Source organism: Mobula hypostoma, chromosome 3 (genome assembly GCF_963921235.1).
Source record: "Mobula hypostoma chromosome 3, sMobHyp1.1, whole genome shotgun sequence".
NCBI lineage: Eukaryota > Metazoa > Chordata > Chondrichthyes > Myliobatiformes > Myliobatidae > Mobula > Mobula hypostoma.
Window position 1 is genome coordinate 181,075,558 of NC_086099.1, and position 129,915 is coordinate 181,205,472.

At 41.7% G+C, this 129,915-nt stretch overlaps 1 protein-coding gene and 1 pseudogene across 1 annotated transcript; one reads left to right on the forward strand and one right to left on the reverse strand.

Annotated features, from left to right (window-relative positions):
* Positions 1-13,461: 13,461 nt before the first annotated feature.
* LOC134343623 (zinc transporter ZIP12-like) lies at positions 13,462-95,889 on the forward strand. The gene is made up of 13 exons (XM_063042389.1): positions 13,462-13,594; positions 14,707-15,019; positions 24,472-24,759; positions 27,587-27,794; positions 37,172-37,359; positions 41,046-41,223; positions 49,887-50,059; positions 53,704-53,856; positions 57,210-57,311; positions 58,349-58,424; positions 62,419-62,577; positions 65,393-65,580; positions 95,348-95,889. The coding sequence occupies exons 2-13, from the start codon at positions 14,762-14,764 to the stop codon at positions 95,474-95,476; spliced, it is 2,100 nt and encodes a 699-aa protein (XP_062898459.1). The 5' UTR covers positions 13,462-13,594; positions 14,707-14,761; the 3' UTR covers positions 95,477-95,889.
* LOC134343320 (eukaryotic translation initiation factor 4E transporter-like) lies at positions 90,940-93,281 on the reverse strand (annotated as a pseudogene).
* Positions 95,890-129,915: the final 34,026 nt, after the last annotated feature.

Sequence of the window (129,915 nt, forward strand, 5' to 3'; positions counted from 1 at the left end):
ATCCTTTCGATTACTGTGTTGCTTGTTTCTTTAATAAAACTTTCTTAGTTCTAGTACTCCAGACTCCAACTGAGTGATCCATTTCTGCTGGTTTGGCAACCCAGTTACGGGGTACGTAACAGGACAAAAATCAGAAATCAGCTATAAAATAATCAATTCTCGAATATTTTTTATGAACATGTGAATGAAAAGAATAATCTCTATCATTAGGATGTAGATCTCTCCAAATTTTAATCAAACCATAATCAATTAAAAAGGAATTAATAAGTGATGCTGAACAACTCAGAAGCTGCTGATTGTTTGAACTCTTGTCAATCAAAGGATTTAAACAACAGTTGAAGTCACCTCCCATCAGCAACATATATTCACTTAAGTCTGGTAATAAACCAAATACATTTTTAAAAGAAGGATCATCTACATTAGGTCCATATAGATTAACCAGGACAATTCTTCTATTACAAATTGTTCCTTTAACAATTAAAAATCTGAGACGATGTCTTCTTGGATAAATAAAATATTAGATTTGATAAAAATAGATACTCCCTTTGTTTTATTTTGATATGTAGCATGAGATTGAAGGCCCTTCCACATTTTAAAAAATCCTTTTTGATCGCCCGTTCCGATATGTGTTTCTTGAACAAAAGTTATATCGGGCTTAATAATTTTAAAGGTCTTCTTTTGCTTAATAGGGTGATTCCAGCCACGTACGTTTCAACTAATAACGTTTATCTGTTTAACTACCATAGAATATTATTTTTAACTGAAAAATACATGCATACCATCGCGGCCTAATCAAAGATAGCGGTGATGAGTATAACCATCTATATGGTTATACTCATCACCGCCATCTTTGATGCTCCGGAACGCCATAATGGGAAAAAATACAGGATGTATGTAAAAAAAAACTGAAAAAAAATCCTGCTATAAACCCCAAAATACAAAAATTCCCCCAATCCTCCCACCATCCCAAAAGGTAGAAATCTGGCAGAAACAGAGAAAAAGCAGGGAATGCATCCCCAGAGAAAGAAAAAAGAAACAGAACTCCACTTGCCGCTCAATTTAAATAGTGATTTAAAAGTTTTTTCTCTCAATTCCCCCCCTCTCCTTTACAAAGAAAACACATGACCCTAAGATAAGAAAGCCCAACAGAGAAAAAATATGTTTATACTTAATTATTGAAAATAAACTGGGGAATGCAAAATCAGTCTCCAGAGACATCAAAGCAATACTATTAGACCTAAACAATATAATCTCTAACAAGAGAAAATCGGTGCCATTATTCCTTTGACATACTACCCGATTTTAACAAAAAAACTAAAACTAATTATGTATTACTAAACACTCCTCACTATATAAGAAAACGTCTATATAAACTATAAAGATTATCACTTAATTAATGAAAGAAAAGGAAGAAAGAAGCAGATAATCAAACCAGTTAATAATCTGTCCGCTGTGTTAATTCACTCCGTATACCAAACAGACTTCAGAAAAGCCATTCATTAGTCAAACCAAGAAGTTCACCTCTTCTTTAAATAGTCCATCGATCAAAGGATATCTTCAACATATCAGAATTCTTCAAAGCCTGTTTTCTTTCAGAAAATTATTCGGCAAACCTAATATCCTTCACACGTCAACTGCCTCCAAGATAGAATTAACATAAAGCAATGCCGCTTGGGGATCCAAAAAAACACGTGGAGTAGAATCTTTAGGAAATAATTTTAATCGGGCAGGGTAGCGGAGCAATGGAAATAATCCCTTTGCATGGGTCCCTTCTCATAGCTGGAACAAATTTGATCCGCTGTTCCATAACTTCATAAAAATGAATCTCAGAACCCTGAAATTTAAAAACTCTGTTTCCTTACACATTTTATGATTTGGTCTTTAACTTTAAAGTGAAGAAAATTGACCAAAATTGGCCGTGCTTTACCTGAAATCTGAGATTGCAAAGTGAAAATTCTATGAGCTCTTTCAATATTGGAAGGCTGAGGTAGAATATCCAGAAACAGAGATTGAAACAAATTGGCAAAATAGTCCAATAAATTCCCACACTCAGAACCTTCCTTCAGTCCAACAATTCGAATATTATTCTGACGAGACTTCGCCTCTAAATCGACAATTTTGCATTGAGCCTGTCCCAGGCGGGTTGAAATATCCACAATCTGACGTTTCGATTATTTAAACTGAGTATTCAAGGAAATAATATTTTCTCTACAGTCTGAAAACTCTGTCGGAACGACTTCAACTCAGAAGAGTTATTGTCTATTTTGTTGTCGAGAGCCATCAACACACGCTCCAAACGCTCAGCCCAGACTGGCATATCTTCTGATTTTTCTTTCGAAGTTTTTCCCTTTCCATTGCTGGATTCAAAGAGCAGCTTTGCACTTCTTAAAGTAATATGACATAATGATAACTATTCCCCTCTAAGATCCGAGAAATAAAAGTTAAAAATTCAAGGTTTAAACTGGGGAAAAGGAGGAATTAAAGGCAGCCACAAAATTTATGTGTTACTCCATTGAGCTGCAGGCGGAAGTCTCCCGGCATAATGATGCCCAAACATTTGACAGACTCTGTTTACCATGCCCAAGGATATCTACTTTCTATTTCTTTTAGTGGGCTATAGTTATATGAAAGTAGTTGGGTTTTATATATGTTGATCTTGTATCCTGATAATTGGCCATATTGTTCAAAGGATTGTATCAATTTAGGTAAAGAGTATGTTGGTTGCCCTAGATAGATCAAAATGTCATCTGTGTAACAGGCCAATTTATGCTCTGTCTCTTTAATAATAATTCCCCCGATATCTTCATTTTGTCTGATGTATTGAGCCAATGGTTCCAGATATAATGCGAAGAGTAGCGGTGACCATGTACAGCCCTGTTTTGTGCCCCTTTCTAGGGTAAAACTATTAGATAAATATCCATTGATTTTAATCCTGGCAGTAGGATTGTCATATCATGCCTGTATAGTTTTAATAATTGTGTCATGTAGACCATATCTATGTAAAGCCCTGTAAAGAAAATTCCAATTAAGCGAATCAAATACCTTTTCAGCGTCCACGCTTATCACTATTGCTTCAATTTCATTTTTTTTATATGATCCATAATGTGAAGTGTCCTTCATATATTGCTTTGTGTTTGGCATTGTTGTATAAAACCTGTCTGATCATTACGTATCAGTGTGGGTAGAAACTCTTCTAATTGTTTGGCTATGATGGAGGTAAATATTCTATAATCCACATTAAGGACAGATATTGGTCTAAATGACCCACATTCCATTTTATCCTTGCCTTCTTTCGGTATAGCTGAGATTATCGCCTCCTTCCAGCTGGGTGGCGTTTGTGCAATTCTTAGAGCCCAGTTCAGTGTCGGGAGTAAAACAGGAATTAACTCACTTCTAAACACTTTATACCACTCTGCCATATGTCTATCTGATCCTGGTGCCTTGCTTAATTTAAGCCTAATTACAGTTTTTAGTTCAGCTTCAGTTACGTCAGCAATCATCATTCTATTTTGTTCTTTGCTTAAAGTGGGTAACTCTAAAGAATTCAGGAAGGTGTCAATTTGGGTTATGCTTCCCCCTGTAACTTCGGAATATAGAGTTTTGTAAAACATTTCAAAAGCTTCTTGAATTTCACTTAGCTTATTTTTTATCACGTTTGTTCTTGGATCCGTAATTCTATGAATTGTATTTTCTGCAATCTTTTTTTTCCGTTTCCACGCCAGTATTTTCATAGATTTAGATCCACTTTCATGGTGTCTCTCTTTCAGAAACATTAATTTTTTTCTAATTTCTTGTGTAGCAAACTATTAATTTCATTCTTAATTTTTTACAATTTCCTCTAGTGTATCCTGTGCCAAACTCAATTTGTGTTTTTTTTCCTAGTTCAGCTTATTTTGTAGTTCCTCTAATGTTTTATTCCTTAATTTTTTCTTATATGAAGCTATCGCTATAATTTTCCCTCAAGACAGCCTTCAGAGTATCCCATAGAATGGGAGGTGAAACCTCTCCATTATCATTGAATTCTAAGTAAAGACCAATTTCTTTTTTAATTTGTTACTTAAAATAGGGATCATTGAGTAGACTTGAATTTAGTTTCCAAATAGTATTCTTTGGTTGTCGGACAAAAATCAACAGATAAACATATAGGTGCATGGTCACTTACATCTATTGTCCCAATTCCACAGGAGATTATTTTGTCTCTATCTTTTCCAAATGTTATGAAATAGTCTATTCTTGTATATACGAAATGGGGATAATGAGTGCAATCCTTCTGTCAGGGAAAAGGTCCCTCCATATGTCAATTAGACCAACATCCTCAAAAAGAGTGTTAATTTTCTTGTGTAAGGACTTTGTTTCATAAGTATTTCTATTGGAAGAGTCTAACTTTGGTTGTAATTGTAAATTTAATTCTCCCCCACATATCAAGAGACCTTCTGTTTCTGTTACCATAATGTTAGTAATTTTCTGGAAGGAACTAATATCACTTCCTCGGGGAGCCTATATATTCAGTGAAGTAACTGGATTTCCGTCTATATTCCCCCTTCCCAGAATATATCTGCCCTCCTTATCTCCCATTTCGAATACTTTTTCAAAATTTAGCTTGCTTAAGATGAGAATAGCAACTCCTCTTCTATGTCCTGATTTATGTGAGGAGGAAAACAAATTAGAGAAGCCCATTCTCTTTAATTTTCCATGGTCATTATCACTTAAGTGAGTTTACTGTAAATACACTACATGGGCTTAAGCAACACTCACAACATGCTGGAGGAACTCAGCAGGTCGGGCAGTATCCGTGGAAATGATCAGTCAACGCTTCGGGCCGGAACCCTTCATCAGGACTGAAGAGGGAAGGGGCAGAGGCCCTATAAAGAAGGTGGGGGGAGGGTGGGAAGGAGAAGGCTAGAAGGTTCCAGGTGAAAAACCAGTAAAGGGAAAGATAAAGGGATGGGGGAGGGGAAGCAGGGAGGTGATAGGCAGGAGAGGTGAAGAAGGAATGGGGGAAACACAATGGGTAGTAGAATGAGGCAGAACCATAAGGGAGGTGATAGGCAGCTGGGGGAGGGGGTAGAGTGAAACTGGGATAGGGGAAGGGAGGGGGAGGGAATTACCGGAAGTTGGAGAATTCTATGTTCATACCAAGGGGCTGGAGACTACCCAGACAGTATATGAGGTGTTGCTCCTCCACCCTGAGTTTAGCCTCATGATGGCAGTAGAGGAGGCCATGTATGGACATATCTGAATGGGAATGGGAAGCAGAGTTGAAGTGGGTGGCTACCGGGAGATCTGTCTGTTGTGGCGGATGGAGCGAAGGTGCTCGAAGAAGCAGTCCCCCAATCTGTGTCGGGTTTCACCGATGTAGAGGAGGCCGCACCGGGAGCACCGGATGCAATAGATGACCCCAACAGACTCACAAGCGAAGTGTTGCCTCACCTGGAAGGACTGTTTGGGGCCCTGAATGGTGGCACAAGAGGAGGTGTAGGGATAGGTGTAGCACTTACGCTTACAGGGATAAGTGGTGGGTAGGAGATCCATGGGGTGGGACGTGTGGACCAAGGAGTCATGGAGGGAACGATCCCTGTGGAATGCAGAGAGGGGTGGAGAGGGAAAGATGTGCTTAGTGGCGGGGTCCTGTTGAAGGTGGCGGAAGTTGCGGAGAATAGTGTGCTGGATCCGGAGGCTGGTGGGGTGGTAGGTGAGGACAAGGGGAACTCTGTCCCTGTTGTGGTGATGGGAGGATGGGGTGAGGGCTGAAGTGCGGGAAATGGAGGAGATACGGGTGAAGGCATCATTGATGACGGCAGAAGGGAAACCACAATCCTTAAAGAAAAAGGACATTTGAGATGTCCTGGAACGGAAAGCCTCATCCTGGGAGCAGATGCGGCGGAGATGGAGGAACTGGGACTATGGAATGGCATGGAGGAGCAATGCATCATATACTGTCTGGGTAGTCTCCAGCCGCTTGGTATGAGTATCGAATTCTCAAACTACCTGTAATTCCCTCCCCCTTCGTTCCCCTATCCCAGTTTCACTCTGCCCCCTCCCTCAGCTGCCTACTATCTCCCTTATGGTTCCGCCTCCTTCTACTACCCATTGTGCTTGCCCCTTTTCCTTCTTCACTTTCCGGCCTATCCCCTCTCCGACCTCTTTATCTTTCCCCTTACTGGTTTTTCACTTGGAACCTTCCAGCTTTTTCCTTCCCACCCTCCACCCACCTTCTTTATAGGGCCTCTGCCCCTTCCCTTTTCAGTCCTGATGAAGGGTTCCGGCCTGAAATGTTGACTGATCATTTCCATGGATGCTGCCTGACCTGCTGAGTTCCTCCAGCGTGTCATGAGTGTTGCTTCGACCCCAGCATCTGCAGAGTATTTTGTGTTTACTACATGGGCTTGTTCTTTTTTTCATTTTTGATAGAATTTTACTGCGCTTGACTGAATTCAACAACCCATTGACATTAAAAGAAATGAATTTTACTTTGTCCTTAGCCATGTGTATTTATTATCTGTTAGTATATCATTGAAATATGCAGACTATAACTTAATCGATCTACTCCCTGAACAAATAAGAGCCAAGAAACACGGATAATTTTAAAAAAAGGTAACAAAGTTGTGATTCCAAAGCTGGGGTCTTTAGATGACCCTGGGTTGAGCTAGGAGAAACGTCTAGCCATGGGGGATAGCCCCTCCTACCTGTGAGTTGAGGGCCCCCACTGCAGTACCTATAACCTATAAAAGTAGGTAAAAAAAAATCTATGTCCATCACACAGAAATGATTTCCCTGTGTATTCCTCCCATGTATATATTCTCATTTAGTTGGGGGAAAAGGAATGAATGAATGAATTTTTAAAAATTGAGTGATATAAAATCCACATTATAATACGTATCTCTCGAGCTAGGTATATCACCGCCTAGTTTTGCTTCCGTTTAGTTTATCAGCACTTTTAAGGTTAGCCAAACTTTATGGCTCTTCTGGAGGAGGTGAGGGCTGTCCTCGGAGAACAAACAGTCTCTTCCTAATATCCTTCTCTTGTCCCGTTCCTATACCCTGCTTTCTCGGTTCTCTTACAATTTCCCAAGCAGATCGGGATAACTGCTCAGCCAGACTTTCCCTTGGTTTGACCACGCTAATGGGCAGCCCTCTGTTCTTCATGTCTGTAGTCGTCTCTTCCACCGTCTGATATAGTCGTATCCCTTCTTGGTAAAATACCTTCAGTTTAGGAGGGTACAGTGTTTGGAATTTAATCTTTTCTTGCTTTAATATTCGTTTTGCTTTGGAATATTCCTTCCGTTTCTGTAGGACCGCCAGGGGAGTAATCTTGATCGAAGTATATTAACTTCCCATTCCAAAAAACCCTCTTCTTACCCCAGGCCCTTCGTAGAATCTCCACCTTGCTCTTGAATCGAAGGAATCTAAGTACTATTGAGCTCGGTTTACTTTCTCTGTCTGTGGGAAGCCGCGGGACGAGTGAACGATGCGTCCTCTCAATTTCAATCTCCATAGTCAGGGGAATCTCCAGCACTTCCCACAGCAGCTTGCCTACAAAGTCTATCATCGACAATCCCTCTGCTCCTTCAGGAACATTATAAATCCTGATATTTTTCCGTCGCGATCTTCCCTCCTAGTCAAGCAATTTACTTTCCTGTTGATTTAATATTTTTATCGTCTTACTTAGTATCTGTTCCACGTTTTGCACGCGATCTTCCACCTTCTCAATTCGAGTCTCTGCCTGATTGACATTGGCGAGCTCTAACTTTATATCATTGGGTTGCTGTTTAATATCTTTTTGGACTTCCCTTATCTCTTCCAGAATCTTCACCATATTTGCCACTTCACCTGCACGAGGCCCCGAATCAGCCTCGCCGCCACGCGCGCGTGTAGGAGAGTCACGCACTGCACCTCTCTCTTCCATAGGCTCTGCAGTGGTGCTTTTTTTATTTCCATTCTTTTTCCCCATTCTTGCCCTCCTTATCAATTCAGATATTTTCGAAAGATCTTATATTTGATGGATTAACGGGGCAAAATATGTGTTTTTTCAGAGGAGCTAATGATTTAAGCTGCCATTCTGAACGATGACGTCACCGGAACCCCCTCTTCACTTGTTTTCTGTGTGTCCTGCGCATGCCCAGTAGGAGGAGATTCGCCCAAATATCCGTTCTAATGTGGACGGAGGTATTTTCAAAAACGCCTGGTGTGGACACCTATCGTTTTTACATGAAACCGACGTTTTCAAAATTATCCGGTCTAGTGTGGACGTAGCCTTAGACAGTGAATGGTAGAGCTCTGAGATATACAGTAGAGAAAAAAAGGATATGGGAAGACAGATCCATAATTCCATTAAAGTGACATCACAGATAGATCGGGTCATAAAAAGCTTCTGGCACATTATCCTTTATAAATCAGGGCACTTAGACTAAAGGTTGATTTATACTTGTACGTACGGGCTACGCCGTAGGCCTGATTTACTCTTTTACATAGCCCTACACCGTAGCGAGCATGCATAGTTGTGTCTGTGTCGCTCTGCAATTCACCACCAAAACGCTAGTTAGGTGTGGGGTTTCTATGCCACTGTGTTGAGTTTCTTCGTGATAGACGCAGACGAGGAAATGCATTTCAAATATTTTCAGATGTCGGCAGGTAGATTTGACGATTTGGTTCATCGTCTCCAATCATTTATTTTGCATCAGTATACAGACATGGCAGAGAAAAACAACCAGAAATGCTTATGAGGAAATGCGATGCTACCAAGTGGACCAATCACAATTGTTGTGGTCTGCGTTGCTGCGACGCATGAGTTACATTTTGGGGAGGTGCATGTTACCCTACGGCATAGGGTACGGCGTAGAGTACGCAGTACATTTGATGCACAATTACCAGCCTTAAGAGTTGGAATGTTATTTTGATGTTATATAAGAGGTTGTGAGACTGACTTTGGAATAACGTGTGCAGTTCTGGTTACTGACCTACATGTAATATATCAATAAGGTTGAAAAAGTACAGAGAAAATTTCCAAGGATGTTTCTGAGAACTGAGGACCTGAGGAAAAGTTGAACAGATTAGGTCTTTATTCCCTGCAATGCAGGAAAATGAGGAAAAACCTAATAGAAGTATACAAGATTGAGGAGTATTGATAGGATGAATGTAAGCAGGATTATCCTCTGAGGTGGGATGGTACTAAAACTAGAGGTCATCAGTGCAGCATAAAAGATTAAATATTTGAGGGGAATTGGAGGGGATGTCTTTTCATTCAGGACAGTTCAGTGTGGAATGAGGTGCTAGCAGAAATTTTGATGCAGAATGAATTGTATCATTTAAGACGTACATAGATGGGAGGGATATGGTGCTAGTGCTGGTGCAGGTGCAGGTGGGAGGGACAAGGCAGAAGACCAGGTCAACACAGTCCAGATGCACTGAATGGTCTGCTTCTGTGCTCTAGTACTCTGACTCTATTACTTCAACATTTTCTCCCAGTTTAGCGTTGAGATTAAACTGGAGAATGTTAGCAGTAACTCAAGACTGGAAAAAGTGGGGTTGTGGCCCTTTGAAGAACACAAGTCTGAGAAGAGATCTTGACTGGTTTAGAATGAATAACTAGATGAGAGCTGTTCCTGTTAGTAGATGGTTCAAGAACTGGGGACACAGATTTAAAATTTTGAGCAGGAGATATGGAGGAAGGGGTAGGCGGGTGGTGTAGCAAGGAATTTTTATGTTTGCTCACACTATAAGTACGTAACTATATTCTGGAATTTGCTATTTGTATGGATGATGCAGGTCACAGATCTCTCAGTGGGTGAGCATCTGGGGGACAGTGACCACCACTCCCTGGCCTTTAACATTATCATGGAAAAGGATAGAATCAGAGAGGACAGGAAAATTTTTAATTGGGGGAAGGGCAAATTATGAGGCTATAAGGCTAGAACTTGCAGGTGTAAATTGGGATGAAGTTTTTGCAGGGAAATGTACTATGAACATGTGGTTGATGTTTAGGGATCTCTTACAGGATGTTAGGGACAAGTGTGTCCCGGTGAGGAAGATAAAGAATGGTAGGGTGAAGGAACCATGGGTGACAAGTGAGGTGCAGAATCTAGACAGGTGGAAGAAGGCAGCATACATGAGGTGTACGAAGCAAGGATCAGATGGGTCTATTGAGGAATATAGGGTAGCAAGAAAGGAGCTTAAGAAGGGGTTGAGAAGAGCAAGAAGGGGGCATGAGAAGGCCTTGGCGAGTAGGGTAAAGGAAAACCCCAAGGCATTCTTCAATTATGTGAAGAAGAAAAGGATGACAGGAGCAAAGATAGGACAGATTAGAGATAAAGGTGGGAAGATGTGCCTGGAGGCGGTGGAAGTGAGCGAGGTCCTCAATGAATACTTCTCTTCAATATTCACCAATAAGAGGGAACTTGATGACAGTGAGGACAATATGAGTGAGGTTGATGTTCTGGAGCATGTTGATATTAAGGGAGAGGAGGTGTTGGAGTTGTTAAAATACATTAGGACGGATAAGTCCCCGGGGCCTGAAGGAATATTCCCCAGGCTGCTCTACGAGGCGAGGGAAGAGATTGCTGAGCCTCTGGCTAGGATCTTTATGTCCTCGTTGTCCACGGGAATGGTACTGGAGGATTGCAGAGAGGCGAATGTTGTCCCCTTGTTCAAAAAAGGTAGTAGGGATAGTCCGGGTAATTATAGACCAGTGAGCATTACGTCTGTGATGGGAAAGCTGTTGGAAAAGATTCTTAGAGATAGGATCTATGGGCATTTAGAGGATCATGGTCTGATCAGGGACAGTCAGCATGGCTTTGTGAAGGGCAGATCGTGTCTAACCAGCCTGATAGAGTTCTTTGAGGAAGTGATCAGGCATCTAGATGAGGGTAGTGCAGTGGATGTGATCCACATGGATAGTAAGGCATTTGACAAGGTTCCACATGGTAGGCTTATTCAGAAAGTCAGAAGGCATGGGATCCAGGGAAGTTTGGCCAGGTTGATTCAGAATTGGCTTGCCTGCAGAATGCAGAGGGTCATGGTGGAGGGAGTACATTCGGATTGGAAGGTTGTGACTAGTGGTGTCCCAAAAGGATCAGTTCTGGGACCTCTACTTTTCGAGATTTTTATTAACGACCTGGATGTGAAGGTAGAAGGGTGGGTTGGCAAGTTTGCAGACGACACAGAAGTTGGTGGTGTTGTAGATAGTGTAGAGGATTGTCGCAGATTGCAGAGAGACATTGATAGGATGCAGAAGTGGGCTGAGAAGTGGCAGATGGAGATCAACCCGGAGAAGTGTGAGGTGGTACACTTTGGAGGGACAAACTCCAAGGCAGAGTACAAAGTAAATGGCAGGATATTTGGTAGTGTAGAGGAGCAGAGTGATCTGGGGATACATGTACACGGATCCCTGAAAGTTGCCTCACACATAGATAGGGTAGTTATGTAAGCTTATGGGGTGTTAGCTTTCATAAGTCGAGGGATAGAGTTCAAGAGTCGCGAGGTAATGATGCAGCTCTATAAAACTCTGGTTAGACCACACTTGGAGTACTGTGTCCAGTTCTGGTCACCTCACAAAAGGAAGGATGTGGAAGGGTACAGAGAAGATTTACCAGGATGTTGCCTGGTTTAGAGAGTATGTATTATGATCAGAGAGTAAGGGAGCTAGGGCTTTACCCTCTGGAGAGAAGGAGAATGAGAGGAGACATGATAGAGGTATACAAGTTATTAACAAGGAATAGATAGCCAGCGCCTCTTCCCCAGGGCACCACTGCTCAATGCAAGAGGACATGGCTTTAAGGTAAGGGGTGGAAAGTTCAAGGGGGATATTAGAGGAAGGTTTTTTACTCAGAGAGTGGTTGGTGCGTGGAATGCACTGCCTGAGTCAATGGTGGAGGCAGATACACTAGTGAAATTTAAGAGAATACTAGACCGGTATATGGAGGAATTTAAGATGGGGGGTTATATGGAAAGCAGGGTTTAAGGGTCGGCACAATATTATGGACCGAAGGGCCTGTACTGTGCTGTACTGTTCTATGTTTTATGTTCTATAAATAGAATTATCTTGAATCTTCAAAAGCAAATTGTATAAGCACCACAGAGAGAATCACTTGTAGGAATGTGGGAGAGATGGAAAGAACTTGGCACAGATTTGCAGGGCTCAAAGACTTCCTGTACCACAATTATTTTATGATTCCATAAGTTTGCAATGTCTTTATTTTGCCTTTAATTGGGGAAAACATTTCTTTCTCAACCCATTTATATTTTAAAGGAATATAGTTTGGTTCACCATCATTACAGAGTACTTTAAAAATAATTACCAAAACATTGTTCCTGTGAGAGCTACGGGTGTCCCCATGGCAGCTTCCCCAGGAAGGTGATTCTAGGGGTTCTTATTGATGCACCACTGGCATTTGAGGAAACGTGGTTCTGTACGGAAAACAAATATAAAGAAAGAAAATGTTGCAAATTTTCAGAAGATCAGGTATGTGGAGACAGAAATAGGGTTGGGATTTCTAGAAATTAGAAAATATTCATCCTTTAAGTTGCTGAGAAGATGGAGAACGAAGGAATGACAGAGAAGAGGAATAATGACAGATTGGTATTGACTGAGAGAGGCTGAAGGTAGCTTGCTAATGGCAGCTAATAAAGTTTGAAGAAGGTATAAACAGAGGGCAATGACTCAGAACAGAGGAGAGCAGAAGAAAGAAACTATGTAACCAAAACAACATAGATGGGAGATACTAATGGAAAAGTGATGGGTGGCTTTGTACAAATTAACGAATTCGGTGTTTCGTTGAACCAAAAGTATTACCCTTTATCTCCAAATGCCGCACAATTGAATTTAAAGATATATTTCCTGAATTTTAAAGGATTCTATTAGCTTTAGAGATTAATCCATGCTTTGAGTTCAATACTGATACAGGCACAAGCAATGTTCGACACACAGCAAAGAAGAATAATCAGCATTTCATATGACCTCCTGTCTAAAGCAGCAACAGTCTGGCCAGGACCACATTTAACATGGATCATTGACTGAGTGCCAGTCTTAAAAGTATTACAATTTACATTTTAATGGCCAGTGCCTAATTTTTATCATCTATTAATATTTTCAAATATTAATGGATGACAAATATTGGTGCCTGTATCCTCATTTCATATCAATTTATCATCACTGTTTCAGTGCCAAACCCCAAAGATTCTGTTTAAGCTCTCAAACATGTCACAGGCAGAAAAAGATGGTTGTATTTAGATGCTTTGTTTGAAGAACCAGACAATTAGGACGGTAAATCAATGGTTAATTATCAAAACATGTTTGTGCATAATAGGTTACAGATAATTAAGTATACTTAACTGAATTGTGAAAGTATAAATAAGTAACCTGCCATCAGAACACCACTGTTACCATATTCCCTCCCACATCCCCTCCCCCTCTCACGCACATATACTGAAGTACACACAATACAGAATAATTTCAAGTGTCTCCAAGGCAACCAGAACACTTTGAGTAGTAGCTGCTAATCTCTGAACTGTTATGTAATTCTCACTAATAGGAACGGAGGCTAAGGAAGACATTAGAGGTCTTGTATCGGAAGAAGAATTCTATGCATTTAGTTGAAAGGTAAAAAATAGATCTTATAAAGTTCCATCAATTGCCTGATGAATTACTTGTAATGTTTACAGTGGCGTATTTAGTTCAAAGTTTCAGTGGCACCAAATCATTGTTTCACAAAGCGGATTGTAATTCTCGTTCTCTAATTTGTTTCTTCCATCCATCCTTCCTTCCTTTTTATATTTACTTGACTGTCAGTCTTCGGTTCTTGTTTACCTTCATATTTCTTTGTTCTCCGCTTGCTTGTTTCCCTCATGTATTCTTTGCTATTCCTGTACACTGGACATTGAAGCCTGAAACTTGTACAAAACAGAACTTGTGTGGTAGTTTGTTGCTCTTTAAAAGGAATTCCAGAATTCTAAATTAAATCTGAAGCTGCCTTCCTACTTTTAATTTGGAACCGGATTACACAATTACGAAACAGATAAGTAGGGCCCAGCTACTCTGAGGTGCAAAAGCAAAGAAGAAGAAAAGAAACACAAAATAAAGAGCAGACAAAAATAGAAGATCCATAAGAAAGAAATGGATTTCTTTGTTAATGTTAGGTTGTCTCCATTCAGACCTTGAGCAAGGTTGCCTGCAATGTGATTCATCAGGAAAAATACCAATACAATGGAACTGACCCCAATAGTCATTGTACAGCAAAGAAAAATCAACTGATCTTAACTATTTACATCAATAAATTTATCAAAAGCTCTTGACCTGAACTATGCATGAAAATTGGGGTCTAATAAGTTCCTGTTGGAATTTTTGGCATTATCTAAAATCACTTGCAGTTTTAGTAAAAGTATGATAAAAGTTTTTGGTCATCAAACTTAACTAGTTAACACTGGAAATATAACTATTTTGACATCTGTAAAAAGTAAATTTTATGCCAGACATGCAATATCAAATATTAATCAAAAAGTCTTCACAGGAAAAGGGAACATCTTCAAAACACTTACAGAACCACAACTATATCTACCAAGAGAATTTTATTTTCTCTGCACAAATAGTATGTAAAGTGTATGCATACTAACTTTAATAGGCAGAACTAATGTAAAGCAGTTTTGCAATCAAAGTATCAATTCTTCATTCTGGCTCCTATTTAACCACTTTTCTGTCACTATACCATTCTCCAGACCTGAGAATTAAAGAGAAGAATACATCAGAAAAAGTAAGAGACGAAGACAGAATATGCCGCTCTGGAAAGTGCCTTTTGGCGTCTGTATTATCTATGCCAGTTTTGTTTGCACTTACGCCAAAGGACATACCAACAAGCACAGTCAGACTGATGACCAAACACACGGGTACCTGAGGGAATTTCTACAAGTCTTGTCCCTGAATAACCACAGTACATTTTCTGAGAGTCAAACTAGAAACCTAATTCAAAAGCTGTGGGATCGAGTACAATGCACAGAAAGGATAGCTGGCAGCAAGGACCAATGTGACAAGGTAGGTCCATATCTCAAAACTCTTAGATTGTATCATTAAGAAAGTACTCTTTGTTGACTGGCAAAAGGGATACAAGTATCATGGGATGGGAGGCCTAGGGAGAAAGAAAGGGGAGTTGCTACACCTGTCCTTACACTTCCTCACTCATCACCATTCAGGGCCTCAGACAGTCCTTTCAGGTGAGGCAACACTTCACCTGTGAGTCTAGGCCGGCTGCTGGCACGGTGAGATCAGCGTCGGACCCCGGAGCGAAGGTTCCTGAGCTCTAATCCAGATCGGGCCACCCCCGAGCATGCTTTCCGTCCATGCCGGGCTGAGTGTCGAGCTAGCCATTCAGCCTCGTAAAAAATACAAGGGTCGAGTCAGGAACGTACATAACATGACCTGATTAATCCTGACACCACGTGCCAGACAAGAATGGCTGAATGTCTGGTACGACACGCTTAAAAAAAAACCTCTGGGTCGGCTGGTGTGATATACTGTATCCGGTGCTCCCGGTGTGGCCTTCTATATATTGGTGAGATCCGACGCAGACTGGGAAATCGTTTTGCTGAACACCTACACTCTGTCCACCAGAGGAAGCAGGATCTCCCCATGGCCACACATTTTAATTCCACGTCCCATTCCCATTCTGATATGTCAATCCATGGCCTCCTCTACTGTCGAGATGAAGCCACACTTAGGTTGGAGGAGCAACACCTCATATGCTGTCTGAGTAGCCTCCAACCCGATGGCATGAACCTTGATTTCTCTAACTTCCATTAACGCCCCTCCTCCCCTTCTTAACCCATCCCTAATTTATTATTTTTTTTATTATTATTATTTATTTTTTCTCTCTTTCCCTCTCACAATATCTCCTTGCCTGTTCTCCATCTTCCTCTGGCACTCCTCTCCTCCTTTCTTTCTCCCTAGGCCTCCCATCCCATGATCCTCTTCCTTCTCTAGCCTTGTATCCCTTTTGCCAATCAACTTTCCAGCTCTTAGCTCCATCCCTCCCCCTCCTGACTTCTCCTATCATTTCGGGTCTCCCCCTCCCCCTCCCCCTCCCACCTTCAAATCTCTTACTATCTCTTTTTTCCGTTAGTCTTGACGAAGGGTCTCGACCCGAAACATTGACTGTACTTCTCCCTGTAGATGCTTTCTGGCCTGCCGCATTCCACCAGCATTTTGTGTGTGTTGCCTAGGCTAAAGAACCACCTTTTCAGGAATCTTTATATTTACAGCTACCAACTAGAAGGACAAGGAAAGGAAATGTAAGGGTCATTTCGACTTGAAGTTTGCCCTCCAAGCCATGCACCATCCTGACTTGGAAATATATATTGTCATTCCTTCACCCTCGGTCAAAATCCTGGAACTCCCTCCCTAACAGCATTGTGGGTAGATCCAAACCTCAAAAGGTGCAGGGATTCAAGGAGGCTGCTCACCACCACCTCGTCAAACTCAGTTTGGGGTGGGAAATTATGTAAAGTGCTCAGTTAGCCTATTAAACCCTCTTTGGTTATATTGGTGAGGTTGAACCTGGAATGTTGAGTGCAATGCTTGTTGCCATACAATAGTGTCATCGAGATATAATGAACATGAAATTGTCTACAGCAAATGCAATGTTGGCATTTATTCCAAGGAGAATAAAATATAAAAGCAAGGAGATAACGCTGAGCCTTTATAAACACTAGTCAAGCCGCAGTTGGATTATCGTCAACAGTTTTGGGCCCCATATCTCAGAAAGGATGTGTTGTCATTAGAGAGAGTTCAGAGGAGGTTCACGAGGCTGGTTCTGGGAGTGAAGGGGTTAACATACGAGGAACATTTGACAGCTTTTGGTCTGTACTGACTAGAATTTAGAAGAATGCTTGGGGATCTCATTGAAATCTACCAAATGTTGGAAGGACTAGATAGGGAAGATGTGGAGAGGATGTTTCCTGTGCAAGCAGGTGTCTAGAACTAGACGGCACAGCCTCAGAATTGAGGGCGATTTTTTAGAACAAAGGTAAGGAGGAATTTTTTTTTAGCCAGAGGGTAGTGAATGTGTGGGATTCTCTGCCACAGTCTGTGGTGGAGGTCAAGTCAACAGGTATATTTAAGGCAGAAGCTGATAGTTTCCTGATCAGTCAGGGGATCAAAGGATATAGTGAGTAGGCAGGTGTATGGGTTTGAGTGGGATCTGGGATCAGGAATGGCAGAGCAGACTCGATGGGCTGAATGGCCTAATTCTGCTCCTATGTCTTATGTTTTTATGGTCTGATGGACATCCAAATTGCCTATCTGATTTAGTTCCATTTGCGTGCAACTGGCTCGTATCCCTCTAAATCTTTCTTATCAATGGATCTGTCTAAATATATTGTAAATGTTGTATTTATACCTGCCTCTGTCACGTCTCTTGCAGTTCATTCCATATACTCACAGTTCTCTGTGTAAAGATATGGTCCCCTTTAAATCCTTGCCCCTCACCCTAAAGCACTACCCTCTAGTTTTATACTCTCCTACTCTGGGTTCTCTGACCATTCTATGCATCTTATGATATCATATACCTCTAAAATGTCACTCCTCAACCTCCTACACTCCAGGGTAAAAGCACAAGCCTCTTCAGTTCTAAATAAAACTCTCCAATCCTGGTGACATCATTATGGATCTTTTCTACACCGTTTTTTCAGCTTTATGGCATCCTTCTCATAGCAAGGCAAGCAGAACTGCACACAATACTCCAAGTACAGTCACACCAACATCTTGTACATACGTAACATGATGTTCCAACTCTTTTACTCAACGATGAAGGCAACCAGGCCAGACACCACCTCACCACCTTCACCATCTTGTCTACTTGTGTCGCTGCTTTCAGGACTTCTACTCATGGCTCTCTCTGTTCCAGAACATGCTCAAAGATCCTGACCTGGTCTCACTTCACAATATGTTGTACTCAGCTATCTGGGAACCCCAAGGATTAAATATACCTGAGAAGTTCTTATAAAAAAAAATTAGTGGAAATCATAGACTAGTTGCTGATACATAAACCTTTAAATAAATTGACATATAATATGTTAACTCCTTATGTAATGATGTTATATGCATCAATTCTATTTTCTAAGGCTAAACATTATTAGCCTAGTAATTTCTAAGGTAGGGACATGTTCGGCACAATTCTGTGGGCTGAAGGGCCTGTATTGTGCTGTAGGTTTTCTATGTTTCTATGTTTCTATTATTAGTGTAAAATACAGTCGAAATATGAATCAAATGAATGACCATAAGGCAGCAGTGAGGTTATGGACCCTACACAGATTACAGAGGAGGAGGTGTTTGCTGTCATGAGGAAAGTTAAGGTGGATAAATCCCCATGGTCTGACAAGGTGTTCCCATGGATCCTGTGGGAGGCAAGTGCAGACATTGCAGGGACCCCAGAAGTGATAGTTAAAACATGCTTAGCCACAAGTAAGATGCCAGAGGATTGGAGGATAGCTAATGTTGTTCTGTTGTTTAAGAAAGGCTCTAAGAATAAGATGGGAAATTATAAGCCAATGAGGCTACATTAGTAGCGAGGAGGTTATTGGAAGGTATTATGAGGGACCAATATTTGGATAGTCAGGCACTGATTAGTTATAAGTCAACAATGGTGTTGTGTGTGGTAGGCTGTGTCTAACCAGTTTTTTGAGGAAGATAGCTGGAGATTTGATAGTTGAAAGTGAATATGATCTACATGGACTTTGGCAAGGCCTTTGACAAGGTTCCACATGGCAGGTTGGTCAAGAAGGTTCAGTTGCTTGGCATTCAGGATCAGGTAGTAAATTGGCTTTGCGGGATAAGCCAGAGAGTGATAGTAGATGATTACCTCTCTGCCTAGTGTTGTTCACATGGATCTTTGCTGGTTCAGTTGTTGCTTGTCATCTATATCAATGATCTGGATGACACTAGATTAGTTAACTTGTGAGATGACACCAAGACTAGGGGCACAGTGGAAAGCTTGCAGTGGGATCTGGACCAGCTGGAAGAATGAACTGAAAAGGGGCAGATGGAATTTAATGCAGAGCAAGTGTGAGGTGTTGCACTTTGTGAAGACAAACTAGGGTAGGAATTGGCCAGTGAGTGATAGGGGACTGATGAGTGCAGTAGATCAGAGGGAACTGGGAACTCAGTAGATAGGTTATAAAAAAAGCTTTTGGCCCTGGTTCTGTGGTTCAGAAGAGCAGGCAGGTGAAGAGGACTGCAGTGTTGATGGGAGAATCCATAGACAGGAGAACAGAGATGAGATTCTGTGGGCGCAATAGAGACAAATTAGTTTAAGCCTTCCTGAACAACTCCTATTTTTACCCTCACAGGTACATGGCACAGGCAGCAATCCAGAGATTACTACCCTGGAGGTCTTGGAGACACCCAGATGGTATGTTGCCTTCCCGATGCCAGAATCAGGGATATCTCGGATTGGGTCCGTGGCATTTTGAAGGGTCAGGGTGAGCAGCAAAAGGTCATGGAACATATTGGCACCAATGACTTGGGTAGACAAGGTGGGGAGGTCCTGAAGAGAGATTTTCGACAGCTAGGTAGAAAGCTGAGAAACAGGACCTCCAGGATAGTAATTCCTGTGTTGCTGCCTGTGCCATGTGCCAGTGAGGGTAAAAATAGGATGATTTGGCAGGTGAATGCATGGCTGAGGAACTGGTGCAGAGGACGGGGGTTCAGATTTATGAATCATTGAGATCTCTCCTAGGGAAGATACAACCTGAACAAAGAGGACGGGTTACACCTAACCAGAGGGAGTCCAACATCCTTACAGGCAGGTTAGCTGGAGTTGTTCGGGAAGGTTGAAACTAATTTGGTCAGGGGGTGGGGACCAGAGTGATAGGGTTGAAGATGATGTAGTTAGGTTACAAACCAACCAAATAGAAGCAATGTGTAGAGAGGAAAGGCTGCTGATAGGGCAAAATTCCAATAAGCAGGATGAGTTGCAACGTAAAAGTTGGGCAAAGTCGAAAAGTGTGAATACAGGACTGAATGTATTATATTTGAATGTGCACAGTATACAAAATAAGGTAGATAAACTTGTTGCTCGGTTACAGATTGACATTTATTATGTTGTAGACATCACTGAATCATGGCTGAAAGAAGATTATAGCTAGGAGCTTAATGTCCAAGGATACACATTCTATCAAAACAATAGGCAGAAAGGCAGAGGGGGTGGCATTGCCCTGTTGGGGAAAATGAAATCAAATCATTAGAAAGAGGTGACATAGGGTTGGAAGATGTTGAATCACTGTGGATGGCGCCAACGGACTGAAAGAGTAAAAATACCCTGATGGGAGTTGTATACAGACCCACAAACAGTAGTAAGGAAGTGGTGTACAAATTTCAAAGGGAGATAGAAAATGCATGTCAAAAGGGCAACGTTACAGCAGTCATGGGGGACCTCAATATGCAGGTAGATTGAGGAAATCAGGTTGGTGCTGGATTTCAAGAGGGGGAGTTTCTAGAATGCCTATGAGATGTCTTATTAGAGCAGGTCGTAGTTCAGCCAACTAGGGGATCAGCTATTCTGGAATAGTTGTTTGCAATGGACTGAATTGATTAGAAAGCTTAAGGTAAAATAACCCTTAGGAATAAGTGATTGTGATATCATCAAATTCACTTTGAAATTTGAGAAGGAGCAGCTAAAGTTAGATGCGTCAGTATTACAGTGAAGTAAAGGGAATTACAGAAACATGAGTAAGGAGTTGGCCAGAATTGATTTAAAAAGAACACTGGCAGGGACAATGACAGAGCGGCATTGACTGGAATTTCTGGAAGCAATTCGGAAGGCACATCCCAAAGAGGAAGAAGTATTCTAAAAGCAAGATGACACAACCATGGCTAACAAGAGAAGTTAAAGCTAACATAAAGGCCAAAGGGAGAGCATATCATAGAGCAAAAATTAGAAGGACGTTAAAAACCAACAGAAGGCAGCTAAAAAAGTCATTAAGAAGGTAAATATGGAATACAAAAGTAAGCTAGCCAGTAATGTTGAAGAGGACACCAAAAGTGTAAAAGAGAGCTGCGGGAGAATATTGGACCATTGGAAAACAATGCTGTGGAGATATTAATGATGGACAATGAAATGGTGGATGAACTGAATAAGTATTTTGCATCAGTCTTTACTGTGGAAGGCACTAGCAGTATGGTGGAAGTTCCAGGAGTCAGGGGTCATAAAATGTGTTGGAAGTTATCATTACTAGAGAGAAAGTTCTTGGTAATCTGAAATGTTTGAAGGGAGATAAATCACTTGGACCGGATGGTGCACACCCCAGGATTTTAAAAGTGGTAGCTGAAGAGACTGAGGAGACATTAGTAATGATCTTTCAAGAATCATTATTTCCTGGAATGGTTCCTGAAGACTGGAAAATTGCAAATGTCACTCCACTCTTCAAGAAGAGAGAGAGGCAGAAGAAAGGAAACTATAGGCCAGTTAGTCTGACCTGAGCAGTTAAGAAGATGTTGGAGTTGATTATTAAGGATGAGGTCTCAGGGTACTTGGAGTCAAATGATAAAATAGGTCATAATCAGCATTCCCTTCAAGGGAAAATCTTGCCTGACAAATCTGTTGAAATTCTTTGAAGAAATAACAAGCAGGTTAGACAAACGAGAATCTGTTGATCTTGTGTAGTTGGATATCAGAAGGCCTTTGACAAGGTGCCACATATGAGGCTGCTTAACAAGCTATGAGCGATGGTATTACTGGAAAGATTCTAGCATGGATAATGCTGTGGCTGGTAGGCAGGAGGCAAAGAGTAGGAATAAATGGAACCTTTTCTGGTTGGCAGCCGGTAACTAATTGTGTTCCACAGTGGTCTGTGTTGGGACTGATTCTTTTTATGTTAGATGGCAGTGATTTGGATAATGGAATTGAAGGCTTTGTTGCAAGTTTACAGATGATATGAAGGTAAGTGGAGGGAGGTAGTTCTGAGGAAATAGACAGATGAGGAGAATAAGCAATGAAGTAGCAGATGGAATCAGTGTCAGGAAGTGTAGAAGAAATGAAAGGGTTAACTATCTTCTTAATGGAGAGAAAGTACAAAAAGCTGAGGCGCAAAGGGTCTTGGGAGTCTTTGTGCAGGATTTCCTAAAGATTTATTTGCCGGTTCAGACTGTGGTGAGGAAGACAAATGCAATGTTAGCATTCATTTCAAGAGGACTAATATAAAAGCAAGGGTGTAATTCTGAAGCTTTAAAGCACTGGTAAGGCATCATTTGGAGTATTGTGAGTAGTTTTGGACCCCTTGTCTTAGAAAGGATGTGCTGAAACTGGAGAAAGTTCAAAGGAGGTTCAAGAAAATAACTCCAGAATTGAATGGCTTCTCATATGAAGGGTGTTTGATGGCTTTGAACCTGTACTCACTGGAATTCAGAAGAATGAGGGGTGGCATTATTGAAACCTATCAAATGGTGAAAGGCCTTGACAGGGTGGATATGAAGAGAATATTTTCTATGGTGGTGGAGCCTAAGACCAGAGGACACAGCCTCAGAATAGAAGGGCATCATTTTAGAATGAACTTCTTTACCCAAAGAGTGGTGAATCCGTGGAATTCTTCACCACAGGCATATTTATATTTAAGGCTGAGGTTGATAGATTCTTGATTGGTAAGGCCATGAAGGGATACAGCGGGGAAGGTAGGTGATTGGAGCTGAAAGGAAAATTGGATTAGCCAAGATGAAATGGTGAAACAGACTTAGTGGGCCAAATGGCCTAATTCTGCTCCTAAATCTTCTGGTTTTATAAATTATAGTATTGAGTTACTGGAGTTGAGATGTTATGTTGAAGTTGTGTAAGGCGTTGTTGAGGCCTAATTTGGAGTGTTGTGTGCAGTTTTGGACATCTACTCTCAGGAAAAATGTCAGAAAGACTGAGAGTGCAGTCAGGTCTTGAGGGTCTGAGTTATAAGGAAAGATTAAATAGTTTAGGACTTCCTAACCTATTCCCTAGAGTGTAGGAGATTGAGGTAGGATTTAATGAGGTATACAAAATTATGAGGGGAGGAGTATAGATAGGGTAAATGCAGCTGGCTTTTTCCTTTGAGTTTGGGTGCGACTAGAACTAGAGATCATGCATTATGGATAAAAAGAGAAATGTTTAAGGGAAACACGAGAAGGAACTTCATTCAGAGCGTGGTGAGAGTGGCTGTTGTAGATTTGTTTTCACAATCTAAGAGAAATTTGGATAAGTACATGGATGGGAAAGGTATAGGGTCTATGATCTAGGTACAGGATGATGGCAGATTAATATTTTGGCACAGACTAGAAGGGCCAAATGGTCCATTTCTGGGCTGTAGTATTCTATGAGTCTCTAACAGTAGTCATCGCATGAAATGCAGAATCTTCAAAGAAGATATTGCTGCTAATCACACATCAACTACACTATCCTTATATATAACTGTAAATAAATTAATGTTTTCACACTTAAAACAAAAAATCTCTGAGTTTGTTTTTGTAAATAAACAACTTTCACGTAGTCTACGCTTAGAAATTTTATCCATAATCTGCCACTAAAACTACAATCACTTAATACTAAATTTGAAAGAGCGGAGCAGTATGTTCACTTTGTCCTAATATCGGTTCATCAAATTCATTACAACTTTCATGAGTTGAGGCTGAAAGCTTAATATTCTTAGAAATTTTTGAAGGTCACATGAAGTTTGTGTGTAAATTCCAGCTGCCTAAATACTAGAGAAGCAAGAATTTGCTGTCTATATTTATAAATGAAATAAATATAAAAATTGAATGCATTATCATAAACTTTTATTGCAGTTTTTTTGGATATAGTTACAATACAAAAATCATATAATTTACACAATTCTTATTATTTCTAAACTTGCCCTTATTTTTAAAAATGAAAGGAAGTTTTAAAAGAAATACATTTGATCTTCTTAATTACACTTCTATATAACTCATGATTTCCTGATATTTGTAATCAAGAGACCTGGGTTCAACTCCACTGCCATCTGTAAGGAATTTCTATGTTCTTTCCATGACTGCATAGGTTTATTCCCACATCCCACAGATGTAAGATTAGTTAGTTAATTGGCCACATGGATATAATTGGATGTCATGTTACCACGATGTATCTCTAAATAAAAATATGCAACAAATATTACAACAGATCTGAAAGTTATGAGTTAGATATAACTGTAAATGAGAAGATCAAAGCTATTTCTTCCTAACTATCTTTTAGGTTAGGGAATTATTTATGGTGGCATTTACAATGTTTTTAATCAATATTATGTGAGTTCTCCTGTTACTATGCACACGTTTTGCTAAAACCATTCAAACCTGCATTATTGTATCTCAAAACTTGATTTAATTTGTTTTAGTCGGCAAATATTCCAATACCTATTCTTCACAATGTTTAGTACTACATATTCCAAAGACATGTATAATTATGTTCAATTAATGGTTTCGAGATGTACAATTATTCAAATTCAATTGCACTTCAATTACAGTGCCTTTCGCTAGATGTTCTTTTCTCAATAATAGAAAGAGGTGACAAGGAACATCGTCTACATGAAGATGCATTTCACAGGCTTTCCGTTATCCTTCTTTATTATATTATTTACATGCAAGATGTGTGCACATTGGACACTCCTCAAAAAGATAAGGAGTTTGGATTTTATCTGAATGCAATTTTAAGTTTTAAATCAGACCAAGACATAAATCATCTGTCACATGATGAACTTAGCAACCTTCTGGAAACCATACAAGAACATTACACAGTTTCCTCTTGGAGTCAGGTGAGTAAGATTGTTTTCAAGATTCAAGATTCATTTATGATGATCAAAGAATGTGAAAATTATACAACCTTGAGAGTTGCTTGCTGATAGGTAGCCACAAGCAAGAAACCCAAAAGAACCCAATTAAAGAAAAATAATGAGAATAAAAAAAAGACCAACACTTGATGTGCAAGAGAAAGGAAAAAAAACATAAAAATCATACAAACAATTGAAGTGAACAAGAGCCAAAATTGCGTCCTCAGTTCCAAACCTTGGATCAGCCTGAAGCAGGCCCAAAGCCTCCCTATCAGGTCATCATATTAGTGGGCACGGAGCACAGCAGCTGGGGCAGTCTTCTTAGCCTCAGCGCAATGGAGACGACCATTGCGGAGAACAAGCAAGATCGGCCCTTGTTCTGACCAGCACCCTGTATTTTCAGTCTGTCTGGGCCGGTATTTAAATTGCCCCAACGACAGAACAGCAAAAGGCTCCACACCCTGGAGAGAGAAGTGAACTTCGCGGACAGCGAGCAAAATCTGCTCTCGCCTCTGATCCGGGCTGGTGTCTAAATAGTCTAAACAGCAAATTGTACCTTGCACAAGGACCCAGGCATCTGCCGAGACCACGCTGCCCAGCAAATCACTCCAGGCCTAGATTGCATTGCCCAGCCCGAAGCTGCTCTCAAGCTCTTCAAATCAGCTCGGTGCCCAGAGCGATCCAACCGTGCACCTGAGCCAGTTGCTCAAGTATCGGAACTTCCTTGCCCAGGCCCTGACTCCTTTCGGTGCCCACAGCGATCCAACATTGCTCCTGAGTCAGTTGAACGAGCATTGGAACTTCCTTGCCCAGGCCCTGACTCCTTTCGGTGCCCAGAGCGATCCAGCATTGCTCCTGAGTCAGTTGAACGAGCATTGGAACTTCCTTGCCCAGGCCCTGACTCCTTTCGGTGCCCAGAGCGATCCAGCATTGCTCCTGAGTCAGTTGAACGAGCATTGGAACTTCCTTGCCCAGGCCCTGACTCCTTTCGGTGCCCAGAGCGATCCAACATTGCTCCTGAGTCAGTTGAACGAGCATTGGAACTCCAGCTGCAACAATTCTGCAAGAAACCATCTTGGCTCATTGTCCAAACTCGACTCACTATCGCTCACCCCTTCACTGTTTGTGGTGACAATTTAACCTAATTTACCAGTGAAAAGGCATTTTTAGTGATGTTTTAGTTGGATTTCTTATCTTTTTGACAATATAAGCTGTCACACACATTCAGTTGGTAGTGCCATCTTAACCAAATGCATTTCACAGCACCGTTTTAATAGTAATCATCTGTGAAGATTTTTGATTTCATCAAGATATGTTAGTGCTGATAAATGAAAGACTTCTCTTTTGGACTTTAATATTAATCTTTAGCAATAACAATAAATGGATGGTGGAAAATTGATAGCTTATTCAGCACAACACTTGATTTTCTTTACTATAAATGTTAATGGAAAAGAAAATAGATTCAGTTGTAATGTATTGTTTACATTGTGCTTTTGAAAATCTAGCTGAGTAGTGAATCTATCAATGTCAGCAAGACCACAAAGCTAAATATTGATTTCAGGAGGAGGAAACAACAGTCCATGACCAACTGCTCATCAGGGGATCAGAGGTGGAGAGGGTCAGCAACTATAAATTCCTCAGTGCTATCATTTCAGAGGATCTGTCCTGGGTCCAGCACACAAGAGCCATTGAAAAAGAAAGCATGGTAGTGCCTCTGCTTTCTTAGAAATTTGTAAAGATTCAGCATGTCATCTGAACTTGGAAAAACTTCCATAGATATGTGCTGGAGAGAATATTGGCTGGCTGCATCACCAATGCCCAGAAAATCCAATAAAATTCATGGATATGGCCCTGTCCATCATGGGTAAAGCCTGCCCCGCCACTCAGCTTATCTACATGGAACGTTGTTACAGGAAAGCAGCATCCATCGTCAGGGATCCCCACCACCTAGATCATGCTTCTTTCTTGCTGCTGCCATCCAGAAGAAGGTACAGAAGCCTCAGAACTCTCACCAGCAGGTACAGGAACAGTTATTACCCCTCAACCATCAGGCTGTCGAACCAATGGGGATAACGCTGCTCAACTTCACTTGTCCCATCACTGAACTGTTCCACAACCTATGAACTCACTTTCAAGAGCTCTTCATCTTATGTTCTCAATATTTATTGATTATTTATTAATTATTATTGTTTCTATTTTTCTTTTGGATTTACATAATTGTTATCTTTTGCACATCGGCTGTCTGGCCTTTTGGGTGTGGTCTTTCATTGATTTTATTATGGCTCTTGGATTTACTGAAAGTAAAATAAATCTCAGGGTTGTATCTGGTGATATACTGTATATGTGCTTTGCTAATACATTTACTTTGAACTATTGTGGAAGATCATTTCCATATCCCTACGATATTAGATTGGCTCAGAATCAACTCTGCTTATAAAACAATCCATTATAGAGACAATAATCTGTTCTCCCAATTCACACCTAAGATTGAGATTTCTAATTTGGTGTTATTAGTTCATGCTGTTGAACCATATCTACCAGAAAATAAACAGAAATCAAATTAATTATATATGAGAACCCTGCAGTCAATTTGGAGTTTAAGTTGTTCTTCTGTGGTCGCCTAAAGCCACTTCCCATAAATACATAACAACTTGCTTATTGTATTGCCTGCAGCAAGAGTTCTTATTTTAAAACTAATCAATTTGTGGGAGAAGAGATGAACTGGTAGAAAAGTATTTGATAACGTTGCAACATACAGTACTTTTGAGATTTCCTGAAAATGAAGGCATTAACAAGAACATTTTTGTTTTAGTGTTTCAATGCTGACTGGCTAGAGGAGCAAACTGGCATAGTGAGTCCACCAGGTGCTGACGAATCGACTCTTCCTCAATTGGCTGGCGCAATCATCACTTCCATTTTGCAAGGCCGCTGTATTGGAAGTTCAGCTTTACCCAACCCAAGCTTTTTCACCGATTTTATTTTCAGATCACTAAACGGTACAAAAACTATAAGGATAGCAGGTAAGTAAACTAGTCAGAGGAAGACTAAAAATAGAAAGAGGACATCTTGTATTTAGAACAACATAGAAAAAAAGCATTCAGCCAGGTGAACAATCCTGATTATCCCATTCTCCTTCTCCTTATTTCCCTGCACCTTATTTTCTTTTACTTCTATTAATTCCTCATTTTTCCCATTAGATTACACTAATGACAATACAATCATGAATTAACCCACTGGCATGTTTTTAGGGTGTGAAAGGAAAGTAGAGTGCAGAGCAGAAGCACCATGTAAAGATCAGGACTAAATGCGATTTCCTGGAGATGTGAAGCAGCGGTTTTACCAGCTGCACCATTGTGCCTCAGCTCAACTGCTCAGCAGATCAGGCACCATCTATAGAGAGAGTAAGAGAATTAATATTTCAACCCAGCAAGCTGTCATCAGAGCTGGAGTTAATAATAGTATAAAAACATTTTCAGCCTCATGTTCTTATATCAGAATTCCAGCATGGGCAGAGTTTTTCTTTTGGAAACCTGAGAGTAAGTTGTAATATGCTACAAGTTAAAGAAAAATTATTCACATATAAAATGAAAAGACTATTGGCAGCAGGGTAAACCTTTCAGCAAATTAAAAGTGATTATAATAATGAACTCTGTCATTATGGAAATATATTCCAATTTTATCTGTATTTGTCCTGAACAAATAGACAGTTTGAAGCAGACTTTGTCACAAAGATTGCTTTTCTATCTGTTCCTTATTCTACAGTTTAACACTATCATTAAAGTTAATTTCATAAATTGCTGCAGAGAGCTCATAAATCCTCAATGAACAAAGAACATACAACAGTACAGCACAGAAACAGACGCTATGCCCACAACGTTGTGCTGAACAGACAAATTAGTAATCAAGTGGCCAACTAAACTAATCCCTTCTGCCTACACAATAGGTCAATATCCCTCTATTTTCCACACATTCGTGTGCCTATCTAAACATCTTTTAAAAGTCCTCAATGTATCTGCCTCCACAGCCACCCCAGGCAGCACGTTCCAGGCACCCACTACTCTGTGTTTAAAAAAACCTTGCCTCTCACATCTCTTTAAAACTACCCCTCTCACTTTAAGTACATGCCCTCTGGTATTGGACATTCCATTTCTGGGGAAGAGATACTGTCTGTCTACTCTATCAATGACTCCCATAATGTTATAAAACTCCATCGGATCTCCCCTCAGCCTCTGCTGCTCCAGAGAAAACAACCCAAATTTGTCCAGCTTCTCGTTATAGCTCATGCCCTCTAATGCAAGCAGCATCCTCTCCAAAGCCTTCCTATAATGGGGTGACCAGAACAGTATGCAATACTCCACACGCAGCTAACTAGAGTTTTATAAAGCTGCAACACAGCTTCCTAACTTTTGACCTCAGTGCCTTGACTAATAAGGCAAGCTTCCTACCGCCCTATCAACCTGTGTAGCCAGTTAAGGGTCTTGCCCTTAACAGTGTACTGTCTCTTTACATTTGACATACCAAGGTGCACATTTGTCTGGATTAAACTCCCTCTGTCATTTCTCCACCTAATTGACTTTATTGCAAGTCTCCTACACTATCCAGAGCACTACCAATCTTTATTCCATCTACAAACATGTTAATACCATCCATGTCCATTTTCATCCAGGTCATTTATATTCATCACAAACAACAAAGGTTCCAGTACAGACCTCTGTAGAAAACCACTAATCATGGATCTCCAGCTAGAAATAAGTCTCTTCGACCACCACCCTCTGTCTAAGTTCATCACTGCTCTTGACATCTAAGGTTCTCTTACCTTGCCCTCCTTGTCTTTCCTTCTGACTGGAACATACCTGGCCTGTACTCTGTGCAGTTGGTCTTTAAACACCCTCCACGTGTCGGCCATGGACTTGCCAAAAACAGCTGTGCCCAATTAACTCTTCCTAGTTCCTACCCTGTGCTTTTGTAATATACCCTGTGCCAGTTTAGTACTCTCCCACAAGGAATATTATCCAAGTATTACCCTTATTTATAGCTGTCATAAAGCTTAAAGATCTGTGATCACCTGGCCTCGCCCATTGCCCAAAACCAAATGCAGTGCAGCCTCTCTTCTTGTTCGACTATCTACATATTGATTTAAACAAAAACCTTTGGATGCACCTAACAAATTCTGTCCCATCTAAACCACTTGCACTAAGAAGGTCGCAGTTTATATTAGGGAGGTTGCAGTTCCCATGACAACAGCCTTATTGCTCTTTCACCTTTCTTAATTCTCCTGGTGGGGGGAGGGGCGTGTTCTGTAGTACGATCCCATTAGAAATTTTGCACTCTTCCTATTTTTGAGTTCTATCCATATCCACTCAATGGATAAGACTCTACCATTATACATATATATTTCATACAGTACGGATAGACCTTTCAGCCCCTTGGAGCCACACTGCCCAGCAATCACCCAATTTAACCCTAGTCTAATCATGGGACAGTTTACAATGATATTAAACCAGAGCACGCAGAGGAAACCCACGTGGTCACGGGAAGAACGCACAAACTTATAAGCACCGGCGGGAATTGAAGCCAGGTTGACTGAACCCGAAGGGGACCAATATCCTGGCGGGAAAGTTTAATAGAGTTGTTAAGGAGGGTTTAAACTAATTTGGTAGGGGGATTGGAACCGGAATGATAGAGCGGAGGAAGGGGAAAACAGAAATAAATCTAAGATAGTGAGCAATAAAGATGTCAGGAAAGACAGGCAGGTGATGGGGCAAATTTGTAGACATTGGGATGAGTTGCAGTGCAATAAAGTTGCAGTGAAATCAAAGCAAAAAGTATCAAGTACTGGTCTTAAGGTGTTGTACTTAAATGCACGCAGCAGAAGGAATAAGGTGGATGATCTTGTTGTACAGCTACAGATTGGCAGGTATGATATTGTGGCCATCACTGAGACCTGGCTAAAGGATGCATGTCTCTGGGTGCTGAACGTCCAAGGATACACGGTGTATCGGAAGGATAGGAAGGTAGGCAGAGAGGGAGGCATGACTTTATTGGTAAGAAATGATATTAAATCATTAGAAAGAGGTGATATAGGATCGGATGGTGCAGAATCTTTATGGGTTGAGCTAAGAAATAGCAGGGGTAAAAGGACCCTGATGGCAGTTATTTATAGGCCTCCAAACAGCTGCAGGGATGTGGACTACAAATTACAACAGGAAATAGAAAAGGCTTGTCAGAAGGGCAGTGTTATGATAATTGTGGGGGATTTTAACATGCGAGTAGATTGGGAAAATCAGGTCAGCACTGCATCTCAAGACAGAGAATTTGTAGAATGTCTGCGAGATGGCTTTTTAGAACAGCTTGTTGTTGAGCTCACTAGGGGATCGGCTGTACTGGATTGGGTATTGTGTAATGAACCAGAGGTGATTAGAGAGGTTGAGGTGAAGGAACCCTTAGGAGACAGTGATCATAACATAATTAAGTTCACTGTGAAATTAGAAAAAGAGAAGCCGAAATCTGATGTGTCAGTATTTCAGTGGAGTAAAGGAAATTACAGTGGCATGAGAGAGGAAATGGCCAAAGTTGACTGGAAAGAGACATTGGCGGGAAAGACGGCAGAGCAGCAGTGGCTGGAGTTTATGCGAGAAGTGAGGAATGTGCAAGACAGGTATATTCCAAAAAAGAAGAAATTTTCGAGTGGAAAAAGGATGCAACTGTGATTGACAAGAGAAGTCAAAGCCAAAGTTAAAGCAAAGGAGAGGGCATACAAGGAAGCAAAAATTAGTGGGAAGACAGAGGATTGGGAAGTTTTTAAGAGCTTACAAAAGGAAACCAAGAAGGTCATTAAGAGAGAAAAGATTAACTATGAAAGGAAGATAGCAAATAATATCAAAGAGGATACTAAAAGCTTTTTCAAGTATATAAAGAGTAAAAGACAGGTGAGACTAGATATAGGACCAATAGAAAATGTTGCTGGAGGAATTGTAATGGGAGATAAGGAGATGGCAGAGGAACTGAACGAGTATTTTGCATCAGTCTTCACTGAGGAAGACATCAGCAGTATACCGGACACTCAAGGGTGGCAGGGAAGAGCAGTGTGTGCAGCCATAATTACGACAGAGAAACTACTCAGGAAGCTGAATAGGCTAAAGGTAGATAAATCTCCTGGACCAGATGGAATGCACCCGCATGATCTGAAGGAAGTAGCTGTGGAGATTGCGGAGGCATTGGCAATGATCTTTCAAAAGTCGATAGATTCTGGCATGGTTCCAGAAGACTGGAAGATTGCAAATGTCACTCCGCTATTTAAGAAGGGGGCAAGGAAGCAAAAAGGAAATCATAGACCTATTAGCTTGACATCAGTGGTTGGGAAGTTGTTGGAGTTGATTGTCAAGGATGAGGTTACAGAGTACCTGGAGGCATATGACAAGATAGGCAGAACTCAGCATGGATTCCTTAAAGGAAAATCCTGCCTGACAAACCTATTACAATTTTTTGAGGAAATTACCAGTATACTAGACAAGGGAGATGCAGTGGATGTTGTATATTTGGATTTTCAGAAGGCCTTTGACAAGGTGCCACACATGAGGCTACTTAACAAGATAGGAGCCCATGGAATTACGGGAAAGTTACATACGTGGATAGAGCGTTGGCTGATTGGCATGATACAGAGAGTGGGAATAAAGGGATCCTATTCTGGTTGGCTGCCAGTTACCAATGGTGTTCCACAGGGGTCTGTGTTGGGGCCGCTTCTTTTTACATTGTACATCAACGATTTGGATTATGGAATAGATGGCTTTGCGGCTAAGTTTGCAGACGATACGAAGATAGGTGGAGGGGCCGGTAGTGCTGAGGAAACGGAGACTCTGCAGAGAGTCTTGGATAGATTGGAAGAATGGGCAGAGAAGCAACAAATGAAGTACAATGTTGGAAAGTGTATGGTTATGCACTTTGGCAGAAAAAATAAACAGGCAGACTATTATTTAAATGGGGAAAGAATTTAAAGTTCTGAGATGCAACGGGACTTGGGAGTCCTCGTACAGGATACCCTTAAAGTTAACCTCCAGGTTGAGTCAGTAGTGAAGAAGGCGAATGCAATGCTGGCATTCGCTTCTAGAGGAATAGAGTATAGGAGCAGGGATGTGATGTTGAGGCTCTATAAGGCGCTGGTGAGACCTAACCTGGAGTACTGTGGGCAGTTTTGGTCTCCCTATTTAAGAAAGGATGTGCTGACGTTGGAATGGGTACAGAGAAGATTCACTAGAATGATTCCGGGAATGAGAGGGTTAACATATGAAGAACGTTTGTCTGTTCTTGGACTGTATTCCTTGGAGTTCAGAAGAATGAGGGGAGACCTCATAGAAACATTTCGAATGTTGAAAGGCATGGACAGAGTGGATGTGGCAATGTTGTTTCCCATGATGGGGGAGTCTAGTACGAGAGGGCATGACTTAAGGATTGAAGGGCATCCTTTCAGAACAGAATTGCGAAGAAATTTTTTTAGTCAGAGGGTGGTGAATCTATGGAATTTGTTGCCACCGGCAGCAGTGGAGGCCAAGTCATTGGGCGTATTTAAGGCAGAGATTGATAGGTATCTGAGTAGGCAGGGCATCAAAGGTTATGGTGAGAAGGCGGGGGAGTGGGACTAAATAGGAGAATGGATCAGCTCATGATAAAATGGCGGAGCAGACTCGATGGGCCGAATGGCCTACTTCTGCTCCTTTGTCTTATGGTCTTATGATCTTATGGACTGCACTGTGAAGTGCTGTGCTAATCAAAAGGGTATACTTGCTGCTGAGGGGAATAGCCTAGGGGAACCCTGCACTGACTGCTTACTCCCCTTAGTTCTCCTGATCTTCACCCATCTACTTTTCTGAAGCCTGCACCTTGGATGAGACCACCTGAATAAAATTTAATCTATGAGGTTTTCAGACTCCAGGATGGTCCAGCTCTAGTTACTTGATCTTGTCAGTCAGGAGCTGAAGTCTGGTGCACTTCCTGCAGATGTAGTCACCAGGGAGATAGTCAGGTGATAGGAAATCCCACATTCGGATGTTGAAAGGTATGGACAGAGTGGATGTGGCAAAGTAGTTTCCCATGATGAGGGAGTCTAGTACCAGAGGGCATGACTTAAGGATTGAAGGGCGCCCATTCAGAACAGAAATGTGAAGAAATTTTTTTAGTCAGAGGGTGGTGAATCTATGGAATTTGTTGCCACGGGCAGCAGTGGAGACCAAGTCATTGGGTGTATTTAAGGCAGAGATTGATAGGTATCTGAGTAGCCAGGGCATCAAAGATTATGGTGAGAAGGCAGGGGAGTGGGACTAAATGGAGAATGGATCAGCTCATGATAAAATGGCAGAGCAGATTCGATGGGCTGAATGGCCCATTTCTGCTCCCTTATCTTATGGTCTTATTTCCCAGGAAGAGTATTCCACCACCTTAACAATCCTGCCTATACTAAACAAAGGATGAAGAATTTGCAGACAACAAAAATAAAACTTACCTGTTCTTACCCGTGCCTTCTCTCTGAAACCTTTGAATATTGTACCTTCCTAGGTACCTGCTTAGCCTCTTTTCACTGAGCTTGTTATACCTTTGGCTTCAACTTCTCAAGCCACACTTCCACAATCCAAACAATTGATAACAAATGGGGACTGGGAACTGGAGTGATAGGGCAGTTGGTATGCAAGTCGATGCATTGTGCAGTCAGACTGTAAGGAAAGAAAGGCAGATGATGGGACAAAATTGCAGTCAGTGGAATGAGCTGAGGAGTAAAATGGTGGCAAAATTGAAAAAGGTGATGAGTACAAGACTGAAAGTTTTATATTTGAATGCAGTATACAGAATAAGCTAGATGATCTTATAGTACTGTTACAGTTAGGCATGTTGACACTGTGGGCATCAGTGAGTCGTGACTGGAAGAAGATCATAGTTGGGAGCTTAACATACTGGGATGCACATTGTACTGAAAGGACAGGCAGTCAGGCAGATAGGGTGGGGTGATTCTGTTAGTAAAAATGAAATCAAATCCTTGGAAAAAGGTGACATAGAATCAGAAGATGTAGAAATCTTGTGGTAGAGCTAAGAAACTACAAGAGTAAAAAGACACTGATGGGAGTTATATACAGAGCCCAAAGAAGCCAGGATGTGGATATAAACCTCAACAGGAAATAGAAAAGGCATGCAATACAATACCTTACGTATTTTGCATCAGTTTTCACTGTGGAAGACACTAGCAGTAAGTCAGAAATTTAAGAATGCCACAGGGTAAAAGTGTAGTTGTTGTTACTAAGGAGAAGGTGCTTGGGAAGCAGAAGGGTCTGAGGATGGATAAATCACCTGCACTAGATGGACTACACCCCATGTCTCTAAAAGAGTTAGTTGAGAGATTGTGGAGGCATTAGTAATGATCTTTTAAGAATCACTAAATTCTGGAATGATTCCAGAGGACTGGAAAATTGCAAATGTCATTCAACTCTTTAAGGGAGGAAGGCAGAGAAACGGAAATTATAGGCCAGTTACCCTGACTTCAGTGGTTGGGAAAATGTTGGAGACCATTATTAAAGATGAGGTTTCTGGGCACTTGGAGGCACCTGATAGCATGATTCCCTTCGGGGAAAATCTTGTCCAACAAATTTGTTGGAATTCTTTGAGGAAATAACAAGCAGGATAGACAAAAGAGGGTCAGTGGAAGTTGTATACTTGGATTTTCAGTAGGCCTTTGACAAAGTGCCACGCAGGACTCTACTTGACAAGATAAGAGCCCATGGTATTACAGGAATGGTACCAGCATGGATATATAATTGGCTGACTGCCAGGAGCCAAAGAGTGAGAATAAAGAGGACCTATTCTGATTGGCTGCCGGTGACTGACAGTGTTTTGCAGAGGTTGGTATTGGGACCACTTCTTTTCACATTATGTTCCAGTGGTTTGGATAATGGAATGGAGGGCATTATGGTCAATTTTGTGGATGATACGAAGATAGCTGGAGGGACAGGTAGCGTTGAGGAAGCAGGGAGTCAGCAGAAGGATTTAGACAGATTGGGGGAAGTGGCAGATGAAATATAATGTATGTTCATGAACTTAGGTGGAAGGAATAAACACTATTTTCTAAATCAGTAGAAAATTCAAAATTCAGATGTGCAGAGGGACTTGGGAGTCTCTAATGGTTAAATTGCAGGTTGATGCAGTGGTAAAAAAGGCAAATAAAATGTTAGCATTTGTTTCAAGGGGATTAGAATATAAGAGCAACGATGTGTTGCTGAGGCTTTATAAGGCATTGTTCAGACAGCACTTAGAATATTGTGAGCAGATTTGCACCCCTTATCTAAGAAAGGATGTGCTGGCATCGGAGAGGGTTCAAAGGAGATTCACGTGAATGATTCCAGGAATGAAAGGGTTAATGAAAGAGCATTTGATGTCCCTGGGCCTGTATTCACTGGAGGTTAGAAGAATAAGTGGGGAATCTCATTGAAACCTATTAAATATTGAAAGGCCTAGATAGAGCGGATGTGGAAAGGAGTCCAGACCCAGAAGGCACAGCTTCAGAATAGACAGAGGTACATTTAGAACAGAGGCGGGAGAGAACTTCTTTAGCTCGAGGGTGATCAGTCTGTGGAATTCATTGCCATGAGTGGCTGTGGAGTCCAAGTTATTGAGTCTTTTTAAAGCAGAGGTTGATAAGTTCTTGATTAGTCAGGTTGTCAAAGGTTATAGGGAGAAGGCAGGAAAATGGGATTGAGAGTCTCAGCACCCTTCGCCTCCACCTGTTGATCCATAACTTGACCACTCTAACACTGGCCCACTCCAACAGTGGCTGCTCCACTTACACCTCCTGTCTTTTTATTGGCTCAAATAAAACTCACTCCCAATGAGACTTGTTCTTTTCAAATGGCTTTCACTTTGCAATGATGCCACTTTCTCCCTCACTAATTCAAAGAATTTGACTCATACTTAATTGTTCATAACTACTGAAATATTAAATAAAATATACAAGCTCAGGTAACTCTTGAATATGCTCTAAAATGGATAATATTCTGCAGCTGGTTTAAAGGGCTTTCTTCTGGTAAAATGGTGCAGTGAAGAATAAAGATGGGTTCGTAGCATTACCAAACTTTGACAATTATTGTGCAGGCAGGGTGATTTTGTAACAGACCTACTGAATGGAAACTGAAGTCTTTCAAGATGAATGGGATCTTAACCAATGTCTTAGATCAGAACTAGTCAAAGTCTTTTAATTGTTTGCCTACCCAAAGATAATAAGAGCTATTGCAATGTGGGATCTCGCATCATCTGGGCAGCCTAATTGGATGGGCTTGAGAAGGTACAGTTCCAGATAGGAAAACTGCACGTTCTCAGCGGTTGATCAACTGTGTTGTTGGCACTGTTTTCTTTGTTCATCCAGATTTAAAACAGATCCTTCATCAGCTGGGCCTGGGAAGATACTATGCATCGCCATTACACGACCATGAAAACCATATAACTAGAGGAGCAAAGCACTTCGAAAGCTCCAGAGAACTACTTTTTGGAACAAAGCAAAACCAAGATCATCATTGTGATCTCTTATCCGATGATAGCTTTACTTGGGAAAAGGTAAAGGAAACATGACAATTGTCCAAACTATATTTCTTTAGCTAGATGGCATCACTCTGCATTTGAATTTTCCTTGTTTTACTTTCGTTACATATGAACAACTAACAAAATTACCATTATGAATTGAGCATAGCTTGCAAAAACTCTGCAATTCCTCTGGCTGGTATCACTAACTTCCCACACCTTCAGGTTACTAACTATATATTCCTTGCATTTTACCACATTCCCTGCCTGCACAATACTTGCAGTTTGTCCAATCACCACATTCATCACTTCCTATGAAAATTTGTCTGTCTAGTCTATCCTGCAACTTGTACAACTGCAGCACCATGCTTCCTCCCTAGTCTTTTTGGCAATGAGAACATATGCCAATTACCTCATCCCTTAAGAATCCTGAATTCTTGAATAATATCTCCTATGAGGCCTTACTTCTCTATGGCAAACAATCTCAAGCTCTTAAACCTTTCTTCATAGCTCTTATGCCTTAATATACACATCAGTCTGGCGACACTTACTGTACTGAATCTAATCCCACGATATCTTTGAAGATAAGAATTGTATAAATTGCATGAAGATCAGAATTGTGTAAATTAATAATGGTATTGTCCCACACTCCAATAGAGGCTATAATACAAAGTACTTCACTGGCTTCAAAACACCTTGACATCTTCAAAGGTAGGGATAAATATTCCATAAACATGATAAAGTCATTAGCTTCTGGGATTTCATCTGGCCTACTCTGTATGGATCCATTTATATTTCTTTATCACTGCTATGCACTCTGTACCTTTCCGTTCCTGTCCTGTGATCTGTGAAATTATAGATTCATTGTTATCAGCATGGCAACCAACTCATACACAACAACCAAGATGCTAAGCATATGCTTTTTGCCTGTGTTTGGTCCATATCATGGAGTTATAGAGTATTACAGCACAAAAACAAGTCTTTAATCCCATCTGGTCCATGTCTTCCTGGTCTCCTGCTTAGTCTCATCTGCCTGCTCTTGGACCATATCTATCCATACCTCTCTCATCCATGTAGCTATACAAACTTCTCTTAAATGTTACAATTTAACTCTCACCTACCATTTCAGTTGGCAGCTATTTTCACACTCATTCCATGATCTGAATGGAGAAATCCCCCCTCAGTTTCCCCTTAAATATTGTACCTTTCACCCTACACATAGTATGATCTCCAGTTCTTGTTTCACCCAACTGAGGGGGAAAAGCCTGTAGGCATTCACCCTATTGACGCCACTTAATTTTGCACGTGGCCAAGTGGTTAAGGCATTGGACTAGCGACCTGAAGATCGTGAGTTCGAGCCCCAGCCAAGGCAACATGTTGTGTCCTTGAGCAAGGCACTTAATCACACATTGCTCTGCGACGACACTGGTGCCAAGCTGTATGCGTCCTAATGCCCTTCCCTTGGACAACACTGGTGTCGTAGAGAGGGGAGACTTGCAGCATGGGCAACTGCTGGTCTTCCATACAACCTTGCCCAGGTCTGCGCTCTGGAGAGTGAAGGCTTTCCAGGCACAGATTCATGGTCTCGCAAGACTAACGGATGCCTTTAAATTTTGCAAATCACTATAAGATCTTTCCTCATTTTCCTGCGCTCCAGGAAATAAAATCCTACAGAGCTGTTCTCTATAACTCAGGTCCTCAAGTCCTGGCAACATGCTTGTAATTTTTTTCTGCACTCGTTCAAGTTTATATACAGTGCCTATAAAAAATATTCACCTCCCTCGGAAGTTCTCATGTTTTATTGTTGTGCAACATTGAATCACAGTGGATCTAATCTGGCTTTTTTGACACTGATCAACAGAAAAAGATTCTTCCATGTCAAAGTGAAAACAGAACTCTACAAAGTACAAGTAAAAAACACAAAATAATACTCAAATAAGTATTCACCCCTTTTAATATGACTCACCAAATCATCATTGGTGCATCAATTGGTTTTAGAAATCACATAATTAGTTAAATTGTTCTGTTGTATATCTTACTGTATGTACTATTTATTACAAATTACTATAATTTGCACATTGCACATTCAGACGGAGATGTAATGTAAAGATTTTGACTCCATGTTTATGAAGGATGTAAGAAATAAGATCAATTCAATTCAAATGGAGATCTATTTTTGGACACCTGTGTGCAGTCAAGGTGTTTCAATTGCACGTGTATCTGGAAGGTCCAACTGCTGGTGAGTCAGTATCCTGGCAAAAACTCCACTATGAAGACAAAAGAACACTCCAAGCAGCTCTATATACCTTAGAGTACAGTTAAATCAAATATCAAGAATATGGTACAGTTGTAAATCTGCCTAGAGCAGGCCATTCTCAAAAATGGAGTGACCATGCAAGAAGGGGACTTGTGAGGAAGGCCTCCAAGAGACCTATGACAGCTCTGGAGGAGTTACAACCTTCAGTGGCTGACATGGGAGAGACTGTGTATTCAACTGTCGCCCGGGAGCTTCACCAGTCGCAGCTTTATGGAAGAGTGGCAAAGAGAAAGCCACTGTTGATAAAAACTGTCATGAAATCTCAGCTGGAGTTTGCCAGAAGACATGTGGGAGACTCTGAAGTCAGCTGGAAGAAGTTTCTAGGGTCTGATAAGATCAAAATTGATTTTTTGGCCATCAGACTACACACTATGTTCGGCATAAGCCGAACACTGTACATCATCAAAAACACACTATCCCTACCATGAAGCATGGCGGTGGCTGCATCATGCTGTGAGGATGCTTCACTGCAGCAGGCCCTGGAAGGCTTCTAAAGGTAGAGGTTAAAATGAATGCATCAAAGTACAGGTTTGTTCTCCAGCAAGGCAGTGACTCCGAGCATAAAGCCAAAGCTACACAGGAATGACTTAAAAACAACAAAGATAATGTCCTGGAGAGGCCAAGTCAGAGTCCAGACTTCAATCCAATTAAGAATTTGTGACTGGACTTGAAAAGGGCTGTTCACACACGATCCCCAAGCAATCTGACAGAATTTGAGCAGTTTTCTTAAAGAAGAATGGGGAAAAAATGTGCAGATGTGCAAAGCTGATAGAGACCTATCCACACAGACTAAACAAAAACAAACACAGTTCCAATCAATACTTGAGTTAAATTTTAATGACTTCTCTTATTTGACTCTGATACTGATTTTCTATGGTGCCACAAAGTATTATGTTGCAATGACAATTTTACATTTAATACTATTATAATTCATAAGGAAATATTAAAAATGGAAAGTAATCAGCAATCAATTAATCATGACATATCACACCCTCCAATTCAGAAGTAAATCATTGGACTGATATTCTTCTTCCAACTACTTGTTGCTGCCTATCTTTGATGTCAATGAAACAGTTAATCAGTGTTTTATTCATCTGAATTTGATGGAAGAGCCCACGAAAATAATGGAAAGTGGGATACGGTCAACTTTCCAGCTCTAAATAACCTGGGCCACACCTATGGCTTCTATCAGGCTGAAGGTGCTGAGAGGTTATCCAATGGTAAAGATTATTGAGAACGTGATTTTAACTATGCTTTCCTTGAAAGAGAAGCATTTTATGAGCTTTTAGTGCTCCTAATATCCATGCAGTTATCACTTCCGTTGTACCTCACTGAAATTTGTGGCTTGTATGCTTTAAAAAAACCTTGAAGATCAGAGGGTTGACTGTCATATTCTTTCCATTAGGTTTGCTTTTCTGCTGACCAGCTTGTCAGGATCTTCTTTAATGACAGTGATTCTCTTATTTCAAAAGACCACTTTGATGAGATCAGCCCAGCTATTATTCAACAGTTGCTTAGTGGAGCTTGTCAACATGGAGGCTGGAAACACACACAATCCACCATCTTACCAACTAACGTTGAGAGTAAGTTACACAGAATAAGACGATTTTATTATTCTGGCAAGCAACAATGGTTAAATCAATCAAGTTCTGATATATATAATTTTTCTTTGTCTGCTTTAGGGTTAATCTCGCACATATTTGTCACATTGTTTGTAACTAAGCTTACAGCCAGAGTTTGACAGACTTATTTGAAATAATTCCTTCAAATCTCTCTCACAACGTGGAAAGAATTCTGAGAAATCTGGTAACTAGGTATCCTTTCCTAAAAATGTATTTTTATTATTTTGTCCATAGAGAAGCAAATAACAGTTAATGAAAAAGACAAACTTTTATTATTTCAAGCCATTTGGACAATCTCAAATTTAACAGTCGAACCTGCCACATTTCACAGTTGGAACAGAACCATGTATAGGGACCAATTAATCAGCATTGTTGTCCGGTTGTTTTAAGTTATTTTTCTGTACAGTTCACCAATACGAACTCGCTTTGAAAAAAAAAGTTGCAATGAGTTGGATTTGGACTTTATTAGATACATGCTCCAGTAAAGTAGCAGTCAAAACTACTGCAATGGTAAAGGTAAAAGTGCCTACCAAACAGACAGCAATTTTATAAAATACCAATGTCTCAACCTCTGCTCTTAATAGAACATAGAACATAGAATAGTACAGCACAGTACAGGCCCTTCAGCCCACAATGTTGTGCCGACCCTTAAACCCTGCCTCCCATATAAACACCCACTTTAAATACCTCCATATACCTGTCTAGTAGTCTCTTAAATTTCACTAGTGTATCTGCCTCCACCACTGACTCAGGCAGTGCATTCCACACAACAACCACTCTCTGAGCAAAAACCCTTCCTCTAATATCCCCCATGAACTTCCCACCCCTTACCTTAAAGCCATGTCCTCTTGTATTGAGCGGTGGTGCCCTGGGGAAGAGGCGTTGGCTGTCCAACCTATCTATTCCTCTTAATATCTTGTATACCTCTATGTCTCCTCTCATTCTCCTTCTCTCCAGTGAGTAAAGCCCTAGCTCCCTCAATCTCTGATCACAATGCATTCTCTCTAAACCAGGCAGCATCCTGGTAAATCTCCTCTGTACCCTTCCCAATGCTTCCACATCCTTCCTGTAGTGAGGTGGCTAGAACTGGACACAGTACTCCAAGTGCGCCCTAACCAGAGTTTTATAGAGCTTCATCATTACTCCGCGACTCTTAAATTCTATCCCTGGACTTATGAAAGCTAACACTCCATAAGCTTTCTTAACTACCCTATCTACCTGTGAGGCAACTTTCAGGGATCTGTGGACATGTACCCCCAGATCCCTCTGCTCCTCCACACTTCCATGTATCCTGCCATTTACTTTGTACTCTGCCTTGGAGTTTGTCCTTCCAAAGTGTAACACCTCACACTTCTCCAGGCTGAACTCCATCTGCCATTTTTCAGCCAACTTCTGTATCTTATCAATGTCTCTCTGCAATCTGCAACAATTCTCTACACTATCCACAACACCACCAACTTTTATGGTGTCTGGAAACTTGCCAATCCACCCTTCTACCGTCACATCCAGGACGTTAATAAAAATCATGAAAAGTAGAGGTCCCAGAACCGATCCTTGTGGGACACAACAGTCACAACCCTCCAATCCGAATGTACTCCCTCCACCACAACCCTCTGCTTTCTGCAGGCAAGCCAATTCTGAATCCACCTGGCCAAACTTCCCTGGATCCCATGCCTTCTTACTTTCTGAATAAGCCTACCGTGTGGAACCTTGTCAAATGCCTTACTAAAATCCATATAGATCACACCCACTGCACTACCCTCATCTCTATGCCTGGTCACCGCCTCAAAGAAAACTATCAGGCTTTTAGACTCGATCTGCCCTTCACAAAGCCATGCTGACTGTCCCTGATCAGACCATGATTCTCTAAATGCCCATAGATCCTATCTCTAACAATCTTTTCCAACAGCTTTCCCACCACAGACGGAAGGCTCACTGGTCTATAATTACCCGGACTATCCCTACTACCTTTTTTAAAACAAGGGGACAAGATTCGCGTCCCTCCAATCCTCCGGTACCATTCCTGTGGACAACGAGGACATAAAGACCCTAGCCAGAGGCTCAATAAACTCTACCCTCACCTCGTGGAGCAGCCTGGGGAATATTGTGTCAGGCCCCGGGGACTTATCCGTCCTAATGTATTTTAACAACTCCAACACCTCCTCTCCCTTAATATCAACATGCTCCAGAACATCAACCTCACTCATATTGTCCTCACCATCATCAAGTTCCCTCTCATTGGTGAATACCGAAGAGAAGTATTCATTGAGGACCTTGCTCACTTCCACTGCCTCCAGGCACATCTTCCCACCTTTATTTCTAATTGGTACTATCTTCATTCCTGTCATCCTTTTGTTCTTCACATAATTGAAGAATGCCTTGGGGTTTTCCTTTACCCTACTCGCCAAGGCCTTCTCATGCCCCCTTCTTGCTCTCCTCAGCCCCTTCTTCAGCTCCTTTCTTGCTACCCTATATTCCCCAATAGACCCATCTGATCCTTGCTTCCTAAACCTCATGTATGCTACCTTCTTCCACCTGACTAGATTCTCCACCTCACTTGTCACCCATGGTTCCTTCACCTTACCATTCTTTATCTTCCTCATTGGGACAAACTTATCCCTAACATCCTGCAAGAGGTCCCTAAACATCGACCACATGTCCATAGTACATTTCCCTGCAAAAACATCATCCCAATTCACACCTGAAAGTTCTAGCCTTATAGCCTCATAATCTGCCCTTCCCCAATTAAAAATTTTCCTGTCCTCTCTGATTCTATCCTTTTCCACAATAATGCTAAAGGCCAGGGAGCAGTGGTCACTGTCCCCCAAATGCTCACCAACTGAGAGATCTGTGACCTGACTCGGTTCGTTACCTAATACTAGATCTAGTATGGCATTCCCTCTAGTCGGCCTGTCAACATACTGTGACAAGAATTTGTCCTGGACACACTTAACAAATTCTGCCCCATCTAAACCCTTGGAACTAATCAGGTGCCAATCAATATTAGGGAAGTTAAAGTCACCAATGATAACAACCCTATCATTTTTTCACCTTTCCAAAATCTGCCTTCCAATCTGCTCCTTGGTATCTCTGCTGCTACCAGGGGGCCTATAGAATACTCCCAGTAGAGTAACTGCTCCCTTCCTGTTCCTGACTTCTACCCACATTGAATCAAAAGAGGATCCTGCTACAGTACACACCCTTTCTGTAGCTGTAATAGTATCCCTGACCAGTAATGCCACCCCTCCTCCCCTTTTTCCGCCCTCTCTATCCCTTTTAAAGCACTGAAATCCAGGAATATTGAAAATCCATTTCTGCCCTGGTGCCAGCCAAGTCTTTGTAATGGCCACTACATCATAATTCCATGTATGTATCCAAGCTCGCAGTTCATCACCTTTGTTCCTGATGCTTCTTGCACTGAAGTACATGCACTTCAGCCCTTCTACCTTACTACCTTTACACCCTTTATTCTGTTTCTCTTTCCTCAAAGCCTCTTTATATGCTAGATCTGGCTTTACTCCATGCACTATACTTGCAGTTCTCACATGACCTTTATCCTCCTCCACCTCACTATCTGCTCTAACACTCTGGTTCCCCTCCCCCTACAAATCTAGTTTAAAGCCCCAGAAGCAGCACTAGCAAACCTTCCCACAAGTATGTTAGTCCCCCTCCAGTTCAGGTGCAACCCATCCCATCGGAACAGGTCCCACCTTCCCTGGAACAAGGCCCGATTGTCCAGAAACATGAAGCCCTCCCTCCTGCACCAACTCCGTAGCCACATATTTAGCTGCATTATCTTCCTATTTCTAGCCTCACTAGCATTTGGCATGGGTAGCAATCCTGAGATTGCAACCCTGGACATCCTGTCCTTCAACTTTGCACCTATCTCCCTAAATTCTCTTTGCAGAACCTCCTCCTTCTTCCTATCCACTTCATTGGTCCCTACACAGACCACGACATCTGGCTGCTCACCCTCCCTCTTGAGAATACTGAAAACTCGATCCAAGATATCACGGACCCTGGCACCAGGGAGGCAACAGACCATCCAGGATTCTTGATCTCTTCCATAGAACCTCTTATCTGTCCTCCTAACTATCAAATCCTGTATCACTACTGCTCTCCTCTTTTCCCTCCTTCCCTTCTGAGCTGAGTGTCCCGTCTCGGTGCCAGAGGTGTAACCACTGCAAATTATCCCTGGTAGGTCTTCCTCACCAACAGTATCCAAAACGGATTACTTATTATTGATGGGAACGGCCACAGGGGTCATTCTGTCTATTCCCCTTCCCTCTCCTGACAGTCACCCAGCTACCTGCCTCCTGACTTTTAAGGGTGACTATCTCCCTGTAACTCCTGTTTATTTCTGCCTCTGCCTCACGAATAATCCGAAGTTCATTCAGCTCCAGCTCCAGTTCCCTAACTCGGTTTGTCAGGAGCTGCAGCTGGATGCACCTTTTAATGGAGCAGTGATTCTGAGTAGAAAGGATTTGTCATTATTTAATTATTTCCACCTCTCATCTTCAATTTCCAACTTTGTGTAAGTATGTCCATACTTAAGAGTGAAGTAGAGCTATTTTTTGAAAAGCCCTTTGGTTTACATGCATACCAGCAGATCATAATTCAATACACCTTCCGGCTTCATGAAGAACCTCAATTTTCATGTGAAAAAATAGAAAACTTACATTGTTCATGGGTGTTTACCTGACAAATCAAAGCAGAAAACATTTAGAACAAAGTTTAAGTTTAGGAAACTATGACTTGGGTAAAATAATTCCTAACTAAAAAAAAACAATTCTAAGAAACTTATTTTGTTCAAATATTCAAATATTTTCTTTTCTATTTACAAGTCAATGAAGTAATTTAAATATTCATTGTTTCTGGTCATGACTGTTAATAAAAATATGGATGGTTAATCAACTGATTGGTTGAAATTGCTGCAGGCAACTGAAATACAGAGGATAAGAACTTGGAAATTTGAATACCACAAACAAATATCCTTCACAGAAACAACCCCACCATCTGAATGTATAACTGCACTCGCACACTAACAAGGACAGAGTATTCTCAAGCCAACCAGGGATAAATAACAGGAAACATGAGAAACTCTGCAGATGCTGGAAATCCAGAGCAACACACATAAACAATGCTGGAGGAACTCAGCAGGTCAGGTGGCGTCTATGGAAAAGACTAAACAGTCGATGTTCAAGACCGAAACCCTTCTTTAGGATTACAGATAATAGATGTTTACATAGTCAGCAAACCTGAAAATAATTTTAAAGAAGGCAAAAGGAAATGCACATCATTTTAATCTCTGGTAGAAGTACAATAAGCACAGAATTGAGTAGGAGAGTCAGAGTAGGAATAGAAATGATAGTAAAACAAAAAACTCTGATGATAAATTACATAACCAGTTGCATTCACAAAGGGAAAAGACAAGTTAATATTTCTTGAAAAACTCCTTTATGGAACTAAAATGCCTCCATTCACGTTTCTAAGTGGCATTTTCTCTTGACAGATCCTGATCCATATTTTGAAAAGATTCTGCACACAATTGAAGAAAACGTACTTTTTCTACACATTAACTAAAATTAAGAAAGTCAAGTTCATGTTTCTGGTCATAATCATCCATACACAGAATATAAATGCCATGAACTTTAACCTTGCAAGAGTCAAGCCTAGTAGGGGAAAGGCTATTCTAGATTGGGTGTTGTGTAATAATCCTGAATTTATTACTTAGCTGAATGTAAAGGAACCCTTAGGAGGCAGTGTTCATAATATGATTGATTTCATACAGCAATTTGAGGGGGAGAAGCATAAGTCATATGTATCAGAATCACAATGGAATAAAGAGAATTACAGAGGGATGAGAAAGGAGCTTGCCCAGGTGGATTGGAGGACGGTACTGGCAGGGATGATAGCAGAACAGAGGTGGCAGAAGTTTCTGGGAATAGTTCACAAGACGCAGAATAGATATGTCCCACAGAAGAAGAAATTCTCAAATGGCAGGCCTAGGCAATCGTGGATGACAAAGGTGCTTAAGAACTATATGAAAACCAAGGAAAACAAAAGTGAGTGGGAAGTTGGATAGTTGGGAAGCTTTTAATCCAACAAAAAGCAACTAAAAAAGCTATAAGAAGGGAAAATGTGAAATATGAGGACAAACTAGTCAATACTATAAAGCAGGATACCAAAAGTTTTTCAGTTATTTAAAGAATAAAAGGGAGATGAGAGTTGATATTGGACCACTGGAAAGTGATGTTGGTGAGGTAGTATTGTGGCGTGGGGGGGGGGAATAAAGAATGGGTAGATGAACTTAAGTATTTTGTTTCAGTCTTTAATGTGGAGGACACCAGCTGTATGCCAGAGGTACATAAGTGTCAGGGATCAGGAGTGAGTGCCATTGCTATTAACAAAGAAAAAGTGCTAGGCAAACTGAAAGGTCTTAAGCTGGATAAGTCAGCTGGATCAGATGGACTACTTCCCAATGTCCTGAAAGAGGTTGCTGAAGAGATAGCAGATGCATTGGTCATAATCTTTCAAGAATCTGAAGGATTCTGTTCTGCAGGATAAAAACACCCAGGATTCCACACAATATACTGTTCTGCAGGATAAATAGACTCACGGTTCCACACAAAACACTGTTCTGCAGGATTAAAAACACTCAGGATTCCACACAATACACTGTTCTGCAGGATAAAAACACACAGGATTCCACACAATACACTGTTTTGCAGGATAAAAACACCCAGGATTCCACACAATATATCTGGCATGGTCCTGGAGGACTGGAAGATTGCAAATGTCATTCTGCTCTTTAAGAAGGGAGGAAGATAAAAGAGAGGAAATTATAGGGCAGTTAGCCTAACCTCAGTGGTTGGGAAAGTGTTGGAATCCATTATTAAGGACGAAGTTTTGGGGTACTTGGAGACTAATGATAAACTAAGTCAAAGTCAGCATGGTTTCGGTCAAGGGGAATCTTGCCTGACAAATCTATTGGAATTCTTTGAAGAAGTAACAAACAGGGTGGACAAAGGAGAGGCAGTGGATGTCATCTACTTAGATTTTCAGAAGACATTTGATTAGGTGCCTCACATGGGGCTGTTTAACAAGATAAAATCCTTTGCTGTTACAGGAAAGATACTGGCATGGATAGAGAAATGGCTGACAGGCAGGAGGCAGCAAATGGGAATAAAAGGGGCTTTTTCTGGTTGGCTGCTAGTGACTAGTGGTGTTCCTCAGGGGTCAGTATTGGGACCACTACTTTTCACATTGTTTGTCAATGATTTAGATAGTGGAATTGAAGGCTTTGTAGCAAAGTTTGCAGATGATATGAAGATGGGCAAAGGGTTAGGTAGTGCTGAGGAAGCAATGTGATTGCAGCAGGACTTAGACAAATTGGAAGAATGGGCAAAAAAGTGGCAGATGGAATACAGTGTTGGGAAATGTGTGAAAATGCATTTTGGTAAAAGGAATAATAGTGCAGACTATTATCTAAATGGGGAGAATATTCAAACATCCGGTGTGCGAAGGGACTTAGGAGTCCTCATGCAAGACTCTCAGAAGGTTAATTCACAGGTTGAGTCTGTGATAAAGAAGGCAAATGTAATGTTGGCATTTACTTCAAGGGGAATAGAATTTTAAAACAAGGAGATAATGCTGAAGCTTTATAAGACACTAGTCGGGTTGCACTTGGAGTATTGTCAACAGTTTTGGGCCCCTTATCTCAGAAAAGATATATTGTCACTGGATAGATTCCAGAGGAGGTTCACGAGAATGACTTTGAGAATGAAGGGGTTAATATATAAGGAGCGTTTGGCAGCTTTGGGCCTATACTCACTGGAATTTTGGAGAATGGGTGCGGATCTCATTGAAATTAAGTTAATGCTGAATGGACTAGATAAGGTGGGTGTGGAGAGGATATTCCCTCTGGTCGGGGTATCCAGAACTAGAGGGCACAGCCTCAAAATTGAGGAGTGACCTTTTAGAACAGAAGTAAGGAGGAATTTTTTTTAACCAAAGGGTAATGAACCTCTGCCACAGACTGCACTGGAGGCCAAGTCCATGAGTATATCCAAAGCGGAAGTTGATAGCTTCCTGATTGATTGGGGCACCAAGGCATATGACGAGAGGGTGGGTGTATGGGGTTGAATGGGATCTGGGATCAGCCATGGTAGAATGGTGGAGCAGACTCAATGGGCTGAATGGCCTAATTCTGCTCTTATGTCTTATGGCCTTATGGTCTGATGCTCCTTGGTGACATACGAAATCTCCTCAAACTTCTAACACAGTAGAGCCACAGGTGTGCCATAATTCCAACAGGTAATTAGTCATAGTCATAGTCATAGTCATACTTTATTGATCCCGGGGGAAATTGGTTTTCGTTACAGTTGCACCATAAATAATAAATAGTAATAGAACCATAAATAGTTAAATAGTAATATGTAAATTATGCCAGTAAATTATGAAATAATTACTCTATACAGTACTGTCTATCTTCTTAATTTAGCTTTGTGAAATATTTTGAGTTGTAACAAGCTTTTCTTCGTGACAATAACATTTGTGAATACTTGCACTTTTGAAAATATAATGCACATTCAAAAGAACCTCTTGTTAATTTTTACTTTTAGAATATGGATACAGTACAGTGGCTGTCTTGATAATTACAGTGAGCTCCATGTGTGGCATCACCCTACTCATTTTCAACTCTTACAAACAGACGTACCAGCTCATTCTACAGTTCTTTGTAGGTATAGCAGTTGGAACAATGTCAGGTGATGCATTGTTACATCTCTTGCCACAGGTGAGTTATCCTGCATGAATATTATATTCGTTTCAACATAAAATATTCATGAGATATTATACTGAAAGCTCAGATACAGCAAAATCATTAAACAAGCCAGTTCAGAGGTGGTTTAAAGAAAATAAAACTGACAAGCCAAGAGGTAGAAAATAATTTAACTTCATGGGAAACTTAGAATAGCTTTTTTGAGTGGGCACCACAGCATCCAGCAATCTCAGGTGACAGTGCATGCTGGGAAAATTACCATTTGGTAAAACAGGCCCCATTAAACATATTTCACAAAAAGGCTGAAAGGGAATGGAGATTAAAGGCTGTAGATTCCTGCAGACAAACCAATTATCATGGCTACAAAGAGGTTTTCTGTTTCTGCTTCTGACTGTTGCTTGGCACCTTTTCTCTGAAGTTGTAATTTCGGACCTCACTGTGAGCCTGAGTACATTATCCTAGCAGGCATTTTTCAGTGCCATACTAAAGAAGCATTAGGAAGTGCTGTATTTTGGGAGAGACGTTAAATCAAGATGATCGGGGGGGGGGGGGTGAGGTGTTGATTGGATAGAGATCAGGCAGATAACTGGACGTTAGAACATAGATTGTAGAATAGTACAGCACAGTACAGGCCCTTCGGCCCAGAATGTTGTGCCGACCCTCAAACCCTGCCTCCCATATAACCCCCCACCTTAAATTCCTCCATAGACCTGTCTAGTAGTCTCTTAAATTTCACTAGTGTATCTGCCTCCACCACTGACTCAGGCAGTGCATTCCACGCACGAACCACTCTCTGAGTGAAAAACCTTCCTCTGATATCCCCCTTGAACTTCCCACCCCTTACATTAAAGCCATGTCCTCTTGTACTGAGCAGTGGTGCCCTGGGGAAGAGGCGCTGGCTGTCCACTCTATCTATTCAATATCTTGTATACCTCTATCATGTCTCCTCTCATCCTCCTCTTCTCCAAAGAGTAAAGCCCTAGCTCCCTTAATCTCTGATCATAATGCATACTCTCTAAACCAGGCAGCATCCTGGTAAATCTCCTCTGTACCCTTTCCAACACTTCCACAACCTTCCTATAGTGAGGCGACCGGAACTGGACACAATACTCCAAGTGTGGCCTAACCAGATTGTTGTAGAGCTGCATCATTACATCGTGACTCTTAAACTCTATCCCTCGTGGAGCAGCCTAGGGAATATTCTGTCAGGGCCTGGGGACTTTTTAGTCCTAATGTAGTTTTTTAACAACTACAATACCTCCTCTCCCTTAATCTCAACATGCTCCAGAACATCAACCTCACTCATATTGTCCTTACCATCATCAAGTTCCCTCTCATTGGTGAATACCGAAGAGAAGTATTCATTGAGGACCTTGCTCACTTCCATAGCCTCCAGGCACATCTTCCCACCTTTATCTCTAATCGGTCCTACCTTCATTCCTGTCATCCTTTTGTTCTTCACATAATTGAAGAATGCCTTAGGGTTTTCCTTTACCCTACTCGCCAAGGCCTTCTCATGCCGCCTTCTTGCTCTTCTCAGCCCCTTCTTAAGCTCCTTTCTTGCTCCCCTATATTCCTCAATAGACCCATCTGATCCTTGCTTCCTAAACCTCATGTATGCTGCCTTCTTCCACCTGACTAGACTTCCCACCTCACTTGTCACCCATGGTTCCTTCACCCTACCATTCTTTATCTTCCTCACCGGGACAAATTTATCCCTAACATCGTGCAAGAAACGTTGCTGAGAATGAATAAGTTAGTTAATGAAGGAAATTTAAAAATGGGAGATACCTGAAGGGAAGTGAAACCTTGAATTCCCTGACAGTAACCCAGATAGCTGCTGAAATCTTTGAAATCTTCCTCAATACCCTATTGGCCTCCTGCATGTGACAGGATTTGGCATATTTAACATTAAATAAATATTATAGCTATTTGATATCATGCACTGTCTGTTCTTTCCAGTATACTGAGTACATAATAGAGCTGACAAAAACCTTGCCGTTAGGTTATGCTCTGACTAAAAAAAATTGGCACTCCATATTTGGCTTACTATGATTTGGAAATTGGTTGATTCCATGAGAGTTCTAAACATCATGCTAATTCATTCAATAAATCAGACACCATCTTTATTTCAAATGTTTTGTTAAAGCAGAAAAAATGTAAAAGAATAAAATCAGAAGACTTGCATTTAGAGTAAAGCAGCACTGAACCAGGTTCTTTGGCCCAAATAGTCATTGCCCTCCACAGCATCCCCCCTGTGAGTCCCATTTCCTATAATCCTTCAAACTTGTCCTCTCCTTCTACCTATCTAAACCCTTCATAAATGTTGCAATTATACCAGCTTCAATCACTCCCTCTGGCAGCACACTCCAGGTACTTAACTTCCTCTGTGTTTAGGAGTTACCTCTCCGTTCTTCCCTCTTATCTTGTATCAGTGCTCTCTGTTTTGGACTCCCTGCCACTGTGGAAAATACTATGACCACCCATTCTCTCCATCACCTCAATATTTTAGAGACCTTTATGATGTTACCCCTCTTTCTCCTGAGTCCAAGGAATAAAGATCCAAAATGACCAACTCTCCCTGTAAATCAGCACTTCTAGTCCTGGTAGCGCCATTGCAAATATTTTCTGTACCCTCCAACTTGACAATGTCTTTCCTTTAACAGGGCGACCAAAACTGTATACAATACTCCAAGTGTAGCCTCAGCAGGGACATGTAACTGCAACATAATGCCCCCATTCCTAAACTCAGTGCCCTGACTGATGAGGGCCAGCATGCTAAATGCCTTCTTCACTATACTGTGAAGCTACTTTCAGTGAACTGTGCACTTGTACACCTAGGTCTTTCTGTTCTACATAGACAAGGTAGATGGTAGTAAAATATTCATTTAGCAGTAGTGTCTATAGTCAGCAGGTATAGGTCTATGTAAGAGGTAAAAGCTTAGGGGAATACGAGGAAGAATTTTTTTCACCGAGTGGCTTGCTGGAGTTCGGAAAACACTGTCTGAGAAGGTGATGTAGGCAGAGACTCGCGCAACATTTAAGAAGTATTAACAGAAACATATGAGTCACGAAGGCAGAACATTATTTGGTGGAATGAGTGCAGGTGGCTACTCACTGTTTGACAGAATGGGCTGAGATCCTGCTTCTGTGCTGCGAGACACTATGACTCCATGACCCATCCCCCCATACTAACCAAATATCTTTCTTCCAGGACCTGCTGAACTCATCCAAAGCTGATTTGTCTGCAAACTATCAGGAGAGTCTTGTAATTGAATAAAGTCCAGGGCTCAGCTTTGGATGTGTTTTACACTTGCTCTTTTCAAAGTGAAGATTACAACCTGAATAGAACAATTTGATGTACTTCTTTCTCTCCTTCCCCACCTTCTTATTCTGACCTCCTCTTCCTTTCCAGTCCTGATGAAGGGTCTCGGCCTAAAATGTCGACTGTTTACTCTTTCCCATAGATTCTGTCCGGCCTACTGAGTTCCTCCAGCATTTTCTATGTGGGTCTTCTGCCAGATATTTGTAGTAACATGGCAATGTCAGATATTGTAGATGGGGTTGATTAAAATGATTACCAGCTGTATCGTCCTTGGGAGATTAAATTCATGAAGTAATATAAATGAGAAAGCCTTTGCTCATCTCTTTTGTCTCAGGTCCTTGGTCTACACACACATGAACAAGAAACCAACAGCCACTCTTCTGAAAGCAGAGGGTACATCTGGAAAATGTTTACAGTACTTGGAGGAATATATGCATTTTTCCTAATTGAAAAAATTTTCAAACTCATCCTAACATTTAGAGGTCAGGTAAGATCAAAAAGAAATATTTTCAGAAAAAGTGTTTAGCATTTCTTGAAAACTTTAATTAAAAATGCTCATTCAATATTTATACTAATCAGGGCATCTCTCTGAGTGATTTAAATAACTAAGAAGATTGATGAAGGCAGGGTGGTAGGCATTGTCTATATGGCTCAGAAATAAACTGCTGCAGGAGCAAATGGGGTCAATGATTTGGGTCAACCGTCGTTTGCCTTCACCGATGCTGGTTGACCTGATGAGTTTTTTCAGTGGTTTGCTTTTTTTTACTATATATTTCAGAGCCTGCACTATCTTGTGTCTCTTTTTTCTATATATAAGACACTTGACAAGAGTCCACATGACAGGTCACCACAAAACAAAATTCACATCACATAAGTTAGTGATAATAAACCTGATTCTGCTTGACTGATTTAGGACATTGAGGGATACGGAATCCAAAGTGAGCAGGTTAATTGGATCCAAAATGGACTTGGTGACAGGAGGCAGAAGGTCTCGTGATCAGCGATTTGTGACAAGTAGTGTCATACAGGGATAGGAGCTGAGTTCTTTGTAGTACAAAATTGAGCACAAGTGTCGGAGGAAAGATTAATAAGTTTATGGAGAACAAACTATCCTTTTGTGGATAGTGTGAAAAGTGTCTTTAGGCTACAGCAGGATGTAGATCAAATGAAAAGTTTGCCAGATCACAGGCAGATGGAATTTAATTCTGACAAGTGTGAGGTGATGTATTTTTGCAAAGAAAGCAGAATCCATTATTATTGACCCCCAGCAGTCAGGTCATACTCTCTCCTCACTGCTGCCACCAGGAATGAGGTACAGGAACAATAGGTCCCCATGCCAGGAGGTTCAGGAACAGTTATTACCCCTAAACCATCAGGCTCCTAAACCAGCATGGATAATACCACTCACCTTGACTCCGAACTGATTCCACAACCGACAGACTCACTTTCAAGGATTCTACAAATGGTGTTCTCATTATTTATTTATTTATTTATTGTGTTTGCAAATTGTCTTCTTTTGCACATTAGCTGTTTGTATGTAGTTTTTCATTGCATCTAATGTATTTATTTCTTCTACTGTGAATGCCTGCAAGAAAATGAATCTCAGTCTAATATATGGCAACATATATGTATCTTGATAATATATTCACCTTGAACTTTGAACATTTTGGAAGTTAGAGAAGGGTAGGGCATATTCAGTAAGTAGGAAGTCACTAAGAAATGTTAGTAATTAGAGGGACTTGGGGTTCATGTCCATCGCTCCCTGAATGTGGCAGCACAGATAGACAGCTCTGTGATGAAGACAAATGGAATGATTGCCTTCGTAGGTCGGGACAGAGAATGTGAAAGACGGGAAGTTATGTTGTACATACATTTACAATTACTAGTTTGAACTGCACATGGAATATTCTGTGCAATTCTGGTTGTCACACCACAAGAAGGAATCAGAATCATAGTCAGTTTGTTGTCACTGCCTTAAATGACATGAAGTCTGTTGTTTTGTGGTAGCAGTGCAATGTAAAGATGTAACCAGGGTCCTGAAGGAACGTTGTTTCGTTTTTACTGTGTACTGTACCAGCAGCTTATGGTCGAAATGACAATAAACTTGACTTGACTTGACTTAAAAATCACTGTAAATTACAAAATAAATAAGTGGTGCAAAAAGTAGAAATAATAAGATAGTGTTATTGGTTCATGCATGTTTCGATATCTAATGGTGGATGGGAAGAAACTATTTCTGAATTGCTGAGTGTAGGTCTTCAGACTCCTGTGCTTCCTCTGCAATAGTAGTACCGAAAAGATGGTATGTCCCATATGTGAGGTTCCTGAGGAATGGATGCTGAAAATGGTGAAGATGTTTTCTTGTGGGAAGGGTGTGCCCACAACTCTCCACAGCCTCTTGAGATCCAGCATTGAAAACTTCAAATCTCCCCCAAAATCGTAGTGATGTAGAGCCTTCTTTGTGATTCCATCAATGTCCAGGATAGATCCTCTGAAAGCTGCTCACCCTTTTGCCTTTGTCCCGCAGTGACATCTGACTTACTCTTTCTAAAGTCCACAATCAGTTCCTGGAGTTGCAAGTGCAACACCACTCAACCAGTCAATCTATCTTGCTCTTGCCCACCTCCTTATTGTCATCTGTACCAATAACCTTGCTATCCTCTGTGAATTTATCAATGGTGTTTCAGCTGTGCTTAACAACACAGCCACAAATGTAGAGAGAGTACAACAGTGGACTACGCACTTATCTTTGAGGTGTGCATGCGTGTCAGTGAGGAGGAGGTTTATTACAAATCCAAACTGACTGGGGTTTCCCGAAGAAGAAGTCGAGGATCCAATCACAGCGGGATGTACAGTGGGCCAGCTTTGCAAGCTTGGTAATGTTGTTGACTGGATATACTACATAGGAGGTTCATCAGGATGTTGCCTGGATTAGCAAACTTCACTTATGGGGAGAGATTAGAGAAGCTGGGATTTGTTTTCCCTGGGTTAAAGGAGGCTGAGTGGTGATTAGATGGAGTTACATAAATTATTTGAGCTTAGATGGTCAGAAATGATCTATTGTTGCTGTTTCTCCTGTATACACAATGAAAAGGGTCTGGTGAGTTCAGACTTTCACCCCTCTCTAATGTGGTCTGAGTGTCAGTGTGCACATATTTCCAGTAGGAAATCAGACGGTTGTGCGCGCCTGTCAAGGGCGTTCAACACCAGCTTACAGGGGAGGTGGTATAACCATTGGCAGCATAATAATGTAAAACCATGGTGCAAAATTACAGAACCAACAGCCGTATCCCCACAATACTTCAGTATCTTAGATAGTGAACACAGCAACTGGGAGAAATGTTTTTAGAAAAAAAAAATCTTTCATGGACATGTGACAAGGAGTTAATTAATATATCTTGACTATTTTTGCATTCACTGATGAGAAGGTGGAAAATTGTATATATAATCATTAGTGCTACCCATGATTCCTCAGTGACAGCAGCATCTGATAGTGGCAAGCAGGCAGTGGCAGTAGCAGCACTGATACCCATATGGTAGCATTTGCTCTCACTAGTATATGTGCATGCAGCTCCTGTTAGTGTCAGGTGGGTGTCCTACTGGCAGAAGGTGGATCTCAAAACTGGGCACTGACATCGATGGTAACTGAGGACCTTTCCTGGCTGTTTACATTTTAATTTCAATACCACCTCATTTCTGAGCTCCAGTCGGATGGTAGCAGGAACAAGATCACTCTGCGATTTTTGTCAATCAATGCTTTAAATGAAATGCACAAATATGTAGACTTTATTGAATAGTGGTAGAGTTTAAGATGTCCTCACTTTTTTTCTCCTGACTTAGACATTTGGAAATGAACAGTTGGCACATTCACATGATGTTCCAATGGAGTCTAACCCTGACAGGGAATCAGAGAGGGGCAAATCTATTTCCACTCTGCAACTGGTAAGGTGCTGTTTGGATTAAACTTGTGCTATCTTTGACCAGCAATAACATAGTCGGAAAATGCAATAAAATTTACCAGTACTCACTATTGGGGTATGATACAAACAGGCCATGGGCTGGAGAATTGGAAAAGGAATGCAATTGACCTCTGTTTCAGTGGTTCTGATTTTCCAAAGGGTGAAATTTACTAAGTAGATGGTCAAAGATATACCAAAGCAGGAACTATTGAGATCAACTTTACCATAGGAATGACAATTTAATTTAATAATCATAAGCTCAGACATGAGTATCTAAAAGAAAATAATAGCCTGGCAACTGGGCAATTGGACATCCCTTGGCTACGGACTTTCTGGCAACAGTTAGAATTTGGAGAGATTGGAGTCTAAGGAGATGATGGTTGTAGAAAGGCAAAACAAAAATGGGATTTAATTACTGAAAACATTGCAGAAGCTTCCTTGGGGTTCCGCTCTTCCAGGGTCATAGGAAACACTTACATATTGCTTCATAGCAGAATTTCCTGACTATGCTTACATATTGCTTCATAGCAGAATTCCCTGAATTTCCAAACCAGTTCTGAGCTACTAGGGGTACAATAGTTTCTTAGATACCTCCTGGGAACCTAGCTTTAGAAAACTTCAATCTTATCCACTAGCTTTTAAAAGACGTTCAAAATTTAGCTTGAATTCCACTAAACTGGAATTCTTTATCAAACTGAGATTTTTCATTGAATATAAACAATATAAATATTTTAATTGATTCAAAATTGTTAGGTTTGAATTCAGTATTTTAAGCTGTATTTAAGGATTATTTTTAGATATCTGTAAATTCGTTTTGAAAATAGTTCCCTTAAAATGACATTTGATACCTTTTAAATTTCTTTTGTTTTGCATTAACTGAAAATGTTATTGGATCATCTTAATCAAACTAACATGATAAGATTTATTGTGCTAATATATATCTAGAAGGGAAGGCATTAAAGGAATTATCAATCTAGACTCTTGTTATTCCTTTATAATTGTATTCCATTTTGCAAACAGCAAAATCCGGAAGATTCAGAAAATGTTGAAAATCCTACAGATCACGCAATAGAGAGTGACTCTGCAAATGTCAAAAGTAAGTACATCATTTTGAATGATTGCAGAATGCACACAAGATGCCGAGAAACTGGATCATTTGTGTCCGTTTGTATGCATAAATAGAACATAGACGTTGCTTTGTGTACTTTAGATCATGCCGGCAATAATATCTGGGTAAAGTAGCAATAAACAGGAAAATGGGTTGGGCTCTTTATGTCCAAAGCACATTGACACTATCAGCTACACATGACAGATCATGCACTGCAAGTTTCTTTAACTGCCAGCAGAAATTCTTCCAGGAAAAGGTCAAGTCTAAACCTTCATTGTTAACCCTCACAATCAAAACTAGGCAGAGATCATGCTAGGTTCAGGACTGAGCTGATGTGTAAAGGGTATGCACGGCCACGTGGGAGGCATTTCAACTCCCAGTGTCACTTTTCAATTATGTACAATACTTCGATGGAACCTCTTTTTATCGATTTAAGCCTTTGTTTAAAATCAACTGTGAGTTGCAAGCTGTAATTGCTGGGACCTTTTCTGCTCCATCTTGCTATAGTTTGCAATTATTTGTAACTATGTCTTTACTACCCTGAGCAGGGTACATGTACTATATGGTGGGGGTGCTTAATCATAGATGTTGCCTTCTTGACAATATCCTCATTGAGGTGTGGAGTCTTGTGCCTGTGACGGAGCTAAACCTTCTGCAGCCTCTTTTGAACCTGTGCATTGGAGACTATTAAATGTTGTTAATGTACTTACTTCAACCACTTTCTCTGGAAGCTCATTCCATATACTAACCACTCTATGAGTGAATACTTCTCCCGTCAGGTTCTTACTAAATCACTCTCTTCTCATCTTAAACCTAAGCCACCTAGTTCATGATTCATCAACCCTGTGATAAGGACCGTGTGCGTTGACCTTATGCAGATCTATAAGATCACCTCTCAGTTGCCACTGGAAGAAGTCTCAACCTGTTCAACTTCTCTCCATAACTCTGTTCCTTCAGTCCTGGCAACATTTTTGTAAATAACCACTGTTCTCTTTCCAGCTTAATTGTACCTTTCCCACAGGAGGATAACTAAAACCGAACACAACATTCCAAGTGCTGCAATGCAAAATCCCAGCTTTTATTCTCAGTGCCCTGACTGATGAGTTTCTCCAGCAATTTGTTTGCGGCTCCAGATTCTAACATCTGCAGTTTCTTATGTTTGAATTTGGTGTACATCTTCTGATTTGAAAAGTAAGAGCCCGGTTTGGCTGGGTGACAAGGGGAGAGGCAGTGATAGAATCACAAACAATCCAATGAGAATTGAGCTGATTCATGTCTCTGAAGTTACTAATACTGTCCAAGGGTGGTTCTTCAGAACTCTTTATAACAACTAGTAGACTGCTGTTTGACACGGTTAAAGACTTGGATTCAACCCTAACCTTGGGTGCTGAATATCCAGAGTTCGTTCGTTCTCCCTGTGACCATGTGGATTTCCTCTGATTTGCACTGTTTTCTCATTCTGGTGATATGTCAACTGCTGGCTAGTTTGTTACTTCAAATTGTTCCTAGCCAGCAGTTAGTGGTAAAAGATTAGGAGAGCTGTTGAGACTGCTGGGGAAATTTAAGAAATGGGGATGTAGGATTAATATAAATAGGTGGCTAATAGTCGATTCTGACCATGTTTCCATGCTGTATCTCTCTATGACTCTATTGGCCATCAGATGCTAACGACGTTTTGGTGGATGTGACATCATCTTCCATTCTGGGGAGGCTTGGCCGCAGCTCTGCATGAAACCCTGGGCTTGGGTGCTGTTGGTCTCCTCCATGCTTTTTGATATTTCCTGCGAGTTTTGTGGCCAGCCTGTTAAAGCATCAGCCACTTCATTGTGCATACCCATTAACATTCTTCTGCAGACGTCACCATTAATGTTTTAATCCGATGGCCCTGCAGTGGGGCTCATACACATGCTTGCCTTCTGGGGAGCTAAATCATCAATTCGCACTTCCCTGGCAGAAGGTTCCTTGCATTCAATGAGATGTTACTGGATGCTACTTCTGGGTTCATCTCTAAATCAAGCAAAGTGCTGGTATCTGAGCTGGTGGCTGTGACTATAAGACTATAAGCTATAAGAAGGGAAAAGATGAAATATGAGGGCAGACTAGCCAATATCATAAAGCAGGATACTAAAAGGTTTTTCAGTTATATAAAGAGCAAAAGAAAGGTGAGAGTTGATATTGGACCACTGGAAAATGATGCTGGTGAGGTAGTCATGGGGGACAAAGAAATGGCAGATGAACTTAATGGGTACTTTGCATCTGTCTTCACTGTGGAAGATAGTAGCAGTGTGCCGGAGGTCCCTGAGTGTCAGGGAGCAAGAGTGAGTGCCATTGCTATTACAAAGAAAAAAGTACTAGGCAAACTGAAAGGTCTTAAAGTGTATAAGTCACCTGGACCAGATGGACTACATTCCAGAGACCTGAGAGAGGTTGCTGAAGGGATAACAGATGCATTGATCAAAACCTTTCAATAATCGCTTGATTCTGGCATATCCCCAGAGGACCGGAAGATTGCAAATTTCACTCCACTCTTTAAGAAGAAAGGAAGGAAAAAGAAAGGAAATTATAAGCCAGTTAGCCCAACTTCAGTGCTTGGGAAAGTGTTAAGGTCTATTATTAAGGATGAGGTTTCGAGGTACTTGAAGGCTAATGATAAAATAAGGCAAAGTCAGCATGTTTTCTCTGAAGGAGAATTTTGCCTGACAAATCTGTTAGAGTTCTTCGAGGAAGTAACAAGCGGCGTAGACAAAGGAGAGGTAGTGGATGTCATTGGTTTGAATTTTCACAAGGGATTTGATAAGGTGATACACATGAGACTGCTTAATAAGATAACATGCTATGGTGTTACAGGAAATATAGTGGCATAGATAGCGAATGGCTGACAGGCAGGAGACAGCGAGTGGGAATAAAAACGGCCTTTTCTGGTTGGTTGCTGGTGACTAGAGGTGTTCCTCAGCAGTCAGTATTGGGACCACTACTTTTCCGTTGTTTGTCAGTGATTTGGATAATGGAATGTTATGTTTCTTCATCTTCACTCTCATCATTCTTTTATCACCACTTGGCCAAGAAACTGGATTTTATATATTGGGGCATTATCCAAAAAAATGTTCTATAAATAGCTATTATGTACTGCAAGTGAGCACGATGCATCAGTCAACAGGCTGGTTTAATTGGCATCAAGGTTTACATTTGGGAGCTATTTAATTTAGGTCCACCCATTTTCGTAATCCTAGCATGTAACTGTTTCTATCACTGCAATTATTTGACCTAGTTAGACCAGTGAGACTAAATGCAGTTTTAAAAAAGTGGGGTGGCTCAGTTGTGCAGCTAGTAGGTCTGCTGCTTCATAGTTAATAGCAAATTTGTTCATCCTGACCTCCACTGTGGTGCTGCTGTTTGTGTGGAGTTTGCCCTTACTCCCTTTAACCATTGGAATTTCCTTTGGGTGTAACAGTTTTCCCTGTTACCACAAAGATCTACCAGTTAGTAGGCTAATTGGCCACTGTAAACAGCTTCTCGTGTAGCTGAGTGATAGAAGTCAGAAGTAGATGGGAATGTGGGCAGAATAAAGTGTGATTACTATGGATGGGTGTTTGATGGTTGGTGTTTCTCTACTTCTGACCTCAATGACTAAATTGCTTTATTTCTGATCAACAGAAGGAATATTTAAACAATAGTTGTTCATTGATCACAGAATAGTGCTTCCCAATTATCAGCAAAAAAGCATTAATTTGTTTAAATTAGATTGTGTTGTTTATTATTTTAGTAGAAGCTTCAGATCTATTGTAAAATAAATGGATAAGGGTGGGTAAGCAGTGCTTGACAATAGTTAAGTTTTCAGCCTATCTTCAAAAATTGGAATTCCTTTTTAATTCAAGATAAATAGACAGAAGTTATCACACTTACATAAAAGGAAAAAATCCAGTATAGGAATGTATAAATTCTGTTTTTGTTCTCTAATGTAATTGAATTTGATTCTTCCTAGAGAAAGCATTTAATGTGTTGGCAGTTATGATTGTGGTGGGAGACAGCATGCATAACTTTGCAGATGGCTTGGCCATTGGTGCAGCCTTCTCATCATCGACCGAGACTGGTATCACCACTACTATTGCCATATTATTTCATGAAATTCCCCATGAAATGGGTGAGTTCTTATGGAAAATTTCATCTCTGGATGTTATGAAATTCACATTCAAAAAAGAGCATTCCAGAAACAAGGATGATTAATTCTGTTACATAGAACATTGAACAATGAACATTACAGCACATTATAGGCCCTTCAGTCCACTATGTTGTGCTGACCTTTGCATGTACACTAAGATCAATGTAATCCTTTCCTCCAACATCACCTTCCTTTTTTTAACCATCTATCTGCCTATTTAAAAGTTCCTTAAATGCTCCTAATGCATTTGCTTCTACCATCACCCCTGGCAGGATGATCTAAACACCCATCACTCTCTGTGTAAAGAACTTATCTCTGACATCCCCCTTATACTTTCTTCCAATCACCGTAAACTTATGCCCTCTTATGCCCCCTCATGTACATGGAGCTTAGAAAAATAGAGGGCTATAGGTAAGCCTAGTAATTTCTAAGGTAGGGACATGTTCGGCTCAACTTTGTGGGCTGAAGGGCCTGCATTGTGCTGTAGGTTTTCTGTTTTTTCATATTAGCCTTTTCTGCCCTGGAAAATAAACGTCTGCATATCCACTCAATCTGTTCCTCTTATCATCCTGTACACCTCTATCAAGTCATTTCTTGTCATCCTTCGCTCCAAAGTGGAAAGCCCGAACACGCTCAGCCCATCATCATAAGACAGGCCCGCTAGTCCAGGCAGCACCCTGATACATCTCCTCTGCTCCCTCTTCAAAATTTCCACATCCTTCTTACAATGATCAATGCTCTGATTAATTGTTACCTGAAGGTTTCTTTGTAGCCTCATTTCCTTACAAATTTTGGAACCTATAATAATGAGGCCCTAAGTTATCTTTCAGCCTTAAAATGCATGCATTCTTTTGCTAGGATAGTAGGGCTATTGTCCTACAGTGACTCTACTGTTGTCTTAAACACAGTTCAAGGCCTCCCACTGGTGCACCTATTGGTGATCCTGGGAATATAGTGCTACAAAATAAGCAGAAATAGTACTGAAATCCTTACAGCAGGTATCAATGGATACTCCTACCATTAACTCTTTCAACATTCTTAATAGAAAAGGGAATTTGGAATAATGTATCTAACTTTGTTTTTACTTTAAGCGAGGTGCTATACAAATGACATGATGGCACATACTTTTATATATCACCTGTAATGAATTACTTAAACAACAAAGAATGCTTAATCAAACAGTATATTTGCAATATTTATCAAATATTACTCATATGTTAAATACACAATAGGGTATATATGCTGAATATTCAACATTGAATCAATAGAAAAGATCCCTTAACTAAATGGTATATTTTATTAGCACTAACAATGGTGCATTCATCATCAGCAATTCAATCCTCTTTGAACCCTTTGGGTTAAATTATTAAATGTGCATAATGAATTCTTTTAAGAACTGCAAGGATACCGTCAGAGCAACACCATAGTGAAACGTTTGTCTCTACTTGGGAGGACATTAAGATTGTTATCTACGTACATTGCTTGGTTGTCCTGAAAGAGAGCTGCTTGTGTTCTGTCAACTTGTCTGACAACTAGTATAAAGGGATCAGGCCAATTTCTGGCTTTGTTACTTCTGCGGAAGCAACACCAATTGGCCCTGGGTCATTTCTGGAATCACCGTTACTGCACTTGCTGGGAGAATGTTATCTCACAGATCTTATGTATCATTTTTTCTCTGTCAAACACTGTCAAACTCTCTATTGCAGATTACCTGGTCTGCTGATAATTCATTGTAGTTTTTCAAAAAGCTGCACTTCCGATATAAAACATTTCTTGCATGCGAGTTGAATGTTAAGTAGGACATCACAATACCCAAAAGACTGATGTATCTAGGACTAAACTAGGACAGAAAATGCCGCACAGATTTTTCCAGCCATGTTAGTCATCATGAAATCGTAGAAGTCTATGGTATAGAACAAAGCCATGAATCCATACCATAAAAACTGGCCTTGTCTATTTGTTGATGAAGCTCTTCAATTTATTTTGATTGGAGCAAAGAATTGCAGCCTTTTTGCATATAAATTCTCCAGAGAAATATTTGGGTCATACCTTCCACATCTACTTATCCACTAATCAGATTATTTCTATTGTGCCACAAGATGAAACTGATCGCCCAGATCCCTTTCTTTACCTCTTCCAAGAAATGATTGAAACAAAATATACAGTATTTCTATGCAAAACCACAATGAAAAGCTTTCCCTTTAGGATTTGTTCCTTCTTCAGAAAATGTTCAGATTGCAGTTAGATCTCTAAACACTCACAACTGTGTGGCCAGATCCTGCTCTACCTCCGTCTCCATGTTTGCAGATGTTATCATCGTAATGAGCCATATCTCAAATAACTGTGAGTCAGATTCCAGAAGGAGATTGCGAGCCTAGCAACATGGTCTCATGGTGATAACCGTTCCCTTAATGTCAGCAAAACAAAAGAGCAGGTCATTGACTACAGGAAGGGAGGCAGTGCACATGCTCCTGTTTACATCAACAGTACTGAGGTCAAGAGGGTTAAAAGCTTCAAGTTCTTAGGAGCAAACATCACCTCCTTTGTAAATTCCTCTTTTGTAATACTGCAGACTAGTTATGGTACTGATCCTGCACCCTCTCTCACTCCTTACATAATTTAAGGCAAAATTAATTGTGAAGCATCTCTGTACTCCTACTTCTCTACCCTTTTGCCTACATAGTTTCAGCAGTTTATATCATTAAATTGTTTATTTTTGGGAAGCAATGGGCCATTGTACTGAATATACTCTATGCATGCATTTTTGAATAATGACACTAATTTTATTTTCATGCAGGGGACTTTGCTGTGCTTCTGAACTCTGGTTTATCAGTAAGGATGGCCATCCTGATGAATCTATTTAGTGCACTAACTGCTTTTATTGGAGTCTACATTGGCCTCTCCCTGTCAGCTGATCTCAATGTTCAGCAGTGGATTTTCACAGTGACAGCAGGGATGTTCCTGTACCTTTCATTGGTAGAAATGGTGAGTGGGAGAGTTTTCATATTATTGATTACTTTCTCAAATAGTATGTCTGCATCTTATTGCCAATACAGGAAGAATATTTTCTTACCAAGTGCATCTAACCTGAAGAAAGATATTTGATGTTACTTGACATCAGACAGCAGACAGCATGAAGTCATACAGCATGGAAACAGGCCTTTTGGCACGATTAAACGTCAATCACTCATTTAAATTAATAAGATTTCATTATCCTCAATCCCATTAACCCTCCTCAGATATTACTACTCACCTATACACCAAAGCCAATTGACAACAGCGAATTAGCCTACCAACCAGCATGTCTTTGGGATATAGGAGGAAACCAGGAGCTACCAGGGGAAACGCGTACACTCATAGGGAGAACATACAGTATAAACTCCACAGAGACAGTCACCTTCTCCTGTCTTTCTTCTACAATTGATTATTCCTGTAATAGTTTCAGTCATAGGAGTCAGCTGTTTATAGGTGGAAAGTGCAAGGTGGGAAACCGCTTATGAGAATAAGCTTTATAAACTGGTCATTACAATGGAAAAGCTGAGTTGAAAAGACAGGACACTAGGCCAAAATAACAAAAAGATTGAAAGCAAGGCAGGTGCATCAAGACAAACTCCAGTGTGTGCATTTTCAATAAAATAATGGTATCGAAATAATCCTATTTTCTACATGTAAACACAGGGATGAATCACCAAGGAGCAATCAGAACTCACCACAAAGTGAAACACTCTGGCTTTATAAGGCATTGGTCAGACTGCACGGAGCATTGTGAGCTGTTTTGGGTCCCTTATCTAAGAAAGGATGTGCTTGCATTGGAGAGGGTCCAGAGGAGGTTCATGAGAATGATCCCAGGAATGACAGGATTAATATATGAGAAGCATTTTATGGCTCTGGGCCTGTACTTGCTGGAGTTGAGAAGAATGGATATGGGGGGGTGGGGGGGGGGAGGAGGAACCTCTTTGAAACCTAATGAATATTAAAAGGCCCAGATAGATAGAGTGGACCATATAGCTATAAGGCAGAAAAATGTGTGTTCTAATAAAAGAGAGGTTACAATGTAATCTCACAGGAATGCATGGTCAAGGAGCCAGATGTCCACAGTTTCTTCTATTACTGATGTTTTATGTTATAGATTTAACTCTTTCAGATGAATTCCATACAATGCAACTCCTCAAAGGACTAACGTCATGCACATTAACTATAAAAGGGTTTCTTTTAGATTACACTTAAGAGGTAACAACATTGTTTATTGACTGCAAGCCCAGTTCGTTGTTAGGTGAGCATGTCAGAAAATAGAATGATGACAAAGTGTTCCCTGAATGAGGCTTTTCATTCCAGGACGAAGGAGATGTCCTCTTTTTTTAAAGAAAGGGGCTTCCCTTCCTCCACAGTCAACTCTGCTCTCAGATGCATCTCCCCCATTTCACACACATCTGCTCTCACTCCATCCTCCCACCAGCCCACTAGGAATAGGGTTCCCCTTGTCCTCACCTATCACCCTACCAGCCTCCGGGTCCAACATATAATTCTCCATAACTTCTGCCACCTCCAACGGGATCCCACCACTAAGCATATCTTTCCATCCCCCCCCCTCTGCTTTCCGCAGGGATCGCTCCCTACACAACTCCCTTGTCAATTCGTCCCCCCCATCCCTCCCCACCGATCTCCCTCCTGGCACTTATCCGTGTAAGTGGAACAAGTGCTACCCATGCCCTTACACTTCCTCCCTTACCACCATTCATGGCCCCAGACAGTCCTTCCAGGTGAGGCGACAGATCACCTGTGAGTCAGCTGGGGTGATATACTGCGTCCGGTGCTCCCGATGCGGCCTTCTATATATTGGCTAGACCCGACGCAGACTGGGAGCTCGGTTTGCTGAACATCTACGCTCTGTCCGCCAGAGAAAGCAGGATCTTCCAGTGGCCACACATTTTAATTCCATGTCCCATTCCCATTCTGATATGTCTATCCACGGCCTCCTCTACTGTCAAGATGAAGCCACACTCAGGTTGGAGGAACAACACCTTGTATTCCGTCTGTGTAGCCTCCAACCTGATGGCATGAACATTGACTTCTCTAACTTCCGCTAATGCCCCACCTCCCCCTTGTACCCCATTCGTTATTTATTTATATACACACATTCTTTTTCTCTCTTTCCTTTTTCTCCCTCTGTCCCTCTTTGCCCATGCTCTGGTTTTTCCCCTCTCCCCCTTTTCTTTCTCCCTGGGCCTCCTGTCCCATGATTCTCTCATATCCCTTTTGCCAATCGACTGTCCAGCTCTTGGCTCCATCCCTTCCCCTCCTGTCTTCTCCTATCATTTCGGATCTCTCCCTCCCCCTCTCACTTTCAAATCTCTTACTTGCTCTTCTTTCAGTTAGTCCTGATGAAGGGTCTCGGCCCGAAACGTCGACTTCCTAGAGATGCTGCCTGGCCTGCTGCATTCACCAGCAACTTTTATGTGTGTTGCTTAAAAACCCTGGGAATTTGAATTTGCATTGATATTCCTGGGACATATCCTGTTGATGCCCATCTGTATTGTTGGATTGGTGTAAAAGAAAACCAAATGATTAGTATGAATATGATGGACCAAAGAAACTGTTTTGTGCCCTATGATTCTATTAATCTTGTTCATTGAATGACAAAATGGAAGTTGCAATCTCCTATTCCTTCAAATCAAATTAAATTTAATTATCATTCAAACCATGCATAGATACAGCTGAATGAGACAGCATTCCTTTGAGGCCAAGGTGCGAAACATTCAAATTAGCAAGTGACATAATTCAAAATATCGAGCAAAGAAGCATATTCATTCGAAAACAAATATATGTATGGGTCCAGGATCCTGAGCAACAATGGCCAGCTATCGATGGGACAGTCTCCCGGCAGTGTACAAATGTATGCAGTCCAGCCTGTCATTCCATCAGTTTAACACAGGAGGGCAGCACTGATGGGTGAAGGCAGGCCCCAGCCAAGCTCAACCACACTGAGGTGCTCCTGTGTCCTCACCTGGTCTGCAGTAACAGGCAAGCCGGAGGCTTGAGGCCTAGTTCTCACTACAACTGAGGGTACAGAGCTCCCATGTCGACTGTCCCTCCACCAGAGAAGGGTAACAAAGAAAGATGCAAAAGGAACTTGCAATCAGTTTTGTTACTTCCATTTGGATTATGATGAGGTTGGACCATGAATAACCTTTAGGTTTAACTCAAGTGTGCAATCTTGTCATATTGATACATGGGTACTTGATAAATGATGCAAGGATCTGAATATGAAAAATCATTGCAATGTGAGTAGTGTTAAGGTAGAACATGGAGCAGTACAATACAGTGCAGGCCATTCAGCCCACAATACAGTACTGACTTGTTAACCTACTTCAAGATCAATCTAACCTTTCCCTCCCACAGAGCCCTCCATTTCTCTTTCATCCATGTTCCTATCCAGAGCCTCTACCACCACCTCCAGCAGAGTGCTTCATGTACCTAACACCCTCTGTGTAAGAAAATAAATCCATCTCTCTCAACTCACCTCTCCTTTCCTCCAAACACCTTAAAATTATGTCCTCTCATATTCACCATTGCCATCTTGGGAAAAAGGTGCTGGCTGTCCAATTAATCTATGCCTCTTATTATCTTATACAGCTCTAACAAATCACCTCTCATCCTCCTTTGCTCCAAACAGAAAAGACCTAGTTTGTTCAGCCTTTCCTCAGAAGGCATGCTCTTGAATCAAGGCCACATTCCATAATCTCCTCTGTACTCTCTCCAAAGTTTCCATATCCTTCCTATAATTTGGCATCGGGAACTGAACACAAACATCCAAATGTCCTGCTGAAGGGTCTCAGCCCGAAACATCGACTGTTTACTCTTTTCCATAGACGCTGCATGGCCTGCTGAGTTCCTCCAGCATTTTATGTGTGTTGCTCTGGATTTCCAGCATCCGCAGCACCTCGTGTTTGTGACAAGTGTGGTCTAATTAGAGTTTTATAGAGCTGCAACATTACCTCATGGCTACTGTACTATGTCGCTTGACTAATGAAGGCCAACACACTATTTGGCTTCTTAAGCACCCTATCATCTTGTGTGGCAACTTTGAGGTTTCTACGAATGCATACACCAAGATCATTCTGTTCTGCCACAATGCTAAGAATCCTGCCATTAACCTATACTCTGCTTTCAAGTCCAACCTTCCAAAGTGTATCACTTCAAACTTTTCTGGGCTAGATTCCCACATCTCAGCCCAACTCTGCATCGTGTCAATGTCCCATTGTGACCTATGACAACCTTTCACACTACCCAACTCACCACCAGCCTTGGTATCATCGGCAAACTTATCAACCCAAGCTCCCACTTCCTCACCTAAATCATTTATAAAATTCACGAAGTTCAATTTCAAGTTCACACTTATTAATCCTTCAACCATACTTGAATAGCCATGGATACTGCAAAATGAAACAGTGTTCCTCCAAGACCAAGCTGCAAAAGACAGCACCGACAGTGATAGACAGCACAGAGTGCATATAGCAATTCAGGTAGCAGTAAACATACAGTCACACACGCAAAAAAATATAATATAGCCCAGGCCCCTAAGTGACATGTCCTGAAGACTGATGAAGTATGCATGTTGTCGGCCAGAACTAGTTCTCAGCAGGCCACAAATAAATGCGGCAAGTGTGCATGCAATCCACTGAGTGAACACTGGAGGGCAGCACTGATGGGAGGGGTCTGCCTCTAATCCAGCATGGATGCCATACCACACTGCCTCTGGCATCTCCCCTCCTGACAGTTGAAACAGGCGACACCGCAGCATGAGGCCTGGTCCTTGCTACAACCGAGGTCAAGCAGCTCCCCCATTGTTAATCTCACCAATAAACCAGGAACCTGAATTGCAGTATTCTACTTCACAAAAGTCCAATAAAATCTTGTGATCGCAAGAAAAACATCCAAGAAAATCAGTCGCTGTTTGACTGCAATCCTGGCTTCGTGCAGCAACTCCGATGGCTCTCTGTAACAGGCAGCAACACCATCCACACCAAGTCCAGCTCCTCTGCTAAAGAGCAGCTCACTTGGTGGTGGCATCTGTTAGTCTCGCGAAACCACGGATCTGCGCCTGGAAAGTCTTGCTTCAGTCTGTGTTGGTAGAGCAGCGTCTGTTGTGGCTGTAGAGTCCCACATGGGAGTGACAGTCTTGGCTGCAGCGACTGCACTTGAAGGCGCTGTCCTCCAGTGTTGTCTTGGTGCTGTTTTTCCGACGAGTGAGCTTTTCTTCAGCAGCAAGCCTCAGCTTCCCTTCTCCTCTTTTTTAGACCTCTGCGTAGTTCCAGTCTCCAGTGAGAGCGATTGCTTGCGATGTCCTCCCACCTCTCAACGTTCATTTTCAGTGACTTCATGTCTCTCTTGCAAACGTCTTTGAAATGAAGATGAGGCTGCCCTTGTGTTCTCTTGCCGGAGGCCAGTTCCCTGTACAGCAGGTCTTTCGGGATCCTTCCTTCTGACATGCAGTGTACGTGGCCCAGCCAGCAGAGACGGCGTTGTTGGAGCAGGGTGAAGAGGCTGGGTATCTGGGCGTGGGCCAGGACCTCATTGTTGGTGACTCGGTCAGTCCACGTGATGTCCAGGATGCATCTCAGGCTGCGAAGGTGGAAGGCGTTGAGACGCCGCTCTTGTCTGGAGCAGGGGCTCCAGGTCTCACTGCCGTAAAGCAGTGTGCTGACGACGCAGGCCCTGTAGACTGCAACTTTGGTGTGCGTCATCAGCTTTCTGTTCTCCCATACTCTCTTTGTCAGCCTGGTGAATATTGAGGCTGCTTGTCCGATCTGTCTGTTGATCTCGGGGTCTAGGGGAGAGGCTGTCCGTGATGATGGAGCCAAGGTATGTAAACTCGAGAACTACCTCCAGCTCGTAGTTGTTGATGGTAATGGCAGGGGGGTGCTCAACGCCTTGGCCGAACTCATTGGTTTTCTTCAGGCTGATGGTCAAGCTGAAGCCCTGGCAGGTTCTTGAGAAGCTGTCCATGAGGTGTTGCAGTTGCTCTTCAGAGTGTGTTGCCAGTGCTGCATCGTCTGCAAACAACATGTCCCTGATGAGTACTTCACGAATCTTGGTTTTTTTGCCCTCAGCCAGGACAGACTGAACAGCCTCCCATCTGATCTGGTGTGGAGGCAGACACCATCAGTTGATGTTCTAAGGGCGTGCTTCAGCATGACTGCGAAGAAGATGCCAAACAGAGTGGGGGCAAGCACACAGCCCTGCTTCACACCGCTGCGGATGTTGAAGGCCTCCGAAGAAGAGCCGTCAAACTGAATGACACCCTTCATGTTTGTGTGGAATGACTGAACTATCCTGAGGAGCCTCGGGGGACAACCAATCCTGGCGAGGATTTTGAACAGGCCGTCTCTGCTCACAAGGTCGAAGGCCTTCGTAAGGTCAATGAAAGCGACGTAGAGTGGTTGTCTTTGCTCTCTGCATTTCTCTTGTAGCTGTCGAAGGGAGAAGATTGTGTCAATTGTGGAGTGTTCCGACCTGAAACCGCACTGAGACTCGGGATATACCCTTTCGGCTACTTTCTGCAGTCTGTTCAGGACCACGTGGGTGAAGACCTTCCCAACGATGCTCAGCAAGGAGATTCCCCTGTAGCTGTTACAGTCGCTTCTGTCCCCTTTGTTCTTATATATGGTGACAATGTTGCAGTCTCTCATGTCTTGCAGCACTGCTCCCTCTGTCCAGCACTGGCACAATAGTTCACGCAGGTGGTTTAGCAGGAAGCCCTTTGCGCATTTGATGGCCTCTGGTGGAATACCATCCAATCCTGGTGCCTTCCCAGTGGGCAAGCTGTCGATGGCTTTACTCAGCTCTTCAGCAGTCGGCAATGCATCAAGTTCCTCCATGACAGGCAGGCATTCCACGGCATCTAGCACGCTGTCTGAGATGCTGTTTTCTCTGGAGAAGGGTTCAGAGTAATGGTCCACCCATCTCTCCATCTGCTTGCCTTTGTCATTGATGGTCTCGCCTGTTATGGTTTTCAGTGGTGCTGTCTTGCTCTGGGTTGGCCCGATGGCTTTCTTGATCCCCTCGTACACTCCACGGATGTTGCCTGTGTCAAATGATGACTGAATGCTTTTGCATAGTTGTAGCCAGTAGTCATTTGCACAGCGTCTGGCTGTTTCCTGGGCCTTGCTTCTTTCTGTCCTTAGCGCTTGCAGTGTTGCCTGGGTGAGGTGGTGTTTGTGCTCTAGTAATGCAACACGCTTCACCTCAATGACAGCGGTGAGCTTACTTGAGTTCACTTCAAACCAGTCCTGTGTCTTGCCCCGTTTCTTCTCAAAGGCCTTGAGTGCCGTGCTGTGGATAGTCTCCCTGACAGAGTCCCATCTCTGCTGAGCATCTCCTTCTGGTGGGTCTGCAAGGAGAGCATCCTCCAGTGACTTGATGAACTCTGCAGCTTTGTCTGGGTGTTGTGTCTTACTGGCATCGATGTGCTGCTTGCCTGGAGGCTTGGCGCAGCGCATCTTCTTCGGCCAAAGTCTGATCTTGCAGCAAACCAGAGAGTGATCCGTGTCGCAGTCAGCACTCTGAAAGGAGCGAGTCATGAGCACGTTTCTCAGGTGATGGTGTCTTATGATTATCAGGTCTAGCTGGTGCCAGTGTTTGGAGCAGGGATGTCGCCAAGACACTTTGTGCTGAGCTTTTGTCTGGAATTAGGTGTTGGTGACACACAACTCATGGAGCATGCAAAGCTCGAGCAGACATTGCCTGTTGTCATTCATGCTGCCAATCCCATACTGCCCCAGGTAGTTTGGCCAGGAGTCGTGGTCGGCGCCCACTCTGGCATTGGAGTCGCCAAGTAGCAGCAACTGTTCCTGACTTGGGATCTCCTGTATCATCATGGAGAGCTGGTCATAGAATTTGTCCTTTGTGTCTTGTGTAGAGTAGAGAGTTGGGGCATAAATGCTGACAAGGTTGACAGGCCCGTCGGATGTGTGGAGTCGAAGTGAGAAAATCCGCTCTGTCCCTTTCTCGCTAGGCTCTACCATCTTCAGCAGCGAGTTCTTCACGGCAAAGCCGACACCATGCTCCCTGGTCTCATCTGAGCCATTCCCCTGCCAGAAGAAGATATAGTCTCTTTCAGGTAGGGTTCCCGATTCTGCGAGATGTGTCTCTTGGAGCATTGCGATGTGCACTTGGAGTCTCGACAGTTCATTGTTAATCACTGCTGTCTTGTGTGTGTTGCTGATCTCCCGAAGGTCATCTGATATACCAGTTGTCATGGTCCGTATATTCCAGTATCCTAGTCTGAGTGCTGGCTTCTTTCTTTGTCTTCTAGTTGTGCTTGGTGCAGCGTTTACAGTCCACAGTTCGGGCTACTTGTATCCCTAAGCACCACGCACCCAGTGGAGTGGGCAGACTGTGGCGGGACAGCACCTAATTGGCTGGGGGCTGCCCTGCTTGAGGTGGGCGGTAGCTGTCCAGTGAGACGCGACGGTCTCTCTCTCCATCGAAAGCAATCCCTGGTGCCTTGCTCTACACCTGTCGAGTGCAGGCTTATAACCGGTAGACTGCTGCTTTCCATGTTGTGCGGTCGCGGTGAGGTGACACTGGAGTGTCCTCTCCAGGGCGTAGGCCTGGGCAAGGTTGTATGGAAGACCGGCATTTGCCGATGCTGCAAGTCTCCCCTCTCCACAACATCACTGTTGTCCAAGGGAAGGGCAAGGGCCGATGCAGCTTGGCACCAGTGTCATCGCAGGAGTTGCCAGAACGAGGTTGAAGGCAACGTCGGACTGCCTTAGGGACTCCAGCTCCAGATTTGTCCTCAGGGTTTACTCCCAAAGCCTTTCCCATGAGTGAGTAAGGCCGCAAGGCAACGGAGGTTTGAAATCAGAGTTTTCCCTCTCTTAGGTGGACTGCCATCCCAGGATGACAAGCTCCATCTACCCAGAGCACTGGTTTTAAGGCACCAGGACCTGCCTTCGCCCCTTCTCTTGTCAGTAGAAACAGTTCCGCCGGGCTTAGAGGCTAAGCCACGTGAGAAGGCCAGGAGTTGGACTTAGTTGTCAGAGGCTATTTGAGACGGATGCCATGAGGAGCACTTTTAGGTGTGGGAGCTTGTCCCCACTACCATCCCTCGGCTTGACAACCTTGGATCCAGCTCACTACAGTACGTTCATAATATCCAGCAGTGTTTTGTGATATTAAGAAAGATGTTTAAAAAAGACGAAAAGTATCTCTGGTTAACCCCGGAGAGGCTGCTGTGTCCGAGCACACTGCTACCTTCCTGGAAGGAAAGGGATCCCAGAACAGATCTCTATGGAATACCACCAATCACTGAACTCCAGGCAAAATATGCTCCATCTTCTGCCTTTATGGGCAATCCAATTCTGAATCCTTGCAGCTATATTTCCAAGGAACCCATGCCTCCTGGCTTTCTGAATGAGTTTACATGGGGATCCTTATCAAACTCCAGACTAAAATCCATATAAACTACATCCACCACTCTGTCTTCATCAATTCGTTTCACCTCTACCCTGGAAAAAGTCAATCTGGCTCGTGAGGCACAACTTGCCTCTCACAAAGCCTTGCTGACTATCCCAAATCAGACCATGCTACTCCAAATCTTAGTAAATTCAATCTCTCGGAAATCTCTTCAATAGTTTGCCCGCCACTGAAGGAAGTCTCACTGGTCTATAATTTCCAGGATTTTCCCTGTTCCCTTTCTGGAATGAAGGAACAACATTTGCCATCCTCCAATCTTCTGGTACTACTCCTGTGACCAGTGAGGACAGAAAGATCATGACCAATGGTGCAGCAATCTCTTCTCTCACTTCCCATTGTACCCTGGAGTAGAGCTGTGGAGGCCAAGTCTTTATGTATATTTAAGGCAGAAGTTGATAGATTCTTGATTGGTCAGCTTGTGAAGGAATACAGGGAGAAGACAGGAGATTGGGGCTGAGGGGAAAATTGAACCAGTCATGATGAAATGGCAGAGCAGACCCAATGGGGCAAATAGCCTAATTCTGCTCCTGTATCTCATGGTCTTATAACACTTGAGAGCACTGTAAAATCTTTGGTTCCTAAACCTTCAGTCTGCTTCCTTCTTCTTCCTGAATAATGCTCCTCCTCTCTTGTCAACCTTGGTTCCTTCATTCTACTATCAATTCCCTGTCTTAATGTTACAAACCCATCCAGAACCTCATGCAAGTGCTCCATAAACAATGTCCATATTTCTATTCTAAAAATCCCTGAGAACATTTGTTCCCAATTTTAGCTCCCAAGTTTCCATTTAATAGGATTTACATATTACTTTTACATATTACTAATTTAACTATTTATGGTTCTATTAATATTTAATTATTTATGATGTAACTGTAACGAAAACCAATTTCCACCGGGATCAATAAAGTATGACTATGACTATGATTATAATTCACCCTCCTCCAATTAAATACTTCCCCATACTATCAGCTCCTATCTTTGTCCAAGGCGATGGTAAAGGTCAGGGAGTTGTGGTCATTGTTCCCAAAATGCTTAACTACTGAGAGATCTGTCACCCGACCAGGTTAATTGCCTAGTGTTAGATCCAGTATTGGCTTCTCTTCTAGTCAACAAGTGCACATACTGTGTTAGGAATCCTTCCTAGGCACACTTATTAAATTTTACCTCATCTAACTCTCTTGCAGTAAGAAGATGTCAATCAATATTAGGAATGTTGAAGTCACCCATGACAACAAAGCTTTCATTTTTGCACCTTTCCAAATTCTGTCTACCAATCTGCTCATCAATATGCCCATTGCTACTTAAGGCCTTATGGAATGCTCACAATAGGGTGATTACTCCTTTCCAACTTCTGATTTCCACCCACACTGACTCGGCAGATGATTCCTTCATGACATTCTCCCTTTCTGCAGCTGTTAGTATCCCTCATTAACAATGTCAGTCCCCCATCTCTCTCCCTGTCCGTTTTGAAACATCTAAACCTCAGAACATCCAGCAGTCATTCCTGGCATTGTGACAGCCAAGTCTTTGTAATGGCCTGAATTGTAGTACAATGTGCTAGTTCATGCTCTAAGTCTATCTTGTACCTGATATATCTCACATTAAAGGAAACAAACTTGATTGCATTTATGCCTCATCCACTGCCATCTTTCCTCACTGTCTCTCTACATGTTGTGTCTACCTTTACACCAAATGCTCCATCAGTTGACCCTTGCATACCTACTTTAAACTCTCCACAATAGCTCGAGTAAAGCTGCCCACTAGCATATTGGTCACTCTTGAATCCAGGTATAATCCATCCCCTTTGAATCTTCTCCAGCACAGATCCAATGATCCACAAATTTCAAGCCCTGCCTCAGCTCTAACTCAGCTGCCATATCATTCTATTCTCACCCTTACTGATATTGTGTAGCTGCTAAGTGTTCTAAGTTTTGCTTAGAACAGCAATTCCCAAGCCTTTTTGGATTTATGCCCCCAGACCATTTCCCAGTGCCCCCATCTCCGTTCTGATCAATGCATAAAACCTATAAACAACTTTGATTTACAATGCATACTGAATGAAAATAGAAACTACAAATCCTTGACAACAGGAATTCTGCAGATGCTGGAAATTCAAGCAACACACATAAAAGTTGCTGGTGAACGCAGCAGGCCAGGCAGCATCTCTAGGAAGAGTTGCAGTCGACGTTTCAGGCCGAGACCCTTCGTCAGGACAGTCCTGACGAAGGGTCTCGGCCTGAAACGTCGACTGCACCTCTTCCTAGAGATGCTGCCTGGCCTGCTGCGTTCACCAGCAACTTTTATGTGTGTTACTACAAATCCTTGGCTTTGACAAATAATTGCGAGAATTACTCAAATCTATTTAAAGCTACAAATAAAATTATTTCTTTATTTAATTACAGCAAAAACTATTTTCATTAACAATTTTAGAGCATACGTTATTAGTCCAACTATTCACTCCATCATTGCTTTTTCTCTTTTCAATGAGATGGATGGGCTTGGTGCAGTGATATCGGCTTCTCAACGTCAGGCTGAATGTCACTCAGAAGGCTTTAAAAGAACTTGGGAATTGCACTGAATCTGTGCTCCACTAAATGAGATGTTGCAAAGGCAATAAAGCACATGGGACTTAATTTTATTTACTACAATGATAAAGGCATTTAATGAATTGTGCAGCCAATCACAGGTTCTTTTGCTTCAAGATGTTAATTACACAGTGAATGGTAAATATATTAGATACAGCCTTTTTCCAGATTGTAATAACCCCACAGTGGTGTCCTGTCCTTGATGGTGCCCCATCTGTAGCACACCAAAAATTTGGTGAGTGGAATGCCCCTCTGTTGGAAAAATTGCCAAACAGCCTGAAATATTGACTCCCCATTCATAACTGTTTCTAGTGCCCTTGCAACAACAACTCTTGAACCATGCTTTCATCTTTTATGAAGTGAAAATAACCAAGGGGCAAAGATTTGTTGCCTGGCAAAGTTAATTCATCCAACTGCAGAGCAAATTTATTTGTCTTAAATCTGTTGCACAATGTATCTTCCATATTCTCAGATTTGTCATCTATTCGTCTTTGAACAGAGATGATGCTGAAGTGGAATTGCATTGTTTATCTTGTCTAGTGACTTATGCAAAACCATACTCAGAACTTCCCTTACTGCTGGTAAAATCAGTTCCTCTTCAATTGTAAGGGGGCTTTCTTGAATTAGCAACAAGCAATAAAATGTTGTATGATGTATGCAAACCATCACTGTTTTGTTGTGAAGTGCTGCAAAGCATGCTTTGAAGTGTTTTCTATTTCTGAGAGTTTTCACAAAGTGACTGAAAATAAGCCAAGTTCTTGTTTTCTTTAGCAGAGAGTATTCTCTTCAAATGTTCAGGGAGTCTGGACAGTTCCGGTGCCTCATTTGAAAAAAAACTTTTTTACACAATAGATACATTGGCTTACCCTTTACTTACTTATTTACTTACCCCTGGAACAGGACCCCACCAAAAAACATCACACCATTGTCTTCCGCACCATCACTGCCCTTATCAACTCCGGAGACCTTCCATCCTCTTTCTTTCTTTTTAAATCTTTTTATCAGTTTTTCAAAATTATAAACTCAATAACAACGTTGGTACAAAGAGATTGGAAAAATGTTCGTCAGCATATATTAAATGAATTTTAAGTAACATAGAAATAAAAGACTTCCAAACTCATAACGAGATTAAACATTAACAAAGAAGTAAAAAGAAAAAATATATACATAAACAAAAAAACCCAAAAGAAAAAGAGAAAAAAAAACAAAAAAAAGGCAAAACAGGGCTAGACCAACAACTTGTATCAGACATGATCAATAATGTCGTTAACTCCGCTCCTCTCATCATATAATTTTAGAAAAAAAGATTCGGAAAGGTCAGATTACATCATATGAAAATGTTGCATAAAAGGTTTCCAAATGTCTTCAAATTTAACTGAAGGGTCAAAAATATCACTGCTAATCTTTTCTAAATTTAAACTTAATATGGTTTGAAAAAACCATTGGAATGTAGTTGGAGGATTAGTTTCCTTCCAGTTCAACAAAATAGATCTTCTCGCCATTAAAGTAACAAAAGCTATCATTCGAGAGGCTGAAGAAGATAAAGATCTATGTTCTACCATTGGCAATCCAAAGATTGCCGTGACCTTCCATCCTCAGCGGCTAAACTCATTATTCCCACACCCCGTACCGCTCGGGTTTACCTCCACCCCAAGATACACAAGCCTGACTGTCCCGGTAGACCCATAGTTCCTGCCTGCTCCTGTTCCACCGAACTTGTATCTGCCGACCTGGACTCCATTTTGTCACCCATAGTTCAGTCCCTCCCCACCTATATCCGGGATACATCCCATGCCCTCCACCTCTTCAATAACTTCCAGTTCCCCAGTCCCAACTGCTTCATTTTTACTATGGATGTCCAATCCTTATACACCTCCATTCCCCATCAAGAAGGACTCAAAGCCCTCCGCTACTTCCTGGATAATAGACCTCACCAGTTCCCTACCACCACTACCCTCCTCCAGTTGGCGAAACTGGTTCTCACACTTAATAACTTATCTTTTAGCTTTTCCCACTTTCTTCAGACTAAGGGTGTAGCTATGGGAACTCGTGTGGGCCCCAGCTAAGCCTGCCTCTTTGTTGGTTATGTGGGACAGTCTATGCTCCAAACCTATTCTGGTACTGCTCCCCAACTTTTCCTTCGGTACATTGACAACTACATCGGTGCTGCTTCCTGCACCCATGCTGAGCTCGTCAATTTCATCGACTTTACTTCTAACTTCCACTCAGCCCTCAAATTCACTTTGTCTATCCTCGGACACTTCTCTCCCCTTTCTCGATCTCTTGGTTTCCATCTCTGGAGACAGACTGTACACTGACATCTTCTACAAGCCCACTGACTCTCATAACTACCTCAATTATACCTCTTCCCACTCCACCACGTGCAAAAATGCCATTCCCTATTCCCAGTTCCTCCATCTCCGCCGCATCTGCTCCCAGGATGAGACTTTCTGTTCCAGGACATCTCAAATGTCTTCTTTCTTTAATGATCGTGGTTTCCCTTCTGCTGTCATCAATGATGCCCTCACCCGCATCTTCTCCATTTCCCGCACTTCAGCCCTCATCCCATCCTCCCGCCACCACAACAGGGACAGAGTTCCCCTTGTCCTCACCTACCACCCCACCAGCCTCCAGATACAGCACATAATCCTCCGCAACTTCCGCCACCTTCAACAGGACCCTACCACTAAGCATATCTTTCCCTCTCCATCCCTCTCTGCTTTCCAAAGGGATCGGTCCCTCCGTGACTCCCTTATCCACATGTCCCTCCCCACGGATCTCCCTGTAAGCGTAAGCGCTACACCTGTCCCTACACCTCCTCTCTTGCCACCATTCAGGGCCCTAAACAGTCCTTCCAGGTGAGGCAGCACTTCACTTGTGAGTCTTTGGGGTCATCTATTGCATCCGGTGCTCCCGGTGCGGCCTCCTCTACATCGGTGAAACCCGACGCAGATTGGAGGACCGCTTCGTCGAGCACCTCTGCTCCATCCGCCAAAACAGACAGGATCTCCCAGTAGCCACCCACTTCAACTCTGCTTCTCACTCCCATTCAGATATGTCCATACATGGCCTCCTCTACTGCCATGATTGGGCTAAACTCAGGTTGGAGGAGCAACACCTCATATACCGTCTAGGTAGTCTCCAGCCCCTTGGTATGAACATAGAATTCTCCAACTTCCGGTAATTCCCTCCCCCTCCCTTCCCCTATCCCTATGTCACTCTGCCCCCTCCCCCAGCTGCCTATCACCTCCCTCATGATTCCACCTACTTCTACTATCCATTGTGTTTTCCCCTATTCCTTCTTCACCTTTCCTGTCTATCACCTCCCTGCTTCCCCTCCCCCACCCCTTTGTCTTTCAAATTACTGGTTTTTCACCTGGAACCTACCAACCTTCTCCTTCCCACCCTCCCCCACCTTCTTTATAGGGCCTCTGCCCCTCTCCCCTACAGTCCTGACGAAGGGTTCCGGCCCGAAACGTCGACTCATCGTTTCCACGGATGCTGCCTGATGTGCTGAGTTCCTCCAGCGTGTTGTGAGTGTTGCTTTGATCCCAGCATCTGCAGAGTATTTTGTGCTTAAGACACGTTGGCTGCTGTTGGTTGCTTGATACTGGTATAAATCTATATTTCAAACTCCGCACTATACCGTCTACACTTCTTTTACATTTGGTCTACTTCCAACATTTTCATTATGGATTAATGACCACAGTCAATCGCCTATTGCTTACGTACAACCTCATGTGTTGCAATCAATAAAGGGAAAAGATATGATGTCATCATATCTTAGGCAAAACCTGACTCTCTGCCTGAAGGTACATAAAGTGATGCAGTGATATCCTGGTTACACCTTGGTATAGGGAAATATGATCAGGACTGTTTGAAAGGGCAGGTTCTGAACTTTACCTCACTGAATGCCATACTCTAATTCACAGGAACTGCGTCACTGTGTGATTAGAGTATGGGAATTGCACTAGCTAACGCTGCACTACAGAAGTGAACAGCAACAAATTGTGGGTCAAGCCCAGAAATAACACAATTTCTTCAGTCCATATTTTGCATGATATACCAAATACTGAAGTATCACATTACCTTTCAACAACTATAACAGACTTTGAGCAAAGTCTAAGAGAACGGTGGGTTAGCAAGAGATGAGGTGATTATGTGATCATTGTAATCATTTATGACACACTGAGGATCAAATGCTTATAATAAGTAATTCATTTCTTAAATTAAGCCTTCAATCCCTCAACTGCAGTCCTTGCTACCAAGCATTCCCCCACCATCCACTTTACCTTTATTTCCCCCTTAGAAACTCCCACCATCCCTGGGGAGGGTGATGTCACCCACTGCTTTAGTGTGTGTCATGATGGTATTCTGCATTACAGCAGTCACTACAATTCAAAGGTGCTCCATTAACTTTATGTGCTCTAGGGTGTCTTGATGTTCTGTAAATATAAGAACTTCTGATTGATAGATCAGACTTGTTTTACAGTAAGAAAGACCTTGTGCAGTGTAGATGGATGTAGACATGTTGAATGAGGTGGATACAATCTTCGGTCCCATTTTGGTTAGGCTACAGGACCTGCAGGGTGCAGTATCTTTGGAGTTTACAAAGCCACACACATACAGATGGTTCCAAAAGGCTATAGTTCACTATATAGAAATGTTTTACAGGGGGGATTGTGAGTTCCATGTTCATTTAACATATCTGATTGCAGATTGCAGGGGTGCTTGAAACACATGGGGTCAATGAAAGGACGGTAAAAAAAATCCATTTCAATTATTTGGTTCAGGATTCGAATCTCTCAAGAGCTTCTCATCCTTTTCCATATAAATAATGCACTTTCAAAGCTATCATATATAAAAAATAAATTGGATAAAGAAAAATTCTGACAAAAAATCAAAAAGGAAACTTTCTCAGCAAAACAAATTAATTTGTAAAGCAAAATGCAGCCAAGGAAGCAATATTTTTAAAATGCACAGTGTTTCACCACACTTGCACCTACTTATCATGATAAGTTTCTTGGATTTGCCCATTTACCTGCAGAGTATCTCTCATGGTAATCAGAGAAAACTCAGTCTCAGATTAGTTTGTACAACCCATCATAGAAGATGGCAGCCTCTGCAGACTTTGAGAATGCAATGTATATTGAAAAATGGTGAAGAGGCTAGGTCAAACCACTGCTGAACAAGCTAGAACATCAATTGATAAGATAATAGAAATTAAAAATTACATCATGTCTTCAGTGGAATGCACACTCTACTCATTCTATTAAAACATAATTCAATTTGAAATACTTTGGTCTCAAGTTATGAGAGGAATATCTTAATCCTTGGAGTAGGATATATCTAAGAGTGAATCTTCTCGTCAAGGATATTTTGATCTCACATGTTAGGCAGTCTTTAAAATGTTTCTTTTTTTCTTGTAAAGAAGTGCTTTATTAATTTTTTGTTAATTCAGAATTCCCAACCCTGTACTTGTTATCGTACTGTTTCTTCTGCCATGATAGAAGTTTGGCTCCTGAAATAATTCTCCTGATTTGAAGATCTGGATTTTATGTTAGATAAAACCAAAGTTAAATAATACCTAAAAATAGTTATTTCAATCCCAAGGCACTTATCCTGTACCCTTGTACTTAAGGCTTCCCAATATTGCTGGTGTGATCTAGGTGGGAGGGGAATGATGTAGTCTATAAAATTAATATTGTGTGCACTTATTTCAAATGTTCCTTTGCTACTAACCTGTCCATTCACTCTAATTATAATATTTTAATATAATTCCTGGCATCCTCCATTTTATCAAAAGCTTTACCCTGTCCAGAAAGTTGAGTTCAGTGGTCTATGATCATTGAAGTTGATATTCACTTGGGGAATCTCAGTATTAATGGCTCAGTAGACATATTCAATTGGGTCGCATAGCCGTACCACCCCATCAACACAAATAACCAACCCTCTGTACAGAAACTTCAATCTATAGGTGAGCTCACAGCCAAAGGACATCCATAAAACACACAGTTGCCCTCTTTTCACACAATTAGGTAAGTTAGACTCTGATAACAATGTGTCCCTTAATGTCCTGTCCAGGGCCATTTAAAATGATTTATTATTTCTGGCGAATTGGGCAGGCACACTCGACCATGTAGGCCTTTCTTTGCTGTTTTTGGATTAGGTCATCTCTCCCACCTCACCAACTACTGAAACTTTGAGGAATAAAAATATAAACTTCTATCATATAAATTTGACTTAAGCATATAACAATATTGTTTAAAGGATTTTGGAGAGTTGCAAAGGTACAAATATTAGAATTAACTTTACATACTTATTTCAAAAGCTCTCCTTCCTCCCTCCACTCACTTACTGTAACTAAGCTCTACCTTCCTTTTTACAGAAAACTGCCAATATTCTCTTTTCTAGCAAAATGCAGAATGCAGACACTAATTCTAATGAGACTATTCCTAAGATGTTCTTCCCTTTCTCCCAGAGCCTAAAGTCTCTGATAATAGGAACTGCTTTTTGTCCTCCTGATAGTTCCCCTACTTTTGAGGCTCTTGCTGCTGACATTTCATTTCTGGAGCAGATGGTGTTGGAGTTTTGATATAAGGAAGATCAGTAATTCCTTCCTGCAAGAAACAACAATGAGAGCAGAGTAGAGGTCCTGTTGACTGCAATACTTATCACCTATTTATATATTTGGCTGCTCCAAGTCCTGCTGACGCTCCTATGACAGCAACTTAGCACATGCTGACACAAGGCCACTCTGCAACTGATAATGGAGACACAAGGAACTCCAGACGTTGGAATCCAGGAGCAAAAAAATGAACTGCTGGAGGAATTCAAAGGATCAGACAGTAACTGTGGAAGCAAATGGACAATCAGTGTTTGAAACCCTTCAGCCACAGATTAGCATCCACAGATGCTGCCTGATCCACTGAGTTCCTGCAACAGCCTGTTTTTTTTTTTGCTGCAACTGATAATTTGTCTCTAACTCAAAAGGGAAAATGTGTCTGTGCCTACAGTGCTTAAAGGTCTTCTTCTTCTTCTTTATGTGCCTTGCACGTTACACACTTGGGCGATCATGGCTCTCCACGTCGAACGATCCCTCGCAGCGTCAATGATATCTTGCACACTTAGATCTGTTAGTTCTTTCACAGTGTCCATATATTTTCATCTTTTCCTTCTTCTTCTGTGTTTCCCAGGCATACGGCCTTGTAATGTAAGGCATTCTATTTCTCCCTTTCTGATGACATGGCCCAGGAATTTAATTTTCCTCTCATTTAATGTTCTCATTAAAGATCTTTTTGTATGGGCACGTTGAAGTGCTGTCTCATTAGTTACCCTATCTCTATATGATATCTTCAGCATTCTTCGAAGAAACCACATTTCTGTTGCTTCTAAGTTTCTTTGGAGTTCTGGTGTTATCGTCCATGTTTCGGAAGCGTACAGCAAGATTGACCAGATGTAACATTTTAGTAGCCTAAACCTTGTTGTCATAGAAATGTGTCTGTTGGTAAAAATGGGTTTCATTTTTTGGAACACACATCAAAGTTGCTGGTGAACGCAGCAGGCCAGGCAGCATCTCTAGGAAGAGGTACAGTCGACGTTTCGAGCTGAGACCCTTCGTCAGGACTAACTTAAAGAAGAGCTAGTAAGAGATTTCAAAGTGGGAGGGGGAGGCCCTCCTTGAATTTCCTGCATCTGCAGAATTCCTCATGTTTTCATTTTTTGTAAGTTGGTTTTGGCAATGGCAATGGGGGTGTATGGGGAGGTTGGTCCTGACTAAATATCAGGAAATGCCAATAGCGATTATATGGCTTCTCCCACCCAAGACAACTCCGCCTTCACATAGGACTTAGGTCCGGGTGCACCCTGTCTCGCTTAAAAGTCAGAGGACAGTAATTCAAATGATGGCAAGTAGCAAAATGTGGGTTGGGGGGCTGTAAGCTGAGGGAAAATGTTTCCATGTGTGATAGAGAAAAATATAGTACCTGAAAGGGAATGGGAACAGAACCAACTTGAGCTTTCAAATGAAATTGGATATTCACTTGAGTGAATTAAATTTCAAGGCAGTAGAGGAAAAGGGGAATGGGAATAAATGGATTACTCTATAGTCATGGATTTAATGGGACAAATCACCTTCTTGGACAGTAATAATTTTGCGATACCATAATTACTGAAAACAATGACTGAAGGATGGAATTTTAATGCAAGAAACATGGGAAGTGAAACTGGTTGTAGCGAAGGGAGCAAGCGAGGAACATTCGATATTGTATAAGCAGGAGGCTATTCAACACCTCAAGTCTGTTCCTCAATATATGAAAATCTTGATTGATAGGTCAGCTACTTGAACCATTACCATGTAGTTTAATTCATTTAAAAATCTCTTTAGTCTTGAATACTCTGAGTCATTGAGATTTCATATTTCAATCCTAAACATTCCTCAATCTCAGCAAAGTAAGTTCTCCTGTCTCATTCATTATTATGAAACTATGTCTCCTGATTCTAGACTCTGTAATTGGAAGAAACAGCCTAATTTTATTTTATTTTTACTAACTCAATGTAATTATGTATGGAATAATCTGCCTGTGTGGCAGGCAAAACAAAACCTTTTCACTGTATCTCAGTACATGTGACCATAAGAAACCAATGCCTATTAGTTCATCTCTCATTCTTCAGAACTAATGATTATAGGCCCAGAGATTGATAGAGGAGTGCAGCAGGTAGAGTCACAGCTCCAGTGACCCAGGTTCAATGCTGATCTCTAGTGCTGTCTGTATTGAGGTTGCATGATATACCTGTAACCTTCATGGGTTTCTTCCAAACGCTCCGATTTCCTCTCACATCATGCATTGGTAGGTCAGTCTGCTATTGTAAATAATTACTCCTAGTCCAGTGGATGGCAGGAAATTAAGGAAAGAGTTAATGGCAAGTAAGAGAGAATAGGTTACTGGTAAATAAGTGGGGGAAAAAGATTGATGGAATTCTCTGAAATACAATATAGATATGATGGGCCAAATAGACTCCTCTATCATAACAATATTGCTATTCATGGGACACACCCAGATATTAATTTAGTGAATAAATGCTAGCAATAGCATTTGTTCTAAGTCAGCTTTATCCTTCCTCAGAGAAAATGAGTCTCTGCACCATAATGAGGGCATAACTAGAACACAGTTGCAATATTCTTGTATTCAAACTCCCTTACGTTGAAGACTAACATACCTACACACCTTCAAAGTCGTTTGTTGTATTCTCCTATTTACTTTCTGGTACATGAGCAGGTACACAAAGATCTTCCACTACATGAAATAATTTGTCATCGGTGTTAAACGCTCTGTGTTACTACCGTTCATTACAAACATGAATAGTCTCACATTTTCCGACATTATGCTCCATTTCCAAACATCCTGTCAGCTTGTCTCCAGGGAACCCTGAAGGGGAAAACTGGGACAGAAGAAATTATTTGTATTTTCTTTAACCATATGAGAATCTGCCACACTTCTGCAATAATGCATTGTTCAGTGGGTTTTCTGGATTTATTCTGTATTTCATTCATATTTATCCATCTTATAAAGCAATGATCTTCAACTTAAAGCTTAAAGCTTAAAGCAATGGTGGCGCAGCGAGATCAGTGCCGGACTCCAAGGTAGTAACCTCAAGATTGCTACCTGTGCCACGTGCTAGCGAGGGCAAGAATAGTAGGATCAGGCAGATGAATGTGTGGCTGAGAGACAGGTGCAGGGGGCAGGCCTTCAGATTCTTGGATAATTGGGATCTCTTCTTGGGGAAGTATGACCTTTTCAAAAAGGACAGGTTACACCTGAACCCGAAGGGGACCAATATCCTGGCGGGAAAGTTTAATAGAGCTGTTAGGGAGGGTTTAAACTAATTTGGTAGGGGAATGGGAACCGGAATGACAGAGCGGAGGAAGGGGAAAACAGAAGTAAATCTAAGATGTCAGGAAAGACAGGCAGGTGATGGAGCAAATTTGTAGCCGTTGGGATGAGTTGCAATGCAAAAAAGTTGCAGTGAAATCAAAGCGAAAAGCACCAAATACTGGTCTTGAGGTGTTATACTTAAATGCATGCAGCCTAAGGAATAAGGTGGATGATCTTGTCATACAGCTACAGATTGGCAGGTATGTTATTGTGGCCATCATTGAGACGTGGCTAAAGGATGCATGTCTCTGGGAGCTGACATCCAAAGATACAGGGTGTATCGGAAGGATAGGCAGGTAGGCAGAGGGGGAGGCGTGACTTTATTGGTAAGAAATGATATTAAATCATTAGAAAGAGGTGATATAGGATTGGAAGGTGCAGAATCTTTATGGGTTGAGCTAAGAAATCACAGGGGTAAAAGGACCCTGATGGCAGTTATTTATAGGCTTCCAAACAGCTGCAGTGATGTGGACTACAAATTACAACTGGAAATAGAAAAGGCTTGTCAGAAGGGCAGTGTTATGATAATTGTGGGGGATTTTAACACGCGAGTGGATTGGGAAAATCAGGTCGGCTCTGGATCTCAAGAGAGAGAATTTGTAGAATGTCTGCAAGATGGCTTTTTAGAACAGCTTGTTGTTGAGCCCACTAGGGGATCGGCTGTACTGGATTGGGTATTGTGTAATGAACCGGAGGTGATTAGAGAGATTGAGGTGAAGGGACCCTTAGGAGACAGTGATCATAACATGATTAAGTTCACTGTGAAATTTGAAAAAGAGAAGCCGAAATCTGATGTGTCGGTATTTCAGTGGAGTAAAGGAAATTACAGTGGCATGAGAGAGGAACTGGCCAAAGTTAACTGGAAAGGGACACTGGCGGGAAAGACGGCAGAGCAGCAGTGGCTGGAGTTTATGCGAGAAGTGAGGAAGGTGCAAGACAGGTATATTCCAAAAAAGAAGAAATTTTTGAACGGAAAAAGGATGCAACCGTGGTTGACAAGAGAAGTCAAAGCCAAAGTTAAAGCAAAGGAGAGGGCATACAAGGAAGCAAACATTAGTGGGAAGACAGAGGATTGGGAAGTTTTTAAAACCTTACAAAAGGAAACTAAGAAGGGCATTAAGAGGGAAAAGATTAACTATGAAAGGAAGCTAGCAAATAACATCAAAGAGGATACTAAAAGCTTTTTCAAGTATATAAAGAGTAAAAGACAGTTGAGACTAGATATAGGACCAATAGAAAATGATGCTGGAGAAATTGTAATGTGAGATAAGGAGATGGCGGAGGAACTGAACCAGTATTTTGCATCAGTCTTCACTGAGGAAGACATCAGCAATATACCGGACACTCAAGGGTGGCAGGGAAGAGAAGTGTGCGCAGTCACAATTACGACAGAGAAAGTACTCAGGAAGCTGAATAGTCTAATGGTAGATAAATCTTCCGGACCAGATGGAATGCAACCTTGTGTTCTGAAGGAAGTAGCTGTGGAGATTGCGGAGGCATTAGCGATGATCTTTCAAAAGTCGATAGATTCTGGCATGGTTCCGGAAGATTGGAAGATTGCAAATGTCACTCCGCTATTTGAGAAGGGGACAAGGAAGCAAAAAGGAAATTATAGACCTGTTAGCTTGACATCGGTGGTTGGGAAGTTGTTGGAGTCGATTGTCAAGGATGAGGTTACAGAGTACCTGGAGGCATATGACAAGATAGGCAGAACTCAGCATGGATTCCTTAAAGGAAAATCCTGCCTGACAAACCTATTACAATTTTTTGAGGAAATTACCAATAGGCTAGACAAGGGAGATGCAGTGGATGTTGTATATTTGGATTTTCAGAAGGCCTTTGACAAGGTGCCACACATGAGGCTACTTAACAAGGTAAGAGCCCATGGAATTATGGGAAAGTTGCATACGTGAATAGAGCGTTGGCTGATTGGCAGGAAACAGAGAGTGGGAATAAAGGGATCCTATTCGGGTTGGCTGCCGGTTACCAGTGGTGTTCCACAGGGGTCCGTGTTGGGGCCGCTTCTTTTTACATTGTACATCAACAATTTGGACTATGGAATAGATGGCTTTGTGGCTAAGTTTGCTGATGATACGAAGATAGGTGGAGGGGCCGGTAGTGCTGAGGAAACGGAGAGTCTGCAGAGAGACTTGGATAGATTGGAAGAATGGGCAGAGAAGTGGCAAATGAAGTACAATGTTGGAAAGTGTATGGTTATGCACTTTGGCAGAAAAAATAAATGGGCAGACTATTATTTAAATGGGGAAAGAATTCAAAGTTCTGAGATACAACGGGACTTGGGTGTCTTTGTACAGGATACTCTTAAGGTTAATTTCCAGGTTGAGTCGGTAGTGAAGAAAGCGAATGCAGTGTTGGCATTCATTTCTAGAGGAATAGAGTATAGGAGCAGGGATGTGATGTTGAGGCTCTATAAGGCGCTGGTGAGACCTCACTTGGAATACTGTGGGCAATTTTGGTCTCCTTATTTAAGAAAGGATGTGCTGACGTTGGAGAGGGTACAGAGAAGATACACTAGAATGATTCCGGGAATGAGAGGGTTAACATATGGGGAACGTTTGTCCGCTCTTGGACTGTATTCCTTGGAGTTTAGAAGAATGAGGGGAGACCTCATAGAAACATTTCAAATGTTGAAAGGCATTAACAGAGTGGATGTGGCAAAGTTGTTTCCCGTGTTGGGGGAGTCTAGTACGAGAGGGCATGACTTAAGGATTGAAGGGCACCCATTCAGAACAGAAATACGAAGAAATTTTTTTAGTCAGAGGGTGGTGAATCTATGGAATTTCTTGCCACGGGCAGCAGTGGAGGCCAAGTCATTGGGCGTATTTAAGGCAGAGATTGATAGGTATCTGAGTAGCCAGGGCATCAAAGGTTTTGGTGAGAAGGCAGGGGAGTGGGACTAAATGGGAGAATGGATCAGCTCATGATAAAACAGCGGAGCAGACTCGATGGGCCGAATGGCTGACTTCTGCTCTTTTGTCTTATGGTCTTACGGTCTTATGGTCTTATGGACTCCAGAACGAAGGTTCCCAAGTTCGAATCCAGTTGAGCCGCTCCCGGGAACGCTTTCCATTCGTGCCAGGTCGAGCTTGCAATTCGGCCGCGTAAAAAAAACTGCGCTGTGAGCAGAACGTGGGGGGACCACTCACAGAATCTTCCCTCCAAGACAACCACTTGAAAAAGTGGTTGTCGAGGCTCTGGCAGAGTATGGCCCAGAAAAAAAAAGCAATGTACTTGTCATAAAATAATGGCATTCAAGTGTATTATGTTTGTCGTGCTGGGAATCCAGGTGGCCATGAGAGACTGCATTGTCAGTAGGGGGCACCTCAGAAAGCACGGGTGATGGGGGATGAATGGCCTTGCTGATTATGGACTGGCATAGATGACTTTGACTGCCACACAGGTCATCTAGAATATCTGGGGAGTGGAGGTTGCATGACAGGGGCAGTAAAAATCCTGGGGGTTCTGATTGCAAAGGTATGGTTCCACTTTGCCTTCATACTGTTAACTGGCTTACTGAAAGCAGTCATATCCATGTCTTTGTTTTTGTATTTGTCCAGAGCCAGAAGATGGAATTAGAGTCTGTTCCAGATGTCCCACCATGAACAGGGTGGCAAGTCAGATTCCATTCTGAGACCTTTCAGTTCTGCATCTACCTCTTCCACAGACAAAACCACTCCAATCTGTAACCTCTCCATTAGTTTCTCCTTGTTAGCAGTGAGAATGGACAGCAGTGGTTTCACATCCATGTTTGCTTTTTGCAGTATTTCTAAATTATCAACCTTTTTAAAAAATTAATTCTCTCCTGATGGAATAGGAGCAAAGTGTTTTCCAAGCTGTGAAACAGGAGCTGGAATCCTCTGCTCCAGACCAGCAAGTCTCTCAAGTTTTCATGTGGGGTAGACCACAGGCTACTCACCAAGTCTCTTCAATCATCGATGGTAGTTCAGGTACATTTTTCTCCATGTTGAAGAACTCATTGACGTCAAAGTCCCCCAATGAGGGTTCAGGCTGGACTGCTTCCTGGGGAACATCTTGGTCAACTTCTGATGTAGAGACAGTAGGTATCTCAGCTTATGCAACATCATTGCATTCTAGACTTTCTATTAGCGTTTCTGATCATTTCCTCCAATTTTTTGCAAGTCTTGGATCCTCCAGTAGCATTTTATCATCTAAGCCTGTTGGCTCTATTGTTTCTGATTGACTAGGGCAGCCAGCAGAAAACCATTCTGGATCCTCTTCAGAGGAGGAATCACATCGCCTCCACTCACCAGAAATGCTTTTGCCATCACCAATCTCTCTCCAAAAGCACTTTTCCATGTAGTCTCATTCCTTTCCTTTCTGTCATGCAAGTCTTTGACTCTGACATCCTAACCAAAGGTTTTTGATATTATTAGGCACCCACTTCCAATTCTCTGCTGGTAAACGAACCCAGAAATATTTTCCATAGGAAGAAGCACAGTCGATGTTTCGGGCTGAGACCCTTCATCCTGATGAAGGGTCTCGGCTGGAAAAGTCGACTGTGCTTCTTCCTATGGATGCTGTCTGGCCTGCTGCGTTCCACCAGCATTTTGTGTGTGTTGCTTGAATTTCCAGCATCTGCAGATTTCCTCCTGTTTGCGCCACAAATATTTTCATTCTTTTTGTTTTTCATGGGCTTCCAGAATGTCGAATAGTGGAGGTTTTGGTCACATGACAGCTACCACCAAAGCTTTGGTGCTGAGGACTGAGTACAACATCAAGATCTTCTTCCTTTATTCTCACTCGTTGTTCTGCAATTCTTCGCTTCAGAACTGCTCTCACCAAATCTGAAGCATAGTCCTTGGTTCCATCCAGGGCTGAACTCCTGCCACAAGTGTGATAGGGGGATGCACGCTGCTTTTCAGGGTCCCAGATGCCTTCACTGTCTTATTTTTCCAAAAGACCTGCTGGCCTCCGCCAAGCATATGGGTACTCTGATTTCTAGCAACTTTTCCTTGTAATAAATACATGGTTTCTGAAAGCCAGACATTTTTATTGTATCTTTTGATTGATCTTTTTCTTCAATCCATTCTGTTTTATCCGTGCCACCACTGAGGATCAGCAGCCACCTCCGCTTTTCTGCTAAGAACCCGGGTTTAACAGCCAGCTTAACAATGATTCCTTTCATGCTGCCCAGTTCTCCAGTGAATACTTCCGTGTGTTTCTTCAAAGCTTCTTGCAGACCCGTGCTCCCACCAATCAAGTACATTTTGTGCCAGTTGAATTTGAGCTGCTCCAACCACAAGCATCCCAGAAGTGTCGGATAACTACCTTTAACAATGTACAGTGGAAGTTTGTTTCTCTGTTTGTTAATTTGCAGTGTTACATAAACCACTCCCTTCACTGTTAGAACCTCACCACTGGAAGTATTTAAAATCAAGCTTGCCAGTTCTGGGGTGTGTTGCTGCAACTTCTCCTTATAAATGGTCTCTGACACCAGTGATACTGCGGCACCCATGTCCAACTGCATCCTACCTGTAGCCCCATCCAACCGTGGGGTCACCCAATAACCATCTTTGTAACTTGAAACAGGTAAAGCGTGCCTGTAATGTGCTGTAAATTTCTATGTTCTATGTATTCTGTTTGTCAGCATCCGACTTTTTATACAATTTCAAAAATGCATTATGGAAATGCAATATTAGCACCCTCTGACCGTGACTATATCACCTCATACAACATCTGTAATAACAGCGTTTTTCTGCTAAATTTCAGATCTGGACAAATGATCATTTTGGCTCGAAGTGAAAATTAATTTTGTAAAGGTTGGAAACTTGGTTTTGGTCATTAACCCTGAACTCAGTGGAAATGAATAGGCCAGACCATTTTTGATCCAATTTGATACCCGTTTTACTTCTGAAGATTTTTTTCCTCTTTTGTGACCAAATCCCCCTGGAAGCCTGGCTGCTGTTGTTATCCAACAAAGTGAAGTGGGCCAACAGTGCAATTAGGGCTCAAGATTCACAGGATCCAGCATCTGCGATGACTGGAAGATCTTCTGGAATGTGTAGTTTGTGTGAAACACCGTGGCTTCCTCGGCTGCGTAAGTCTAGGGAAGACAATCTCTGGCCCCACCAAACGTGTGAGATTGAGACGTGAGCCCACCCCAAAACCCTCGTGTGTTGTGGGTACTGGGTAATTCGTTACCCTGTTACAAGTGAGTGCCACAAAATAGCAGACAGCACACCACATACAATTAAGAGACAGCTTTATAATTCTTAATTTGACTAAAGGCTTAGTAAAGAAAAGAACAAAAAAAGAAAAGGGCCTATTTTAATGAAACTGTCTAATGTGCACAAGTTAGAGCTCACGGTTTCCCCAAGTCACCGATCCTCAATCGATCCTCAGCCCGGGCTTCGGTGAATCATGGTCCCACTCTGGGTTGAATCCTACGACCACTTCTCTCTGGCATCTTCTCTCTTCATCTCTCTCAAACTGCACAAAAAAATCCCCAAGCCAAACCTTAGTGTCCCTCACCAGAGAAACCTCCCCTTCAATTTGACCATACTAATTAGATAGCAGACATTTCTCCTCATTTCTTATCTTCAACAGTAACACAAACATAAGCTGAAAACCTGCAGCTTGCACAGAACAGCACAAAATGAAATACATACAGCATAACAGTAAAAATATGAACCAGGGCATTACAGGTGTCAATAACCAACTGGAGCGTACTGGGGGTTTGCTCACAAGTGTTGCCACACATTCCAGCACCAACATAGCATGCTTTGTTGTTGCTTTGTTTATATAGCAGTCATATATATAATCCATGTAGAAAATCGTTGAAAATATTCTACTTGAGACAACTATTCTTGGGCTTTTCTAAAATTTCTGATGCTACACAATTGCAACTGATGCCTTCTTATCAAATGAATTTGGGGAAAATTAAGTTAGGATGTATAGGAATGTGTAAGAGTATTTATCCTTCTCAAGAGATTGTTTTTAAAAATACTATTGCCATGAAATACTTGTTGAATTGTTAAATGATCTACACTATTATAATGGAAAATATGTTTATGTTGTCTATTGGGAGGCAATAAACCAGTTCCGGATTGATTAGACCGCAAGAGAGTCATTTGCCTCTTTATCTTCCTGGCTGAGCTGATGGTATCACAAGCAAGAGAAGATCTGCAGATGCTGGAAATCAAAGTTATACACACAAAATGCTGGAGGAACTCAGCAGGCCAAGGAGAATCTATGGAAAAGAGTAAACAGTTGACGTTTTAGGCCGAGACCCTTCATCAGGACTGGATAAAAGAGATGAGGTCAGATAAGAAGGTGGGAGCAGAGGAGGAAGAAGTACAAGGCAGTAGGTGATAGGTGAAACCGGGAGAGGGGGAGGGGTGAAGTAAAGAGCTGGGTAGGTGATTGGTGAAAGAGATAAAGGGATGGAGAAGGAGGGATCTGATAGGAGAGGACAGAAGACCATGGAAGAAAGGGAAGGGAAAGCACCAGGGGGAGGTAATGGGTAGGTAAGGAGATTTAGGTGAGAGAAGGAAATGAAAATGGGGAAGGTAAAACTGACAATATTTCAAGTTCAAGGTAATTCCATTTCTCCTTCTACAGATTTTGTCTGACCTGCTGAGTATATCCATCATTTTCTGTTTTTCCCTCTATTTCAAGCGTGCACTATTTTTTTTGAATGCATAGGAAAATCTTGCATCATTATTATGATGGTAAATAAAGATTAACCATATTCTGTTTCCCTTATCACAGCTTCCTGAGATGGCACATGTAAAAACAACACAACCCTGGTTGATGTTCACCTTTCAGAACATTGGATTGATTCTAGGATGGGCTTGCCTTCTTCTTCTTGGCCTATTTGAACATAGGTTTATCATATAATTTTATTTCAAGTGCCCACTATTACCAAGAGAAAATGACTACAATTCCAAATAATGCACTATGCTTTTGAATCTTAAATTTGTTCCTAGGGAGATTGGAAACTGTAATAATGAAATTATGCCTATGACCACTACTAATATAGTAATTATTTTGCAATATAATTACAAAAACCTCTGAACAGTTTTACTAAATACATTGTAGTATTAGTGCTAACTCCATCCATGAACTGTTTAATTTAAAAAAAATATTTATCATATTTGGAGCAAAATAATGAGGTAAAAATTAGTTTATTATTAATAGTAGCAGTGAATAGAATATTATTATATCCTGCTACTTAAAAAAAAGCTTTTCCTTATATAGTTACTATATAAATTCTGTTTGTTTAATCAAACTGAGTAGTATTATAAAACAAATTCTTGTAGAACAAAATAAAATTAATTTGTCTAAGATGAGCTTTTGCATTTTCTACGTAGAGATACGCACAGAACAGGCCCTTTCGGTCCAATGAGCCTCACTGCCCAACAACCCATCTATGTAATCCTAGCCAATTTACAGTGAACAACTAACCTACTAACCGGTCCGTCTTTGGAATGTGGGAGGAAATCAGAATATCTGGAGAAAACCCACACGTTCATGGGACGAATATACAAACTCCTTCCAGACAGCATTGGAATTGAACTCAGAGCTCCGACGTCCCCAGCTGTAAAAGTGTTGTGCTAACCACTACACCTCGGTGGTGGAATAAAATAAACGCACTTGCCTCTATGCTTCAACAAGGTGAGGGTAATTTTCTTTTTGCAATTATCTGTTGGCAGTGGAGAATCTCACAGATACGCATGCACATTAGAGAATTCCAAACAGAGCACTTATTTGATGTTCTCAGCAAACGATTGCACAGTTAGGAATTCTCTGTGCTATTTTGTGATGTGTGCTCACAAGGGCAAGAATCTACAATACAATGATAGCAAATTAATCAAGAACTTTACTTCCATATTCTGCATTAAAAATTGGGGAAAATTTTCAGTCCTGCTGAGACTAACCAGAGTGCCAGTTAAACTGAGGTATCAGAATTACTGGCTCTTTCCAATTGCAGCCAGTAGGGCAGGTTGGTCCTTAACCAGTGGCACCCTCTTTACATATGTCTATGCTATTTGTGCCTAATGGTAAACTTTTAACTTGAAACCTGGGAGGGGAAGAGTTGGTGACTTTCCTGCTAGAAACAGCAGTCAGGATCAATAAAGATGCAACAAGATGAGCTTTCAGATGTTATCTCTCTCACCTCTCTCACCTCTGTAGGTTGTAGTTTTTTGCAAGTAAAACCGTGTGAGGGGTTTTACGTTTAAGAAAAACCCCATAACACATTTTATTGAACTCCGAAACCTGAACACAAAGCAGGCTAACAGTCCTTTACATAATTACGTCATCACGTCAGACCAGGCTGTTAAAGTGAACCCTAACTCAATGTCAGTGTTTGTGAATTTTGTGTATTTCCACCAATTACATTCCCCGACACAACCACCGCCACCACCACCAACCCCCCCACTCCGGTCCCCCACCAAGAATTCACTAAAACTGGCATTGTGAGCCTGTCCGGATCTTGGTCGAGCCGCCCAGCTTGGGTCCTATGTTCCAAAGGTGAGGAAACAGCAGGTGTCTCTGGCTTGTCCAGAGATATTTTGACAGGTTCATGGTTATGTCGTGATGGCAGGGGCATGTTGGCAGAATCCTCCAAATCTTGGTGGATCGGTTTAAAGCGACCTACTGAGACACATTCAGGTTTAACCCTCTTACCGATGATAAAAGATTTTTCTCTCCATTCCAAAACGCAGAACAGGCCATGGTAGGTGGGCCTTAGGGGATGTTGCTGTGCATCATGGCGAACAAAAACAAACTAGGCAGAATGTGGCTCCAAAGGAACCCATGAGTGCGTTATGCAGTGATGGGAAGTAGGAGTAGGTGCAAAGGAGTTGAATTTACTGGAGAGGGTGGAATGTTGTTGAGAGGCTGACCTGGGAGTGGTGGTATTAAGAATAGAATCACTTAGCACTCGTAATGGCTGCCCATAAACTAACTCAATAACAACTGCAGGTCCACTTTTTGAGCTGTTCTGAGCCCCAGCAGGACCTATGAGAGACAATCATGCCAATACTCATCCATCAGGGAAGTCCTCAGAGCAGGTTTTAAGGAGCGGTGAAACAGTTTGCATAAGCCATTGGACTGTGGGTGATAAGCCATGGGGTGATGTAGCCTAATGCCAAGGTTCTGAGCTATTGCAGCCCAGAGGTCTGAAATGAATTGGGAGCCACCATCCGAGGAAATATCAGATAGGGTGCCAAACCGGCAACCCAGGTGCTGATGAAGGCCTGATCCACATCTGCGGCCTTTGTCTATGCTAGGGTGATGACCTCTGGCCACCTGGTGGTACAGCCCACCATGGTAAGCAGGTGCATGAAACTGAAAGATGAGGAAGAGGACCAACAAGGTCCACATTGACATGGTCAATCTGTCGCTCAGGGACCTCAAACGTGCAAATGGGATTTGTGTTCAGATTTCGACGCACTAATGAAAAGTATGTATTTCAGGTCAACAAAAAGAAAATCTAAGCTTCTAAGCTTTTAATACAGAGTCCGTCAGCCGTCATACAGTCTGTGCTGCATTTTCCAGCACGAATGGCATGCACAGAAACTCAAAGAGGCCAAATGGGGTTATCACAGCCGTCTTGGGAATGTCCTCCGAGCACACAGGCACCTGATGGTAGCCCCTAACTAGATTGACTTTGGAAAAAATTAACTTTCCAGCTAAACATGCCAAAAAGTCTTGGATATATGGGACAGGATAACAATCAGGGAACGGCGGTCTCATCAAGGTGTCAGTAATCGCCACGTGGGCGGCAACCACTATCGAACTTAGGAACAACATTGAGGGGCAAAGCCCAAGGGCTATTCGACTGGCATACAATGCCAAGTCTTTCCATTTCTGACAGCTTTTTTTGGATCCAGTCTGTGTGAGTGGGCATGGGCTGGTGGGCCATTTGTGGGAATGTGGTGCTCAGCCTCATGTTTTGTGACTGTAATGGAGAATGTGGGCTTGGTGAGGTTTGGGAATTTGCCCAGTCATTGCGTGAACTCACATGCAGTGGTGTGTGCATGTGACAAGGTCGTTGTGAGGAACTTACAGAGGGAGCAGGGTCCTTGACATCCACAAGCTGGCAGTTTTTAAGATCGACTAATAGTCCTTGGGCATACAGGAAATCTGCGCTTTGTAGCGGTCTAGCCACTTTAGCCAGGATGAAGTCCCATGTCTAACGTTACCCACTGGAGCAGAGTGTCACTCGTCGTGTCCCATAAATCTGAATCCTGCTGTCATTAGCAGCCTTCAATAAGGTTTTGTTACTCTTTGCCTTCTCATTAATAGGCAATGCCGAGTGAACTCTCACATGGTTGAGTGAACTCGGCCATTTCTCCTTGGAGCAACGGAGGATGAGAGGTGACCTGATAGAGGTGTATAAGATGATGAGAGGCATTGATCGTGTGGACAGTTAGAGGCTTTTTCCCAGGGCTGAAATGGCTGCACAAGAGGACACAGGTTTAAGGCGCTTGGAGGTAGGTACAGAGGAGATGTCGGGTAAGTTTTTTATGCAGAGAGTGGTGAGTGCGTGGAATGGGCTACCGACAATGGTGGTGGAGGCGGATATGATAGGGTCTTTTAAGAGACTTTTGGATAGGTACATGGAGCTTAGAAAAATAGAGGGCTATGGGTAAGCCTAGTAATTTCTATGGTAGGGACATGTTCGGCACAACTTTGTGGGCCAAAGGGCCTGTATTGTGCTGTAGGTTTTCTATGTTTCTATGACCACTTGGGTCATACTGGAAGTGTCTCCCTGAAAGGGTGTCCATAGTGAAGAGTGGAGATCCCTGGCAGCTGGAACCCATGGTGTTAACATATCTCAGATGTCCTGATGCACTGGCACTGTCAAAGCTGCAAGGTGTTCAGCACTTTGTAGTGTTTGTACCAAAGTGAGTGTGGTAAAAACACAGATTTTACACAGATTTCTCGTGCTTATGTTGGAGGCCTAGCTGACCAGGCTTACTGAGGCAGGGAACAGAGGAGGAACAATGCCTCTCTGCCTGGCTGAGTTGTAGACTATCAGCTCCCTATAGTCCGTCACAGGCACCATCGCATTAGCGAGAGCTATGCACCAGGAGACAGCATGTGGTCATTTGCTCCGAAAGCTTAGCATCACCGAGGCAATGCAAGGAGAGCAACTGCTTGACATACTCAGAATCTGACAGTCCAGAAGTCTATGAAAGATGAGTATTCAGCAATCTGTATTTAACGTTTTTTTGGGTTGGTGTTCTATTAGACTCACCATTCTCGCAGCCATGGAATTATTGAGTGATGCTTCAACTAGAAATATTTGGTGTCGTTGGCAGTGATTTCTCACAGCGTGAATTAGGCCTCGGATTGTACAAACCAAGCAACAGCATTGTTTCTCGGAAGACTCCGGCAGTTTCAAAGTTACTGCATTGGCTGACACGTTCAGTAACTCTGGAATTGTCCTACAGCATCAGGGTCGCCAATGTAGGTTTTCACAAATAAAACTGTGCATGACATTTTATGTTCATGAAAAGCTTTAACACATTTTATTGAACTCCAAAACCTGAACACAAAGCACCCTAAAAGTCCTTTACATAATTACATGTCCTTCACGTAATCATCATGTCAGATCAGCCTCTTAAAGGGAACCCAAACTCAATGTCGGTGGTTGTGAATTATGTGCGATTCCACCAATTACATTACCCTACAAGACCACCCATTGAGCATTGAAAGCAATTGGATGCATGCTATCACCGAAATCCAATAGAGAGTCTCTTAAAATGAAGGTAAGTGTCCAGGAGCAAGCTTGGACAGGAGCCGACGTCAAGTGACAGAACAGTGCCTCTTTGCACATTAAACAAGATTCAGGCTAAGCATTTACATTACTGAGCTTGTATTATATTTGCACCATTAGTGAAAACAAAACTTTTTAAATAAACTGCTTGGTCTCTTCTATCTATAGATGGCAAGGAGATCTATTGATAATCAAATGCCAACCTAAAATTTAGATTGCAGTCAGGCCTTAAAAATATTATCAAGGCTCAACCTATTTATTATTTTCCTTTACACTTTCTACAGAAACCTTTACTAGCACCGTTCATTTGATACCCTCCCATTTGTGTTCTGTCTGGAGCACATGGCAAACAATTCTAAATCTCCATCCACTCCGTAATTAGGGTTGACCAGTAGTAATTTATTTCAAATTTTAAACAATTTCAGTCATCTGCGGGTGATAATTACACTTTCACTGTCATTGTTGTGAAGGTTACTGAGCAATAAAAAGAAAGCCTGTGGTGGAAATCAAAGGAAAAATTGATTGTTATGTCATTTCTTTGAGTAGAGATACTTTTGTTACTTTAAGTTTGCAAAGATCTTTCTAACTTCATCTCTTCTAACGAATATTTCCCTCTCTTTTTCATATTGCTACTGCTCTATCAAAATTTTCTATGATTTCAACACTGCCCCAGCATCTTTTTCCAAAGAGAAATGCAAAACACTGCAGATGTTGGTAACTGAAGCAGCAACCAGTATACTAGAGATCTCAGCAGATACGGCAGCATCTGTGTGGTGGGGATGGGGCAAGAACTTGCTGGTGTTTTGGGTCAAAACCCTACATCAGTTTGTTGACAATTGCTTTCCTCCCATAGGTTCTGCTTGACCTGCTGAATTGTTGTAGTGTGTGGGTTCTTGCACTGTCTTTGGCTAAAAGTTTCCCACTTTTTTACTAAAGGTTTTCCACTTTCAATTGTATTAACTTGGAGTCTTTCCAATGTGTTAATTTTACAGTTGCAGCATGTAGTTCTTTCTAATTGTTTCTGAATGCTCTTGTTTCCATTCTTATTCACATATCATGAAGTCTGGAAATTCGTATCCTTTCATCTTTCTGTGGGGAAGTAATTATGGGAGGATTCCCTCTGTGATCCATGTGCAGCAAATGATCAAACCTGCTTTACCAATACAGTTCCAATTTTGCAACTCCAGCAGATATTTTCCATTCAGGTTACTTAGTTTCTATGGAAATAAGTTATGACAAATGGTCACAAGCACATTAGAAACATAGAAACATAGATAAACCTACAGCACAATACAGGCCCTTTGGCCCACAAAGTTGTGCCGAACATGTCCCTACCTTAGAAATTACTAGGCTTACCCATAGTCCTCTATTTTTCTAAGCTCCATGTGCCTATCCAAAAATCTCTTGAAAGACCCTATCGTATCCGCCTCCACCACCGTTGCCGGCAGCCCATTCCACGCACTCACCACTCTCTGCGTAAAAAAATTACCCCTGACATCTCCTCTGTACCTACTCCCCAGCACCTTAAACCTGTGTCCTCTTGTGGCAACCATTTCAGCCCTGGGTAAAAGCCTCTGACTATCCACATGATCAATGCCTCTCATCATCTTACACACCTCTATCAGGTCACCTCTCATCTTCAATCGCTCCAAGGAGAAAAGGCCGAGTTCATTCAACCTGTTTTCATAAGGCATGCTCCCCAATCCAGGCAACGTCCTTGTAAATCTCCTCTGCACCCTTTCTATGGCTTCCACATCCTTCCTGTAGTGAGGCGACCAGAACTGAGCACAGTACTCCAAGTGGGGTCTGACCAGGGTCCTCTATAGCTGCAACATTACCTCTCGGCTCCTAAATTCAATTCCACAATTAATGAAGGCCAGTACACCGTATGCCTTCTTAGCCACAGAGTCAACCTGCACAGATGCTTTGAGTGTCCCATGGACTCGGACTCCAAGATCCTTCTGATCCTCCACACTGCCAAGAGTCTTACCAATAATACTATATTCTGCATTCATATTTGACCTACCAAAATGAACTACTTTACAACTATCTGGGTTGAACTCCATCTGCCACTTCTCAGCCCAGTTTTGCACCCTATCAATATCCCGCTGTAACCTCTGACAGCCCTCCACACTATCCACAACACCTTCAACCTTCGTGTCATCAGCAAACTTACTAACCCATCCCTCCACTTCCTCATCCAGGTCATGTATAAAAATCATGAAGCGTAAGAGTCCCAGAACAGAAGATCCCTGGGCACACCACTGGTCACCAACCTCCATGCAGAATATGACCCATCTACAACCACTCTTTGCCTTCTATGGGCAAGCCGGTTCTGGATCCACAAAGCAATGTCCCCTTGGATCCCATGCCTCCTTACTTTCTCAATAAGCCTTGCATGGGGTACCTTATCACATTCTTGCTAACAAGATCATCTGCTGTATGTTGCAGCTAAGTTCTTCATCAACCCTTCAAAGTAAGGAACTTTGTAAGTAAGAAAGTAAGAGGAAGTAAGTTCACTTTCTCTGCTTTGTGCCCAGCAACACTCAAGGTACGAAAACGAGTCAGTGATCTTGGGAATGGCTGATATCTCAGTCAGCCAGTGGCTTCCAACCGCTGGCTGAAAATATCCACAGAACTGCATCACTGAATGGTGGGGGTGGGTGAGCTGCCAATGGAAAGACACAAGACTGGAGAAGTTAGAATCTAGCATAAACAAATAAACTGTTAGACTAACTCAGTGGTTTGAGCAGTGAGGGAGGATTTAGGAAGGGGGTAAAGGGTCGAGTGCAGACTCTTGACCCAAAATAGCGACAATTCCTTTCCCCCGACAGGTGCTGTATGACCCACCATGTTCCTCCAGTAGGTTGTTTTATGCTGCCGGAAGACAGGTCGGTAGAATCCACCTCCAGCACCCTACAGAAAGAAAGTCTGAGTCAGCAAGCAGGCTGGCCCAGCCATCAACAAGCTTCAGACTGGAAACTAACTTACTAGCTGACAGTAAGGGCACAGACTTACCAGCCCAATGTCCCCATTCTCTCTGCAGATGCTGTCCAATCCAATGGATGTTCACAACACTTTACTGCTATATTTCTTGTCTTTCTTAACTCTCTTCTTTTAAGTAACACTCTAAAAACTGTTGTTTATATCCTTTTTATTCCATGTGGGAGGCCTGACCTCAATAGCTGCCCTATTTCCTGTGAAGTCTGGAAATGGTGTTTATTTTGATACCTGCAGTTGTGCACAGCATCATAGCATATGTTTGTGCATATGCAATGAGGCCAACTGTTTCAAATGTTCTCTTCGGTGTTTTAATTATAATTATGTAATGTTTTATACAAAAGCAAAAGATTCAGTAAATAGATTTGCTACAATAAATCGAAAATGTAAAGTTCCATGTTAACATGGAATGGTGCAGGTCACATGCAGATATCCAAACATTCTGTTGTATGGTTTCATATACTTCAGATATATTCAGAATTTATAATATTCTCTTCAGAATATCATACATTCTAAAGAGATAGCAGCAGTTACCAATATGCTTAAAAACATTCCATTGCTTAAGTGGATAACTAGTTTCTGGGAACAGGTGAATTTCTCCAGGAAACCATCTGGTACCCCCAGATCCACAGAAAGAAATCTTGACATGTGCTTATAGATTGTCAACATCAGAAATCATCTTGCCCTTTTCAATTGTTAAATGCACAGAAAACATTCATAAGAATGCCAGACATTTGGGGATTATTGCAGCGCCAAGAAATTTTATGTACTTATCAACTGCTATTGGAACCCAAAAGTTCATAGACTTCAGTTCAGCTTTCAACATAATCATTCCTCAGAAAATGATTGGAAAGCTGAGCCTACTGGGCCTGAACACCTCCCTCTACAATTGGATCCTAGACTTCCTGACTGGGAGACCTCAGTCAGTCTGGATTGGAAGCAGCATCTCCAACACCATCACTCTGAGCACGGGGGCCCCTGAGAGCTGTGTGCTCAGTCCACTGCTGTTCACTCTGCTGACCCATGACTGTGCTGCAACACACAGCTCGAACCACATCATCAAGTTCACTGATGACACGACCGTAGTGGGTCCCATCAGCAAGAACGATGAGTCAGCATACAGAGAGGAGGTGCAGTGGCTAACAGACTGGTGCAGAGCCAACAACCTGTCTCTGAATGTGAACAAAACAAAAGAGATGGTTGTTGACTTCAGGAGGACATGGAGCGACCACTCTCTGCTGAACATCGACGACTCCTCCGTAGAGATCGTTAAGAGCACCAAATTTCTTGGTGTTCACCTGGCGGAGAATCTCACCTGGTCCCTCAACACCAGCTCCATGGCCAAGAAAGCCCAGCAGCATCTCTATTTTCTGCGAAGGCTGAGAAAAGTCCATCTCCCACCCCCCATCCTCACCACATTCTACAGAGGTTGTACTGAGAGCATCCTGAGCAGCTGCATCACTGCCTGGTTCGGAAATTGCACCATCTCGGATCGCAAGACCCTGCAGCGGATAGTGAGGTCAGCTGAGAAGATCATCGGGGTCTCTCTTCCCACTATTAGAGACATTTACACCACACGCTGCATCCGTAAAGCAAACAGCATTATGAAGGACCTCACACACCCCTCATACAAACTCTTCTTCCTCCTGCCATCTGGCAAAAGGCATTGAAGCATTCGGGCTCTCACAACCAGACTATGTAACAGTTTCTTCCCCCAAGCCATCAGACTCCTCAATACCCAGAGCCTGGACTGACACCAACCTACTGCCCTCTACTGTGCCTATTGTCCTGTTTATTATTTATTGTAATGCCTGCACTGTTTTGTGCACTTCATGCAGTCCTGGGTAGGTCTGTAGTCTAGTGTAGTGTTTGTGTTGTTTTACGTAGTTCAGTGTAGTTTTTGTATTGTTTCATGTAGCACCATGGTTCTGGAAAACATTGTCTCGTTTTTACTGTGTACTGTACCAGAAGCTATGGTCGAAATGACAGTAAAAAGTGACTTGACTTGACTTGACTTGACTCGACTCGAAATACCAGCATCCAAAACAAAACACTGCAAATGTTCAGAATTTAAAAGGAGCCCCAAATCAGACACTAGAAATACATACCAGATCATTAGTCAGTCTCAGTCTCTTTTTCAGTCTCATAAGAACATAAGAAACAGGAGCACGAGTAGGCCATATGGCCCGCTGAGCATACTTTGCCACTTTAGATTAGATTATGAGGCCACACAGTCCTGTTTTATTGTCATTTAGTAATGCATGCATTAAGAAATGATATAATATTCCTCCGGTGTGATATCACAAAACACAGGACAGACCAAGACTGAAAAACCTAACAAAACCACGTAATAATAACATATAGTTACAACAATGCAACAATACCATAACTTGATGAAGAACAGTCCATGGCACAGTAAAAAAGTTCAAAGTTTCTCGAAAGTCCCACATCTCACACAGACAGGAGAAGGAAGTAAACTCTCCCTGCCATGCCCGACCACAGTCCGACTCTGAGTCGTCTGAAAACTTCGAGCCTCTGATCAGCCCTCCGACACCGAGTACCGAGCACCATCTCTATCCGAATGATTCGACCTCAGTCTCGGTCGCCAGCAGCAGGCAAAGTCAGGGATTTTGAGGCCTTCCCTCCAGAAGATTCTCGATCAAACAGTAACAACGGCAGCGAACTGGCGTTTCAGAAATTTCTCCAGATGTTCCTCTATGCTTTCACATCTGTCTCCATCAAATCAGAATTGTCCACGGCCCCTACTTAACGGATACAATATCGTTTTCACTGGAGAGCTGCGCGCGTATGGCGCGCTGCTATCGTCTCCTCCCGACATTTAATAAGATCATGGCTGATCTGACCATGGACTCATCTCCACCTACCTGCCTTTTCCCCATAACTCTTAATTCCCCTACTATGCAGAAATCTATCAAACCTTGTCTTAAATATAGTTACTGAGGTAACATCCACTGCTTCATTCAGTAGAGAATTCCGTAGATTCACCACTCTTTGGGAATAGCAGTTCCACCTCATCTCCATCCCAAATCTACTTTCCTATTCTTGGGGCTATGTCCCCTAGTTATAGTCCCACCTAGCAGTGGAAAAATCTTATCTAACCCTTTCATAGTTTTATATGTTTCTCTAAGATCTCCTTTCATTCTTCTGAATTCCAGTGAGTACAGTCCCAGGTGACTCAATCTCCTCTCATAGTCTAACCCTTTTATCTCTGGAATCAACCTAGTGAACCTCCTCTGCACCACCTCCAAAACCAGTATATCCTTCCTCAAGTGAGGAGACCAGACTGCACGCAGCACTTCATGTGCAACCTCACCAGTACCCCATACAGTTGCAGCAGAATTTCTCTGCTCTTAAATTCAATCCCTTCAGCAATGAAGGCCAAAATTCCACTTGCTCTCATGCACAAGCACTCACAAGTCCCTCAGCACTTCAGCATGCTACAATCTTTTAACATTTAAATAATAATCTGATCTTCCATTTTTCCTTCCAAAGTGGATGACCTTGCATTTACCAACATTGTACTCCATCTGCCTGACTTTTGCCCAATCACTTAACCTATCTATATCTCTCAGTAGACTCTCCATATCCTCTGCACAATTTGCTTTCCACTCAATTTACTGTCATCAACAAATACACTACACTTGATGCCCTTTTCCAGATCATTAAAGTATATTGTGAACAGTTGTGGGCCCAGCACTGACCCCTATGGCACACCGCTCACCATTGATTGGCAACCAGAGAAACATCCATGTATCCCAACTCCCTGCTTTCTATTGGTTAACCAATGCTCTATCCATGCTAATACATCACCCCGCCAAATCTATGCAACCTTTTCTTATGGATAAGTCTTTAACGTGGCACCTTATCGGACACCTTCTGGAAATCCAAGTAAAAAATTTCCAACTGTTTTCCTCTATCCACTGCACTCATTATATCCTCAAAGAACTCCAGTAAGTTTGTTAAGCAGGACCTGCCTTTGCTGAATCCAAGCTGCATCTGCCTGGTGTCCTCCACCATGAAGACTGACATAAAATAGTCATTTGAAGCCTTGGCCATATCCTCATTACCCGATATCAATTCCTCCTTTTCATCCTCCAAGGGACCCAAGTTCACTTTAGCAACTTTTTTCCACTTTATATAATTACAAAAACTTTTACTACCCAGTTTTATACTTCATGCTAGTTTAATTTCATAATCTATCTTCCCTTGCTTTATTGCTCACTTAAGTGTTTCTTTGTTGCTTTTCAAAGTTTTCCCAATCTTCCTGTTTCCCACTTTGTACACACGAGCTTTTAGTTTGATGCCTTCATCATTTCCTTAGTTATTCATGGCTGGCTCCCCCCAACCTAACTGTCCTTGCTTTTAACTGGAATATATTTTATTTAAATTCATATTTTTATTATTATTTATTCTTATTTTACAAACCAGCACAACATGTCATAGAGCAGATAGAGTACAGCATATTTACACAGCCATCCCATTACAGGAAAACAAGTAAAACTTAGAAACAGAAAGAAGTTCTAACTTAAGTTTAAACTAACATACAACCAAAATTGATCCCACGCGTTCTTACACTTTTCCCTCACTGTTAATTCTTCCCAACATGTGTTCATATAATGAAATCTTAATCATTTCCTCAGTCCATTCCTTCATATTGGGACATCTGGGTTTTTTCCAGTTTTGCAATATAATTCTTGCAGCTGTGATGAGACCCACCTTTAAAATAGTGAACTTGTCATTGTTCACATTTGGTAACATTGTTCTATCACCCAGGAGACAAAGCCATGGGCACAAGGGCAGTGTGGAACCCGACCAACTCCTCAACAAATCAAACAACAGGAATTCTGCAGATGCTGGAAATTCAAGCAACACACATCAAAGTTGCTGGTGAATGCAGCAGTCCTGACGAAGGGTCTTGGCCTGAAACGTCGACTGCACCTCTTCCTAGAGATGCTGCCTGGCCTGCTGTGTTCACCAGCAACTTTGATGTGTGTTCCTCAACAAATCAAAGACTTTACACCAAAATGGACGAATCATGGAACACTCCCAAATCATGTGAAAATATGTGCCCACCTCATTTTTACATTTCCAGCATAAATTATTATCAACAATCCCCATTTTGTAGAGTCTAGCTGGTGTCCAATAATATGTGTACCATCTTATATTGAATAAATTTCCCTCTCGCTTCCCTAATATGTCTACTCACATTTGATAAAATATTTGACCACCCATTATCTTCAATATCGCTTCCAAGATCCTTCTGCCATACTGCTTTGAGATTGTTACACGATTCACGCACAGAGTGCTTGAAAATTTTATAAAACACTGATGCTTTATGAACTTCCTGTGGTAATGTAAAGTATTCAGTTAGAGTTACTTTGTGGGTCATCGTTCTTGAATATGCTACTAATGCAATGTCTTATTTGCAAATACTTCCAAAAATTCCCTTCATCTACAAAGTTGTATTTCCTCTGCAGATCCACATATGACATAAAAATCCCATTCTCATAGAGATCACCTACTGTACTTACACCTTTAATCTTCCATTCTTTGCAGTACACCATTCTTTTCCCAATGCGTATCTCAGGGTTATTCCAGAGCGAGGAGTATAGCCGGTTTAAATGTGACATTCTACAAGCTTTATGAATTGTACTCCACACACTCCTTGAGTGAGATAGTATAGGATTTAGATTAGTTTTGTTCTCCACATGTTGTGAGAGGATGTTAAGGGGAGAATGTGGTGCAGCCAGGCTCCGTTCTATAATTACCCAATCTAAATCAACATCAGCCCTGTCCCAATGTTTAGCTAACTTGGTCATTTCAAAGGATAGTTTATATGCCCTGATATCTGGTAGACTGAGCCCACTCATGTCCCTGGACATACACATCTTACTCATTTTAATTCTGGGCTTCTTCTTATCCCATAGAAAATCCCTGATAATTTTGTTGTATTGCTTGTAGATCAAATCTGATATATTTAAAGGAAGCATCATAGAAAGACAGTTATACTGAGGTGCTATGACCATTTTAACTACATTGACTGTCTCAGTGCCCCCCACTTAACCAGATTATTTCTTATCCTATTCAATAATGGGTCATAATTTAAAGTAATTATTTCATCCAAGTTCTGACTAAGTTTGACCCCTAGATACTTCATTCCAACTGGCACCCATCCGAAATTAAACTGAGATACTGAATTTGAAAAACACTATTTTGACATTGGCATAGCCTCAGATTTATTGCAGTTGGATTTTATAACCAGACACTTCAGAGTATAATTGAATTGTTTTCATTAGTGGGGGTAAGGAGTTAGAAGGGTCACTAATCAGTCACAAAATATCATCAGCATATAACATCACGCTCCCTTCCGCCTCCCTTCACTCATCTAACATTTGGATCTGCCCTGATCATGATTGCCAGCGGTTCCAAAAAAATTGTAAATAACAGTGGGGAGAGGGGGCAGCCTTGGCGTGTACCCCGTGAGATGTTGAAAAATGGGGATATGATACCACTTGTAATAACTGCAGCCTTTGGGTTTTTATACAAAATTCTAATCCATGATTTAAAGATAGAGCCAAACCCAAAGAATGACAAGGCTATGGTGAAAAATCTCCACTCAACCCTGTCAAAGGCCTTTTCGGCAACTAGGGAGATGGCAGTAATTGGGATACTACTTGGGGAGCTCAGCCATATTAAGTGCAGTAATCTCTTTAAAATGTTAGTTGAGGATCTGCCTTTAATGAAGCCAATCTGGTCACTATTAATTATAGATGGCAATACTTTCTCTAATTGCAAAACCAGTATTTTAGTCAGTATCTTACAGTCCACATTAATTAAGCTTATAGGCCTATAATTGGAGGGATCTATTGCCTCCCTGTCTTTTTTTGGGATCAACAATATTAATGCTTCATTAAATGTATTCGGTAAAGATTCCAAATTTAAGAGATTCTGGATAGATTTCTGTTAGAATAGGAGCCAATATGTCCAGAAATTTCTTATAATATTCAACTGGGAAGCCATCCATACCTGGAGATTTCCCCATTTTCATAGCCGCAATAGCCTGTCTGACCTCATCCTCAGTAATTGGGGCATCCAAGGATTCAGCTTGTTGTGGGGACAATGTAGGCAATTTTATGTTAGCAAAAAACTGATTCAGCTCTTCCTGGTCATGGTTATACGGTGATGCATATAAATGTTCACAGAACTGTCGAAAGACTTTGTTTATTTCTTTAGATGATGACACTAATGTATCCCCTTTCTTAATTACAGGTGAAACACTATTCGTATTCTGCTGCTTTAAGTATCGTGCCAGCAGCTTACCAGCTTTGTCACCACCTTCGTAGAAACTTGTTTTTAATCTAAATAATGGATATTCTGCTTCTTTGTTACATATGTTATTTAGCTGGAATTTCAAATTGCACAGATCTTTGTATCAGTCATCGGTATATTGTCTTGCTAAAACCTTTTCCATTGTGGATATTTCTGCCTCCAGATTTTTTATTTGCTCCATACTTTCTTTCTTCCTTTTAGATGTCTGTGTTATTAATTTTCCTCTTATTTACACCTTGGATGCCTCCCATACCAAGGACAGCTTTACTGTGGTCCTTACGTTCAATTCAAAAAACAAAGTCAGATCCTCAGCCAGCTTATCACTGAACTCCTCATCTTTTAACAGCATAGTATTCATTTGCCATCTACCCCTCCTTCCCCCTTCAGTATTTAAATCAATTTGAATTTCAACCGGTGCATGGTCTGATAATGCTATCGGGCCAATTTTACAGTCTATCACCTGTTCAACAATGGAGTTGGATATTAGAAAAAAATCTATTCTAGAGTAGGATTTATTTTAATCAGAGAAAAATGTATATTCTTTTCTCGATGGATTCACCAATCACCATATATCCACCAGACCGATATCCTCAATAAGTTGATGTAAGGCAGCCCTGACCCTGGGTACTGGTGATGTCTGAAATTTGCTTTTATCAATAACAGGGTCCATTACTTGGTTAAAGTCTCCTGCTAAAATTATTTTTCCTTCCTTGGTGCCTAAAATTTTGTTCATCCTGTTAAGAAAGTCTGGGTCTTCCTTATTAGGTGCATATATGTTACAAAGTACTACTGTCACTCTATCAATACTCATCTATACAAATTATCCTGCCTTCCTTGTCTTTAAATTCTCCAAGCAATACGTAATTAAGTTTTTTGGTAATTAAATTCATTGTCCCATTTTGTTTGCTATTAAGTGATGAATAGAATACCTGGCCCACCCAATCTCTTCTAAATTTCAGTGCTTCAACATCTTTAAAATGTGTTTCCTGGACAAATGCAACATCAATTTGTTTGCCTTTAAGGTATGATAAAATCTTTTTCCTCTTGATTGGGTTTCCACACTCATTAATGTTCCATGATATGAAATTAACTATTTTCATGTCCTTAACTTCATGCACACATGTGCAAAAATAGACATTTTCCCAGAGGGCTAAGTCTGGAATGCAATAACTCTGAAAAAATAGTCCAAAAAAAACCTGCTGTACTCTATCCCCGTGCTCAATTATTACCAGAAAACACTGCAAATACTGTGTTCTCAAACAACAAGTAAACAGCCAACATGACCCAAAAACATATAAATAATATATTCCTGCCAGGTTAACTAACAATTAAAAACAAGCAGCAGAATAAGCTCCACAAAGACACAACAAAGTGCCATGCCAGCTAGCAAGCCTTACCCTATCAGACTGCTTCATTCAGCTCCCCACCCACCCTGTTATACCTAAAAATTTATCTCCACCTATTACTGTGATCAAATCCTGTCTCTCAGTCAATTCCAGCACCGCATTTTTTTCTGAATGAATTTCTCTGCTTCTGCAGCAGTAGTAAAGAACCTGTTCTTTCCTTTCCACTTGAAAGCGTAGAACTGCTGGATAAGCGAGTGTGTACCTCACGTTGACTTTTTGCAGCATTTTCCGAGCCGTAGTAAATGCCCTCCATTTTTCAGCCAATTCTCTGGATATATCTGGAAAGAAGGAAACTTTGCATCACTCCCACTCAACTCCTCTCTTTGCTTTGGCCCTCGGCTTCCGTCAGCCTCTCTTGAATGGCATTGATGGAGTTCTTCAACTCCGTTGTCGTTTCCTTAATCATAGATACATCAGCAGCCACCACGAGTAGAGTGGAACTCATATGACTAACCTCAGCCAGTAAATTCTCCATGTTGGAACTTTGGTCCGTCTGTGTCATTAGCGTGGCTTGAACTTCGGATTGTGGGCTCTGTCTTGTAGCCACGTGGCTTGTTGTAGTGCTCTTAGGTCTCGGCATCGTATAGAATTATCTCTCAAAGTTGTTATTAGCCCTTTTAGTGAAGAAAATGAACAGTTTTTAACTGCAGGACAGCTGTATCCGGACAAGGCAGGATAAATATCATCTAATTAATAGAATTTCATGGTGGGTTGTCGGAGCTCTGCTAACGTGCAGCCATCTTGCCCGGCACCCACGTGATTCCCTGGAATATACTTTTGTTGAATATCTAGAAAGGTCTCATTAGAAGTCTTCCACTGTTCCTCAACTGTCCCACCGTATAGCCTGTGTTCCCAGTCTACACTATCCAGCTCCTCCCTCATCCCGTTGTATTCTCCCTAGTTTAGGCATAATACACTGGTCTCCCACCATTTAGAACATAGTTTGGATTTTGATTATTCTCACCAAAGGGCATGACCTCATATTTTCCCATATTTAACTCCATTTTTCACTCCTTTGCCCACTCACCAGGTCTATATATATAGATCATCTATGCAGATAGATAAGATGAATGCACACAGTCTTTTTCTCAGGCGTGAGGAATCAAAAATTAGACAATATAGTTTTCATGTGGGAGAGGAAAGATTAAGGGCAACTTTTTATACACTGAGAGTTATATGTGGTATATATGTGAAATGAGCTGTCAGAGGCAGATTGAGACAGGTACAATAACAACCTTCAGACACCATTGGACAGATATATTAACGTGAATAATTCAGAAGATTATGGGCCAAAAGCAGGCAAATGGAACTATCTTGATGGGGCACCTGTCTGTATTTCTCACCACCTCAGCAAAGCAGCCAGCATAAGCAAAGACACTCCCACATCAGACATCCTCTATTTTCTCCTCTCCCTTGGGCAGTGGATACAAATCCCTGAAACCATGTACCATCAGACTCAAGGACAACTTCTACCCCAATTTTATAAGACTACTAAATGGTTGCCTACTAAGATGGACTTGACCTCACAACCTACTTCGCTATGATCTTGCACTTCTTTGTTTACCTGCAATGCACATTGTCTGTAGCTGTTACACTTCATTCTGCATTGTTATTGCTTTCACTTGTTCAATACACTGTGTAATGACTTCATCCATATGATCAATTTCAAGGCAAACTTTTCTCTGTATCTCCATACAGGTGACAATATACTCCAGTTACACCTTGGTCAGCATGGATCAGTTGGGCCAATGTTGCATAAGTCTACAACTTTGTTTTCCACTACAGAATCACAGCATCATTATCACAATATGCTCTTCCCCTATTTTCACATTATAAGCAAATAATGCAAATCCTATCTATTGTTCCTTGCCCCAGGTTATTAATGTATATAGTAAAGACATTGGTACCAAGAAACACTTCTTGCAGTTCTCAACTAGTTTCATCCTTCCAGTCTGCAAGGGACAAACTTATTCTAACTTTCTGTTTTCTATTTTATGTAACTGTTTTTGGATCTAATGCTACCCTTAACTTCTTTTGTCTGCCATGGCTGGGTCATGTTTTATTTTGTGGTTTAGCATCAGAAAGGATTTGTTTTTTACATATTTGCCATTACTTATCCATTGTTATGATTTTTTTAAAAGTCACTTCCTAATCATTCACAACCAGTTAATTCTTTATATCATCACAGATTCCTTTGTTTAAATTTAGGACCTAGTTTATGAGTGAACAACTCTACTTTTCAGTTTCAGTAATAATTCCAATATGCTATGGACATTCTTTCTAAAAGACCCTACACAGCAAAATTATTAAACAATCCCTTCTCACTGTACAATGCTCGATCAAGAATAGTCAATGAATTCCCTCATTGACATCTCAACATAGAAAAAATCCTCAGAATCTATATAGCATCAGGTTTGTTATCACTGACATATGTTATGAAATTTGTTGTTTTGTGGCAGTAATACAGTGCAAGACATAAAAAAATTACCAATATAAATGCATCCATACATAAATAGATAAATAACAGATAAGCAACCAAATAAATAAACAATGAAACAAACAAACAAATAAATAAAAAGCTCAAAGGAGGAAAAGTAAGGTAGTGTTCACGGACACTATGGAATCTTCTCTGTTTAGAAACCTGATGGCAAACGGGAAGAAACTGTTCATAAATGTTGAATGTTGGTCTTGTGTCTCCTCCCTGATGGTACTGATGAGAAAAGGGCAGGTCCCAGAAGCTGAGAATTCTTAATGATAAATGCTACCTTCTCGTGAACCATCATGGTAGGCAGGGCTATGCCCATAATGGGGCCGGCTGAGTGTACAATCCCCTGCAGCCTCTTGACATTTTATGTATTGGAGACACCATACCAACAAATCAGAATGCTCTCCATCAGTAGAAATTTGATAGAGCCTCTGGTGGCATACCAAATCTCCTCAAACTGCAAATGAAGTACAACTGATGGTGTGCCTTTGTCATGACTGAATCAACATGTTGTCATGGTCCCTTCTGGCAATCCCCCACCTTGCTATTTACCTCAGGAATTAGACCTCAATCCCCTCATTTAATTTCCAATCATTCCCAGGTTCCACTAACTACACACACCTGCTTTCCATCAGAAAATGCAGGATACAGACCCTGTGATCACAACAAGGAGCTGCTACTTTGTTGGTTGACTCTGGTGTGAACAGCCTTGTTTCATGGTTCTTAGGACTGTCAGTTCTAAGTCTAGCATTGCTCCTGGATTCTCTCCAAACCCAAGACACCAGGTACTGATTCCACGCTTGCTATGGCAAAAACGCCTCCTGACTCTTCCCCTGCACCCATGTTCTACACTTGGGTTTGTCTACCGCCGCGCCTGTGTAACACATGTTGGGCTCAAGATAGATCCTCAGATGCCCAGGAGCTTGAAACTGCTCTCCCTTCCCACTGCTGAACCTTCAGTGAGGAGAGGTGTGTGTTCTTCCAACTTCCCCTTCCTGAAATCCATTAACAGTTCCTAGGTCTTGCCGACATTTAGTGTGATATTGTTGTTGCAACATCACTGAGTCAGCTGATCTTCCTTGCTCTTGCATGCCTCCTTATTACCTGAGATTCTGCCAACAGTAATGTCATCAGCAAATTTATAGATAGTGTTTAAGTTGTGTCTTGCCACATAATTGTATACTCCAGGAATACATTCTCCAGAGTGTCATTTACTTTATGGACGGTATCCCCATTGTTGGTTTAATTTGAAAACATTGCGTCAGTGAAAAAGTGTTGGTCACAGCATATTTCCAGAGCTCTTGTTTTCCTCAGCTGTTTTACTAGCCTGAGAGTGTTCTGGAGAAGGGTACAGATGCATGTAGAGATTCCAGTTCTGGTGCAGCTGTGATTCAAATACCTGACTCCAGTGTAGGGATAGAGCTTGGAGTATGGATATTTGGGGTGGTTTGTGAAGAATTGTCTGAAACAGAGAGTGGGATGTATACGTGGATGGATAGGTTGGGGGAATTGTAAAGGAGCTGAAAGTCAAGTGAAAGTGCGGCAGCAGCTAGAAAGCTTCTTTGTGCCTTAGTTCCTTCCCCACAGGAAACTGTCTTCTCCTCATGCAGAAACCTTTGCTACAAACTAGAAAATTAATTCCAAAAACTGCCAGCTACTTAAAGTAAGACCATAAGACTCGGGAGAAGGATCAGGCTATTTGGGTCATTGAGTCCACTCTGCCATTTCATCATGGCTGATCCGTTTCCCTTTCAACTCCGTTCTCTGCCTTCTCCCTGTAACCTTTCACGTCATGACTAATCAAGAAGCTATCAACCTCCACCTTCATTATACCCAGTGACCTGGCTTCCACAGATTCTCCAGCCTCTGGCTAAATAAATTCCTCCTTATTTCCATTCCAGATGTTCCTCCTTCTATTCTGAAGTTGTGCCCTCTTGTTCTAGACATCCCCACTATAGAAAAGGTCCTCTCCACATCCACTATATCTAGGCCTTTCAACACTCAATAGGTTTCAATGACACTCCTCATATGATAACTCTTTCATTTCCAGAATCATGTTCGTGAACCTCCTTGGAACCCTCACCAATGACAGCGTACCTTTCTTAGATAAGGGACACAAAACTGCTCACACTACACCAAGTGAGACCTCACTAGTGCCTTATAAAATTTCATCTTCCCCTCTGCCATCCAATTCATAAATGGACATTGAACCCTTGGACACTACCTCACCTTGTAAATAAATATTACTTCTGTATTTTGCACAATTTTTAATCTATTCTATATATGTATACTGTAATTGATTTATTCTATTATTATTGTTTTTTCTTCTATATTATGTATTGCATTGAACTGCTGCCGCTAAGTTAACAAATTTCACATCACATGCCGATGATAATAAATCTGATTCTAATTCATTACATCCTTGCTTTTATATTCTAGTCCTTCCTCATCACCAACTTGACCTGCAAGTTAACCTTTAAGAAATCCTACAAGAGTACTCCCAAGTCTGTTTGCACTTCAGACTTCTGAATTTTCTCTTTGTTTATAAAATAGTCTACGCTTTTATTCCTTCTACCAAAGTGTATGACTACACTGTATTTCATCTGCCATTTCTTTGTCCATTCTCCTATTCTGTCTAACTCCTTCTGCAGCCTCCCCAACTTCCTCAATACTACCTGCCCCTCCACCTATCTTTATGTTGTCGGCAAACTTGGCTACAAAGCCATCAATTCAGTCATCTAAATCAATGACATAGAATGTGAAAAGAAGCGGTCCTAACATCAGCCACTGTAGAAAACCACTAGTCACCAGCAGCCAATCAGAAAAGGCTCCCTTTATTCCCTCTCTTTGCCTCCTGTCAATCAGCCTATGCTCCATCTATGCTAGTATCTTTCTGAAATACCATGAGCTCATATGTGGCACTTTGACATAGACCTTCTAAAAATCCAAGTACACAACATCTACCAATTCTTCTTTGCTTATCCTGCTTGTTATTTCTTCAAATAACTCCAACAGATTTGTCAGGCAAGCTTTTCCTTTAAGGGAATCATTCTGATTTTATCATGTGCCTCCAAGAAACCCGGAAACCAAATCCTTAACAATCAACTCCATCTTTCCAACCACTGAGGTCAGACTGACTGGCCTATAATTTCCTTTCTTCTACATCCCTCCATTCTTGAAGAGTAGAATGACATTTGCAATTTTCCAGTGCTCCAGAACCATGTCAGAATCTATTGATTCTTGAAATATCTTTACTAATGCCTCCTATGCTTTAAAAATTACTCCCACAAACTCCAACCATTGCTGCTCTGCCATCATCCCTGCTAGTGTCCCCTTCCAAACAACTTTATTCAGGTCCTCTCTCATGCCTCTGTAATTCTTTTTGCTCCAGTGTAATACTGATACATTGGACTTTAGCTTCTCCCACGCGAAATGCAGGGTGAATTCTATCATATTATGATCACAGGCTCCTGAGGGTTCCTTTACCTTAAGCATCCTAATCAAATCTGGTTCATTTCACAACACCCAATGCAGATTAACTGATCCCCTAGTGTGCTCAACCACAAGCTGCTTTAAAAATCTTGCGGACATTATACAAATTCTCTCTCTTAGGATCCAGCACCAGCTTGATTAATTATGTTAAATTGAACTGTATGCTAGGTTTTAAAGGATAATGTAACTGGTTTCATCAGACTTTTGAATTATTATCAGGAAGGTTAGCTTGCATAGGATCTGGGGAGATTGCTGATTGGATTCATATTTGGCTCAGTGACAGGAAACAGATGGTGATAGTCAAGGGTTGCTTCTTGGATTGGAGGTGTCTGTCTTGTGGGGTGTCACGGATTGGTGCTAGGATCTTTGTTGTGTTAATTGTCTATAAGCAATTTGGATATAAATGCAAAAAGCATGGCTAGTAAATCTGTGGATGATACTAAAATAGTTTGTATTGGAGAAGGTGTAGAGGGTTATGAATAATTTCAGGGAAATTTTTATCAGTTAGGTCTGTGGGCTGAGGAGTATCAAATGGTTTTCAATCCAGATAAATGTGGAGTATTCTTGAATGGTCAGGGCATAAAATGATACAGGAAGAAGGCAGGAGATATGGGCTGAGAAGAAAATTGGATCAGCCATGATGAAATGATGGAGCAGGTTGGATGGGCCAAGTGGCCTAATTCTGCTCCTGTACCTTATGGTCTTATTGCATTTTGGGAATTAAAACCAGGACTTTAAACAGTGAATAATAGGGTCTCGGGGAGTGTTATAGAACAGTGGAATCTAAGAACGCAAGTGCATTATTTGCTGAAAGCATCATCTCAGGTAGACAGTGTGTTAATAAAAGCATTTGGCCTGCTAGTTGAGGCAATAACTACAGGAGTTGGGAAGTTATGTTGTGGTTATATAAGAGATTAGTAAGGTCTCTCTTGGAGGATTGTGTATAGTCTTGGTTACCCTGTTATAGGAAAAATGTTACTATATTAGAAAGAGTGCAGAAAAGATTTACTAGGATGCTGCCTGGATTCAGGGGTTTGAGTAACAAGGGGAGATCACACAGACTAGGGTGTTATTCCCTGGAATGCTGGAGATCGAGGGGTGACCTGAGCAAATTATATAACGTTATGAGGAATATCGAGTGAAAGCGCAGATTCCCTTTCCCAGGAAGGAGGTGCTAAAACAAGAAGGCATAGGTTTTATGATCAGAGGCAAGCGACATCAGGTGCAGCTTTTTCACATAAAAGGTGGTGCATACTCGGAATAAGCTGCCAGAAATAATGCATGAGCCAGGCACGTTAATAATATTACAAGACATCTGTATCAGTGTGCGAATATGAGAAGTTTAGGGACAATGCCTGCTGGGCAAAACAGTTGGCATGGGCAAGTTGGGCTGAACGGAATGCTTCCATTCTGCAAGGTTGTATGAATCCAGAAAAAGCAAGCTGTGAAGTGGTAATACTTGACTAAGAATTATTAATCTTATAATTAATAATTAAGCATTGATCAAAGAGGACAACTGCCCTTGACATCAAGGCATCACTTAACTGAGTGTGGCATTAATGAGCTTTGGGGAAAAAAAATTAAACTCCCCGGGCATCAAAAATGTTTGAAACATTAGGTCATAACTTAAAGGAAGACAGTTGTGGTTAACAGAAGATAATCATTCCAGCTACTATTGTACACTGTGGTTGCACTGTATACCATTTGTAACTCATAAAATTCATCAAAATTGCATTCCTTCCTAAACCTGCATCCTCTGCTATCTAGAAAATGAAGGAAGCAAGCAGAATCAGAATGGTTTAATATCACTAGAATATGTCATGAAATTTGTTGTTTTGTGGTAACAGTAGAGTGTAATACATAAAATCTAAAAATTACAATAAGAAATATACGATATATATAAATTAATTTAAATGCTATAAGTAGTGCAAAAATGGAGGACATAAACAATAGTGAGCTGTTGTAGATTAGTTCATTGTGTGTTCAGAAATCTGATGGTAGAGGGGAAGATGATGTTCCTAAAAAGTTGAGCATGTGTCTCAGACTCCTGTGCCTTCTCCTGGATGGTAGCAATGAGAAGAGGGCACGTAAAAACAGCATGGACTTTATTTTTCCCTTCGAGTTACAGATCATCCTGTCCTCAAGCTCCATGTTCAATAGCTCTTTTGATTAATTTCATTAAACAATAAATGTCAGCCTTTCCAACAATGTCACTGATTAAGGAGGTACGCTACTGGTGAAACTGTGGAATTCTTTACCACAGAGGTGACTGTGGAGGCCAGGTCATTGCGCGTATTTAAGGTGGAGGTTGTTAGGTTCTTGATTAGTCAGAGCATGAAAGGTTCCAGGGAGAAGGCAGGAGAATGGGGTTGAGAGGGAAAATGGATCCCCCAAGATGGAATGGATCAGGCATGATAGTCGAAATGGCTTAATTCTGCTCCTATGTCTTGTGGTCTTATGGTCTTATTGCTGTTGGTCATTTCCACACAAGTCCCATACACTCATTTGGTTCTAACTTGCTACAACCCCTTGTGGAAATACTGGCAGAAATTAAATAGGCAAGAGCAGGACTGACGAATGGCTGTTACTGTCATTTTCTTTAGCTGACTACAATAAATCCGGATGACATGTTCTCATCTAGTTCCATTCAAAAATAAAAGTTGACCTTTCCGTGCCAAACACTCTATCAGTCTCCCTGACTATGATGCTTTCCTAACCAACTACACCAAGCCAAATACTCAGTAGGAGGTTGACAACAACTCCTTTGCATCCCTAGCAACATTGTTACATCATTGAGGCAAAGTTCAAAATCCTGCTCTCAGCTGCCAGAAACCAACTAATTCTCCTGGGGCTTGTACAAGAACATCCTGTGGGTTGAGGCGTATGGGTTTATCACTTGCCTGAGAAGACTTGACTGGGCATTACAGTGAAGGCTGTGGTGTGGAATCACTTTGAAACCGTAACTCACCTGATATGGCAGTGACTTTACACTACTTGTTAATACCAATACATATAATCAGTCTTTTTGCAATTATTATCCTCTTCTGCAATCAATAAACTATAAAGTAGGGGTTTATTATACAGTCTGCAGGAACCAACCATAGTTGGTGATACATCTTTTTCAATAAAATGGATCCCAAAAGGCCATTTGCTGCAAGTTAGAAAATCATGTGCCTGTCACTAGGCAATTGCTGTTTGTAGTTATCCTGTTTCATAAAATTCCTCTTGAATCTTTAAATCCTCAGCTTTCTTCACAAATTCTTAGATTTCTGGCATCCTATCAATTGCCATCTCAAATTGGGCTCAATTTCGTTTTTTTCCACTTCAGCAGGAGGCTTAATTTTCTTCAACAGCACACAGGCTTCTGTTTTTTTAAACTCCACTGCACATTGCTTTAACAGTTAGTTGAAAAACGTTATGTGGGCACTGGAAGAATTTCAAGCAAATTCGCAGGATCGTTAACTATTCAGCCCATCCATCCAGTTCATACTATGATCCCAGAATTCTTATTTCCCCAGTAATCCTGCAAATTTTTTCCCATAAAATCGCTGAATCGTGGTAAGTCTGTTCTCATCTAAGCACTCCAAGAGTTAACAGGAAAGTAATTTCAACCTTGGATATGATTTTCTGAAATGTAAGATAAAATAAATTAAGTCATACATAAATGTAGCCAAAACTAATAATTACCCTTGATGTGTTTCAATAAAAGCTCAAGATTCTTCTAACTTACTTTATTCAATGTTGGTGTAGCCAGTAGAAGCATTGCCTCACCATGCCAAAGGTTTACGTTCAGTCCTGTCCTCATGTTCTGTGTGGGCTTTGCATGTGTTCACTGGTCCCATATCAGATGTGTCCACCTCTCCCACAAAAGGTACAGAGGGCTTTGGGTGGCAGAGAATGGAAGTGACTCTAGGGCTACTTGAACAACTGGTCTGGGGCAGCAGACCAGGTTGTCCGTGAGATGGGTGAGTTGGTGAGAGGAGAGGCGATTTAGCTGCAGTTTCTGATGAAATGACAGTAGAAGTTGAAAAGCCCTAAAAGCCCTGTAGCTTTTGTGGGAGCACAGTCGGGAGCACCATTCAATGATGGTGCGCATTTTTTCTGGGTTCATGTTTATGCCTTGGGATGAAAGGACGTAACCTCTGAAGGAAAGGCCTGGGGTGTAGAACTGGCATTTCTATCTGCAGTAGAGCTGGTTTTCGAGGAGATGCGGGAAGTCTGAATGGACATGACAGATATGGTTTTGGGGGTCCTTGGAAAAGATAAGAATGTCATTGAGGTAGACAAACACATACTTGTGTAGCATGCTTCAGAGAATCTCATTAATAAAAACTTGGAATATGGCTGAACTGTTGGATAGTCTGAAGGGCATCACCATGTATTCGTACTGGCCAGTGGGTGTTATGAAGGCTGTCTTTCACTCATCCCCATGGCAATGTGGATCAGGTTGTATGCGCTCTGTAGATCCAGTTTGGTGAAGATCTGGGCCCTGGGAATGTGCTATCCCTCAAGGGGAGAGGTTAACGGTTCTTCATTGTGATTTTGATGAGACCATGGCAGCTAATGCAAAGGTAGAGACCCCCCCCCCCAAAGAAGAATGGTCAAATGAAGCCATGCTGTAGTGTTTTGGTGATGTAGTCATTGATACCTAGAGTCTCAGAAGGGGAGGGAGGAACAGGTTACCTTGGAAAGTGGTGGTGCCTGGGAGGAGATCTGCAAAGACTGTGCAGTTATATAGTCTGTGAGTCAGCCTCCCTTTACTGAAGGTTATGGCTAAGTCGTGGTCTTCCTGTGGGAGTTTACTGTAGTCAAGAGTTTTTTCTATCCCCCACCCATGCCGTGGAGTTATGAGGTGAGGTTATCTGAGTTTGCAGACATGTGGCCTGTCAGGCAGATCACCAGCTCAGCAGTAGACCAGATATCCGGCAAGGTGAGGGTCATGAGTGGAGAACCAGTCATAACCCAAGATGAGAGGTTTTGGGTGAGTTGATCAGGAGGAATTGGATGGACTCATGGTGCTCTCCAATGCTCATGTGTACACTCCGACCATTGCAGACCCCAAGGGACATCTATCAATGGCCGTGATGCAGACTGGTGAGAGACAGGCTCAGTAGGGAGTCCAGGCTGCACACACGGAGTCCCGACCAGAAAGTTGCAACAAAGAGCCTCCTGTGTGCATTGAGCAGATAGGGTGTGGAGAAGGACGGAAAGAATGAGTCATGCTTGGGAGACGGGGAGAACCTACCAGATGGAAGGCCTCTTGTCTCCTCCTGGTGGTGCCGTTTCCCAGAGGCAGTGAGTATTTGATGTGTGAGTGATTGGCAGCTCCACAGTAAGTGCACAAGTTGTTTCTCCACTGATGCTTATGCTGTTGGGGTTTTAAGAAAGCTCTTCCTAACTGGATGGGTTATGAAGGTGCTGATGAGAGCCTGGCAGCCTGAGATGGTTTGGGGAAGAGAAAGGGCTAGAATGATGAGGCTTTGGAGGTCTGTGGGCATCTCCTGGGTAGATAGCTCATCATCCAAGAAGCCATGATGGTAGCACTTCTACATTCCAGCTGCTCTTTGCTGCAAGAGTTCTGAATTCCACGGTGTAATCCAGTACCAAGCGAGAGTCCAGACATAGGCAAAGTATTTGATTCGTTGCCCCCTTCCACTTCCTGCTTGGTCGAAAACCCGGTGCATCTCGAAAGGGAAATGCTCATATTTACTGCAAATGAGGAGTTATTGTCCCAGTTAGCAGCGGCCCAGGTCAGATCTCACCCAGTCAAGAGAGATATGGCAAAGGTGTTTTTGGCTCGATCCACAGAGTACAGAAATGACTGGAGTTCCAAGTGTAAGGTGCACTGGGACAGGTTGGGGATCCATCAGATCATTGGGCACCAGAATCTGGGGCTCAGAGGGAGAAGGTTAAGTATCATGGGGTTGCTGTATGAAGACGGAAAGTTGGAAGAGAATGGTGGTCAATGGTTTCCTGTTGCTTCTGGATCGTGCGCTCATGTTGACAGATGACTTCATTAGGCTAGTATACTCTGCTGGGCCAATCAATGATTCACCCATCTTGTCGGCATATGTAGAGTATGCTTGACCCAAAAACAGAGCAGTAGAGACGATTTAGCAGTGAGTGATAACTTTAATAATCAACTGCAAAATAACAAGCCACAAGGGTCCACAAAGCAAGAGAGAACAGATACTAAACTCACTGGCAATGAAGTAACTGAAGGTTAGGAGAAACTAGTTGAGGCTGGCTGATTTAAATAAATGAACAAGGACAGTGGGTGAGAGATGGGTTTAAATAGGCTGCAGGTAATGAGTTAGAAACTACTGGTGTGTGATTCCTGTTAACTAGGTGGAAACTGAGAAGTGCCTGCCTGTGCAGGCCTGACAAAAGTATCTCTTCCTGTGCTTTACTGTTCTATGTTCTGTAAAATAGGAAGGTTTCAAATATTCAGAATGTAAAATGTTAAATATATTGCCACCAATGTTAGAGTAAAAATACAAAGTTAGCACGAAAAAATAAACCTGACTCTTGGAGATCAGCTGGAAGATTCTAGTGTACTATCATTCTAACATTGTCGTACAACACCCAATGCCAAATCGTTTAGAACAAAGTATCATCTCAGCTGAGGATTGGGTTACACAAATATTAAACATAGAAATAGAGCCCAGTAGGAACTAATTAATCAAATGTGTTGGTTAGCTTTCTATCATCCTGGCCACTCCTCAGAGCTACCAGCTACTGGAGCCTGCCAGACTAAAGAACTGGATAATAAGTCACTTACTATAAATATGACATGCGGGACGGTTGTCCAAAATGTTAGCTTACCCAATTGAGGTTGATTTCAAAATTATATTCAGTTTAGGATATCTGGAAGTTATGATTTTAATAGATATAGACTTTATGTATGAAAAAAAAGAAGCTTTGTTCATGGCTGTCCTTATCTACACTCACACCAATGCAATTGTTCCCTGATGTGCACTGACAGGTCACTCAACTGTGCAAATTATACAAAGGAATTTAATTTTGACTTTAAAACAAAATCATATTAAGAGATCTTTTCATTGTCAATGAATCTGCTGGGTCACAGCTTCAAAAAGGCATCAACCATACAGGTCCCCAAGAATAGCAGGTGGAGCTACCTCAACCTCTATCACCCAGTAGCACTGACATCTTCCATGGTGCAGTACTTTGAAAGATTGCTCATAGCTAGAATTAACTCCTATCTGAACAAGGATCTGGACTCCCTGCAATTTACCACAGCAGATCTACAGTGGATTCCATCTCACCAACTCTCTACTGGGCTTGGTACCACCTAGACCCTGCAGGTTGCCAGTTATAGATTCCAGCTCTGTTCAATGCCATCAACCCCAAAGTAATAATCAACAAGCTGGGCCTCTGTACCTCCCTTTGCAATTGGATTCTTGACTTCATTATTGAGAGACTATAGTCAGCAGAGATTGGTGATTACATCTCCTCTCTGACAATCAACATAGGGGCATTTCAAAGCCATATGCTTAGCCAACTGCTTTATTTCCTCTACATCCATGGTTAGGCATCTATAAATTGCAGTCGCATGCCATAGGATTAATTTTGATGGCACAAAACTACTGTGCCATGCTGTTGGCTTTACGATGGCCTGGTGAAGAAAGCCATTGAAATAAAACCAGAGAAAAAGAATTTTAACAAAGACAAAGATCTTGCTCTAAGTAAGAACTGGAATTCGACTGTAAACAAGGTGGGACAGTGGAAAGCTGACTGGATGAGGATGAATCAATCAGGAGAGATGGACAGCAAGGTATATTTACCACTGGAATGCACATGCCTAGGCATCATCAGAATTTGTCATTGAAATATTGGTTAAAATTGATACCTGTATCTGGGTGGAAGCCTGAGAGGAGTTTGTTCATCTTCATAATTGCTAATGACACCATTGTTGTTGACAGTATCTCTGATGGTGATGAGGAAGCATACAGGAATGAAGTTGATAGAATGGTCAAGGAGTCTCACAATGACAATCTTGCACTCAACGTCAGCAAGACCAAAGAACAGGTTATTGACTTCAGGGAGGGGAAGTCAGCAGAACACACACCAGTCCTCACACAGGGGTCAACGGTGGAAAGGGAAAACAGACCCCACCATTTCCCCTCCACCACCACTCTCCTCCATCTGGTGGAACTGAACCTCACCCTCAATTTCTTCTTTAGCTCCTCCCAATTCCTTCAAACCAAACTTGTAGCCATGGGCACTCTCATGGGTCCCAAGCTATGCCTGCCTTTTTGTCGGCTATGTGGAATAGTCCCTGTTCCGAGCATGCTCTGGCATTGTGTCCTAACTCTTATGCTGCATTGGTGCTGTTTCCTGCACCTATGATGAGCTTGAAAACTTCATCAATTTTGCGTCCAACTTGATCCCTGCCCTCATATTTACTTGGTCTGTTTCCAAAACCTCTTTTCCCTTTCTTGATCTCACCGTCTGTATCTCTGGAGACGGTCTATTTACTGATATCATTTATAAATCCCTTCCTCCACTATCAGCGCTGCCCTCAACCATATCGCTCCCATTTCGCACATGTTTGCCCTCACCCCATCCTCCCACCACCCTCTATGTATCTGGAGGAGATGGAAAAAAAGGATCAGCCATGATTGAATGGCGGAGCAGATTCAATAGGCCAGGTGGTCTAATTTTGCTCCTATGTCTTATGGTCTTATGTCCAGGACATAATTCTCCAAAACAGCCACCATCTCCAATGGGATCCCACCATCAAGCACATCTTTTCTTCCTCTTCCTCCTCCCCGCCCCCCCCCCACAAGTTTCACTTTCTGCAGGGATTGCTCACCTATGTGACTCCCTTGTCCACTTGTCCCCCCCCCCCATTGATCTTCTTCCTGGTACTTATCGTTGGAAGCAGTTGAGTACCACACCTGCCCCAACACCTTCTCTCTCACTAACATTCAGGGCCCCAGTTTTTTCCAGGTGAGGTGACACTTCACCTGCAAGTCTACTGGGGTCATATACTGTATCTGATACTCCTGTTGTGGCCTCCTGTATATCAATGGGACACAACATAGATTGGGAGACTGCTTCACCCAGCACCTTTGTTCCATCCACCAGGAAAAAGCAGAATTCTGGGTGGCCACCCATTTTAATTCTAGTTCCCATTCCCATCCCAACATGAGGCCACACTCTGGTTGCAGGAGCAACACCATATATCACACAACACACATAAAAATTGCTGGTGAATGCAGCAGACTAGGCAGCATCTATAGGAAGAGGTACAGTCGATGTTTCGGGCCGAGACCCTTCGTCAGGACTAACTGAAAGAAGAGATAGTAAGAGATTTGAAAGTGGGAGGGGGAGGGGGAAGATCCGAAATGATAGGAGAAGACAGGAGGGGGAGGGATCTGGAAAGTTGATTGGCAAAAGGAATATGAGAGGATCATGGGATGGGAGGCCTAGGGAGAAAGAAGGGGGGGAAGGGGGGAAGCCCAGAGGGTGGGCAAGGAATCTAGTGAGAGGGACAGAGGGAGATAAAGGAGAGAGAAAGAGAAAAAAAATAATAATAAATGAATAAATAAGGGATGGGGTACGAAGGGAAGGTGGGGCATTAGCGGAAGTTAGAGGCTACCCAGACAGAATATAAGGTATTCCTCCAACCCGATGCTGCCTGGCCTGCTGCGTTCACCAGCAATTTTTATGTGTGATGCTTGCAATTCCGGCATCTGCAGACTTCCTCATGCTTGCAACTGTATATCACATTTGGGTAGCCTCCAATCTGATGGTATGAACATTGATTTCTTGATCTTCCAGTAATATCAATCCCCCCTTCACCATTCACCATTCTTGTTTCACTTTCTCACCTTACCTCCTTACCTACCCATCACCTCCCTCTGTTATTCTTCCCCTTCCCTTTCTTCTATGGTCTTCTATCCTCTCCTATCAGATTTCCCCTTCTCCAGCTCTTTATCTCTTTCACCAATCAACTTCCCAACTCCTTCCATCACCCCCTCCCTCTCTCCCAGTTTCTTCTATCACCTATCACGTTGTATTTCTTCGTCCGCTCCTCCCAACTCTTCCCTTGACTTCTCTTTCTTTCCAGTTCTGATAAAGGGTCATCAACCATTTATTCTTTTCCTCAGATGTTGCCTGGCCTGCTGAATTCCTCCAGCATGTGTGTGTTGCAGTGAAGAAGGTGAGCAGTTTCAAGTTCATGGGCGTCAACATCTGAGAGGATCTATCCCAGACATCCCAGACCCACCATATTGATGCAATCATGACAAAGGTACAACAGTGGCTATATTGTTTGCATGGTGGGTGGGGGGGGGGGATTGATGATTTTGATGCTGCATGTGTGTGAGAGGAGAGGGTGAGTCCTGGGTTTCTAACATTTTCTGTCATTCATTCTTTGGGTTTTTTGTTTCGTGGATGTCTGTGAAGAGTAAGGATTCCAGGTTGTATATTGTATACATTCTCTGAAATTAAATTGAACCATTGAAATTAAATTGAAGTAACCACACAATGAAACAGTGGTGTGCAGAAGAGCATCACTGAATGCACAACATGTTGAAACTTAAAGTGGATGGGCTACAGGAGGTACCTAATAAGGTGGCTACTGAGTGTAAGTGTCTTCAGTCAGCCTGAGAAACATATTATAAGCAGCCAAGGTGGATGTTTTTATGTCATGAGGTATTTTCTGCAGCATACATGTTAGCTGTTACCTTAGAAATCAAATAAATGGAATATTTAAATAGCTCGTTCAATTATACTGTAGCAACCCCCCCCCCCCCGCCATTTTCAAACAACAGTTTTTGTCATGATGAATGGCCTTCACATGAAACATTAGTCACTGATACTGTAAATCTGTAAATAAGCTGTGGCTTTTCAGTTTCCATTTTCATTGTCAACTCCAACAGATTTCAAAGGTGCAGGTGTATCTGCATATCCCAGTAATTATTATTCCTAACAATATCTACATACGTCCAAGTTTTGTGTACAGGACTGTATTAAAAATGCAGATGGTTTTAAATTTATCATCTTGTTAAAAGGTAATGAAGATAAACATTGATGTCAATATATCATTGACAGGACAGAAAAATGGCAGACATTTCAATGCACAGAAGTGTAAAGCTTTATAGTTTGGAGGACCAATATGGAAAACCTGTCCATCTCTGGTAAATAGCATTAAGCAAGCTATATTGCAGGGACAGTATTTTACACTCTGACTCTACAGTTCAGTTCCATTTAATGTTGTATATCAAAATGAATTCTGCTAATTGCTGAATAGCAAAATAACTAAACATGTTAGAACTCAGACATAAAAGTAGAAAAAAATGGAAATACCTAGCAGATCAACCGGCACCTGTGGGATGGTTGAACATAGTAAATGGTTCATTTCAATGATCTTTCATTAGGTAGAATCATTGAATCATAGAATTGTCTAACAGAAAATTGTGCCCTTTCAGTGCACTTCATTCCTGCCAACCATGATGCCTATCAACGTTCACTCCATTTGCTGGCATTGGGCTTGTATCCCTTTAAGAATTTTCTAAGTTCCTATTCAAATGCCTCTAGAACATTGTAATTGGATCTACTTCCAGAAGCGCATACTGGATAACCACCAGAAACTGTGACCAACTTATCCCTCTGACTTCCTTTAAATGTCTTACCTCTCTCCTTAAACATTTACTCTCTAATTCTAGATTCCCCTGTTCTGGCAAAAAGATCTGCTATCCATCCCACCTGTGCCCCATAATTTTATAAATCTCTACAAAGTCACTCCTTAGCCTTCTATGTTTCAGTTAGAATAAAAACTTCCTTT

Bases quoted from the DNA above. Each gene is read 5' to 3' on its own strand.
- LOC134343623 (XM_063042389.1), top strand. From the start codon at position 14,762: ATGCCGCTCTGGAAAGTGCCTTTTGGCGTCTGTATTATCTATGCCAGT. The intron at 41,224-49,886 runs GTAAGTTACACA...TTTTACTTTTAG, and splicing joins CTTACCAACTAACGTTGAGA to AATATGGATACAGTACAGTG. The intron at 57,312-58,348 runs GTAAGGTGCTGT...TTTTGCAAACAG, and splicing joins CTATTTCCACTCTGCAACTG to CAAAATCCGGAAGATTCAGA.